This window comes from Malaya genurostris, chromosome 1 (assembly GCF_030247185.1).
Source record: "Malaya genurostris strain Urasoe2022 chromosome 1, Malgen_1.1, whole genome shotgun sequence".
In the NCBI taxonomy this organism is placed as follows: Eukaryota; Metazoa; Arthropoda; class Insecta; order Diptera; family Culicidae; genus Malaya; species Malaya genurostris.
The window spans coordinates 14,598,225-14,725,344 of NC_080570.1; the positions used below are offsets into that span (position 1 = coordinate 14,598,225).

The 127,120-nt window shown below is 39.3% G+C and overlaps 2 protein-coding genes across 5 annotated transcripts in view; both read right to left on the reverse strand.

The window, feature by feature from the left end:
• Positions 1-11,897, reverse strand: part of LOC131433065 (protein fork head) — a 16,472-nt gene extending 4,575 nt beyond the window's left edge. Inside the window, exon 1 of the mRNA XM_058599825.1 lies at positions 1-11,897. This exon is cut by the window's left edge and continues 4,575 nt beyond it. Within this exon, the coding sequence (XP_058455808.1) occupies positions 8,709-10,022 (1,314 nt within the window). The 5' untranslated portion in view covers positions 10,023-11,897 and the 3' untranslated portion in view covers positions 1-8,708.
• Positions 11,898-76,810: 64,913 nt separating this feature from the next.
• LOC131433074 (dynein beta chain, ciliary-like) lies at positions 76,811-120,450 on the reverse strand. 4 transcript variants are annotated; one of them, XM_058599836.1, is made up of 21 exons: positions 120,029-120,450; positions 119,363-119,533; positions 118,843-118,931; positions 110,667-111,003; positions 110,333-110,598; positions 109,564-110,262; positions 109,199-109,499; positions 108,195-109,143; positions 106,871-108,132; positions 101,603-101,632; positions 100,016-101,398; positions 99,676-99,942; positions 99,469-99,504; positions 90,026-90,358; positions 89,263-89,975; positions 86,356-89,203; positions 80,335-80,838; positions 80,110-80,276; positions 78,726-80,049; positions 77,034-78,661; positions 76,811-76,969 (listed from the first exon to the last, which is right to left on the reverse strand). In XM_058599836.1, the coding sequence occupies exons 1-21, from the start codon at positions 120,329-120,331 to the stop codon at positions 76,870-76,872; spliced, it is 13,710 nt and encodes a 4,569-aa protein (XP_058455819.1). In that variant the 5' UTR covers positions 120,332-120,450; the 3' UTR covers positions 76,811-76,869. The 4 variants fall into 4 exon arrangements, with proteins under 4 accessions (XP_058455819.1, XP_058455827.1, XP_058455837.1 ...); XM_058599844.1 differs by lacking the exon at positions 101,603-101,632; XM_058599854.1 differs by lacking the exon at positions 99,469-99,504.
• Positions 120,451-127,120: the final 6,670 nt, after the last annotated feature.

The following is a 127,120-nucleotide window of genomic DNA, read 5'->3' on the forward strand; positions in this document are numbered from 1 at the left end:
CTTGAGCTAGATTTCTGGAATTGGTTTCTTGACTGGATTTTAGAATTGAATTTAGTGCCTTAATTTAAGATCGAAATTCGTTCCTTAAACACTTATTCAGGAACAATTCTGGAACAAAATTCCGAATTCTGGAACAAAATTCAAGATCTGGGTTCGGGGACGAAATTTTAGACCTGAAATCCGAACCAGAGTTTTAGAACTAAATTTATTTTCAGAATTTCCTTCCTTAATTTCGGTTCAGAGTTCATTTCCAGAATTCCGGACGATGAATTCAGGAGCTAGACTTTGGAGTTTCAGAATACTGGTTTAGAAGTTAAAACTAAGACTCTGGAACTGAATCCTGATTCTAGATTCTTGAGCTAGATTTCTGGAATTGGTTTCTTGACTAGATTTTAGAATTGAATTTAGTGCCTTAATTTAAGATCGAAATTCGTTCCTTAAACACTTATTCAGGAACAATTCTGGAACAAAATTCCGAATTCTGGAACAAAATTCAAGATCTGGGTTCGGGGACAAAATTTTAGACCTGAAATCCGAACCAGAGTTTTAGAACTAAATTTATTTTCAGAATTTCCTTCCTTAATTTCGGTTCAGAGTTCATTTCCAGAATTCCGGACGATGAATTCAGGAGCTAGACTTTGGAGTTTCAGAATACTGGTTTAGAAGTTAAAACTAAGACTCTGGAACTGAATTCTTATTCTAGATTATTGAACTAGATTTCTGGAATTGGTTTCTTGACTAGATTTTAGAAAAAATTTAGTGCCTCAATTTAAGTTCGGAATTCGTTGCTTGAACTCTTATTCAGAATTCTGGAACAAAATTCAAGATCTGAGTTCAGGGACAAAATTTTAGATCTAAAATCCGAACTAGAATTCAGTTTCAAAATTTACATCCAGAATTTCTGTTCAGAGTTTAGAACCTGCATGCTAAGGTTGTATTCGTAACCTGGGGTCTGAAACTAGATTTCGGAACTGAATTCAACCTCTTATTTAGATTCAGAATTCAAGTTTTTGTATTCAGTTGTAGAATTAAATTCGGAACTTGGATTCTAAAAATGAGTTCATTTCGCTTAATTCTAGACCAAAATTCATGATCTGTGTTCCAATTCAGAATTTTGCTACCAAATTCTGAGCCTGTCCTAGATTTTGAATGTAGTTCCCACAATTACTCCTGGTCCAGAATTTTGAGTCTGGTGTAGATAAATAAATGATGGCAAAAAGTACTCCACATTCGTAAACTCCTGATGAATTCAGCAGATCAATTCTTTTTAGAATCGTCTTCCACCATCTTTTCAATCACTAATTAGATATACTTGCCGATTCTAAACCCGGATGATTTATGCCTGCGGACGAGAGAGAGATTGCAGAATTTAATCTGACATTGCCTACTGAACCCTCTAACTCGCAAGGTTGCCTCAAAGCAGCCTTTCGTAAGTCATTTGCAATATAAACGAAAAAATTAGAACTATCTCAACTCATTTCCATGGTGTGCATATTACTGCATCACCTAACACAATCTGTCGTTTCGTTCTGCCGTAACGATCAACTGTATTAGAAACCACCGGCAGTGACATGCGACTTACGAGTTAGAGAGGCTTAAGTCAATCTAACAAATGTTTACGTCGAATTGGGTTTTGTTTGCTGTTTTCGAACGTATTGAAGAAATCATGCACTTCAGTATAGACGCACCGGCCGAATTTACCGTACTTTGTTTCCGTCTGATTATCATTGGTTTGCATCAGCGGCATTCAAACTGACTGAGCAGTTTTTCAAATTTCATGAAAAACGAAACGTGAAACAATTACGTTCCTCACGACGAGGAAATCATTCCAAACTTGGGACTACTTTTGACTAATAATCTCATTTTATTCCGAAATATTCGGATCCAGTCTGGACAAGTCTTGGCGATTTTATTTAATCCAATCTAGTTTTGTGGGCACGTCAGTTAAGTAAAATTCAGGTGAGCCTCGCACTTGATTGTCAAAATTATGTTTGAAGAAATTAATCTGAGTTCTCAAGTAAAAACGACATAAATCTACAAAGCTCCTCAGTTTTGTCAAGTGCTCACTAGGATCAGTTTCATATGAAAAAATAAGGCCTTTTGCAAAAATTAGCTCATCTCAAATCACCCTTAGAAACAAATACTATGCACAAAACAAAGGAATCCAGGAAGAGGTCACGGCAGAATCTAGAGACGAATCAAATATTGCCAAAAAAAACTTCCAAACTGTCACACCCGCAAACACCAATTTAGCGGCCCACTCTTCCAGCACTTCCACTTCATTCCAGGAGTACCCACGTCATCCGAAGAAGTCCGTCCATCTGAATAAATATTCATAAGTCCCGAAAGCAGAACTTTGCCACACTCCATCAGCCAATCTATCTATCTCTGTTTCTTGTCAGACCCACTCACCGTCGTCGTATTCAAACAATTTGTGCCCTAGCCTGACGAAGGGGGGACCTCAGAGAAGCACTTGTGGGCACGCTTCGCGCTTTACCACACAAAGGTCGAAAGTCACTCTCGACCAAAAAAAAACGGTAAATTGAGTTTTCGGGTGGGTGTCTCAAGGATTTTCATTTCACCGAACAGCGACCAGAAGACGAACCTGGTTATTCGGGAGTGGCGCACAAGCCCTTGCTGTTAGCGCAGCTGTCTTGAGTTCTTGGATGCCAATTTGACCTGGCATCACTGTGAATCGACAGGGGTCAAACGATTGTCATCGATGCTTTGCTTAGTTTTGCTACCGGCCAACTAAAAACCGGAAAACACAATAAAACCAACAACAAGTGCGTCTGTCAAGAGGGCTACTGAACGTACGTCTTGAGGCGGCTTTATAGCGGTAGGATTTGAATCGACCATTCTCTTTCATCTCTTTCATTCGTTTTGAAGTGCACTGAAGGTGCTACAGGTACAAGCGCGACCAGCTTACAGTCCGGAACCATGACCACTATACAGAGCTTCGAGGTACCCCCGCACCGAATTTAGGTCACTGCCGGTGCGATGCGGCTTCGGCAGTAAGTTGTTGGAAGAAAAATTCAATTGCGCAGACTACTACGATGTTGTTAGGGTTGTACTCGCATATGTCACGCGACCAAACCGAGCTCTGTCCACGACAACCACCACCCTATCATGACGGAGAAGCTGGCCGCGGTGTGAAGACGACCGCTTGTGGAAAACGCAACCTAATGAGGAATTACCATAAAGCAATTGCTGCCAGCGAGCAGAGAAGGTCTTATGACTACGCATGAATGAACAGTCTCAGTGACATGCCCGGTCAAGCGGTCAGCTAAAAACCAAAAAAAAAACGACAAAACTTCTTGAATGAGTCGTTTGTATAGCCTGTGGCTGCTGTTGATCCCGCAGACAGAAGCCACTACTCATCGATAAATTCTTCATTAACCGGGATTCCCGGAGGGGGGTGGGGGGGAAGGGGGGATGGTGCGCGCGCAGACTCCTCACCACCGAAGAGTCACTCAAGATTACTGCTCTCCGATCGAACGAAACAGAAGTGGTTCGGCCGAATGAGGCGAACCGATATCTCCAGTGGATGATGAGCACCATTTTTTTGTTGCTGGTTTCTTTTCGGTGACATGAAACTGGTTTTGTTGCTTTTTAGGTGTCTGCGCGGGTGGAATTTTCTGCACTTTTTCTTTTTTTTCTTGTTGCTTGGGTCACTACCTTCACTGCTGGGTAATAAGCAATTGGCACCGTAGGCTTCTGGGAGCCTGGGATAAGGTTTTCTAAACAAGCACCCTTTTGTTCGGCCTTGGGTTGGCATGTCAAATGAAGTGTCGTTTCTAGCGTGTGTTTGGCCGATGAGGCAACCTCAGGTCTGTCATTCGCGAATGTCGGAAAAACTCATCCACAAGACAGTAGTAGGCGTGTTTTGGTTTGTGTCGTTTCAAATAGCGACTCTTACACGAGAGTGGAAACTTCAATTAATTCACGAAAATATTGTCAACAAATCAAAGCTGCTCATCAATCAGACAATACTCAAGAGACTTGATTTGATTTGACGAAAATATTGACAAGAAATCAAAATTTCTTATTGAAAGCTTAACATTTCAAATCAACTGTTTTTCAAAAGAGGGCGAAACTTACATTGACCGCAAAAGGGAGAAAAATCTCGATGAATATTTCGAATTTGGTTTCAATTGCTATTTAGGAATTATCCTCTATTCTCATCAATATTTGATGAGTCGATGAATTGTTGGTTAATCTTTAGAAAGTATGCAATTTTTCCCATTTTCGTTCAATTTCCACTGAATCAATCAACAAAATCAGAGTTTCGTCTTTCCATTTGCTCCTTGTATGAATAATGAAGCTACGGCCTCGAGAATTTTTCGTAAAATTGTCTGGTTTTAGCGAATGAGACCAATCTGCGAGTAGTTTTACTGTCACATTTATTATTTTCAGTAGTGAAAAGCTTGTAAACCATCAAAACTTACAAAAAGGAAACAGTTTCCCTCTTGAGGTACTGCCCTGTTTTTGGAATGAAAATCACGAAGTGCGAAACTTACGAAAACAAAGTGAATGAAAGTTTCGCCCTTTATACTGTTTTGTTGAATCAAAATTTCTGAGAAAAAATGTGCGTTTTTGAAGCATTTATTCGTAGCAAAGAGAAACCCGATTTGTTGAAATTCGTAAGAAATGCCCCTCTTTGAAAAACTGCTGAAATATTTTTTTTCAAGTTGTTGCCCACATTGTGGATGATTTTTGTTCTCATCGCCTAACCGCGAGTCTTTTCTGTTTTAAAAAAAACAGTGTTTTTTCTCAAAACTTCTGCCAAATCAAATTATCAAAACTGTATCTCCCATTGAAACTAAGGCAATTGTTTTTATTAAAACTTCTACCTAGTTCATATTAGAATTTGGAAAGAATATTGCTGCCTGTTATAAACTTGTAACTATTTGCTAATATTAACTAGGAACTTAATTTTGAACAGAAAATGAGTAATAAATTATCGAAATCGTCTCGTAAGAAATTGCTGCGGTATACTAAATAATACCACTCTTCTACGTCCATAAGAGAAAAAAAGTAGGGTCACTGTATGCCTCTCAGTATTCTCTATGTATTTTCGGAAAGAAAGACTCATCAAAGATTTGACAAAATATTAAACTCTAACCAGAAGATGATTTAAATTTTAAGAGTAACGTTCCGTTGAATCGGGCCAGCGAAAGGGGGCTGCAACAACCCTATTTTATTCGTAGAATACTTAAATTATTTGACCTACCTACTGACCTACGGGAATTTGAAGAAAGTTGCTTCGTAGTATAAACAAGAAGCACACAGTAATAAGCAAAGTCAGCTGCTGTCAATTCGTCATAACGATATGAGAAATTATGTTGCAAATTTGTTCTGATTTCCGAAATTATTTCCAGCATTATCTAAAACAAGACATGGAAGCAAATAGAGTTCAAATTTCTGAAGGAGAGCTGCATTGTACTAAATAAACTAGGCACGGAAAAGGACAAGCAGTGGCACTATAGAAATCGACGGGGTTGGGGTTTAGCAGAACTCTATGTTTGTAGTTTGAGAGCTACTATAAGAAGTACTAGCTAATAATTTATTTCAACTATTTATCTGTATCTTACGACCGAAAGATTGGGTAAATGTAGATCAATTAAATAGTGAAAGTAATGCGTTATTTGCCTCTAACGAAAAAATTCAAAAGGGTAAAATATCGTTCTACGTGGTTCCAAAATAATCGTTCCACTGAATGATACCGGAAAAGGGGCATGCAGTATCCCTATTTTAATACATGGGTTACAACGTTGTCCAGTCAACCAACGCGCATTTATATGGAGGATTGGATAATCTCGAGTATATTCTAGCTCTAATTCAGCTTATCTCAAGCCATATCCATTTCCACCGAATTTCACCCAAGACGGCTTTCAATGAGTGACTAAAATACTAGAAACCTATGTTATTCTGTCACAATGTTGCATTAGTTACTAACACTCATTGGTCGGATTTGCAATACTCTCAATAGTTTAATCGAAGATTTCATGAAAATGTTTGTATATCACTATCCAGTTGTCTTCCAAAATTTGTACGGATTTACAGAATTCTTCCGAGTTTTAACTAGGATTTGACATGGGGTGACACAGCAAAAGCACACATCCTTAGTTGGTTAGAGTGTGGCTGTTCAGTTTAGGCCAGAAAAAGAACATGCAATGGCCCTATTCTAACCAACGGAAACCGAAATTGTTTCCAACCGTAAACCATTGAAAGTTAGGAATTCTGAGATGAAAGTCAACAATCAGAGAATGCAATAAACGAACAATTTTTTACCGAGCTAGTGGTACATAAAAATAAGCTTATGTACTTGAAGGTTTGTACAGTGATGTCTCGTTTTATAGAATTATTTAATTACCAATAGAAGTTCAAGTGAAAAGAAATGTTTTGTTTTTCAAACTTGTTCGGATTTGCAGCATTCTTTTTAGCCTAGTCAGAGATTTGGCATGCTACATTCTAAAATAAAATAAAAGATTCGACGAACGGTGCATTCTAAAGCACATATCCTTAAAAGGTTAGAGTGTGACTGTTCATGTTAGCCTGAAAAGGGGCATGCAGTGGCCCTACTTTAATCTATGGAAAACAAATTGATTGTTTCCAACCATAAAACATTAAAAGTTTAGAATTTTTTAGATTGGAATTCGATTTTTTACCGAACTGGTGGTACATAAAAATAAGGTTATGTATTTGAGTGGAATATTTCGTATCAAAGTATTATTCAAATACCGATAGAAGTTCAAGTAAAAAGAAATGTTTTGTTTTCCAAACTTGTTCGAATTTGCAGCATTCTTTCTAGCCTAATCAGAACCTTAACTTTTTGAATGGTTAGAATGTGATTGTCCATTTTAGCCTGAAAAGAGGCATGCTGTGGCAAATCGCAATTGTTCTGTTTCCAATCATAAACCATTTAAAGTTTGAAATTTTGATATGGGAGTCAAGAATAGAGAACACAATAAACGAACACTGTTTTACCGAACTGGAACTCAAAAATAAGGCTGGAATGCTTCGTATCAAAGTATTATTTAACTACCGATAGGAGCCCAAGTACAAAAATGTTTTGTTATCCAAACTTGTTCGGATTTGTGGTATTCTTTCCAACTTAATCAGATATTTGACATGCTACAATCTGAAATAAAAATAAGATTCGACATGCGATGAGTACTTAAACACCCTTGAATGGTTAGAATGTGACTGTTCAGTTTAGGCCATAAAAGGGACATGCAATGGCCCCATTTCAATCAATAGTTTGGAATTCTGAGATGGGATTCAATAATCAGAACAATTTTGTACCAAAGTAGTATTAGTTCAAGTACAAAAATGTTCTATTTTTCAAAACTTGTTCGAATTTGCAGCATTCTTTCTAGTTTGATTAGAGATTTGGCATGCTACATTCTAAAATAAAAATAAGATTTGACACCGGTAGCGTTATTAACCACATATCTCTAGATAGTTAGAGTATGGCTGTTCATTTTAGCCTGCAAGGGGGCATGAAGGCCCTATTTTTTTTAATTAATGGAAACCGAAGTTGTTTCGTTTCCAACCATAAACCATTAAAAATTTGGAATTTACTAGATCGAAATTAGATTTTTTACCGAACTGGTGGTACATTAATATAAGATTACGTGGTTGAGTGGAATGTTTCGTATTAAAGTATTATTTAATTATCGAAGTTCAAGTACAAAAATGTTCTGTGTTCCCAACTTGTTCAAATTTACAGCATTCTTTCTCGCTTAATCAGAGATTTGACATGCTACACTCCAAAATAAAATTCAACATGTGGTGCATTCTAAAGCACCCTTAAATAGTTAGAGTGTGACTGTCCATGTTAGTCTGAAAAGGGGCATGCAGTGGCCCTATTTGAATCGATGGAATCTGAAATCGTTTTGTTTTCATCCATAAACCCTTTTGAAATTTTGAGATGAGAATCAATATTTAGAGAACATAAAAACTTACAATTTTTTCAAGAAACTGTCAAAGGATTTGGGTTGTATTTTGGGTAAATGATTTGATTTTTCTGCTCTGACTGTTCAGAATCTACCTTCAAATCGACCAAACAAATTTTCCAACGCAAATTGCCAACTCAATTCGAATTCCGCGAAAAAACAAACCATCCGTCCAAATACTCTACCACAACCAACCGAATTCCGAGTTGAATTCGTCCGGCGGAACGGTCGGAGGCAACTTTTTGTTTTTTGGTGCGTGGAACTCCACTCGAATCCCACGAACTTCGGCTACGAACACATATTTTTTTTGTTTCCGTACGGGGTTTTTCACTTGCTTCGCCAACCCGCCGGCGTAGGAGGATTAAAATTAACCAACTTGTTACCTACTGTTGCTTGTTTCCTCCGAAATGTGGTTTAGAACTGAAAGCTGTGACCGGACTCGGTTCGAGCGGTGACGTTCCCGTCGCCGCCGCCACCGCTTTCGGTTGGGCTAAACTGCTGTTGCTGATGATGATGATGATGATTGTGATGATGGTGATGATGATGATGTTGCAGAAGTTGTTGCTGCTGCTGATGATGATGAAATCGGTGATGGATACTGCTGTTGTTGGCGTTCTGGTGAGTGTCGCTACTGATGCTGCCGCCACCTGGTGCTGCTGCTCCTGATCCTCCTCCGGCTCCAGCTCCTGCACCGGCGGTGCTGTTGTAGTAATTCTTGAGCTTCACTTATGCCAACGGATACTGATGTCACAAGCTGGTCGTACCGGCGGACGAATGGTGGTAACCGAGACTCTGGTGATAGTAGGAATCCTGTCCGAGGGCGGCAGCGGCCGCGTGCGAGTTCTGCAGCGGACTCAGCCCGTTGTAACCGGCGTACTGACTCATTTCGTACATCTTGATGTCCGACTTGGACTCGGCCGGCAACAGTCGGGTGATGGAGAACGGATGACTAGAGGGCGTATAGCCGGAGGGTTCCTGCTTCAGGTGCATCGAGTGATAGTCGCCGAGCAGCGACGGATGGCACCGGTTCACCATGGCGGTCAATTCCTCTTGCTGCAGTTGCTGGTGATGGGAACTGTGCTGCGGGTGAGATTGCTGTGCCAAACACGCCAGATCGGTGGTCGCATGGAGCATGGCCAGTGCATCCACTTCCTTACCGTGGGCGGCATTCAGCATTCCGTGCGTGTCGGCCGATATCTTCGAATCCCGATGGTGATGATGGTGATGATCATCGTGCGAATCCTTCTTGTCCGGGCTGGTTGCTCCCAAGCTGTGCGAGGGACTTTTGTGCATGGAACGGATCACTTCTTTCTTCTCGTCCTTGAAACGCTTCTGCCGCCGAAGGTAGCACCCATTCTCGAACATGTTGCCCGAGTCGGGATGCAGCGTCCAGAAGGAACCTTTGCCCGGTTTGTCCGGTGTTCGGGGCACTTTGACAAAACAGTCGTTAAAGCTAAGCGAATGCCGGATCGAATTTTGCCATCGCTGCTGATTCTGCCTGTAGAACGGAAACAAATCCATGATGAACTGATAAATTTCCGCCAGCGTTAGCATTCGGTTCGGGTTGTTATTGATGGCCATTGTAATTAGGGAGATGTACGAGTACGGTGGTTTTGCCGCCGTGTAATTTCTCCGATATATAGCCGCAGGTTTTTCCGTTCGCACCCGCTGTAAAGCGGCCGAATTCGGTGAGCCAGGATCGCCGAGTACTTCCCGACTACCGGCTACACTGGAATAACCTCCCATGGCCGACATCGAACTCATTCCGTTGCCGCCCATGCAGGAACCCATGTTGGGAATCGGTGATCCCATCGAGCTGTACCCGATCGGGGCCGACGCCAGACAGTTGCCGGACATTGAGTTCATGGCGGCTCCCATGCCGCCCATTCCCGGATTACCGAGAACCGACGCCCCGAAACCAGCTCCCTGCGGCGATACCGACGACATACCGCCGACGGTCATGCCCATACTGTTCATACTGTACGTCGAGGCCATCGGACTCATGTTTCCGCCGGCCATACTCGTACTGTTGATCGATGTTTCCGGATAAAGTTTCTGCATTTTTTTTGTTTTCACTTCTCACTTCGCTATCGTTTGTTCTTCTTCTTCTTCTTCCCTACTAAGTGCTCCAATACTACAAGCTTCGCTTTGTCTTCCACGGCCACAAATCAATCAAAATCACTTTCGAATACAATTTCGTCGACCACCAGCACTAGATCGATCATCTCGTTCAATCGCTCAATTATCGGCGGCTCACATTCCTCCCGTTAATCACTAAATTGTTTATCACTTGGTTGGTTGTTATCGGAGCCGAGCCGATTCTTTGTTTACTTTTGTTCGAACTACAAAAACCCCTTTTTCGGGCCGGATATATTCCTTCGACTTTCGAGGGTCTCGCCACGGCAAGGACGGCACACTGTCGTCGGTTGAAGAACTCTATTTAAAATTCAATAATAAACACAAACAACTCCACTCTCTCCGGACGTCGTCGGCGTCGTCGTCGTCCGGATCTCTTGGTACCGGGGCCCGTACGTCCGTACACACACGGTAAGAGGGCGATTCCGTTTTCGGACAGAGCGCCACCGAGCTACTTTTCTGTGTGGACACAAAAACTTAGCTGCCTTTGGTTGGTGCCTTGGACCTTGGCAAATAGCCTATACACACACTTCGAATCCCGGGGGTAGTTTCAACAGGTTCGTCATCGACGTCCTCGTCGTTGTCGACGACGTCGTCACACTCTTGAGGATTAAGGCTTAAGCGTTTTGGCGCTTTTGGGTGCCACAGCAAACGAAGGAACGTCGTCGAGGCTCCTTCCCTTAGCTCGGTTCAATGTTGACTCGTTGCAACCCAAACACCAGTGTCGTTTTACTGATTGAAAAGGCAAATATGTGCGCTTCAGTCAGTCCGTGGCTCTCTCTCTTGTAGCCCGTCGAAATTCCGCAACCGTCTCCGGCTCAGCAGAAGGACTCTCCCTGGAAGGACTTCGCTCGTGTGGCTATTCTCCCGCGAACGTGCGTACGATGCGTTAGTTAGCCGTTGCGTGACGATGGTTGATTCCGTTTTCGGTTGTGTCTGTGTCCGAGCAAAAAAAAAAAACCGAATGAGCGCGTGTACTACACTTCAAACAGTCTACTACTACCACAACCACTGACTACTACTGCTGCTGCTCCACATGTGCCGAAACAAGTCCGTTTCCCGGGGATACACCGAAACGCATCGGAAAAAGAGTCACTAGCGATTCCCGCCTTCCAACCAGGGAGGAACAATCGACTCGCGAAATTTGGTTCGCTCACTCACTGTTTTTGTGGTTCTTCCGCGGGGATCCTCGGAAATTGTCACGCCAGCAAGCAATCAGTCAAGCGCGCGTGAGGAAAATCCCGTGAAAACCCGTCTCCAAAAATCACGGGTGGACCGAAAAAAAAACACCAGCGCACTTCAATTCACGACGAAAAAGCGTTAGCTCGCGCGCGCGAGAGCTTTATTATTATATTATGTTTATATATTATAATGTTGTACAAACTTTGTCTGCCTGCCTCTCCGGAATAACAAGATGTGGCTGTTTGCAGAGGGGAATAACTACTATTTGGCTTTCAAACAATATTCGACTGAAGTGCCTAACTAAACTTTAAACACACATCCTCTTGCGTGACGATGTGCGCGGTGCGTGTATTGGTGCAACAAAGCGCAATACCGAATCGGCTGCTCTCGCGACCCTCTTGGCCCGGTAGCGTGACCGAAACGGACTGTCACACTGCATCCCACTTCGGCCCAACCGTACCAGCCAATCGCAGCCCAAAGCACACGGCACAAAGCAGTGAGAATGAATCGCGGACAAAGAAAACCAAACTCACCACCGAACGGTGCGGGAAATTCACCACGCTGGAGTACGGGAGCTCACCGACACAACGCAGCAAGCCATGAGCCAATGTTGGTTCGCTCTCGCAACGGGTGACAGTGACAGTGTGCACAGGCGATAAGGGGCGGAGCTAAGCTCTGCTCGTAGCTGTGTCGAGCAACTTCTTTCGCCTGATCCGTTTTGATCCTAGCTAGCGAGCTAGCTAACGCGTCAGAGCAGGATGGCACTTTCGGAGCGCATCTTCGAGGCCTGTGGAATAAAGAAGAAAGAAGCAAATGCTGACGCATGCGCCCTTCGCTGCTCTTCGATTTCTGACAAAGGACACCGGAATGAAGGATCGATGTGGCACGGTGCTTCCGATAAAATTGTCCTCTCACCACCCCACCTGGAAGGGGGGGGGGGGGGGGGGGGGGGAGGACAGTGCATCCATCCGATATGGATTCCATTACGAAACAGTAGATCGAATATCGGTTTCGAACGGACTCGACTGTGAGTGTGTGTGCTGCTTTTTTTTATCGTGTCTCCTGTCAGTCCATCTTCATCACAAGGCCCTTTCTTTTTTCGCCTTGTCCTTTGCAACCGTCCGACCACCACCAAAAAAACAAAAATCGTTGGGATCGTTGGCGAAGGGAGGAGGGACAACAGGAGGAGGCTACCTACGCGTATGTGTCAGCCGTCGTCGTTCTCTCTAATTGACATTTTATCGGAAAATGCGACCAAACCAATCCGGCAGACAAACCAGGACCGGCTTGGGATGGAGCGAGCCTGTCACACGTTTCACCGTGTTCGGTGACACTTGGTTGGTTACAATTTGCGTCCGGGTTTCGGAACTCGACACCACCGTTGCCGCCGAAATGCCGGATGCCCCTGGTACCAATGGCAATGGATTAGTCAATCGATTTGCTCCAGTGCCGGTCGATCGGTAATCGTCATCAAGTACGGATTGTGTTGGAAGTGTTTTGTTTTTTTTTTTGTTTTCGGTTACAGGCTGTTTCTGGATCGAAAGTTGTGTTCCGTCAACAGGATGGACAGGACGGTTTTTCAAAGTTGCATGATTTAAGTTTGAAGTTCCCTGTTTTTGCTAGTAAAACCGGACCAAAAGGAACTGTTGTGCAACTGCAGTGGTGATGTAATATTGGTAATTAAATGCCGAAAGTGTCACTGAAAAAAAGGGTGGTTCGTGAAAAGAAATTAAAGAAAAATTTACAACAAATTTTCTCCTACTTTAACATTTTTGCACCCAATTTTAAGTGAATAAACTGACTAGGTGAAACCAAGTTCCGAGCATAAAATGTGAGAAGTTTCCTCACACAGTTGAATGTCCCTGTAGTTAGTTCGTTAAATTTTCTTCTAATGGTACACAATCATCATTGAGTTGCTCAAATACTGAATGTTGCAAAGTCGAAATTTTTTTTTGACGTGAATACTTCTCATTTTACTATGGGGCGCATTTTTGAAATCTACCCTACGGAAGAATGGGTAGAATTGAATTGTGAATATCTCGAGTTATACTTAACGCAACAACGTAATTCATTCTCCATGCTATCAGAAATATGATCAGCAATTTATGATAAAATTTTCAACAGTGTGAGATAAACAACTCAATATTCCTGTTTTCCCAAATTTTTGGAAACAATGAGGAAAACTTTACTTGCCTTTCTCGTACCCGGGACGACGGTTTTGAGACAGTTAGGTACATATCAGTCCCGATGTTCATTTATACGATTATTGAAGGCTCATGGTCGCCTTCATGACCCATGGTCGAAAATCGATAATTTCGTCTTATGCTTTTTTGTCGTGAATACGACTTACTTTACTATGGGGTGCCTTTTCAAAATTTACCCTCTGAGAGAGTGATAAGTTTTTGATCGTGAATATCTATTGTTGTATCTAACGAATCAACATAATTTCTACTACATGCCATCGGAAATATGATCACAATTTTATGATAAAATTTTCAGTTTTGTGACATAATCTCAAATAATTCAACATTACACTTTCCTGAAATGTTTGGTATAAACGAGTATCAAAGAGAGTATTCATAAGGCGCGTTTGCCTTCCTCGTATTTTTAAAGCTCAGTGATCTGTGAAAGGATTTATATAATCTAACTACCAATAGAATCGAAATTGTTCAACTTAAACGCGTATAGCAACAGCATTGAAGTATTTCAATAGTACACTATTAAAAAACCTGTCCCATTTGACCCATGTCAACACCAGCCAATCAGGACGCGTTCTGAAGAAGAGAACAAAATATCTGCTGCTGTAATATCGTAGTGAATTCCACAATTTGGTCCTTCTGAAAGGCAGGAATGAATCCCGTACAGCTTTCCTGATAGTTTCTTTCAATGAAATGCAAATCCGAAATGAAATAATCGACATTCAAATTCTGTATGCGGCTATTTTTAGAGCCGTTAGGACCGCCCATTAGTGAAAAAGCTACAAACGAATTCACGTAAAAAGAAACCTCTTAACAAAAATTGTATCAGTTTGGATTGTATCGCCACTGCTAGCAGATGTATTGTGTGTCGTTTGCAAAGCTAGTTTTGCTTCCGACAAGAGCGATTACGTCACAGCTAACAGTTGTTTGCGTTGGTGAAAAACCAACGAAAAGAGGACAACGGTGGAGAGCATCAGCCGTTCTAATGGCTCTAAAAGTTTTCTAAAGAACTATTAGGATTTGTTGTTCGCAAAATAATGGTAAATATCCTCAGTTTAGTGTAAATCTAGAACAGTTTGATAAGATTTGTGCACTTCTTTGTTTTTGCAAAAATGTGAAAAAGGAGAATGCTTGCATAATTCATACAATTGATCAACTAATTGATATTCAGAAGTGTTAAGGAACATGACAGTTGTTTTCGTATTCACGACATCCAGTTATGTCTCTGACATTACCCACCCGCCTTTTTTAAGCGGAATTGAACGTCTCAGTGAGGTCGTTCTCTCATTCGAAATTTCGGACGTCGTGGCAAGCAGTCGCTTTCAACCAGCAAGGAACTGAATGTTGGATTAGATTTTAGAGCTGAATTCTGAAAACTGACCTCAGAACTTGGACTCTGGTCTACCTGAATTCTAAACTTAATTTCAGGTTTAGAATATTCTGGAACTGGTTCGAATAGATTTTGGAACTGAATTTAGTCGCTTGAATGATGTTCGAGATTCGAATCCAGAATCCTTATTTAGGATTTCAACTTCAAAATTCTAGAACAAAATTCAAGATGTGAAATTTAGATCTGGAGTCATAACCTGAAGTTGGAACTGACTTCCGAACCAGAACTTAATTCCTGAATGCAGTTTTAGAATTTAACTTCTAAATTCAGGTTCAAATTTTAGTTCCAGATTTCAGACTCAGAATTCAGAACCTGCATTAGGGTGCCAATATTTAACCGGTTCATCTCTAATTTCATTAGGCGGTAGTACTCAAAAGTCTAAGCACCTCCAAAAAGTTCCTATGCAAAGTCCGGCGCTCGAAGTTTGAAAATTTTCGATCTGAAAAAAATTAATATCACATGAAATTTTCGAAATCGAATTTCTTTTATTACCAAAAGACAGAGGTAAAGACTGTCCCAGAAAGTATGGACGCACTTTGATTTCGCTGTAAATAATTCACAAGTGTTAGATATTCAAATTTTATTCGATATACTGATAATATTAGACTACAACAACAGAATATTATGCTCAACATTTGCTACTTAGCCATTGTAGACTAGCTGGCGCACCTTTTTGCGAACGTTCCTCATTAAATTCCGTACAGACTTCTTGGCGACAAGTTTTGACACTTTTTTCCAATCTTTTTCGAACTGTTGAATGGTTTCGGCTGCCGAGGCATGTTTCCTAAGATGTGCCTTCGTTAATGCCCAAAATTCCTCAATTGGTCGAAGTTGATCGATGCTTCTTGTTTCGGACTACGTTTTGGTTGTTTCTGCTTCTTATAGGTTCGAAGATTCAAACGTTCTTTAGCACGAAGAACATTTGACTTCGAAGTGCCCACTTTTTTGGCCACATCCCGAACTGAAACCTCCTTCTTTTGCTCGAACGCCTTCAGTACACGTTTATCCAACTGATGGTTAGCAGGACCTTTTTTCGACCCGTTTTCGGTTTATCCTCAAATGTGTTATCCTCACCGAACTTTCTGATTGCATTTCGCACGGCTTTTTCACTTACTCCTTCCATTTTTGCTATCTTTGTCAGTGACAGTCCGCGTTCTTTGCACCATTTGTACACAATTTTTCGACGTTGTTCTACTGAAAGTCGACGCATTGCGAAACAAACTAATGAAAACGAATAAACAACTGCACAAGTGGTTAGAGAAGAGTGTAAACAACAGGACGCGTTCATAAAAATTGACAGATTTTGAACCATTGCGAAATGGTCGCGGTTCTTGATGTTTTTTTTTCAAACGACTTTCTGTGACTAAAAAAAATTGTGATTCTCGAAATCGAAAAATTTTTGTTTGATGCCAAAAATCTTACAATTGCATGTAACGTCGAGATTTTGTGTTTTCTCGAATAAAAATTTTAAGTCGAATTTATGGGACTTTACATCTCGAAAAAAATTCATGCAATTTAAAAATATTCGACAGCAAAAAACAAAAAAAAAATCGATTTCGGAAATCTAAGTAGCTTTTTCTAAGTCACAGAGTCGAGATTTGAATTTTAATTTTTTTTCAATTCGACGCTTCGTGTAATTCTAAGTAATTAGGAATCAAAACTGAATTTTCGATACTAAGTCTTTTGGCATCAAAAAAAAAGTTCTCTCTGAAATTTCAAAATATCAAGTTTCATGCAATCCTAAATCATTTGGCATAAAAGAAAATTTAGATTTCGGACAATTCATGAAACTTTCTTTGATGTGCTTAAACTTTTGAGCACACGACCGCTTAACGAAATTAGAGTTGATCCTAAAATATTGACACTCTAACCTGCATGCTAGAATTTCGATCAGAATTCAAGTTCAGCACTCCGTTCTAGAACTAAATTCGTAACTGTTCCAGGTAACGAATTAGGTTCCTGAATCCACAGTTTAGGTTCTGGTGTAGATTAATAAATGATGACAATAAGTACTCAATAGTTGTAAACATCGGTTAAATTCCACAAATCGGTTATTTTCAGAACCATTAAGATATACCCACATAACTATTGCAGTTTTCCTCCACTGAGCACTTCAATTTGTTCTGCGATATTTAATTGTGTGGTAGAATATGTTTGTCGTCAAAAAGTCACACTTTAGTATAGACGCATCGTTCTGCAACCCTCAAACAATATTGCACAAGTGCTATATTATTTCTGACGTCTCTGACGTCTCTGGCGTAAACGAGTGACGGCTTATTACTGGCCGTCGCAGAATGTGAACATTTAGGGGTTTTGTTGGTTTGTGCAAAAAGCACATATTTTATTTCTTTTCCTTCGCGTTTCGCCTTCGGCTCGTCAGTGCTTAAAGCAGTTCAAACTGAACTGCCATCTCGTGCCTAGCAGTTCAACTTAAACCGCTAAGCAACTTCAACTTAAACCGCTAAGAAACTTTCGTTGGGTATAAACTAACATAAACTTTTCAATTTGTAAACAGTTATGTCAAGTTAATAAGTTTTTTTTCTTTATTTTGCATCCCGCACCAAATGATTAAACACACTTTACCTTATAGTTCTGGAACCGGAAGTCGGATTCGGATGAAATTAAACAGCAGCCTATGAAACTATAGCAACTTTTGTTTGAGTCTGTTTGTGGAAATCGATCAAATCATTTCTGAGAAAATTGAGTGAGTCTCGTTTTAAACTTTTTGACCACTATTTCCGGTACTTCTGGAACCAGGAACTTGGAACCAGTATAGCCGAAGTCGGTTCGTTTAGTAAGTAACTAATATAGCCTACCAATTGAATCAGTTTCAAGCCAAATCTAGGAGAATTCTACTCTTTTTTGCATCGTTGCTCTAAGTGACGGTGTGAAATTCAATAGTAACCTACGGGACTACGAGATTTTTTATTTTATGAGTGACAATATTTGACACATACTCACACACATACACACACAGATACATTGCTCAGCTCGATGAACTGTGTCGAATGATATAGAACGCTAAGCCCTCCGGGCCAATTTTCACTAGTCAATTTTTCAAGTGATAAAGTTAAAGCATAAACTTTCTATATGAGAAAGTATACTTTTATAGAAAAGGATCGTTATCATGATCTTGTAACAACACTAACAATAACACAACAAATTGAATAAAAGATTTACAAATTTACATATTTTAACACCTGAAAATTATAGATTTAAATATGGCAACCCTGCACGCTATACGAAATTGAACAAAGCACGCTGCGAACGGACCAACGCCGCACGTACCGACGCGTACCAGTTCTGTATCGTCATTTTGAATGACGATTTGAATGTTTTGACACTCATCGCCCTATAACTTCGGAACCGGAAGTCGGATCAGGATGAAATTGCACAGTATATTTAAAGGCAATGAGAACTTTAATTTAATTTAATTCGTGAAAATCGGCTTAACCGTTGCTGAGAAAAGTTTATGGAAATTTCCTTCACTATTATCGGTGCTTTCGAAAGCAGAAACCGGGGACTAGTAGTTCCAAAGTAGTTTTTTACATTCACTAACTTACGGTTTCTATATGAGAAAGGCAAAAATATATTTCAGAATAAAAATAAATCACAAATTTAAATATTATTATAGAAACATTTTTGGGGATGGTTTAGGAAAAATTACTAAATTTCAATGTAAATGTGTGCAGCATTTACATTGAAATTTAGTAATTTTAGAAAGATTTCAGTTTTTGGGGTACAAATGAACCCGACGAGAAAGCGTTTACGTTTAGGAAAAGTCACGAGAGTGTTCGAGGCGGAAAATTTACCGCTGATTCAGCAGCTTAGAAACAAGAAAAGCCTACTTTGATGAGCCACGTGCAGCCACGAAAAACTTTCCATCCCATTTTGGGCCCAAAGTTCAACATCTTCCCTTCGTCCGGGCCGGATTGAAGACCGGTCCCTCCGGAGCAGCGGTGATAGAAAGGACAAACAAAATGGCTGATAAGAGAAGCATCTGGCTGCTGCGTGATTCATACCGTCGTCGTCGTTTTAGTCTTTCTTCCATCCGTAATCTGCTCTCTTGTCACTGCGACTGTAATTTATCGGTCATGTAGTTCCAGGAACTTTTGAAGGCTGCTACCCGAACGACCGAATCGGTCGGTGAGATTCGTCACGAAGGGTGTCTTTATGGCTGTCGTCCGGATGATGCGGTGTGTCTCGAAATGACATTGATGATAGTGGCTGTCGCAGAGGGAAGCTGCCACCAGAAGCAAATGCCGAAGAATGCCGAACCGCTGATAAGATTGTACAAACAAACAGAACACAACATACTGCTGTTGACAAGACAAAGAACGGCACTGTCTTGGTTTGCAGCAGTTTGGGATGAATTAATAAACTTCTCTCTTTTTCCGGGTCGGGTTGGTTGGAGTCCTAAAAGGTATTTTTGTTTTTTTTTTCGTTTATCTGCCCGATGAAAATATCATGGCCTGCCCTGTTGAAAACAGTTTTCCCTTCAAATGAATGTTTTGAATGTCACACAGCCAGGCCCCAGCTGCCGTTGTCGTAGGGCGGGCCTAGCAGCTGTCTTCCCAAGATGCACGGAAAGAAACGGAGTGTAAAAGAGACGGAAAGTATGAGGTAAGACCTTCCATAAACCACCATAGCAGGATCCTTCATCTTTGTTGTTGTTGTTGTTGTTGCTTCTGCCGTAGTGGTTATCGTTTTCGTTGTCATACAGCCAGAACACGAGATAAGAAAACTGACGCCTGATTGTGTAAATATTCTGATGAGTCGATAATTTTCTCGGTAAATAGTGATTTAGCTAAGAACCTTCCAACACATCGTCGTGACGGAACATGCAACCTCTCCGCATGCCGCCATCGCATTCTAAGAATCTGGCATCTCAGTCCCAAAATAAAACGGTTCGGTCAGGACGACGAGGATGACTAAGAACACGAACGTCAATCGGCGCAGAACGTGCTCGAATCTTTATCCGCTTTTATTCGTACGGCAACGTAGCGCACTATCAGCAACACCTATGCAAATATACCGTCCCGGGGGGAAAACGGGGCAAATCGTCCATCTAAGCGCAATTTTATTTACAAACATCGAAAATAAACCCACTTACCAAGTGTTTTTTTACCCGAACCGGAACACACGATCTGTGAAACGGCCATCTTGGAACCGAAGCTTGGCTTGCTCCGTTTTTCATAACGTCGCGTTAGTTGATTTGCCTTTGCTTTCGGTATGGCTGACAGTTTTTTTACGACTTTCCAAGACGAACGGACGATCGGACGGTACCGGCGATAAGACGAGGTCCCTTGTGGTAAGTACGTGAGATGTCAAACGAAAAATGACACCTCTCTGAATCCAAAAACGAGGCAGCAGGAAGAGGAAAGCGGTGTCTCGAACGTCGCGAGTAAGTTGTATGAAACTGTTGCGGTCGGTCGGGCGGTCGGGTTTTGCGGTTATTGGTGCTATCATCATCGTAGGACACCTCTTCGTCGTGTTCGTCGTTGTTCGTGTACGGAGAAGGGAACGAGATGTCATAAATTTCCGGACCAAAAAAAAAGTAAAAAGGTGAGGCATGTTTATTGCCGGCTCTGTACTTTCTTGTCTCTGCGCTCTGGGGAATTGCATCTGGGCAGTAAAAAAGCATTAAACCATGCTGGAGAATTGAAAAAAAAAACATATTATTCAAGAAATTTCGCTTGTAGAAAAGGTTGATAAACTGAGCAAACACCTAACGTGATATATTAAAATGTTATCTTCGTGTGACATACAGATTTTTTTCCAACTTTTTCAGACATTTTCAGAGTAATGGAAATGGGAATCAGCGTTAGTATTTATTTGAAACCATGAAATTTTAGTATCTTCATACAAGAGGTTCTAACATAACATAAACTGCTAATGCACTGATGAGTCGAAGACGAAAATGGTAAAATAGTCCTGTACAGCATGCAGAAACCGGTACCCATGTGGTACGAAAGGTGGCCTAAATGAGTTGATAAAATAGTTTAGTTATATAGTCCCAATGCTGGGAGAAGGAGAAACAACCAAAACCCCTAAATGAACACTAGCGGTTAGCAAACTGGTCGCCATCGTCATTCGTCTATACCCGAAACGTCAGAAAATCACTCTGACACAATTGCCTTAGGCTGAGACTCAAAACAGAGAAAAATTTGTGTCTGATAAAATTACCCTTTTACCTTTTCTCCTTTTTACCTTTCTGTATTTTCACCTTTTTCCAATTTACTTTTTTATCTTTTCACGTTTTAACCTTTTGACCTTTTCATCTTACTATCTTTTTATTCTTGTACCACTTTATCTTTTTACCTTTGTACCTTTTTACCCTTACTACTTTTTAACCTTTTTACCTTATACCTTTATACAACCGTTATACCTTTATTACTTTTTTACCTTTTTGTCTCTTTTCCTTTTTAAATTCTTATCTTCATAACCTTTTATATTTTCATCGTTTTGTATCTTTTTATCTTTAATTTTTTTTATTTTTTCACCATTTAATCTTTTTACTTTTTTACTTTTTTACCTTTTCACTTTTATACGTTTTTATTTTTTTATCTTTTTACCTTTGTACCTTTTCACCCTTTTTACCTTTTAACCATTTCACCGTTTTACCTTATACCTTTATACAACCGTTATACCTTTATTACTTTTTTATCTTTTTACAATTTCACATTTTTACCAATTAACTTTTTTATCTTTTTACCTTTTAACCTTTTGATCTTTTTATCTTACTATCTTTTTATTCTTTTGCCACTTTACCTTTTTGGCTTTGTACCTTTTCGCCCTTTTTACTTTTTAACGTTTTTAAGTTATACCTTTATACCACCATTATACTTTTAATACTTTTTTATCTTTTTACAATTTTACCTTTTTCACTTTTTTACCTTCAAACCTATTCACCTTTTTACCTATTTACTTTTTGCTCTTTTACTTCTTAACTTTCTAAATTTTAACTTTTTATTTTTATCTTTGTAACTACATAACTTTTCAACTTTAAAACTTTTGAACTTTTCATTGTTTAACGTTTTAACTTTCCAACTTTAAAACGTTTTAACTTTTTAGCTTTGTATTTGTTTACCATTTTAATTTTGAAACTTCTTAACTTTTTATCTTTGCACCTTTTTACCGGTTCACCTTTTAAACCTTTTTATCTTTTGTATCTATTTATTTCTTTATCTTCTTTACTTTTTTTCCTATTTACCTTTTTATCTTTTTGTATCTTTTTTATCTACCTTTTTATCTTTTTGTTTCTATTTTTTATAAACGTTTATTTATACCCGTTTTTTTGTATCTATTTATTATTTAACATTTTCACATTTTTTCCTTTTAACCTTCTTAACATGTTATCTTTTATTATCTTTTTATTTTTTTATCTTTTTACAAGTTTATGTATTTTTTTATCCTTTTACTTATTCACATTTGTATTTTTTTTGCTTTCTTACCTTTTTACATTATCTGTTTTCCTTTTTATTTTTTTTTCAATTTTCGACTTCTTAATTTTTTTAACATTTCAAACTTTTTAACTCTTCACCTTTTTATTTTTTTACCTTTTTATCTCTTTGTATCTGTTCATTTTTTCATCTGTTTATCTTTTCATCTGTTTATCTTTTTACTTTTCTACCTTTTTATCTTTTGTATCTCTTTATCACTTCATCTCTTTACCTGTTGTACTTTTTTATCTTTTTACCTGTTTTCCTTCTGAACTTTTTTTATTTTTTTACCTCTGCCTTTTTTATCTTCTTGTATTTATTTATTTTTTTACTTTTTTATATTTTTTTCCTTTTTACCATCTTAATTTTTTATCTTTTTTCATATTTTCACCTCTTTATCTTTTTACTTTTTTATTTTTAAAATTTTTTATCCGTATGTGTATATTTATCTCTCTACCCTTTTACCTTTTTACATTTTTACCGTTTTGCTCTTTTACCTTTTTCACCATATTATCTATTCTTATCTTTTTACCATGTTTTACTTTTTCACTTTTTTAACTTATCAACTTCTGAAATTTTTAATTTTTTAACTTTTTAACTCTTTACCTTTTTAGCGTTTTAATCTTTGAACTTTTAAACGTTTTATCTTTTTTCCTTTGAATCTTTTTATTTTTAAATTTTTTAACTTTTTACCTTGCTAACTTTTTTTATATTTTTATATATTTAGTTTCTTACTTTTTTATTTTTTCACCTCTACATTTTACCTTTCAACCTTTTTATCTTTTTGTATCTATATCTTTTTACTTTTCCACCATTTTACTTGTTTACATTTTTACCTTTTTACATTTTTTCTCCTTTAACTTTTTTAAATTTTTAACCTTTTAACTGTTTTTTAACTTTTAAACTTTATAGCTTTATAACTTATAAAATTTTTAACTCTTCAGTTTTACCTTCTTATCTTCTTATCTTTCTACCTTTTCATCTTATCTGTTTTGCACCTTTTTACCATTTTATTTTTCATCTTTATACCTGTTTACCTTTACTTTTTTACTGATCTTCGCTCATTTTTACTTATTTACCTTTTTCAATTTTGTGCATAAAATAAGACTTTGGAAAATGGAAATCAGGAGCCGGCAGTTCGGAAAGATTCCAAATGTCGAAAATTGGAAGTTGATTTAAAAATTGTCGTCTGAGAAACGTAATTTGAAATAATAGAAGTTCGTCGATTCTGAATGTCAATGTGAATGAAAACAAAATTGGACTTTTGAAAGATAGGAGTTGAATGTCGGAAATATAAAGTTTACGTAGGTTTTTGAAAGTTTGAAACTTTCCTCTTCTGTAGTCCGACTTTGTACTCTAAGTTTCATATTTTAGCATCGAATCTGTCGTATTTTGGTTCGCAGACATTTATTTTTTTTCTAAAGTCTACTATCAATTTCCGACGTTCGAGTTTCAACTTTCTGCTTTCCGAAACCGATTTCAAATTGAAGCTTTGCACTTTCGATTTCTATTTGAAAGTTTATCTCTAACTTGGTAGCGTGTCTTGAATTTAGTATTAACTTTGTATCCAACGAATAAACACTGAAAAAAAAGGCGGAAATGAGAATTAGCGAAAAATTCACTGCAGAGATTGGACTTAAGAAATCGCTTTGTGAGATTAGGTCACAATTTTTCGTGTGTTTTGAACTTACTGAGTGAAAAATAGAAATGAGAATTCACCGTAGAAACTGGACTTAACAATTCGCTTTGTGAGATTAGGTCATCTGTAAAATGCCTTGAACTTAATTTGTACTTAAGTACCCAACGAAAAAAAAAAGAGTGGAAAGAAACGCTGATGAGTGAAATAATAAAAATTTGCGAAAAATTCATCGCAGAGACTGGATTCGACTGGAGTTTATTCAGTTTCTATAACTATAGAAGAAAGCTATGCACCCTTATTCTGAATAACGACGTATCGTTTTTTCGATCGTATTTTATTCGTATTCCTAATAACGCTAGCAAAATCCAAGGTAGCTAGGATTCGACCGAACCATATTCGATTGAAAAACCAATACATCGTTATTCAGAATAAGGGCGATGATTACGAGTTTTGACTCTGTGGTAAATTATTCGCAAATTTTCATTTCTGCTGTTTCACTCGTTAGTCTTTTATTTCCAATCTGTTTTCCTCGCTAGAGAAATATGATATTTATTTATTTATTTATTTACATGTAATCAACAGACAATGTGTAGTCCCAATGATTAAAAACTATTCCTATTTCTAAGTATGTTTAAAAAATTTGTTTGAATTCTGCTACGCGTAATGTGAAAATCGAATCCGGCAGATACTCCATTGAAAGTTCGCTGTAGACCAATAATAGCACCGTTATATCCATAATTCGTACGGCTAAGAGGCAATCGAAGAAAGACGTTATTCCGAAGAGCTCTACTGCGTACATTTAGAGAAATTTCGCTGAGGAGTGCAGGGCAGTCTATTTTGTTGTTCAACATGTCGGCGATCAACATAGCACGGGACAAATTACGTCGAATGCCAAGGGTGTCGAGTCCAATCAATAATCCACGGCTTTCGTAGCTAGGCAACTCGTTGGGGTTATTCCAAGGTAGCTGTCGAAGAGTAAAACGGACGAATCTGCGCTGTATTGATTCTATTCGGTAGGAGCCGTTAAGGTAATATGGGTTCCATATCGTAGAGCAGTACTCGAGCGTTGTACGAATGAGTGAGCAATATAGAGACTTTAAACAGTAAATGTCTGTGAAATGTTTTGCTATTCTCATTACAAATCCTAAACTACGAGATGCCTTTGCTACAATAAAGTTGATATGCTGATTGAAAGACAATTGCTCGTCTAGAATTACACCAAGATCCTTAACACACGTGGTTCTGTTGATCACTACTTCATCAAGGCAGTAGTTGTATCTTATAGGATTTTTTTTGCGTGTGAACGTGATGATTGAGCATTTATCAATGTTCAAAGCCATTCGATTTACCTCACACCACTTTGAAAAAATTTCAAGTTGGTGTTGGAGGAAAACAGCATCCTCGTTACTTCGAACTATTTGGAGCTAGAGAGCTTGAGATCATCAGCGAAAGATAAACGTGGACAATTTAGAGAAAGATTCACATCGTTAAAATACAGGAGGAAGATCAGAGGTCCGAGATGGCTGCCTTGTGGAATCCCAGTAGAAGCGATGAACTCTTTGGATACAGCGTCATTTATCTTGATTGCTAATCGGCGATTATTAAGGTATGAGGAAAACCAACGCAGCATGTTAGAGCTGGAAGCGGGTAAAATATCAGTGCTTGAAACATCCATAACGGGAGCGTACTTGCCTATAAAATCGATTTGGAAGACCTCGTCCCCACTCCCACACACAGGACTGGGACGGCTGACGAACGCTGGCTGCAGTGGCTCGACTGTGGCGGGGGGATCAGAGGCTTCCATAATTTCACTTTCGGCGCGTCCCAGTATAAAACCTCTTTCTATTGCTGCGACGTTGGAGTCAGAGAGAATGGTTCCCGAAATTTTTTATCCGGATAGTCCTCAAACTCACGGAATAAAATTCCTTGTGGCCAGGTTGTTGGGTCCAAAGCGCTAATTTTTAGAGCTGGGTCCAAACCGACTTTAAAAGATATGAAAGTCATGTTGCTGACATCACTTCCTTTAGCCACCAACTTAACCACCTCGGGATCATATGACAATTCGAGGTTTGCACGAACCATTTTAGATATGTCGTCATTAGTCACATCAGGTCTTATGCGGGACAAGTAAAGCCAGAATTTGTTCGCCGGTCTTTCACAGATAGGAACACAAACAACATTCTCTCCTGGTTGTTTCGATCCCGACAAGCATTCGGATGCCTTCTGTGACAAGTCCGGTCCTCGGGGCCGTTTGGCTGCACGGCGAGGTTCAATGGGCCATATTCGAGTTCTCGGTGTGATAGTACGTGGAGTTTGACTCGACAATTGCTTTATTTCGCATTGCAAGTTGTTGATCGCCTCAGTGAGTGACACTAGAGGTGATTTATCATCAGCCGCTTTTGAAATCGAACGAAGATGCGAATTATCAAACAAAGCGGCACAATTATCACACATCCAGTACAAATTTTTGCGATGCGATGTAAAATAACTCAAGAGGGCTCGGGAGACATTAGAACAGGTCATATGGAACTTACATCCACAATACCCGCGGCATGAAACCGAATCGATGCCGGATATAACCTGGCTGCATTTGGCACAGTTATTCTCAGCGCTCATCGTTGCCGTGTTAGATCGGGTTCACTTAAGCCGCACACAAAAGAATAGCACTGGTGAAACGGTTGTTTATTGTTTAGAGAGCTGAGCGACGGTGGCTGATTGTAAGCAGTAAGCAGCGGTGGGATTAATTGCCGAAATCACAGCGGATCGATTATTCAAAACACAACACTCGCAATGTATGAAAAATGTATACACAATAGTCGAATTTCATACAGTAAATATATGGAAAAACAGTATAAAAACGTTTAAAAACTCTCGCACTTAAAAAACACAACAAGCTTAAGCCAGCAGAGTTGCCAGTATGAATCCAAAACCAAATTAAAATGGCTGTACTTCTTTCCGAGAACGTATGAATAGTATATTCACCTGTTTTTCAATGTAAATTTATAATTATTCAAACATTAAAAAACAGTTCTCGTCGAAGCATCGGTGCATTTGATAAAATGTGATTTTTCAAGCGCCTACTTAGTCGTTCAAGTTTAAGTGCTATGCTTCATTCAATTTGAACTGAGCTGTTCATTGACAAATGGAAAAAGGAAACGTTTATTTGCAATCCTTTCCAAATGGATAAAAAAAAGTACATAACAGTGGCACATATTTTCGATCTGCTTTCCAGTTGCTTGAACTTTAAAGGGTGAAGCCTCCATTTTAAAGTGCTTCTTTACCTCCGACGGTCACCCACTCGAAAGAAAATCGATTCTACTCCCGTCGGTGTAGTACTTGTCCTACAAAAAAAAAAGAAATAAAAGCGGAACACACACACATTTGAACAGATATCACCAGACAAGAGATACGATCGACCAGCGTACGACACAAAAACACTGTGTACTAGCTGCGTGTAGTACGCATGTCCACTGGCCCGGAACTCCACCGCCTGGGTCACCTTTTTCACCCCTCCGAACGGCCGAACTGGAGAGAGAATATCAAAACCTTCCTCGGAGCGTTTTCTGTCCCCCCATCATGATGACAACGTCAATCAGCCAGTCAGCCTGCCATCAGCTTTTATCGACCGGCGGCTCCGGCGTTTCCCCGGAATCAGCTGAAAACATCATATCACTGCCACCCCCAACAGAACTTCTGCCTGCCCTGCCCTCTGGGGACCTTTCCTCTCCACCAATCGAGCCCGTTGTTTTTGGCTTTATTTTCTTCTTCCTAATTCTGATTCTTTTTCGAAGAAATCGAAATCGCCTTATCGAACACTTTCTTTCCTGGCCCTTTTTCCACACCCCGACACCCACCGGGGATGTCCAACACGGTAGACCGGTCGGCGGGCTATTTGACGACTAATGCACAAACAACAAACCAGCGCAGTTGTCAAACAAATCGAAAATTAAAAATAATTCAAAAACAAATTATTGACCCGTTGTTTGGCAACAGTCGAGCTAGTTGTCGATTAGATAGACAACCGATGAGTAGCAGACACCCCCCCTTATCAAGCTGCCTACTACGATCTCGATTTCAATTCTCAGGCGGGCGGGCGGTGTGTTGTCAAACTGTTTTTTTTTCTATCCTAATCAACGTTTAAACAATGAAAGAAAGAAAAAAAACAGTATCAAAAGCTGGATATTACCGGATGACGCCGATGGCGATAATAAATCTGGCTTATTGAAGGGATTGGCCGAATTGTGACTTTATTGAACCGTGATTGAATCCATTGTTTTTTTTTTGGGGGGGGGGGGGCGACGGTATTATTTACGATCGCACGCATTTACCACGCGACGAGTTTTGTTTTGATGCTTATCTTACGGAGTCAATTATCGATGGATGACCCAATTTTACGATTGTTGACGATGCATTGCGATGGTTGGTGGAGGTGTTGTGTTTTGGAGTTTACAGTTTCGCTTGAATTCGTAAATAATACCGAGAATGAATATTACACTATGGTTCACTCTGACGTAACAATGCGTAGTTTTCGGCACTTCGACACTTTTTCATATGCTTGTAGTAAAATTGTTGTACCTACATTCTAGAATTACGAATCTTTAGAACTATGGAACTTTAACTGTTGGACTCTAAGAGAGTGAAAAAGTTTGAAAATACAATTTCTTAGAGTACATGAGTGTAATTGTCAAATCTTGAACGATAAGAGAGCTAACAAGTTAAAAAATCTCAATGTATCTAAAAGCCACAGAGACCAAAAGTACCAAAGACGATGAGTCCAAAAGTCTAGAAGTTGTATTCATGGACTCTGGGTCCATGAATCCAAAACTATGTTACTAAAGTCTTAAAGTGCAAGACGTCAAAGATCTAAGAGTCCAAAAATCCAGGAGTTTTGGAATACTCCAGCTCCACGAATCCAATAACTCTGAAGTCGAAGAAATCAAAAAAGCTCAAAAATTCAAGTCCATCAGCGCCAATGTGCAACAATACAAGAAACCAAGAGTACAAAAGTCCATGAATTTAAAAGTTCTAGAACTGAAGAGAAGAGGAGTCCAACAATCCTAAAGTGCATAAGTCAATGAGTACACAAATTCCAAACTCCAAGAATTAAACTCTTGGACTCTGGGACTGTTGAGCTTTTCCATTCTTGAACTTGAAAATTTAAGAGTTTTGAACGGTTGTCCTAGTGGTTTCTTGGATTTGCAGACATAAATGAACCACGAATACGACTCTCGGACTTTGGGACCTTCGTACTCTTGGATTCTGTTACTTTGCATTTCTTGTTTTCTTGGATTCAAAGATTCTTGGACCCTTGAATTCTTGGATTCATGGATACTCGGGATTTCTTGACCAATTGTTGACTGTCTTAGAGTAGAAGATTCTAGGATTTTAGGCAGGATGATTGTTGGACTCTCTGAATATTGGACTCATGGACTTTTGATCGCTTAGACTGGTGTATTCACGAACTCTCGGCTCTAGCAGCCTTGGACTCTTGGATTGGATTTTTGGATTTCCGGAATTTTAGTTTCTTGGGTTCTTGAACTCTTAGATACTAAGACACTTGAACTCTTCAATTTTTGAGCTTATAGACTTGTGTAGTCTTAGAATCTTGGACATGGAATTTTAAACTGGTTTAAACTGGATTCCCAACCTGTTGAATTCTTAAATCCTTGATCTTTTGGATTTTAAAGGTATTATACGTTTGGTCTAGTGGTTTCTTGGTTTCTTGGATTTTCATACACTTGGATTCATGAACCCAGAGCCGACGAGTACGACTCTCGGACTTTGGGACCTTCGTACTATTGTATTCTGTTACTTTGTGTTTCTTGTTTTGTTGGATTGGAAGATTTTTGGACTCTTGAGTCCTTGAACTGTTTAATCCTTAGATTCCATGGTCCATAATTCCAATTGTCCAAAATTCTGAAAGTCCATCTGTTCAAGGATCTAAGAATCCAATAATCCAAAAGTTCAGGAATCCAAGAGTCCGCGAGTTCAAGAACTAGAAAGTCATAGAGCTGTACAGCTCAAAAATTCAAGTCCACGAGTGCAAAAGTTAAACAGTACCGTCGGTGAGTCAGAGAGCTCAGGAGTTCAAGAATTCAGAAGTTCAAAAATCCAAACGTCCAAGAATACCAGAGTCGAGAGCTCACGAGTACAACAGTCTAAGAGTCTCAGAGTCCAAAAGTTCAGGAACTCGTGAGTGAGAGTTCAAAATTCCTAGAGCCTATGAGTTCAATGGTAAAAAATTACATCAATATTTGAGTCAACAATACACAAATCCATTAGTCGAAGTGTCCACGTGTCTAAGAGTAAAAAGTGCAAGAGTACAAAAGACCTAGAATCAATTTATTCAAGAGTCCGTAAGTCTGAATGTCGTAGACTTTTGGACTCTAAGTTAGTCAAGATGCTCGAATATCCAAGAGCTCAAGCTTCAATGAGTTCAAGAGTCCATAAGTTCAATCTTCAAAGAGTCCAACAATCTCTGAGCCCAAAATCCTAGAATCTTTGACTCTAAGACAGTCAACAAGTTGAAAAAATCCCAAGTGTCCATGAATCCAAGAATTTAAGAACCCAAAGAGCGTCTGCAAATTCAAGAAACCAAGTGACCACTAGAGCAAGAGTCCAAAGCTTTTAAAGTCTAAAAGCTTGAAGATTTAAGAATTCAACAATTTGGGAATCCATGATTTCAAGAGTTCAAAAGTCAGAGAATCAACAAGTTCAAACATTCAAGCCATCCAACAGTCCAAGATTCTCTAAGAGTACAGAAATCGACAAGCTCAAAAGTTCGAGAGTCCAAGAGTTTCCGAATCCAAGAGTTCAATAACCCAAGAAACTAAGATTCCGAGAAACCAAATATCGAAAAATCCAAGCAAGAGTCCAAGGCTCCTAGAGCCGAAAGTTCGTAAATGCACCAGTCTAGGCGATCAAGAGTTCAAGAGTACAAAAGTCCATGAGTCCAATATTCATAGATTCCTACAATCTTGGAGCCCAAAATCCTAGAATCTTTGACTCTAAGACAGTCAACAAGTTAAACAATTCTCAAGTATTCAGGAATCCAAGAATTCATGAATCTTAGAATTAAACCACTAGACCAAGAGTCCAACGTTCAGGAATGGAAAAGTTCAACAGATTTCAAGAGTACAACAAAGTCGGTGAGTTGAAATGTTCAAGAAACCAAGACTCCTATTGTCCAAATATACAAGAATCCAAGGCTACTAGAGTCGAAAGTTCGTGAATACAACAGTCGTAAAGATATCAAGAGTCCATGAGTTCAAGTATCCAAGAGTTCAGTAGTCCAAAAGTACAAAAATCCATGAGGCCAATAGTCATAGAGCCCAAGAGTTCGAGTCCATGAGTCCAACAATCTTGAAAGCCAAAATTCCTAGAGTCAACCAATTAAAGAATCCCAAGTGGTCATGGATCTAAGAATGCAAGAACCCAAGAGTCCGAGATTCGTGGAATTAAAAAGTTCCAAGATTCGTTGAATTAAAAGGAGCCAAGAGTTCAAGAATCTTCGAATCCAGGAAAACAAGAAATACAAAGCAACACAATTCACGAGTACAAAAGCCGAAACAAAGAGACCACTAGACCTAGAGTCTAGACGTAAAAGTCCCAAAGTTCAGGGAAAAGATTTTCATAATCAAATACAAGTAAAAATGTGAAAAAATGTAACAACTTCCCGCATACGCATGGCTACCAGATGGTTGACTAAACGCTGCCAGCGGGAAAAATATGACTGGCAGACATTCTGGTGACCGACTGCCTCACCGCTGCCAGTTATACAACTCAAACGATACAACCGTATCCACCAGGATTTTTCCACATTGAAATCTTTGACATTTTCAGCGAAGGTGAGAAGATGAAAACGCTCGGCTAACTTAGATACAGGCGACTTTGTTTTGTCAAATTGGATTTGACAACCGTCACTGAATCAATTTTGGTAGCCGTCTGGTGGCCATGGCTGCCCAGGTAGCCAAGTCGCTATGCGGGCTAACGTTCCAAGAGTACAAAAGTTCATGAGCTCAACAGCCAGAGAGTTCAAGAAGCCGAATGTTCAAAAGACCAATATTCCTAGAATCCAAGCAAGTATCCAGGGCTCCTAGTATCGAGAGTACGTAAATGCAATGTCCACGAATTCAAGTATCCAAGAGTTCAAGAATCCGTAAATCCAAGAGTGTAAAAGTCATAGAATCCAAGAGTTCCGAGAGCTTTGACAGTTCATGAGTACAGACGGCCTTTTAGACCGAGAGTGCAAGAGTATCAAATTACACAAATCCATGAGTCCAGGATTTCTGGAGTTCGAAAATTTCGCGGAGCCCGTTTCGCTTCAAACAAGAGCGATTGTGTCATCCAGCTGTTGGTCGTTTGCATTGGAGCACAATACAACGAAAAGTGGCCAACGATGGGGAACATTAGGGAAAAATTAGCCCTTCTGATGGATCCAAATGTTATCTAAAGAATTATTAAAATTACTTATCGTTTGAAATATGCAAATCGCAAGTGAATATCATCAGTTTAGTGAAAGTTTACAATCTGATAGATCACAATAAGAAAATGTTCGCTTTTTTTTTCGAGCTCAGCAGATGTTTAAACAAACACATTCTACCTCATAATATTGAACCATCCTTGATAGCCGACTACCCAGAGAAATAAATGCATGCAAATATAACTGTTATTAACAAGCTTGCGTTTTATATGATACATGGGGAATCAAACTCTAAATGCAAGTGTGCATAACTAATTTCTTATTTTTACGTTTCGTCTTCTACTCATCAGTGCACCAGAAGTATATGCTGAGCTGCTAAGGTCGCCTTACGGTTAAACATAACCTGCTAAACAGACGTACAGTTAATGCTATTTGTGAATCACTGAAGTGCCGAAAGAACGAAACTTTTTTTATGGCTTTCTGACCGTTAACAGGTAGTAGCTACCCGATCAGATGGATTATAAGAACTGGAGTAATTTATTTCAGAAATATTTTGTAACAAATTTTGACATATTTTTCGCTGGTAAGCTGTGAAAATAACAAAAACAATAACAAAAAAGACTCTAGCGGGAACAAAATCGTAACAGATTTAGAAACGTTTATATCACAATTATTACTGAATTTGATATAACTACAGAAGTCCGAAAGCAGAAATTTATAACAAATTAATAAATTAGTAATAAATTACACACTTAAAAAAAATCCTGTGTTTTTACATCTTATTAGATGCACATAAATGGAGCGTCGCAGTTCACGCAAATTCACGTGGAAGAACATTTAATGATGTGTCTAAAGCTCCATGACATAAAATTCATTGAAATAAAAAAAAACTGAATGCAACCACCGCAACTTGAACCGAGAATCATTGGAACGCGAGTACGTCTGTTAATTGACTGAGCCACAGACGCATGCATCTGTTTGGCTGGTAAACGGTGCATTTAAATTTATACAGTAGAACCAGCTAGCAGAACACAAGTTACAGTTGAAACCAGTAAAATTCAAGCTCATCTAACGTCAAGTCATCACAAATAAAATTTTCCGTCATTTGACAAATTAGGTCTTTATGAATTACATCGTATGAGGGATGAAGTCACCTGTAAAATTCAAATTTTTTCAGAGTGTAGATAGCGAATTTAACCCAGAAAAACTGTATCACAGCCAACTTTTAGCATCGTTTCAATCCAAAATTGTTGAATGATTTGTTTTTATTAAATAAATAATTTATTTAGTAATCTGGTTTCTTATTTTAATTTTTCAAAATTCTGATCTTTATATTTCGATATAAAGCAACAGAAGAACTCATTTTTCCAATTAATGAACGTTATCATAAGTCTTGCAAACGAAAATAAAACATCATAACTGATTTTGTTATTATATTGTTATCATAAGTTTTATATTTCATTTGTTGGATATCTCAAAATAACACAAATTGTTATACATATCAACTGTTGATATAATTATGTTATGATTTTGTTATGTGCATCTGATCGGGTATTGAGGGATTTTGGTACCGCATGGGTTCCGCTTTGTGTATGTCTTAACTGACACTGATCAGTAACAGTTCGGCTGAAAAGTTCGTATCGTTTAATAGAAACACACATTTTTTTGCCAAAATTCGTTTTTATTATTCAACAGCGATTATTGCGATCTTCCAACTTTTCGATACCATTTTTGTAGTACGATTTGTCCTTTACCTCAAAATAGGCCTCAGTTTCAGCGATTACCTCTTCATTGCTTCTAAATTTTTTACCAGCGAGCATTCTCTTGAGGTCTGAGAACAGGAAAAAGTCACTGGGGGCCAAATCTGGAGAATACGGTGGATGAGGAAGCAATTCGAAGCCCAATTCGTTCAATTTCAGCATGGTTTTCATCGACTTGTGACACGGTGCATTGTCTTGATGAAACAATACTTTTTTCTTCTTCAAATGGGGCCGTTTTTTTTTCAAATTTCGTCCTTCAAACGCTCTAATAACGCTATATAATAGTCACTGTTGATGGTTTTTCCCTTTTCAAGGTAGTCGATGAAAATTATATCATGCGAATCCCAAAATACAGACGCCATTACCTTACCGGCCGATTGTTGAGTCTTTCCACGCTTTGGGTTCGGTTCATCGCGTGCAGTCCACTCAGCTGACTGTCGATTGGACTCCGGAGTGAAGTGATGGAGCCATGTTTCGTCCATTGTTATATATCGACGAAAAAAATCGGTTTAATTTCGATATAACAGCTCCAAACACTGCTCAGAATCATCAATTCGTTGTTGTTTTTGATCGATTGTGAGCTCACGCGGCACCCATTTTGCACAAAGCTTTCTCATATCCAAATATTCGTGAATAATATGTCCAACACGTTCCTTTGATATCTTTAGGGTGTCAGCTGTCTCGATCAACTTCACTTTACAGTCAATGAAAATCATTTTGTGGATTTTTTTCACGTTTTCATCGGTAACAGCCTCTTTTGGACGTCCACTGCGTTCATCGTCTTCGGTGCTCATATGACCAGTACAAAATTTTGCAAACCACTTACGAATTGTTGCTTCTCCCGGTGCAGAGTCTGGATAACACTCATCAAGCCATTTTTTGGTATCGGCGGCACTTTTTTTCATCAAAAAGTAGTGTTTCATCAACACACGAAATTCCTTTTTTGCCATTTTTTTCACAATAACAAAAGTAGCTTCACTCAAAATGCAATATCTCACAAACTAATAATCAGACAGCTGTCTAATTTATACACGTATCTTTTGAAGGTTGGTACTAACTGAAAATGGTATGGATTTAATTCTAGTGGCGCCCTCTCATAGAAACGATACGAACTTTTCAGCCGATTTGTTACTTATATTATTATATGTTAGCTAAGTTTGCTTTTGCAGTTTAGAGTCGTTGTCTTAAATCATTCCCATCTTGTTAAGGAATAAATCAATTCTACCTTGTCAAAACAACCATTCAAATATTATATCAAACATGGCCACTTATTTGTCCTCCATTCAGCAACGCATGACAATTTCAAATCGAAATCAACAACAGCAACAAAAAAAATGGACACCAAACGACAGATCTCAGATCTTGTTCTGTTGTTTTCCGAAAAAATCATCATATGATTACGATAATAAGGCATCACTATTTCAACACACACAGACAGACACTTGTGCTGTCGAGATCGATGACAAAAGCCGGGCGCATGGAATTTTGAAGTAAACACAGCAGGCCGCTCGAATGGGGCGCTCAAGTGGCTCTGTTTGTTTTCCGACCGGTCTCCACCCGAAGCAACAATCCAAAGTTTTTCTTTTCATTAGGAAATCGTCAAAAATAATGCATCGGTACACAAAACGGCAAACCGCGGCCACTGGCTTCTTAAGGGTGGCATTTAGCTATCGATCGGTTTGGAGAGGGACCCGGAGGACGAACGTCCCCCCTAACATTCGAGATGCACTCAGTTAATAATTAAGAAATAAACATTGTTAAAAAATTTTCAACGAGAAGTAAGAGAACACAACAACAAAAAAAGGCGAATGACAGTAGAACCGAAACGGGTGGGAATTAAATTGTTTGTGAAAGGGGTAAAGTGTTCAGGGCCTCTTAGAGTCGATGATGATGGTTTCGGACGCTGGCGGAGAAGAAACCAGGAAAAAAATGTGTAAGCTTTGTTTCGGTCCACCCGAAAAATAGATATTGTTAAAAGTGATAGCTTTGTATGAATAGCTTGAGCAAATAGCTGCATTGATAATGAGCTTCATGAGAATGAGGATTCACAGCCGATCCGTCCTAGTGTAACTGGTTATGAGTTTACATTGTTCCGCCGAAGACGACTGCTGATGACGACACCGTCAATGACGTTAATTGACGGGGCAGTCGGTTTTCACACGAAACGAAGTAGGCTCTGCTTTTTCGACCCTTCCGACGTTTGACTGCCTGGAGATTCGCTGGTAGAACTTCCCAACTATCCACGTCCCGATTTCTATCGTTCGCGAGTCAACGAGTCACGCCGCCCGAAAACCGCAGCTGCGTTCGGGGCTGATAATTGACTTGATAGGAACTTATCATGCGCGCCTATTCACGATTTGACTTCAAAACAGGGCACGTTTTGACAGCTTCTTTTGTGTTGCCTGTCATGTCAACATTGCAACCGACAACAATCGGCAAGGAACGGCAGGGTGTGAAGCTGCCACCAATTAGGTTCCGATCGAAACACATCCAGGAAGTCTGGAAGTCACGGTCGGGAACAATAAAAACAGAACCCAAAAAAATTAAAAGTCACTACGTCAATAAACAAAAACTACGCACACACAATAATCAGCGACAGTGCGTCCATTTTCACGGCACTTTCTCCACTTTTTCATGGCCTGCTCTGATGGACATCTGTTCGGTCCGGGATCATGTCATCGAGGTGAGATCTGGTGAGTGTCTGGTTTTGGGGTGGTCAGTTTTCGATCATTTTTGGGTTAGAAATTGTTTTTTGCATGAAAATAGAAAAAAGGCTCAATTAATTTCCAGTTGTTATTGACTAAAAACTAACATTTTGATCACTTCTAGGTACATTGGAATTCGGAAGGTGAAACGGCATCGATGACCACACACCGACCGTTGACGCTCCGGACGGGGGCCAAACAACACACGTGCCGATGACGTGCATTTTTTTGCATCCGATTTCGAGAAAGTCACCCGTGGAAAACGTGGGCCGCGGTCGATCGTTGTTCGATCGAGGTCGAAGGGGTGTTCAGTGAGCCATGGTCACACGGCAGACACTGTCCTGGCGACACCAGCCCAACTTCAAAGCCGACGCGGAAAGGCGATGTATGTAGATGGAAGGCAGAGGATAGAATAATTTAATTATCGAACTCGTATTAACGAGGTGATGTGAAATATGGATAAAATTACCGTTAATAGCTACTAGTCACTGGAGCTGTTGTATGTGGACGATACTTAACACACCCAAAATATGACACAACTCGACCGAGACGGACACTCGAAAGAGACAGAGGAAGATGCAAACCGTGGAAAGTGTGTCTGCTGTAATTTGTAACATTTCGGGAATCAAGCCGAATTCATGATATTGACAAATCCAACAATATCCAAACATTTCATACATCAAAGCAAGCCACGCTAATTTGCTTGTCAAACACCGACCCTGGTTCCTGTTTCGACTAAGATCTTTTATTCAAGAAACGAATTTCTAAAATAATTCCGAAATTTTTCGCTCCATCGAATTTCAAAAATTTTTCACCAACCGGATGACCGGCAAATTGAAAAGTAAAACCGGAACTCGTTTGCCGGAAACAAAAGTGAAGAAAAAAAAATCAAAATAGCAACAACTCTATTTACCTAACCGTGAGATTCGGTCCAGATCCAGAGATAGCAAGACAAATGTGCTAAGCCGGTTAACCACTTGAGTAACAAAAGAGCCGGCCCAAGAAAAGCCGGTCGCTTTGAAGCACTTTCTTTTTTTTTTCTCGGAGCACTCGCCCGCACAATGGGACGACGACTCCGATAAAAAATGAACCGACATTCGTCAGTGCTCCTGGCTGGATTCGATCATTCGTTACACTTTTCATTCATTCATTTGAGGCCACAGGGCAAAAGGATAACATACGGATTTTTACGACTTACGGAACGTCCTTCGAACATCTCGGTAGCCGAAGAAGATTATGGATTAATCGTTTCTTTCATGGCTGGTAGGATTTTCTTTCATTGCCGGGAATGTTTCAAAATCGGGACCTCGAAGCTGTGTGTGTGTTTTTTTTGTTGTGCTAAATAGTTTATTTTTCGTTTTGCGTTTCACTCGGACCAGCAGCAGCTCCAGTCCAGGAATTACAGTCAGTGCATGTCAGTCTGCTGCCGCACGCGGGGTTTATCAAATCTAATTAACACGGGATTGTTAAAAGATAATAAATGTGGAATATTTTCAAGCGGGTTTTTCGGTTTCGGTTCGGGTTTTTTCTTCTCTCTCTCTCTGTTTTATGTTCAACAGGATACGGCTATTGCACACGTTTTGGTCGGTCAATTTTTTTCGTAGTGTTCCATCCATGCCGGTGTGAATTGGACTGAAAAAATTAACCCATCAGACCCGAACCGGTCGACAACATCGATGTCGATGCCGGCTGATCTGATGATGATGCAAAATACGCCACTCAAAAGAGACCACCATGTTTCAGTAATTCGAAGCTTCCTAAATTGTGGAACTGTCAAACATTCCTCATCTTAGTAAGCTTCGTTTTTTTTCTTCTGTCGTTTGCTACAAAATAGCGCCATGCCTACTTATGCAGTATGCAGTTTTCATATGCACCAGATTTAAACCGGAAGTTCATAAATTTTCTATCGCAGGAACAAAATCTCAGCGCGAGAATCGCATCAGCCGTCGTCGCCCGGCGAACAATAACACAAAACTATAGGGCACACATTCAACACACAAAAAAAACATAATACGACCTAGCTGCTCGCTCCTTGCGCTCGCTGATTCGTCAGCTATAGCAAGCAATTGCCGTGCGAAGGGTACAAGGCTGTAATGTAAATAAAATAAAATAATACACTTTCATTATTTTCCTTTTATTGCACGAAATTTGTCGGTGGTTGCTTCCCCTAACGCTGCTATTATTGCTACTTGGATGTTCGCAAATGTGCCTTCTTCGTCATCGTAGGGGATTTTTTTCCTTTACTTCTATTCGGAATGAAAAGGGATGATGAACCAGTTGCCTTGGGGGCTCAATCTGTGTTTCGGGCTGTTGCTCCTTCTTTTCATCATAAATATGTGCGTTGGAAGCGGCTGTCGATGTGTAGATTCGCTGGTAGTTGATTTTCATATGCTTGTATAATTTTATACGAAACCAGTTTCATTTTGTTATTCATGGAAATGGTCGTATTTTTGATTGGTTTATACATAATCATCGAATAAAGTCTCAATCCAGTATTTGGTCCTGGTCGTGGGCAATGTCACACCGAACACACGTGAAAGAACTCGTGCGTGCCTAGTTAAAAACAGAGGCTTAACATTTCTGTCTGTCATTCACTTATTTGGTTCAGCACTGTTTTCTCATCTCAGTCATTTGTCATTTCATGTCACGAAACTTGAAAATAGGACAATTTTCAAAATCATTCAAACTCCTAAGTTTCCAGCGCATCACAAAAAGCGAAGCGGGGCGTAAGTCGTTTTTCAATTCGGAACGCGAACAATCATAGTAAGCTGATATTTTTCACAAAGCAAAACCTTGAACTTTTATGGAAGTCTTTTAGTCACTCAGGAGCATTGGTACCAGGGATTGTTACCTCGTCAGGGAATATTAACAGTGAATTCTACATCCAAGAGTACATCCAAAAACGCTTATTGCAACTTCTAAAGCAGCATCCTCAAATCACCTAATATTGGTTAGATTTGGCATCTTGCCATTAATCAACAGTGACTAAGCAAGGGTTTCGAAGAAAATACTGTCATTGTGGTACCTCGTAATCCTCATTCTCCAAACTCTCCAGAGCTCTGATCGATCGTAAAATTTTGGACAATATTGATGGCTGACTGTCGGAAAACGGGAGAATAGTCGAAGTCGTTTGGAAAATTACAAGCATAAGCGGACAAACCCAGAGGAGAGAAATTTGCCCAAACCATGATACAGCATTTATTTTCGAAAACGCAGGTCTTTTTTATACGGGGAAACGCACGAAAAAAAGTATACATCCACATGACTTCGAAAATCCGTATAGCTATAGGAAAAAATTGTCTTAAAAAACTTTAGGATTTGGTATAATCTTGAGAAAAAATATTAGATTTAATAAGTTTTGAGATTTCCGAAATCGAAAAATAGAACAATTTTTTTTCTGAATGTTTTAGAAATACACTGAGGTCTCATTTTAACAAAAAAAAGCCATCTGTACGTGTGGTAAAATCAGTTAACCATTCATCTCGACAGGGAACATTAACAGTTAATTCTACGCTCAAGAGTACCTTCAAAAATGCTTGTTGCAACTTCTAAAACAGCATCCTAAACTCACCCAACACCCTGTTTTTGGGTGGAATTGGCATCATGCCACTACTCAACAGTGACTAAGCAAGGGTTTCGAGGAAAATAACCCAAGTAACCACGACGCATTATAATCCAGCATTATTTCGGCTTCAAAATTTCGTGAAAAGAAATTGATTAAATGCTACTGAATTGTAAACATAATTATAATGGTGTTATAAAGCTGAAAAAGGCGATTATTAGACTCTTCTAGGATCTGACAGATGAAGCAGGAATTATACATTAATAATGCAGTTATAACGTAAATGTCTACTTTATCGATGGCAACAATTTCAACTGTAGATTTAACATGCCATGATGCAATAAGAGTGCTTAAAAAATGCTTTGCAAACAAATTCAAATGTTAAAAAAATCTACTTAATGTTCAACATAAATGCATGAATATTAGGAGCTATATGTGTAGTTTTATATTTCCATTATACGTTGTAATCACTCCAGTCTGAATAATTTTTTTCCATTGTCTAGACTCGAACCCATGACGACCGTGACTTTCTGGCTTCTTAACTGGCACCTTTCACATGGAACTGTAAATTAACTTGATACTTTGCACTGTTTTTTTTAGAAATAAGAATCGAGCTGTTTTTTTTAGAAATAAGAATTGGCTTCAGATCATTACATTGTTTTTACATATTACTTATGTATAACAATTCTGAAAAAAAAAATCAATAAAATAATCTTGGAAAACTGTAGCATGTTAACAGTGTGATTGAATTCAGAGATACCAGGTCCTCCGACCATTTTGTATATCATTAATTTCCAATGCGTTGTACAGATTTTCAAAATAACAGATTTTTTCAAGAGAATACAAACAGACATAGATTCCTTGAATCCTCTAAGATTGCTTGTGATAACGTACAACAAATGTTTTTTCCATTCCATTTCATATTAGTGATAAACACAGATTTTTTAAAAATGTCCTGGCATCCCTGATTAAATTGAACTAATAAAAACAAATGCTACGTTATCGATCATCAACTTAACGCCCGCAGTTGATTTAGAATTTAACATTCATCGAGTAAACTTACATCCGCGTTGAACTAAGAAGATAAAAATTATCAGGTAAACTTATTCATACATCAACGATTTGTTTTTGATTATGCATCCATTTCAGCATGAGTCAAAATAACTATGCAGTTGTTCAATGCACTTTTGACGAGGAGGAAACATACCTTTGCGTATTACCTTCCAACTGGGTGAAAAGAAACGGTTGGAACAAGGGTATTCGAGATGAATTCACTGCATTGGAAGGAAGTGATCTGTGTTATTGGCCGGTAAAAGCAGCGGGATACCGTTTGTTAGAGAAGGCTAAGAAAAATCCTACGATTCATATTGACAAAACAGTGCTCGCCGCATATAGATGTAAAATAAAACGCATCGGAATCGATACGTATAAGAATGTAAGTAATTATTAATTTTTGGTTTGTTTATGTTACTAATAAACTTGATGTGAATCGCAGGCTGAAATGGAACAGAAACGGATGGAGATCCGCTCTGATACGGATGATTTTGAACCAAACAAACGCACTGAGCTTGACACAACAGCAGCAAAGTTGTTTTCCAAAATCCTCAAGCAGAACGTTGATGTCGCTGTAAATATTCCCACGACTTCTTCTCTTGGTTCATCTGTTCATATTTTTGAGGCAACTGCATCACAAAACAATTCAGAGATCTTTGTTGCGGCTTCAAATGACGATAATACCACGATGCCACTATCCGAAAAATTGAAACAATTCGAAGACAAATTGAATCTGGCAATGCTCACTCTATCTGAAGTAAATGAAAAACTGGACGTTGTCATTGATAAAGCGCAACAAAATATTTATATAGAAAATCTTCTGAATCAGATAATGATTTTACTTTCTCAAGCCAACGCAAAACTCGACATTCTTGCTTCTAATGAACAAGGTATCAACAATATGGAAGACCATCAAATTGAAGTAACAAAGTTTACTATAAATCCCGTCAGAAGTGTTAGTGAGCTAGAAGCATTAGAATTGAGATGTTTGGACGAAAAATTTGCCGAGAACGTGGTCAAATCAATGGCGAAGATTCATGGAAAGCATCGCTTTACAGGAAATGGTCGAACTGTGCGTTTGCAGTTGATTGATAATTTCGTAGATCGTAGATTTTTTCGTGATGTGTCTTGGACAGGTGTGAGTAAAAGCAAAGATGCAAACGGGAATCTAAAAACGAAAATTGCATTTTCAAAATACGACAAGTTCGTCAACTTATTTTTTCAAGTCATTCACCATGCAGATGAATTATTTACTTTGGAGGCTTGCCATAAACTTCTCAAGCAATGTATTAGAAATTCGAAGCAAAGATTAGAAGATATCAAACGACTGCGTACGCCAGTAGCAAGGAGTCGACGTTCCAATTACGCAAATGACTTACTTGATGATCAACAGAGCCAGCGAAGTGAAGACATTCAATGCGATACAAGTCAACTTGATGACGTATATGAACTCCAAGGAATTAACGAAGAATACCTTGAAGAGATGGTGTTTGATAAGTAGCTCGGTGGAAAATTTTAACGTTTTTTACGGCATATGCGAACTGTTTTTTTAATATTTGTTATGATACAAAACAAAATAAAGCATTTTTATTTTAATCATCACGCATATTCAGTCGATAGCAAAGTATGATGAAGGGGAACAAACAGTACTTCGCTGTTTATAACTGTGGCCACTAATTTACATAGAATTTGATCTATAGGATACATCTTCTGCGTTTTGTAGGTGATGTTTGATGAGTAAAAAACTAAAATATCCGTTGATGGTAGTGGAGCTGTGAACAGATTGTCGAATGTCGTTATCTCTGATCCATTAATTTCCTTTAAGGTTGCATAATTCATTGAAATAATAATCTTGTTCCTCATTAAAAACCATTTGTCCGAAAAAGATGTTTTCAATGTGAAATTTTCCGATAATTGAATGATCATAAACTTCTTACTATCATCTTTAAATGGTTTTTTGAAGCAGGGGTATTGCACCGAAATGTCCTCTAATTTATTACTATACGTTTTTCGCTCTGATAATCGATTTATAATTTGTGATAAAGGTAATCGTCCAGTTCTAACCAATCTTTTAATTTGATACAAATGGTTTTCAAACGGGTAGGATGATATCGACGGTAGATCACCGAATCTTTGTATTTCGTCTACAATATGGATCAAATTGTGAATATTGCTAGTGACTGCATTAAATTGTGTGTCATAGTTTTTGACGAAATTCTCGAACAAAATTTTGGCTGCTGGTAGAAAACGACGAAAATAGTTACTAGAGCAAATTGTAACCGCACAAAAAAGATTTAAAAAATTTAAGTAATAACTTTCATTGATAACCGGTTTCAGAATAATAACACCTATGTAATTTAGAAACGAAGCACATTCTGAAGCCTTTCCAATGGTTCACAGTTTGTATGCTGCGTACTGAACGATGAATTTCTGAAGGCAAACGAATTCTTTCCAGTTGCCCTGAAATGGTATTAATGACATCTTTAGGCCACTTAGCAGCATCCAGACCATTATGACCATCGCAGTATGCAAGAAGAAGTTTCTTCATAACACCAAGATGAAGTAAATGGAGTGAATCAGAAACAACGACATCTTCAACCATATTTATCGGTAGCTTTAGTAACGGAGTGATTACAGGTTGCCTTATTATCTTGCCATTTTTCCGGATCTTGTAATGTTGATAATGTTTCTCGTATTTTCGTTCTCGAAAACCGTAGTCAGTTCTACGAATTGCAGATATATTAGGAAATACGTTAATTCTTAGTAATGTTGAGTGAAAACCAATTGTGCAGCACTTCAAGCAGCCGTTTAAAGAGTTGAAATTTACTACTCCTACAATAGCAGATTGAGAGTTTTTAAAATCATACATTTTGAAAATACTATAAATAGTTGGTACCTTTTATAAATGCTCGAGAGGGTGAATCACAAATAAATGCACGAATCTTTACATGCAGCTTCACTCCTTTAATTATCAACCCGTTCTCTAAGATTGGAAGGATTTCACTCGCAAACGGTTCCAAAAATTCTTCAATTTTCTTTGGCTTTGAGTGACCGTGGAAGATACCAATCACCATGGGTACGATTTCTGGCATACTGTATATATTGGAGAGAATTGGCCATACTTGATCTGTTCCGTTATTGTACAAGGGCAGTCCGTCAATGTTAATGTTGATCGAAATAGAACGTGATTCTCGTAAATTCTCGAAGCACCGTTTAAGGCAAATTCCTGGAAAGGAAAGCAAATCTTCAACTAATAATGAAAATTCATCAGTATCGTTTTACCGATCCCTTGATGCCAATATTACCCTCCTTCAATACGTGTTATGAATGACTTATTTCGAGGCGTTGATAAAAGACGACGTGGATCCGTAGGTATGTTTGAATCGATTTGATTTAATTTGTGCAATAACGGGTTTAAAGCATGTTGACGAATATTGTACTGAATACTCCAGTTTCGCAAGAAAGTTTGAAGATCACTAGTCTGGTTATGACTTACCGATTCTTTCCAGCCCATTTGAGGTACAACAGTATTTTGATCAAAATATTTGTCATTTGAATTATCAAGATTTGAATCAATTTCTATACAATCATCTTGGGTGGGTACCAAGCAAAACGTTCTTGATTCATGATTTGGAACAGCACTGAAGTTGTGTGAAGTCAATTTGGGAAAATCAAATGCCGGATCAGGATGATTTGTATTGCAATTATTTATCGACTTACCGACAGGTTCTAAAAATACATTGGAAATTTGCATATAGTATAGCTTTTAATGAAGCGTTATATTCAACAACAATGCAAACGATTCTACTTTTTATCGACACCAAAGCATTGGATTAATGTAGCAATTCAATTACAATGCACTGTTATCATTAAAGTTTCGTAGCTTCAAAATATAGCATAGAAAGTCGATATATAGCACAGTGAAAAGTTGTTGTAAGATAATGTTTCATTACATTTTGATTGCAAATTTCAAGCACATTGCTTTAAAATATGCAGGATCAGTGTAATTATACTTTAACAATGTCGAAATAGAGTTGTAAATATGCAGTGATATAATGCACATGGTTACTTGGGAATGTCACTGTGGTACCTCGTGATCTTAATGGTCCAAAATTCTCCACTAAGTTTTGGGCAATATTGAGGGCTGATTGTCGGAAAACGGGAGAATAATCAAACATCGGCTCAAAACTACAAGCATAAGCGGACAAAACCCCAAACTACTGTATAACAGTCGTAATTTGAAAGGAGAAATATATAGATTAGAGGGTAAATTACCCCAATCTCTACGGCTAGTAAGCTGAAACTTGTTTTGCCCGAGACGTCAGTTTAGACATTATACCCCGGTGTAATAGCAAAAAGTGTTTTGCAAGTAGCATTGACTTTACGTCTGCCTAGCGGTTTATGTTGAGCCGTCAGGTCGCACTAGCAGTTCAGCAAAAACTGCTACGCACTGATATTTCAAAGACGAAACGTAAAATCAAATCAAAATAGGTATGCGCACCTAGCATAAATTTTGGGGTTAAGAAGAAAAATCTTTTCTCCTCCAAATTACCAAGTAAATAGTTGTCAGATCGGTTCAAGTCATTCAGAAGCATCGGTACCAGGGATTTTGTTAAGTAGCCATGACTATTTCAACATTTTTCACAGTTCATCTTCGACTCATTAGTGCATTGGCGGTTTATTTTGCCACCTAGCAGTTCAACATAAACTGCAGGGCAGATATTAAGTTTCTGCTATTTGCAGAACTCGCTAAAAAATCGAAGTGAGTTCCGTTTTTGGAGCTATTCTTCACTTTTACTGGTGCTTTCGGAAGCGGAAACCGGGGACTAGTAGAATTTCAAAACCATCTGGTATTATAAATTCTTAGAACTAAGAACTAAGAAAAGTTTGAAATAACGATGAAACTTTTTGAATTCTTTTCCGTAGAACCTTCATGACGCTTTGCTGTTATAAAGTTTATCACTAGAGTAGATGATAACAAAGTTTTATTGCCATTTCGTGATTATTTCCTCAGATTCTGCTTCTTCTTCTTCTTCTTCTTCTTCGAAGCTTATATTTTCCCCGAAAACGACGACGATGATGTAATTTCCAATCCAACATATCCGCCACACCGCCGTCCGACGTTTACTTTCGACGCGTGACACCAAACGACCGTATCGAATGATGTAAAAACAGTGCAAAATAAACAGCGACCGACACCGGTTTTCGCCGTTCCTGTCCTGACCCTTCGCCTAATCAGTCGGCGATTGACTGGCCCAGGAAAGGGGGAATAAATCATAATCCACACCCAAGTATCCGAAGTATCATCATTTACATCATCATCATCATCGTCGTCGTCAATGAAGAGCAGATCATCTTCGTTGCAATCGTCGTCGCTCATTTTGAATATTGGGCTGAGTGGCCCCTAGGCTCCTGTGAGAGTGCGTTGTTGTGACACGTGAGCTTTCACGCGTGAGCTGCAGTAGGCGGTTGTTTTCGGTACGTGAAAATTTTCAATCAGTGTAAGATTAAATTGTTATTTCACACCGGTTTAGATTCGCTACGGTGCTGGCGGCAAAACGTTGGCCGTTGTTATTTTTATGCTCTCTACATGGGAAGTGATTTTCCATTGATGCTGCTGCTGCAACCCCCTGTCCCTTGGCACTCGGCTCGGCTCACAATTGAATTGAAATTTTAATTAAATTACAATAAATATCGAGACCAACGGCCGTCCGGCCGGTTCCCGACTGCAGTCGAAATGTGGGAAAGTGAAAATTTTCCCGGACACGTGCTGTGGTAAAAAAAATCGGTGCTTGGGCAGGTGCGTGTACTGCGTCGTCGTCAAACCGGAGATTCCACCGTGTTTCTGGAAGGTAGCAAACCAAACGAAGAACCCAACTTCACCTGTCTTAGATTAAAGCATATTTGCCGATTCAGTTAGAACACTACGAGCGACCGAGGCAGGTTCCAGGCAGGAATTCTCAGCGCTAGTTGAATATCTAAGCGCAAATAATTCCACCTATTTACGGATCCCATTAGCCTTTAACGATGACAAGTGCAAATACAACACCGCGAACATGTTCCTTTCGTTAGAGTCTGACTGTCAAATTGAACGGCCAACTGCGATTGCCAATTGGCAGCTAATTGGTTTGCAAGGGAAAAACAGTAACGATTCTGCGTTGCGGGCCTGGGGGGACTGTCAGAGATGCCGGATGTCAGATTGGTGGTGTCGGTCGCGATCGAATGTCCCGCGAAATGCACCGAAATTCGGTATAGACTTTTGTTCGGAGTGAAAATCAATGTTTTCACGGTTCAATTTTCAAGGCCGGAGTGTTGACAATTGCATGATGCAATGGGTTCTCACTCGACTGCTCGTTTTTGAGTGCTCAATTGACAGTAACAATTAACTTCACTCACGTCACTAACTTTTCGCTCAGCTTATTAAATGTGTTAGTGTAAAAGTCAGGCGATTTACGTCATTTCATTACACTTCAGCTAGTGGTATATCTTTTTTCTGTTAGTTTCAACAGTACATGCTAGAGTTCTAGGAAGAACTGGTCATTTACTAATTCTATGTATCCGTAGAATTTGGTGACTTAATGTTATATATTCTCAAGGCACTAAAACGCGCAAAATCAGAGAAAAAGAATAAAACGAATTGACTGGCAAAATTCATTCGCAATGCTCTGGAGTCCGCATCCGACACGAAATTCATACTGAGTTTCACATGAAATTCTGAATGAACATTTTTATACCCGCTCGGATTCGGAATTCATTTCGAATTGACAATGAGGGCAGTTGGTCAGTTTACTGCTATTTCAGTGTCGCTTATCAGAGCCAATATGACAACTCTCACCCGAATTTTTACTGGTTATTTTCCCTGTGCATGTTGGTGATGACTGCACATTATACCAATACGAAAAGCAGGTACAGATTTTTGACTCTATTTTACAGTATTTGGTAGATGTAAAGTACTAATGAAATATATGCATTTGAACGAAAAATAATTTTTTTTCTATCCGAAATTTACGGCCTTGACAAAAACGTAGAAAATAGCTGACAGGTAGTCTTGGTGGCAGTGATGACATTTCACTAGAGTGATACACCAGCGTGTAAGTTTCATACCTACACTGAGGATACAGTCGGCGAACACCGCACAAAAATTAAAGTGCACTTCTCCTCAGTGTCGAATAGAGAGACTTTGAGTTCATTCGTAGATCGGACTTGTTTTTAGTAGTTGTTATTTTCGTTCGCTCTATTCCGTCAATGGTTAAACGGAAGAAATCGGGTTCCAGTCGGAAAATGCGACACAGGAAATTTACTAACGTTACAGCCAGTAAGGTCAGAACAGTACTCAAACTAAAACCACCCCCGCTAATAGTAAAGTCGATTCCCCTGATGAAATTGCAGCTGGATCTCCAGTAGAAAAGCATCAATGCACTGTTTAAACTTACCATAGTTGATACGAAAGTGATGCTACAGTCACAGGACGAATATGTGAAAGCTAAATCATATCTGAACGAACAAAATGCACAGTTTTTTACCCACGACATTCCGTCGGAAAAGCCGTTTAAAGCAGTGCTGAGACGTTTACCGATAATGCAAACCACCGACATCAATACAAAGCTGAAGAGAAGATACAAACTAAATCCTCTAGCAGTAATCGTCATCGCAAGGAAGCAACAAACGTACCTGCAGCACTTCCGCAAGGGAACAATAACGCTTGGTGCCTCAAAAGCCATGAAAGTGATCTGCAACGTTGTCATTTAGTGAGCACCGTACCGTGGAATGAACTTTCCAGAACTACCGGTAGGTGGACCGGAAAATGGCAATCAAGGACTTCAGTCTTTCTTCAGATTTGCATGTCAATTGGCCGATTTCTTTTGTAAGCAGACTCTGCAATTTTGCAGACTTTTTACAGGTTGTTGAAACTGTAATATACAGTCGTCCAATTTACAGACTTTTCAAATTGCGTCGGGCTTCTTGTTTAGTTTTTCTCGTCATACTTAAAAAATTTATCACTTGCATTGGAGGGTTTCTAATATCCGGACTTGAAAATTTTACCTGGCATCTCTGCCCAGGAGTTGGACAGTTGTTTTAACCCCTTCGCTGTCTGTTGTACTGAAGATTGCAGCATTTTTATATCAAAAATTAGAGCGAATAGAAAAGTAAATCGTCTGATGGATTAAAGGCAATTGCAGGTTTAAAAGGTAATGTTCTCTAGCAACAAGAATTATTTGTTTGCTCAATAAAAGCATAAACAAGTATGTACCTGTCAAAGACGACTGAATTTTTAGAGTAGGCGATTTTCAATTTTTTGTAGTAGTTTATTTTTATAGTAAATATTGATATTGTTTCGAGTGAAACACGAGGTTTATAAGACAAAGGCAGATATTCTGTTTATAAAAACCAATTGTCATTTAACGGCCAATTAAAATATATATTTGTCTGGTTTTCTGTGGTCTCGAAGGGGTTGAATCGATGCGAATGACAGTTTCGCTATCTTTGCGGCTTTTTGTCGCTATCCTGTCGCATCGCAATCTTTGTTAACCACCAGTGAAAATCACTATAGCAATCAAAACAAAATAATGCACTATTACACTCTCAGATCCAAAATATCAGAATTCTTCTTTAAAGGGCCTAATGCCGAATGTGAGACAACACATGATAATTTTAGAACCAGCTTGGAATCAATTTGACTTTCAAAAATTATTGGGTCGTTTTCGTTTCCTTTCGTTCTACATTTAAAATGGTACTACGGGGTTAATCTGGATCGGCCCTTTAAACAATATAAAAATATAAGATGCACAACCGATGAAACACATACACAAACTAAACAGCGTTTTATGGACACATATATCAGTGCTACTAGATTTACAATAATGATCACTTCATTTAGTACTTAACACGCACTTTCTAGTAATAATCGAAACCGAAACAGTTTTTTTGAAATATAACTATCAGAATTGTAATTAAACTAATGTTACGGATATCAAAAAAGCACTTGCTGGTGGTAATCTAAAGAAGAAAAGATTTTTTTTTCGTAGCATCATGAGAAAACTTGGCAAACTTGCCATACGCAATGAGATGAGAACAAAGCGCAATCAAGTGGATTAAAGACTGTCCCAGAAAGTATGGACGCACTTTGATTTCGCTGTAAATAATTCACAAGTGTTAGATATTCGAATTTGATTCGATATACTGATAATATTAGACTACAACAACAGAATATTATTCTCAACATTTGTTACTTAGCCATTGTAGACTAGCTGGCGCACCTTCTTGCGAACGTTCCTCATTAAATTCCGTACAGACTTCTTGGCGACAAGGTTTCGGTTGCCGAGACATGTTTCCTAAGATGCGCCTTCGTTAATTCCCAAAACTCCTCAATTGGTCGAAGTTGTGGGCAATTTGGTGAATTCATGTCTTTTGGGACGAAAGTGACATTTTTGGTAGTATACCAGTGGTAAGAAGCAAAATCTGGCCAGAAGACAACAGTAGAAGTCGTTTTTGTAAACATTCCTTGATGTATATTTCGCTGTTCATTGAAGCAGTGGTGATGAAGGGTTTCAAAATCTTACTGCCGCTACAAATTGCTTGCCAGACCATAGCTTTCTTACCAAATTTTTCGACTTCAATCGATGTCTAGGACTGGTTTTACACTTGCCCTTCTCGCACCGTATAATATTGCGGTCCCGGCAAGGATTTGTACTCGAGTTTCACATAGGTTTCGTTGCCCATGATTATGCAGTTCAAATTTCCAGCAAGAATCGTATTGCACAGCTTTCGAACCCTCGGCCTGATCGATGCTTCCTGTTTCGGACTACGTTTTGGTTGTTTCTGCTTCTTATAGATTCGAAGATTCGAACGTACTTTAGCACGAAGAACATTTGACTTCGAAGTGCCCACTTTTTGGCCACATCTCGAACTGAAACCTCCTTCTTTTGCTCAAACGTATTCATTATACGTTTATCCAACTGAGGGTTGGGAGGACCTTTTTTTTCGACCCGTTTTCAGTTTATCCTGAAAGGTGTTATTCTCACCGAAATTCCTGATTGCATTTCGCACGGCTTTTTCACTTACTCCCTCCATTTTTGCTATCTTTCTCAGTGACAGCCCGCGTTCTCTGCACCATTTGTGCACAATTTTTCGACGTTATTCTGCTGAAACAAACTAATGAAAACGAATAAACAACTGCAAAAGTGGTTAGAGAAGAGTGCAAACAACAGGACGCAGCCATAAAAATTGACAGATTCTGAACCATTGCGAAATGGCAGCGGTTTTTGCTTGCGTTCATACTTTCTGGGACAGTCTTTAAGGAGCAAGACTCTTTGCGAGCGTATGAGTAATGTCAACAATGTGTGTGTATGTGTGAAAACAAATTCCTGCGCTTCTTTTCCTGATTTTAATCAATAAAACTTCCATATAGCTGAAAAATAAACAAATCAGTTCATTCAACTTAGAATTGCAATTGAAGAAAAGCGAAAATCTTAGTCTAAAACACTTCCGCTTTTCTGAAAATTGCTCAAGAAAAATTATTTCAGTTTCAGCTTACTTCCACTAACACACTTGATTAGCAAATTATTATTATGAATTTTCTCTTGCTGAAATTATTGTGAAATAAAGACTTGCGTACCTTCTATTAGTAATCCCGCAAAATACAAACCTTTAATTAAACACGCGAAAGTCAATGGATGTGGAAGGTTGTCGTAAAACTTTTTATTTTTCCGGAAAACTTTGTTTACTTTGTGTAGCGCAATCTAATATAAATGCATTGAAGCGGTGTTGCTAACTTTTTTTTATTGGGGAATTAAAATCTACACTCAGAAAATGTAAGCAATTTTCCATCAAACATTGATGAAAAATTAATCAAAACTGATATTTCATCCAAAAAGTCAGGGTTAATATTTCGTTTGAGAATGAGTTATTGCTAAAAAAGATTGTATTAACCGCAATCGTTCAACCCACTTTAATAAACTGGTCGCACTGCACATATATAAACACATTGGTATGACATACGTACCAAATAAAAAGTACGTAATATACAAATTACCAACACAAGCAAACTTGGTTTACATTTGATCCTTAAGTGCAATCTTTCATCAGCTTTAGAAGTTTTCAATCGTTGATTAAACAAGTGAAAAGTGAACATTGTAAGGGGGAAGTAAGGGATAATTTGAATCAAAAAACACTTTTTTTTGTAAGTTTTTACGGAGAAACAGCTTAAGCAAATCTATTCAAACTTTTTTTTATTTTAAAGCATCACTTAAAGAATATTTTGTTAAATTTTCGTATACTAATATTGAAAAATAAGGCGGTAACAGAGCACCCAAAACCTCTTTTGAGAATCACGTTGCCATAATATGAAAATTGCATAATATGAAAATACCAAGAAAGTATGTTCCAAATTGAAAAAGAGTGCGTTAAATTTATTGTTCTCAAAAAGTGAGCAAACAAATATTTTTGTTAACTTACACTAAATTTTGACACAATATTTTTGAATTGTGAAACTACAAGAAAATGTAAAAATAAAACGAATTTCGGAAACTATTTATCCCTAATAGGAGCCGTCACCCTACTGCAGAACTTCTACCGCTATGTGGACCCAACTTCAGCGATGCAACACGCATTCGAAGCAAATACTAGCTTTGGGAGAATTTGTCTTTCAATATGGATTTTAGATCGTTAAAACTAATGCTGTGTAACGCCCATGCCACCCTGCCCAAAGTACATGGAACTGCTTGAATTGGCATCACGTGAAGAGATTGATATAATGGTGATAACGGACACGTTTCTGAAACCGAACATGAACTCCAATCTTCCTGGATACAGCCTGGTACGGTTCGATCGCACCCAATTTCAAATGGGGTCGAGTTGCTATCGCGATCATAAGACCAATAAATTTCACCGCGCAACCGCACTATTTAACTGCAGTAAAGTAGCCTTTTATGAGCACCAACAATTCTTATAGCTCTATATCTGCAAACTGAAAGCTCATCTGTTGTAAAACAATCAGAATTCAGCATTCAGAATGCACACTAGTCATAAATAAGCATTATCTATGAAGAGTCGTATATTTTGCCAGAGTCGGCCCTAATTCAGTCTCCAGAGTGATTGAAATGCCGATTAACGATTATTTGCAGTCATAATGCGTCATTAGAATGTGATCATTGGTAACCTGGGTAGTGTTTGCAGCCTGTGGCAATGCTACAACGGTAACGGTATGGCCAGGAAAGTTCGCAACGATTTAGTGAAACTAACTCAACGCCAAAGTCTAAATGTATCTGTTGGATCGTTGTAATCTGTTGATACAAATGATGAGGAGGTTTTATGCCTGCTGGAGAGAGATATTGCCAAATTTCATCTCACCGAGCTTTTCCCTGCTCCCGAATAAATGAATAAACATTGATGTGTTCCTGACCTACTTAGATCTACCGAAGCCGCTAGCCTTCCAAGAGTTAAGTTCCAACCATTACCCGGTCATCCAGCGGCTACTCGTGGCCTCGTTCGAATCTACACGTCAGCAAAAGTTATGCCATCGCCTAAACCAGGATCCGACCGCTTCTTATTTGCTATGAGTAAGCTCTTCGAAAGGATGATACAATCCTCGATCATGCCAACTCCAATGATGTAATTTATCCTGTCCAGTTTGGATTCAGAGCCGGACGTTCCACTACTCAACAGCTGTATAGAGTAATGAAAATTGTTCGCTCAAATAAGGCAGTGTCTAGGTGTACTGACACATGGGACTCATCTACAAACTCTACCGTCCGATTTGCTTAGTAAAAATAATAAAAAATTACCTTTTAGAATGATCATTCGAAATCTCACTGAATGGAACATATTCTGAAAAATTTCGAATTTCGCCAGGCGTTCCTCAGGGGAGCTTACTGGGTCCAGTGTTTAATAACATATGCACTTCAGATATCCTTCAGATGCCATGTTTTCTTGCATATAAATTTGCGTGTACTGCAAAGCTCAATTTATGTGCATATTATAAGATGTAGAATCGCAAGGTTTTTTTTTGAAAACATTTGAAATCTGATGCTGTTGGTGATGCTGATTGTTTCACACGTCACTTTTCTGTTTTCAATTTGTCCCTCGGTCAGTTCATGCGGCACCCACTTCCCACACTTCGGAATCTTCTCCATCGCTTGTGGAATGCTTGGAAAGGCTGTCTGCTAGCTGTCAGTGCGTTTTCATTTTCCCTTCATCCACTAATGCTTGCGATTTGGCGTTGTCAAACAATTTTCACTCATCTGAGCGTGCGATGGTCGAAATCTCTTCCTTGAAATTCTCGAAATCGCGTTTCACATGTTCGAGGTGCTAGAACATGATGATCTAAACGTCGTTAAACATCAATGAAAATTCACGTTTAAAAATTGGATTGCTAAGTGGCATTTTACGGTGACACCAGAAATGTTTGGTTTCAGTTCGTCTAACCGTGCACAACTGCAAGTTTTTTTTTCTTTTCAAACAAGAAAAAAAACTTCAGTCCCATTACCAAGTACAAGAAAAACAAAAACCGCCGCGTCCAGGCCAGGGACCGGACCAACAACAGCATGATTATTATTCTTTCTTCTCTCTATAAACATCGTAAAACGTGTACCGAGCTGTTTACACTTTTTTCGGCCATTTCTCCTTCTCTATACTCCAAGAGGCAAGCAGACTCAACTGCGTTGAAGTGGCGGCGGCGGCGGTGATACATTGGAAGATTTTCATATTTCTTTCTGTCCCTTTTATCATCAGGTGCGACACGACACCGGCCAGGGCCAACAGTTCGAACTCGCTTTCCTAGGCTCGAAACTCTTTTGAGATGGTTGTTAATTTATTCATGTTCCCTAGCCCAGAGTGACGGAGTGGAAAAGGACGAATCCGGAACCTCCGTAAATCTACCTGGTGCAGGTGCAACATCTTTACATTTTTTTTCCGTTGTGATACTGCGGCATCTCGGCTCTGGTGTGCCGCCTCATTCAGCATCGCCGCCGCAACGAGGGTGGTCTCGGCGGAAGGCGGCTTTTCGCGTCCAATTTCTTGTTTTTTATTGCACACACCTACTCCTGCGAGGACTTGAACTGTAGACAACGTTTCAACTATTTACAACTTGGCGATCGATTCAAGGCACTCTACAACTGCCAACTGCTCCCCGGTCCTACCAGCCCAAGCCGGACGATATCACGAACCGGCACACGTTCGGTAATTACACGTAATGATGAATAATGGCGTGCCCCATTTCTGTTCGCTTCCGCACGAGACAACGATTTTCTTTGATGGGACCAAAGTGACACATGCGGGAAAATAACCGGAGTAGTACCGTGGGATCCAGATTAGCCTACTGCGCGTTACACGGTGCGTGTGCAGTGCAGGTACAGTCAAAGTAAGTGCGACCTGGGGTTTGCGGGTGACATCATTTAACCATTGATGTCACTCGAAATCGCTGGACTGCAGTTGGTTTTTTTCTTTCGTTTCCAGAACAGAAAGCCTTCCATTGATGGCGTGGTGGTGGTCATCAAGTGACGAGCCGTCGTCGCTGACCTCGCTGAAAATAGGGTTAAATGAATTTGTAAAAGCCGGAAGTGTACCAAACGGGGAACAGTTTACGACGACGACGACGACGACGACGACGACGACGACGACGACGATGGTGACGTTTGGGTGTGGATCCGCACGTTTGGGTTATTAGCTGTCTCACGGGATAGCGCTTTTGAATAATTAATGACATAACGATGGTCATTGTGGTCACGTGACCTTTGCTTCGAAAATTATGTCATATTATTTTCCAATTTCATTGCATAAATCACGCAGTGTCTGTTGAATTTACATTATTTATGTGTTATTGTATGTTAGGATACGTTTCACCGAACACATTTCTGTGCTGAAATGTCGAAAGTATACTCGAATGTAGCTTAGCTTCACAAACACTATATACTCGAATGTAGCTTAGCTTAGCAAACAGACCGCCAAGCTAAAACAACACTTTTTCAAAAACCTGTGTTTTCCTCAAATTTTCTAAAACAAGTGGCGTGCCACTTCGTTCCGATACGACAACAAAGCCCTCTAGCCTATCACTTAAATTTTTCAATAAAATAGTTATGTGCACTTCGCACTAACCGGTACCTATGCAGTACTAAAACTCCAAAATAGCAACTTCTGGCAGAAACTTCAAAAGAGAAACAATCGCATTTTTTCCTTGTCATTCAAATCAATTGTATATTACATTGGATTACAAAAAAATCACAGCACAAAACAAAATTTTTGAGTACTGTGATTTGAAATATCACGTCAGCAATTTTACGTCGGAAATATTACGTCAGCAATTTTACGTTTGAAATTTTTACGTTAAAAGTGTTTACGTTAAAAATTTTTATTTAAAAATGTTTACGCCCGTAAATTTACGTCAAAAACTTTTACATCAGAAATATTACGTCAAAAACTTTCATGTCAGTAAATCTACACACTTAGAAAAATTTACATCCTTATAAATGCACATAAAAGGAGCGTCGTGATTCACTTATACTCACAATTCAAAACATGTAACGATAAGTCATATAATTAACACTTAGAAAAATTTACATCCTTATAAATGCACATAAAAGGAGCGTCGTGATTCACTTATACTCACAATTCAAAACATGTAACGATAAGTCATATAATTAACTTCACAGTTATCCTAGCTGAATCTTACATCAATACAGACGCAAAATTTATTTTCACATGTTAGAAGATGTAATATTGTGTCATCACCGAATGGATTATGGCATGCTTGAATTTACGTCGAGCTTAAAATTTAATTTTTTCTAATACCGTTTTCGTTTATTGATCAGAGCAGCCCGGAAGCTGACCCAGAGTAGCCAAAACAACGTTTGATATGTTTGTTTTAGCAACCTGAGGTCGCTCTAGATCGGACTCCAATCGCGTAGTTTCGCTCTGAAAATTTTCTCGGGTCGCACCACGCATCCAGCCGAGTTTGTTTTTTTTTCTTTTTTTCATGAGTTGTTGTTTAGGGCGCGTACCACGTGTTCGTTTTACTCGGAGTCAGAGTAGCCCGCGTCTAGGTTTAAAAACGAAAACGGTATAAGAGTGTTCTTACGTAGTTTTGGCGAGGGAAATGCAGCCTATAATAAGAAATAAATTTTGCCGTAAAATGGTTTGCTATAAATTTTTACGTGAAAACGTTTGCGTCTGAAATTTTACTTCAAAAATATTTACGTCAGAAATTTCACGTAAAAAACTTTGTCTAATTATTACGTCAGAAATTTTACCCCGAAAATTATATGTGAAACATCTTTACGTTAGCAATTTTACGTAGTAAAACTTCACGTCAAAAAATATTAAGTCAGCAATTTACGTTAGAAATTTTTACGTAAATATGTTTACATCTGGAAATTTACGTTCTAAATTTTTACGACTGAAATTTTACGTAACAATTTTTTCAACAGCAATTTTACGTCAAACTTTTCGTCCAATTTTGGCGAGGGAAATGACTCAGCTTGTAAAAAAGAAATTTTTACTTTAAATTGTTTACGTCAGAAACTTGATGTCTGATTTCTACGTCTGACATTTTCACGTCAGCAATTTTACGTCAAAAATTTTTACGAGTAATTGTTCGTCAATTATTTGTGTCAAAAATTCTTACGTCAGAAATTTTGCGTCGAACATTTTAACGTTTACGTCTAAAATTTCACTTAATCATTTTTCCGCGTCAAAAATTTATACGTCAAAAATTATAACGTCTAAAGCTTTACGTCAAAAATATTTACGTCTGAAATTTCGCGTTAGCAATTCTACAATTTCGTTCGGCACGTCAGAAAAGACATTGCACTTCGTTGCAAAACAAAAAGTGTTCTGTAAGTAGCAGAAACTTTACGTCTGCTTAGCGATTCAAATTGAACTGCCGAGTTTAGCACGAAGCAGTTCAATTTGAACTGCTCTGCACTGATGAGTCAAAGACAAAACGTAAAAATAATGAATTCTACATAAGAAAATGGTGTCTAATTTTCAGGTCGGAAATTTTCATGTCAGCAAGTACTCAAGTCTAAAATTATTATGTCAGCAATTTTACAACATACATTTTTACGTCAGCACTTTCATGTCGTAAATAATTATGTCGTGAAATATTACGTCTGCGAATTGACGAAAAAATTTGACATCAGTTATTTTACGTCGTCAGCAATTTTGCGTCAAAACTTTTTACACCAGCAATTTAACCACAGACTAACAGACATGACAGTATGAGTAAATTCTTATAAAAATAATGTTTCGTGATGCACTAGTTCTACCTATATTGTACTGCGCGAACTATTTACTATCTGTACACTCCTTGTGTTATGTAAAAGTTTTTTTACTAGTTGGTTTCCCCTCGTTTGTCAACACCGATCAGCTGCTTGCAGGGATGCCTGATTTCATCAAAATATTTGAAAATGAATCGTCACAATAAATTATTGGATTACATTGATAATATATTTAACTTTTTCGCGATGTTGTAAGGTAACCATTAATTTGACTCAACGTTGTTCATCTAGACTATTTTTTATTGTGTTGGTAGTTTTCACCAGAAATTAAGTGGCGGCAGACCAGAATCAAGTAAATATTGTAACGAAACGGGTTCGATTTTGTCTTGCGTTGGAGGATGAGAAATAAGCACAATTATGTATATAGTTTTGGCAATATGTATTAAATCCGTATCCTGCATGAAATTCGCATGGACGTATACAAATCAATACATTACAGGTAATTCTGAATGAATGGCAACTCGGTTGGTAAATGAAAAAAATAAACACAGTCAAGATGACAGACAGGATGTATTGCCAAGAAATTTTTCGCTCGAAAATTTTACGTTAGAAACATTTACGTCTGAAATTTTACGTCAAACATTTCACGTCAAAAATTTTTACATCAGAAACTTTTTGTATAATTTTTAGGTCAAAAAGTTAACGTTTTTATGTTAGAAATTTTTAGGTCAGACATTTCACGTTAAACATTTTTACGTCGTAAAGTATTACGTCGGGAAATTTTTCAATCAATTTTTCGAGTAGTATTTTCGGGCAGATTTCCAAGCAGATTTTTCGAGCAGTTGTTTAAAGTAGATTATCGATTAGTTTTTTTGAGTCGTTTTTCGAGTAGTTTACGATGCAGTTTTTCGAGCGATTTTTCAAGCAGTGTTTTCGAGCCAAGTATAGATACGTTTTTCGAGTAACTTTTGCAGTAGTTTTTCGAGTAGTATTTTTGAGCAGTTTGTTCGAGCAGCTTCCGAACAGTTTTTAGAGTAGTTTTCCAAGTAGTTTCCGAGCTGTCTATTCGAGCGTTTTTCTTTCGAGGAATTTTTTCATTCATATATTCAAAGTTTTTCGTACAATTTTTACGAGTTGTTTTGAAGTACATTATTTCGTCATCGTCAGTCTTAAAATATTTCGTCAGCAATTTTACGACAAAAATTTTAACGTCAGCAATTTTACTTCGTCAATTATTAGGGTCTACACGAACATGACATAACCTCACAAAATGAACTTTTTTTCGACAGCCGCCGGTGGTTTGTTTACAGTTTAAAAGTTCATCCGATGTTCATCGTCTGATTTTAAAAATTGTAAGTCGCCTCACACTAAACAGATTTATACAAATATCGCTCCTTGATTCTGGAAACGCATACAGGGCAATCGTTTTAGGTCTTTTCACTGTGGAACACGTTTTAACAGGCACTTTTTCGCCATTTTTTAATTTGCAGTTGCAAAACAAAGCAAACCACCGGCAGCTGTCAAAGATGAACTTGCGATTCATCGGCAGTTCATTTGTTTCGTAATTAGGTTTTGCACGGCATCTCTGCTACTCGCTTCCAGCCGCTCCGCAGACCATAGAGCGCGCATACAGATACACAACTTGTCACAGATTATAGACAGATACAATACCACAATGTGCTTTTGCTGCACTGACTCAATCGTTCTGCTTGGAGGGCTCGTAGTGAAAAGGTGAAAGAAGACAGTGTTCATATCAAAACTGTTGAAAACCTAATAATCTAGAAAGCAAAAGTAAATGAGCAGTCCTTACTTCCTGTGACTAACGGCCAAGTTATTTTAAAAGCCAAACCTTCATTCCCACAAACCGTAACTCGTTGATTTTTTTTTATTTCTTCAATCTTTAAACGAAGAGCGAACCACTGCTCTGCAAATCCTTCAGCTGTAAGTTTCGCATGACCAAAACGCAATTGACAGCAATTACTAAACATATCCTGCCAAACACAAAAAGTTGGGTTCGTTTTCGAGCTCGGTGGATGGAATCCGACCAGTCCCACGACGAGTTACAAAACCGCACCACAAGCACTTGCTCGTGTTCTAATTCCCACAAGAGACCAATCGAAATAAATTGCATTCAGCGCGCTCAATTATTCATGGGAAAAATCGTACAAGGCAGGTTGATCGTGGAATACTCTCGGAAATAAAAAATTCTTCTCAACTCTGATGATGATGATGATGGGAAAGGATGATTATCTCACCCTTCCGATTGTGGAAGGAAAATTGAAGCTCGAGCTCGCTTTTTTTCGAGTGCTTTGCGACAAACGGTTTCCATTGTTACGATTGGAAAACTACAACCACTCGAAACGGTGTCGAGCTCTTTGCTTGTTCCGCAGTGTGGAATCCGGTATTTTCGTTCAAATCTGAACCAATCTGAAGACTAAGAAACATAGTCACTATTAATTAGCTAAATTCCCCCCGGGGTGGTGGCAATCAATTTCATCATTGATCCTTGCCTTAGTCGTCCAAGCACTTCCATTAACCGATTGATTCCCGCAACTCGAAACTTCCTCAAAAACAGAGCCGCAGCATTTATCTTTCTGTTTGTGAAAGTACTCAGATTTCGGCCAAAATCGATGACTTGACCGACAGCAGACTGACTGACTGACCAGAAGGCTAATGAAGAAAAGTGGCAAGGATTCATTCTCATCACTTTTTCTGCTGAAATCCGACACAAAAACCGAACGCCCATAAATCGACTAATGTACTACTGATGGGAAGTGGCGGCGGCAGTTGGACGAACGGGTGGAAGGAGAATGGACAGCATCGATTTCATAGTTCGCATTTATTTGATTAAATTTTCGGACTTTGTTTGTTCGCACTCCAGTGTGCCTCTTTCCAATGTGTGTGTATGTAAGTAGATTGCAAATGGATCACACTCAAAGATGATGCATGTCGGACGATGCAGCCACCCTCCCGTCCCGTTCTCGTTCCCGTTCTAGTCAACGGTCTTGCTCTTAATGCTGCTGGACATGGACACTCGCGATAATCCTTGGCTTCAATTACGCTAATTGATTGTCCGACGATTTGCTTGCTGGGCGCAGAAGGCTTTGACTTTGTTGAAGTGAATTCAACGAAAACCGCCACCACGTCGCCAGTTGCCAGTTTGCGGCAGCCTACTGCGTCCGCGGTGCCACTCCTTGTGATTAGGAAATGTGTGTTCGTATGAAAGAAATTTGATATTTTTCCGCCAAACTCGACTGTCGAACTGCTGATGAGACTCCATTTTGAAATTGCGCCGAAAACAGGCACCTTTTCTAATGGGGTTTCGAACATTTTCTTTTGTCAAGCCCATCCCATGCGGTATCAGATTACCATCGCACCAGTCATGAAGGAACCCAACGGAGCAGTTTAGGCACTGCTCAGATGGTAGCCGTCCTTATGACTACCTGTAATAAGCATAATATTGGAAGATAAATGAGATTCGCTTGACATTTGAAGTTTGTTTTTAAAAAATCAGTAGATTGAAGAAATAATCGATCAGTTTCATTTTGACTATACTATCCTGATATGAATGCTTTTTTTAAAAAATCATTAAACTGGAGTTCAACAAAATTATTCTAAAAATGGTTCATACAAACTTAATTTTATTGCTGAATCTCGGCAAAAAAATGCCGAGATTCGCACAGCCGAGAGATCGGTAACCATCTCGGCTAAATAATAATTACTGAGAATCTCGGCAATACCAAATTTGTTAACGGTCAATTATTGCCGAACTTGTCAGCAGCAATCTTGCTGTTATAGTGTCTTATACCATTCGACTCAATTCGTCGAGTACGCAAAATGTCTGTGTGTGTAACGTTTTTTTGCACTAACTTTTCTCCAAGATGGCTAGACCGATGTGTTAATATTTTATACCATCATAGAAAAGGGCGGAAAACCGTAAAAAAAATTCTAAATCGACCTCAAATCTTCTCCAATTGATAGTTTTTATCAGTCAAACAGTCAAACAAACCGATTTCGGTTATTCTTTCAAGAATCGAAGAAAACTATTTTGAAAAATACCACAGTATTATATATGAATGCTCAGGTAGGCCGGGAGGCAATGTACAGGCCCGTGATCGGGATGGAGAGCCTGCACGACAACAAACGGTAACAAACGGCAACGGTCAACGATGCGTAAACTTTGCAGCACCTTCTTCCCCCGCAAAGATATCCACAAAGCCACCTGGAGATCATCTGATCAACATACGGAAAATCAAATCGACCACGTTCTCATCGACGGGCGATTCTTCTCCGACGTCATCAATGTCCGCACTTACCGCAGTGCCAACATTGATTCTGACCACTACCTTGTCGCGGTTTGTATGCGCTCAAAACTATCGACGGTGCACAATACTCGTCGCACAGGAACGCCGGGACTCAATCTCAAGCAGCTACGTAGCATTCGTACTGCAGAGGAATACGCGCAACAACTGGAGTTAGTGCTACCAACGGAAGAGCAGCTTGGCGCGGCGACTCTTGAAGACGGCTGAAGGAACATAAATTCCGCCGTGAGTAGCACTGCTACAACCGTTCTAGGTACGAGGTTATCGAATCGAGGAAATGACTGGTTTGACGGCGAATGTCAGCAGTTGGTCGAAGAGAAGAATGCAGCAAGGGCGAGGATGCTGCAACACCGCACGAGGGCGAACGAGGAACGATACAGACAGGCACGGAACAGACAGAGCACAGTTTTCCGGATGAAAAAGCGCCATCAGGAAGACCAAGATCGCGAAGCTATGGAACAGCTGTACCGCGCAAATGACACACGGAAGTTCTATGAAAAGGTGAACCGCTCACGTAAAGGCTACACGCCACAGGCCGAAATGTGCAGAGATACCAGTGGTAACCTTCTCACGAACGAACGTGAGGTGATCGACAAGTGAAAGCAGTACTATGACGAGCATCTGAATGGCGAAGCACAAGATACAGAGAACGGTACAGGAATCAATCTGGACGCACGCTCAGCCGACGACAGATTCCCAGCACCTGATCTGACGGAGATAAGTGAGGAGATCGGCAAGCTGAGGAACAACAAAGCTGCGGGCAATGGCCAGTTACCAGGCGAGCTGCTCAAACATGGAGGAGAGGCACTGGCTAGAGCGCTGCACTGGATGATTTCTAAGATTTGGGAGGAGGAGATTCTACTGCAGGAATGGATGGATGGAGTGGTATGTCCCGTCTACAAAAAGAGAGATAAGCTAGATTGTTGCAATTACCGCGCAATCACATTGCTGAACGCCGCCTACAAGGTACTCTCCCAAATCCTTTGCCGTCGTCTATCACCAATAGCTAAGGAATTCGTAGGGCCGTACCAAGCGAGATTTACTGGAGCCCGCGCCACTTCGGATCACATATTCGCGATAAGACAAGTACTCCACTCCGGATAAACTGCCGCGATTGGTCAAAGCAACGATGGATAGAGTGATGTGCTACGTCCGAGTATCTGGGACGCTCTCGAGTCCCTTCGAATCTCGGAGAGGGCTACGGCAAGGTGATGGACTTTCTTGTATCTTGTTCAATATTGCCCTGGAAGGTGTGATTCGAAGAGCGAGGATCGACACGAGTGGCAATCTTCCGAAAGTCCGTACAACTTTTTGGCTTCGCTGAAGATATTGATATTGTAACACGTAGCCTTGAGATGATGACGGAAACCTACGTCGGACTGAAAGCTGAAGCTAGGCGTATCGGACTGGCCATAAATGCGTCGAAAACAAAATACATGAGAGGAAGAGGCTCCAGAGAAGAAACACTACGCCTCCCACCACGAATATTGATAAACGGTGACGATATCGAGGTGGATGACGAGTTTGTGTACTTGGGCTCACTGGTGACCGCCGATAATGACACCAGCAGAGAAATACAGAGACGTATTTTGGCAGGGAATCGTGCGTACTTTGGACTCAGAAAAACCCTCCGATCGAAAAAGTACGCAACCGCACGAAATTGACCATCTACAAAACGCTCATTAGACCGATTGCTCTCTATGGCTACGAGCCTTGGACTATGCGGGCAGAGGACCAACGCGCCCTCAGTGTTTTCGAAGGAAAGCTACTGAGAACCATCTATGGCGGAGTGCAGATGGGAGACGGAACATGGAGACGGCGTATGAATCACGAATTGCAACAGCTGCTAGGAGAATCACCCATCGGACGTCTACGATGGGCTGGGCATGTCATAAGGATGTCGGACGGCAACCCAGTGGAAATGGTTCTTGAATCTAATCCGTCTGGTACAAGAAGAAGAGGAGCGCAGCGACCAAGGTGGATCGATCAAGTGGAGGGTGATCTCAGAAGCATCCGTACCTTGAGTGGCTGGCGACGAACAGCCATGGACCGAGTAATGTGGAGACATATTCTTGATACAGCAAAGGACACCCCAGGCCTATAGCTGTTAGGTAAGGTAAGCAAGTTGATTTTTATCAGTGTATGCTTATGACCAGAGATGCCATATTCACAGATTGATTTGTGTTTCGCAGATTCTCAATAAGCAGATTTTATAAATTACACAGATTTCTTAGAAAGACACAATAGAACAAACTATGCTAAAAACACCCCGGACAATCGAATAAAGCGTCACTGTAATCAATTTTGTAATCATCTGAACCTTACTAGGTCAAAATATCAAATTAAAACCCAACTTTAAGGTAGATATAATGCCAAAAGACTATCCCAGAAAGTATGGACGCACTTTGATTTCGCTGTAAATAATTCACAAGTGTTAAATATTCAAATTTTATTCGATATACTGATAATATTAGACTAGCTGGCACACCTTCTTGCGAACGTTCCTCATTAAGGTGACCGTGGACAGAAGCCAAGGAAAATAAATGTAAAAGTATTGGTGAAACAAAACTTTTTCATATAGTAATAGTATTTGTGAGTAGAGAGGAATGAAATAATAATATTTGTGTGCTGAAAGGAATACAGGTGCAAGAACAAAATGTAAACATTGAAACTATTCAAATCACCTAGCAGAACAGAGTGGACTTATCTCTTCTTCATGTTCATTGTGAAGTTTACAAATTCCAATCAGGCGACTAAAAAAACCTAATGATTGTGCCAAAAAAGATAGTTTACTGTTTGCCCTCGCTTGGTTCTTGGCATTTTGCTTACATTACAAAGTAAAAAGGAAGCTGTTACATTGATGGACTAAGTAGAGTAACACCACACGAAATCAGAACAAACTCTGTTGCAATGGCTTTTTGTATTAATTTTAATTTTTGAATATGAAGCTCACATATTCAAAAATACAAACCAACAAATTCTACATTTTCCATTTTGTCGACAACATCATCAGGCCCGTACCCAGGATATCGTTTCGGGAGGGGCCCAAAGATAAAAAAAACCAATGTTACTGAAGATTGCTTATGGACCTAATTCTCGGTGTTCCTTTTACGGGTGTTTTAACAGACACTTTATACTTTTTCACTGGAACTGTTACTGTATTACATTTCTTCACGTTTATTGTCTTGTTATTTTTGTAACACATGTCTGAAATCTTCTAAATAATTTGATTTCGGGAGGGGCCAGGGCCCCTCGGGCCCCCCCTCTGGGTACGTGACTGAACATCATCGTTTTCGGATAGGAAAGCAACCTCACCCAGATAACAGTCAAGTGGCACTTGATGAGAGGGCTTGATGACAAATCGGCTATTTGCTCTGAAAAGATTTATCATGCAAATTTGATGATATAATTTCAATATTAATTGACGAAAATATTTTAGAACTTTACCTATTGATACCAAATTATTGGATCCAGTACAGTTTCTAAATTCTGTGGTATTGTTTTGAGCTGGCACTTCTGGCAGTTACTCCATTGTTTGAACTAATGAGTCCCGCACATACTCACTACCCAAAAAACACACTCTATCAACGTATTCCATCTATTTTTGTATTGATTTTTGCAAATAAGCGCTGCTTTCCTGTTTTTAGATGAACGGGGTATTTTGAAAAGATTGCAATACTTGAACTGTTTGTTTATTTTTGCATTCCATAGCGACGGTAAATAAGACAAAGGGGTTGCGGATAACTTGGAGGGAAAGCAATGTTTGAAATGGAAATAAGGGAAATGTTATAGTTTTATTTTTAAATATTGATATTTTAGATGATGACGTACGAAAGTAGTTTTTATCCGTAATTTTAACTATATCAATGTGCGACTAATTGAAAATAATGCCATTTTTAGTGCATTGCAAGGTTTTTTACTCTAATTATGTATGGCATCACTGCCAATATAAAAGGGTGGTATTACCAATACTAAAGTAGGCCGGCAAACTTTTTATCGTGGATTTTTGGAAAATTTTCAAAACCAAAACTGTGAGTTATTCAAAGGTTTTATAATAAAATGTTCAGAGGATAAGTTTACCGGTGAAGAATAACTCAAAAATGTTTCATAAAGCTTACTTATGTCACAGAGCTATAAACAGCAGTTGAAATCTTGAGGTGAGTGAAAAATAATAACATTCTAAGAAGAAACCTTCTAATGGAGGTCCGAAAAAGTTTTGCACAAATCATTCTTCAGAGTTGATAGTTTATCGTAAACATATATCAATACGATGAGTGATTATGTCACCAAATTGCAGTAGCAATTCTACGCAACATATTTACCAATACGCGTAGAAAAAATGTGTTTCATGGTTTGTTTACATCTAGAGCAGGGCAAAGTAGCGGAAGGTGGAGTTGGAGGGTAGGTGGTTTCTTGGACTTCTCGGCGAAAAGTTTTGACACTTTTTTCCAATCTTTTTCGAACTGTTGAATGGCTTCGGCTGCCGAGACATGTTTCCTAAGATGTGCCTTCGTTAATGCCCAAAATTCCTCAATTGGTCGAAGTTGTGGGCAATTTGGTGGTTTCATGTCTTTTGGGACGAAAGTGACATTTTTGGTAGTAGTGGCAAGAAGCAAGATCTGGCCAGAAGACAACAGGATCCTTGTGGCTTCGAATCATGGGTAGAAGTCGTTTTTGTAAACATTCCTTGATGTATATTTCGCTGTTCATTGAAGCAGTGGTTATGAAGAGTTTCGAAATCTTACCGCAGCTACAAATTACTTGCCAGACCATAGCTTTCTTACAAAATTTTTTGACATCAATCGATGTCTCGGACTGGTTTAACACTTGCCCTTCTAGCACCGTATAATATTGTGGTCCCGGCAAGGATTTGTAATCGAATTTCACGTAGGTTTCGTCGTCCATGATTATGCAGTTCAAATTTCCAGCAAGAATCGTATTGTACAGCTACCCTCGGCCTGATCGATGCTTCTTGTTTCGGACTACGTTTTGGTTGTTTCTGCTTCTTCTGGTTCGAAGACTCAAACGTTCTTTGACTTCGAAGTGCTCACTTTTTTGGCCACATCCCGAACTGAAACCTCCTTCTTTTGGTTTATCCTCAAAGGTGTTATCCTCACCGAACTTCCTGATTGCATTTCGCACGGCTTTTTCACTTACTATTTCCATTTTCGCTATCTTTCTCAGTGACAGTCCGCGTTCTGTGCACCATTTGTACACAATTTTTCGACGTTGTTCTGCTGAAAGTCCACACATTTCGAAACAACCTAATGAAAACGAGTAAACAACTGCACAAGTGGTTGGAGAAGAGTGTAAACAACAGGACGCAGCCATAAAAATTGACAGATTCTGAACCATTGCGAAATGGCAGCGGTTTTTGGTTGCGTCTATACTTTTAGTAATTATTAAATGTAGTCCATATTTGCTTGACTAAATAAATCAAATCACACGTCATTACAACTAAACGACGTATTGAGTATATTACATCAGCTTAACTGACTACTGTATACGATTCTGAAAGGAAATTTTGTTCGTGTAACCCTTAGAACGGCAACAACACTTTTTTGATGGTAGCCGACACTTGGCAATATCTGAGATCAACGTCAGATTCTGCGTGGTACAGCAGGTAGCTGACCACCGTGAAAAACCGAAGAATACAAAAAAAACAGGACAATTAATCAAGAAAAAAGCGGTTCCATTTTTTTCCCACCGGACCCACTCGAATCAATGAATGAAGTATCAGTTTATGAAACCCTTAAAAGCGAGGTTCCCATAAGTGTGAATGACACCCGGAATATTAGTCCACCTTGCCATCAATCACGACCCAACAACAAACTAAAGGCAGCAGCATCCACTGCATCTTTTCGCCTTGTCGAGCTTTACGACCGGTGGTCATAAATCCAATAAAGTGCACCGATCGGGGGAATCGTTTGATCCATCCGCGCGCGCTCCGTCAACTGAATGGTGCGTAATTTGGTGGCGCGTTGGAATGACTTTATTGGGCTCGGATCACGATTAGCGGGAAACCGTGAAAATATTAGCATTTTTATGGATTACAAAAGATCCCCTTGCGGAGAACATTTACTTCACTTTCGAACGGAAACTAGAATGCAGTTCGGACCGAAACAAACAAACAAACAAACGAACGAACAAAACAAAACGAATTGGCGCTCCGAGTTCAAAAGACCGCTTCTGAATCTCGTCTCCCGGTTCAGACCCGGTGATGATAGTGCAAAATTCCGACCGGTACCTGCAGAAGGGGAAAACACGAACGAGAGATGAATCGACCCCGGAGATTCCACTCAACCGTTTTCCTTCGCCGTCGAGTCGGACGGGTCAAAATTCCGGCTGACGTTTTGAGGGTCATTCAGGTTGATGTCACCCACTTGAAAGTTTATACCAGCGGCCCAAATCCGAGCGCGACTTGGGTGGTCCCGGCTAGCTGGTTGGTGGTAGGCTTCTGTGATGGGAATTTGGTTTGGTTCCTAGATCCAACTGATCGGAACCGGGTCAGTTATCCACCCAGTTTACGTTGGTCGGTTCGAGTACAAAGAAAATCATTCATGGCCAATCCCCCGGCTGGCAAGGAAGCCTCCGATGCCATTATCGATTGGCAATTCAATTAATTTGCGTATTTCGCTGGTACGTGCGAAATTCACTCCGACCCGAAGTAGGGTGGTTCGCTGGAATAAGAAGAAAAAAAACCCTACCTTTCTCTCGCGAAACGTTACCGAAGCTTTTTAGAGCTGTTCGTCACGCACGCGACCACTTGGCTAGAAGAAAGCGACGAACTCCGGCCTCCGCAGGCCTCCGGAGGAACCATCGCCGCAGCCGGTCATCATCAATGGCGTTGATTGTGTTTAGCAAACAAAGAACAGTACCCAGCAGTGAGAGATAACCTCAAAAAAACACGGAAAATGCATCTGCAAAGTCAACCAGCGACAGTGCGAAACCCTGCGGTGTCACGCCGCTCGAATGCATTTAAAACTGCATTTGCAGTTTGATGTGGCATCAATTTTCTGTACAAATAACCAAACGGGCAAGTGTGAAAAGTACGAGAGCCTCGTCGCATTATTGCTGAAAGCGAGTTAATATCTTGCTTGGCGTGCGGAAGAAAATATTACAGGGTGACCCACCCGCTTCGGGGGGCTTCATCGTGTGCGGTCTTCGGCGTATCTCAAATCAACTCAATTCAATTCACTCACCGGAGCAACTTTCAAGATCATGAACCACTTGTGAACTGTTGTTAGTTGTTGTTGTTGTTGTTTGGCACTCAAGCAGGTTCTCTTTCACCTGACACAGAGAAACTACCGGCCGACCGACCGAAACGGACAAGTAGGCCGAGGTGAAAATGAAAATTGTTGAGTCATCAAACCGAAGCCAGTTCTAAAATTATTTATTTTTCCGTTTTTTAAGCTACCGATGACAACTTACTTGTGGTCGGGAAAGGAAAAATCTCCGGAATTCATCATCTAGCCGATTATCGCCACAGGCCACAACCCAATCCCCAGGGAACCTTCGGTACTCTCCGGAGCTGTGTTCTGTTCAACTTTTCCTTATGGGGGAAAACTCACCACAAAAGCCCTGCCGTGATTTGTTCCATCGGTAAGATTATCACATCACAGGCCTCAAGTGGAAATGCTTCGGTACGGCGAGGGACGCCAGCGGAACAACTATGCCACCAAAATTGAGTGAAACAGGGGAATTAACCCCAGGCTGAACCCCCCCAGGGTGCCGGTACTGAAGGAAACACCAAACAACAAGGAGATGTGGATTATCCACTGACTACCGACAGAAAACACAGAGGTGGGGTGAAGGGATTGACGCCGGCGGCTGAAGAAGCAAATTAGGAATGGATTCAGTGCCAAGTTTTAGATGTTGTCGAGAAGTGTGGGAGGGGGTTCCGTTCGTTGGAGAAAATCTGATTTTTATTAGTTTCTGTTTTGTTTTGTTCGTGCGGTAAATGTTCGATCCTACAATTTTAGCTGTTCAGTTTTTTTACGGTTGTTGCATTTTTTGCATGTCTCAAATACAAATTCTAACCGAATTTTTCAAACCTCTCAACTGGGAAAGGATTGAAATAATGAAGAAACGTTCGCAATGAAATTATTGTTCATCTGGCAAAAACTACCGAACAGTTTCTTTTGTTTGAAGAAATTTGAAGGGTATTTGAAATTTCCCCCGGGTCTGGTCTGGGGTTTGAGCAAACCTGATATAAAAATCAGGTTCGAAACTGACTCGATTTTCAATTAAACAACGTTGAAACTAGATTCGAAACAAGCTTCAAACAAACGGTTTGACAGCATTTAGGGTGAAAACTGGGTTAGGTTTGTCATCAAGCGAAAACGACATAAAATTGGTTTTTTTTTTCCTTCATAATAAAACATTTTTGTGAGTACAAATTAGTTCGACTCGTTCTCAAAAGATGGCTCTGGCTGTTATGAATATTGAACAGTAACAGCTGATGTTCCTCAAATGGAATGGACGTCTGTCATTTATATTCAGTTCAAATTGCTTCGAGATTTTGTTTAAACCTTGTTTTTCACTGTGTTAGTTATGAGCAATTTTGTGTGAACTAAGCAGAATTTGCGATAAGCTGTAGTTTTCTGTTTTAAACGGTAGAAAAGTGCAGCTGAAGTGCATCAAAAGCTTGTTGATGGTTTCGATGTTTCAAGAATCGTGATTTCAGCGTTAAAGACAGGCCTAGCTCTGGACAACCAAAAAAACAATCGAAGACAAACAGTTGGAGGCATTGAAGCTTGCTTCATTTAGAATTGGAACAAACTTTTGCTCATGTTGTGGCACTCCTCCTGGTGGACGGATTTGGAAGTTCTTGGCGCCCACGAGTGGGGAATTTTGTCAGCTTCACGTATGATTTTTGACATTCCGCAAATCGACTGTACTTTGTAAACAATCAACATGGAAGCCGAAAGAAGGAAAAAAAAAGTGCACAGTTATTTGGAAAAACCATTGTGGTCTGCATCTAGGCTAGCTAAACAGCTAAAATTGGCCAGAAATACCGTATGGCGCGTTATCAAACGGTATAAGGAAACATTGACGACGATTCGGAAGCCTCAAGCCAATCGTCGTAAGATTTTGAAGACGACTAAGAGGAATCCTAATCTGTCGGACCGTGATTTGGTCATAAAATTCGGTGCTGCTCATAGTACCGTGAGGAGAACTCGACTCCGGGAAGGAATCAAGTCGTATCGAGCTAGCAAACAGCCAAATCGGACCATAAAACAGAATAGTTTGGTCAAAACTCGTGCTCGGAAACTGTATGACCAGGTGCTGACCAAGTTCTGGTGTCTTCTGATGGACGATGAAACCTATGTGTCAAGGCTGACTTCGGGCAAATCCCAGGTCAAAAATTTTACTTGGAAACGGCTCGGGTGATGTTCCAGGCAAATTGAAATTTGTTTTTTCCAACAAATTTGCAAGAAAATTTATGATTGGTCAGGGCATTTGCAGCTGTGGCAAAAAACGAAAGTTTTCGTTACAAATAAGACAATGACATCGGATATATACCAAAACGAGTGTCTCCAAAAACGAATTTTGCCGTTCATTCGATCCCACGACCATCCCGTAATGTTTTGGCCAGATTTGACAAGCTGTCATTACAGCAAAGTCGTTCAAGAATGGTATGCAGAGAAAGGGGTCCAGTTTGTTCCGAAAAACCTTAACCCACCAACTGGCCCCAGTTTCGCCCTATTGAGAAATACTGGGCAATCATGAAGAAGAGACTCAAGGCAAAGGGCGACCTGGTGGAATAAGATAGCTAAAACGATGGACGAAGAAGGTGTGCCCCGCCTAATGAGCCGTGTTACAGGAAAAATTCGAGAATTCCTTCGAAACCGTGACGAGTAATTTTAGCCGTATTTTTTCTTAAAAGTATGAAGAAAACGCTACATTTGTATAAAAAAGATCCTGAGTTCACTAATAAATAATTGAAATACAGGCAATTGGCTTTGTTCCAGTTCTATCTGAAGCAAGCTTTACTCGATGAAGATTCGAGTCAAACGCAAGAGGAGCTTGCAGAATCATTGGAAGTGAATCCACAAGCAGTTTCTGTGCGATTAAAATTCATGGGAATGATTCAAAAGCAACTGAAACTGAGAGACATGGAAAGGCAATTTTTCACTTGCGAGCAGTTGATTCAAAGGCAACAAAGAAAGGGTTTTTTACATCGCATTGTTAGTGAAGATGAAAAATGGATATTCAATGAAAAAAATACTACTCTATACCCGGTGAATTGTTGCCATGGAGCTCAACATCAATACCGAAGCCGAATATTCATGGTTTGAAGGTCATGTTGTGCAACTGATGGGACCAAAAGGGTTTTATGTAGTATGAGCTGCTACAACCAAGCGATACTATAACGGGCAATCGGTATAGGCTGAAATAGAAGCGTTTGAGCCGTACAATACCCGAAAAGCGGCCGGAATACAAGCATTACAAATACATTAAAAACTTTATTCTCCTGCATGACAACGTTTGGCCTCATGTCGCAAAAGTCGTGAAAAAATGTTTGGAAACGCTCAAGTGGAACATTTCATCGCACACTCACCGTATTCTCCTGACAATGCTCCTTCCGATTACTGGTTGGTCCAATGGATGCAACACGATCTGGCTGGTCATCGGTTTACTTCTTTCACAGAAATCGACAATCAGCTTCAAACTTGGACCACTTGGAACTTATTGTAATTAAAAATCTCTTAGTTTGATGATGTTACCATGTCCACAAATGTTTATGAAACTTGTCAGCAATATTCATTATTATACCACATCAGTTTAGAATTAATAGGCTCCAATCAAAATAACTATATTCCTCTCTCGGTAACCGGCTGCCTAGAGAATGAGGAAAAAAATTGTAAGTTTAACAACCAACATTTCGTTAGAAATTTACCAATGCATGTCGGCTGTTATAAATCCTACTACTATTATGAATAAGTTTTCATTTCCATTTCTGTGGATTGTTCATAGGGTAAAGCTATATATATTCTTTTATTTTCCCAGAAAATCAAATTTAAAAAAATAATTTCTAATGATTCATGTTAACATCATTTGAAAGTCCTCTTTTAATCACTTTTTCTTTCTTATAAAAATGACAATGCAATTAATAATCGATTTCCATCTTACCTCTACATCTGGAACAGTAAAATTGAGAGACACAATTGTTGTTGGATCTGAATCTCTTAATTCGAACTTAATATTTAATTGTTCATAATCTTTTCTTCATTATTGAAAAATGGTGACTCAATTTGACATCAATAATTTTAATTTTGGAGTTTTACCGACGTATAGTTTTCGTAAGTAGATATCAATGTTAAGACCCCCGCACACGTTCAGTTTTTCCCCAATCACAATTGTATCCATATAATTCGAATTCCGATTCGAGTGCAACATCCGATTTCCAGTCAAAACGGGTTTGTCGCAACTGAATCGGAATCCATATAGAATTCGAAATAAACTTAGATTGTGGACTGGATTATGAAACCCACATGGAGAACAAGCTCACTAGCGCTCAATTGAAATTGTGGAAATTATTCAAAACAATTAATGTCCTTGTCAGCTGAGCCATTATAGCTTGTCTAGAATAATAATGTTAAGTATATCTATCAGATGGCGCAATAACATCGTCACAGCCATATAGCTGTGCGGGGTTGATTGATTCTTGTATTCGCTACAGACACTACAGCGCAGACAAGAACCGTACGCGGTACGATAAAATTGGCCTTACAAATTATGGGTAAATATTTTCACTTGCCAGACGTGACCAGAGCTGCCATTTTCAAATCTGTATTTCAAATCGAAAAATCGGTTTATCGTCTGTGATGACGAATTTTCGTTTTAAATCTGTGAGAAACATTTTCAAAAATTTTTTAATCTGCGATTTTGAAAAATTCTTATCTGTGACGCATAGTCTTTTTAACAATATTGAAGAAAAATCTGTGGTTTTATAGAAGATCTATGATTTTATGCACGCTCTTTGAACAAAACTCATGGTTAGAGTTGCGACTATTGAAACAATTGTTAAAAATTTAAACAATGTTTAAAATTGAGTATGTGGCCCTTATTACCTTTCTCACTTCCACTTTCACATTCACTTCACTTGATTTTTCCTATTACCAGTATCACGTATAGTGAAGTGATCATTGTGGTGGAAAAAACTATTTTTTCAACAAAATGTTGGTGGCGTGATGTTCATAATGACATCAAGTTCATCCAAGTAATTACTTTGGTCTTTGAAGCGACTTCCGTAATAAGGACCTAAATTCACTTCACCCGATTTCCACCGTGAAGTGACATCGATAATAAGAGTCACAATCACTTCACTTACTTTCCACCGTGTAGTGTGATACTGGTAATAAAAGCCTATTTGTTAAAGTGTAATATCTATCATACTTCGTTTTTCTAGATGCTACCCAAACGCTAAGAAAACTACAGCTTACTGTAAAGACTGTGGGTGAATGACGCTTTCAGTTCGCTCTATAACTCAAATTGAGCTTCTAACATACTTCGTTGAGCGAAAGCTTCAAAGCTCTATTCAAAGGATATCCCTATAGTCCGAAGCTTTCCAATGGAAATTCATATAAACGGATAGCCATTCAGCACAGAAAACCGTGTTGGTTTAGGGTCGTTTGGTTGTTTGAGCCAAGTACCCAACTGTATATTCTACGAATACGATGCGTCGGACATTCACTATAGAAACCCTTATTACCGTTCTCACTTCCACTTTCACTTCAAACACATGTCACTTCACTTGATTTTACCTCTACCAGTGTCACGGTCAATGAAATAATCGCCCTTATTCTGAATAACGACGTATTGATTTTTCGATCGAATCATAGCTACCTTTGATTTTGCTAGCGTTATGGAGAATACAAATGAAATACGAGCGAAAAAACGATTCAGAATAAGTTCGAATCACTAGTGAAAAAAAAATCATTTTTTCCAACAAAATTTTGGTGATTTGATGTTCGTAATAACAACAAGCTCATCTGAGTAATTACTTTTTTCTCTGAAGTGACTTTCGTGATAAAGGCCTACATTCACTTCACTTAGTTTTCACCGTGAAATGATACCCATAATAAGGGCCAGAATTACAAGCGACTTCTGTAATAAGGACCTACATTCATTTCACTTGGGCCCTTATTACCGTTCTCATTTCCACTTTCACATTCACTTCACTTACATGTCACTTCACTTGATTTTCCCTATTACCAGTGTCACGCAAAGTGAAGTAATCGCCCTTATTCTGAATAACGTCGTATCGTTTTTTCCCTCGTATTTCATTTGTATTCCCCATAACGCTAGCAAAATCAAAGGTAGCTATGATTCGATCGAACCACATTCGATCGAAAAATCAATACGTCGTTATTCAGAATAAGGGCGAATCACTGTACCGAAAAAAAACATTTTTCCAACAAAATTTTGGTGGTGTGATGTTCGTAATAATAACAAGCTCGTCTGAGTAATTACTTTTTTCTCAGAAGCGATTTCCGTAATAAGGACCTAAATTCACTTCATTTGATTGCCACCGTGAAGTGATACCCATAATAAGGGTCGCAATCACTTCACCGTGTAGTGATACCGGTAATAAGAGCCTTGATTTCCATCGTGAAGTGATACTTTTGATAAGAATCACAATCACTTCACTTGGTTCTAACCGTGTAGTGACACCGGTAGTAAAGGCCCCGGTATCACGCATAGTGTATTGTAGGTCTAGTTTATAAATTCATTGCCTTCATTTTTTGTTCACTACTCAGAAATTGATTGGTAGTGAGTTTATAAACACTGCAATCATGAACTCAAAAACAGACAAGTGATATTTATTTATGTCAACATCGAGAGATCGATAAATAACAACGGCTTTTCCATTCATTCAAATTACACCTGAAGCAGCAAGCAAACTCCTCCCAATGTCCACTTAGCCGGTTTTTCCTTCGTTTTCAGATTAAATGTCCATACGTATGTGGGCCCTCGAATTCTAGAAAAAAAAAACACAAAAACAAAAATTAAACAACTTAAATAAATTCCGAATCGTCTTCCACCTTGTCTTGTAGACCGGACATTCGTAGATGTTCTTCGTTTCCTGTTTGTCCTGCGTGATAGCTTTAATGAAGATGACCGGCATCTGCGGGAACAGTTCCTTCAGTCGCGAGCTGGAAATCGACCCAATCGTGGTATCCCACCGGGCACCTTCCATGTACAGTCCATTGACGTAGGCCCCTTCCCGAGGAGGAGCACTGATGTCTTCTTTCCACTTCTTCGTGACGTCACAGCTCAGACACATTTTATCCAGTGGCCATTCATTTTTACGTGCCGTCTGTTGCATAATCGCCGTCAGGAAACTCTGCGGATTGAAGAATCCGGCCAACCAAACCGAAGACGGCAGATTGAAATCATTCGACCACGATTCCAACTCCTTAATTCGAATGGTCAAATCGGCAAACCACGACTGCAAGCCAAACATCGACGGGTAGGCACGTTTGGTCCAATTCTCGGGAACGTGATCGAAAAACAGTGCCGCCTCCAGTTCTTCCATATCCGAAGTGATGGTCAGTTCACCCTTGAGACCGAGCATCAGTTCCCGGAGGGATCGCTTCATCTCGCGAACCAAAATGTTCATACGTTCGCACTCTTGAAAAGCGACAATCACAAACGGTGTTCGATCTTCAACCCGGGCCATCAACTCGGCCATGTTGAACTCTTCCGGAAGTTTATCGGAGAAATCTTCGATAATGGTTTTCACCACGTCTTCTCGACTCACGCTGGAGCCGCTTGTTGCTCCCGAATCACGTGGTTGTAGTTCGAATATGGTTTTGAACAGTTGCTCCGAGAGGGTAGTTAGAAAACCAATTTCCGCATTCGGATGAAGCCCGTACAGGTAGGGCGATTCTACGGGCAGGTTGTCATCGATATAATTGTGATATCCCGGATAGTCTAGATTCGGAGGTGCGGGGAAACCCGTGCACAGATTTAAATCTCCGTCGACCAGTTCCGGTTGCATCAGTTCTTCCAGATAGGTTCGACACAGCCGCCGATCCCAATCATCCGTGATGTGACCACCGTACATAATTTCCCCGAAAAGATACCGAAGATCTTCCCACGGTACACGGTTGTTCGCCTCCAGATAATTGTACAGAACGTAAACGCTGATCGTGAGATCCCCGACGTTAAACGGATAGACACGATTCCAGCCTTGCGGACCAAACTTTCGACGTTCGGCCACCACAGCATGGAAGTAGCAGAGCGAAAACAAGATCGCTTTGAATTCGGCCTCTTTTCCACACATTTCCAGTGTCTCCTGGTTGAAGTTATCCAAGGCCTTGTGAATGTTTGCCAGCATTCCGGTTGGTGGTTCGTTTGTGATTTTGATAGCCGATTCCAGAATGCCCTGCGGAATTATATGAAACTCGGGAGACGGTGCCGGTTCGGCGCTGATAAACAGCCGATAGTTGTCGTGAGCGTCCTCCAGGGTGGCTTCCATTTTTTTCTCCAATGTCGACAACCACTTCGCCACCAGATGAATGTTTTGCAAGATAACCCAGTGACCTTCCTTGGAGGCAACGTCGATGGCCCCCTCGGCAACCACTTCCTGACCTTGACCCAACGAAACGTTGTAGAAATTTCCATGATCGGTTGAATAGCGCATCTTTTTGCCCAGTTTTTCAACATCCTGCAATGGAAAGAACGGGAATTGAAAACCTTCTGAAGGAGGTTCGACGGGATTTGATACCTACCTTAAGGGGATCAACTCCCGGCGACAGAATGAAGAACACCGGCGTCGATGAGCTGGTCTCTCGGAACGATTTGTCAAATTCGACCATTCGCGCTTCCACATATTTGGCGCCCAGTTTTTCCTCGACAAAGGCTCGCACTGCATACGTCATCCGATCGGGTCTCATGCAACGCATTATGCACAGCCTTTGCAGGGCATTTTTATTCTTCCACTCTCCGGGCATTTTCTCCCGTTCGGGACACTCGGATTCGATCAGTTTGCGCCAACGTTTCGAAGATCCCTCGATATCTTTATCGAGCGATCGGAATTCGTCCATACTGGAAAGTGCCTTGATACCACCCCAGCCGGCGTTGGTTAGGAAATCGAACGGCGAAGTCAGATTGGGAGTGTACGGGAAGCGTAGCAAAAAGTCCAGCTCGGCCGGGTCAATCTCCTTTGCCTGCAGCAGGATCTGAATGGTCATCTGGGCCATAAAGATCAGTTTATCCTTCTCGAACAGTCCACGGCTGGTGTACATGTGGACGGCAAAGGTGATCGAGTCTAGCAAATTAAAAACGCGATCCTTCAGCTTTTCGGCCGGAGGAGTTATGGAGATCGCATCCTTGAATACGGTTGTGAACGCCTTCAGCGAGAATTGATAAATCGGGTTAATTTTGTGCAGGTCATTCAGAATAAAGTAAAGGATCGAGGCCCGTTCGGCTGCCGGTCGGTAGCTCTCCCGAGCCACATCAATCTGCTCGGAAGTTTTCTTGCCTTCACGAACTTTGATCTCGACTTCGGCAGCGGTTTTCTTAGTTTTCTCCAGGTTCAGTACGAGAGTAGCATCTTCGAGAACGTTTTCACCGGCCGACGACAGTCTGCTTAACAGGTCATCCTCGAGCATCTTTAACGTGATCTTGAACGTGTTTTGCTGCATGGTAAGATCGGCCTTTTGCTGTTCCAGATCGGGTCGTTCGGCTTTGACCACTTCGGCCAGCAGTTGCTCCTCGAGTCCATCGCGGGTGACGGTGAAATTGATCAGCGTAGTTTGTGCCTGCATTTCCGGCTTATAGTGCGGATTAGCCAACTTGGTTTGCATAATTAGCTGAAAGTTTGGATTAAAGTCGATCTCCTTTTCGCCCATCCGAAGACATTTGCCCTTTTTGACCAGCTGTCGACCGAGTAAAGGATCCAGCACTGCATCGACGGTTTCGCCAATGTTTTCGATCAACAGAATACTGCCGTCAACGATGCACTTCTCGATCGTATCCAGGTAACCTTTGGTGGTCAGTCGAAGCACCGTCAGATCGGCACCGTACTTTTGTTTGATCCATTTTAAACCTTGACTGGATGAGACACGGAAGGTACTGAATGGTGAAAACTGAATCAACGATCAAAATACTTACAGCTGAGGATCAATCATCAGAGGCCACCGGGAGGAATACGTCAAGATGGCTGCGTTTTCCGACGACATTCGATCCGAGGGAAGTCCCTCGTTGTTCCACGAAGCGATCGTTGCATCATCCACGATTAGATTCAAAGGATCGACACCCTCGGTGAAGGGAATTGCCGGCTGGTAGGAAGTTGATCATTGTGTATAGCCTAAGCTTTAAACAAAGACATTGTTTTACCTTCGACAACCGGAAAGTCGGAATCCACATCTTCTCCTGCAACTCGACCCGGTATCGTCTGGTGAAACAACCGACGTAGCTGATAAAACAGGCAATCAATAACACATCGCCGGGTAGAGTCACCGTTTGACTCTTCAGCTGGGCTATCGATTCCCGCCAGCGCACATTTTCCGACGCCAGTCCATTCACCAGACGATGGGCGAGGTCAATCGTGAATGCGGTTTTATCCGCCTCGTCCTGACATTTCTGCTTCTCGGCTAGCGCATCGTTGAACTCGGCCTGAATCACCCCCAACCGTTCTTCCAGCTCATTGATCATCGTCGTCAGGTCCATCAGTTTGTCCTGAGCTGCCTTCAGTTCGCTCTGGGCTTCGTTCAGAGCCCGCTGCTTCGGTTCCACTACCAGGTACACCTGGTAGAACTTGTGGATATTGATTACCCAGGCACTCAACCCGGCCGCAGCCGCAGATTTGGCACGGATTTTCTCCGGATCGAAATCAGGGTCCTGAGAGAAAACATAACTTAAAAAAAGAACTATTTTTTCACGTTTCGTCTTCGACTTGTCAATGCATAGCAGTTTATGTTATGCTTTGATGCCATCTGGCCGCTCAAAATAAACCTCTAAGCAGACACAAAGCTTAAGGTTCTACTTACAATCTTCGGAAAACAGCCAAACGTGTGTAATTCGAACTATGAAACGGAAACCGAAGACTTCAGCTCAAAATGTGGCTTCGTACGTTTAAGGTTTAGAAGTTTCCTAACCGTGACGAGAAACAGAGTACGGTCACAAAAACAGCGCCTGGAAGTTGTTCGAAATCACATGTCTGCGAAAGGTAGACTTCAACCAGATGCCAGGAAACCAAAAATAAGTGTGGTGTTCTCAAGGACCTTTGGACACGAAAGATGTTTCGATTTGTACTTGCGGAAAGCGGAAGTACATCTCTTCTTATCGCAAGCATAATGAATGGACCAGTGTATTTGGAAGAGTATTTCCAAAAATTGTTTCTTCCTCTCCTGAAGGATCACGACGCACAGTGGTTCGAATCAATAAAAACGTGAACATAAATCAGTAGCTGCCAAACTGTTCTTTTAATGCATATAGTTGCTTTTTAGAATGTTTTTACAAATATATACCGCGTAATTTGATTCTATCCCTAATTTTTCATGGCCTACTTTGACAAAAAATATAACCATAACTTTTTTTCTGAAGAGATAGAAATTTTTTTCCTTCTACAAAATTTTAGAACTATTGAAAATAATTTACTTTGTCAAATATACCAAAAGTCTTGGTCGCACCGTTTCGGATATACAAAGCGTTTTTATGGCAACCCCCTTAAAATCAGTTTTTTATTTATAACTTGTTTCGAGTTATTTTTTATGCATACGAGGTCTGTTCAAAAAGTTCCCGAAATTTTTTAATTGCGCGCGTCTGGAGAGTCCGGTGGTCAAAAATTTTTTTTATTGTGTTGGTACATATGTCCCTAATGTATGGTGAAATTTTCAGCTGTATTGATTGTTTACATTCTGCCTTGTAGCGGCTGGTGTAGACGTGTGTTTTTGAGCTCGGCGACTTTTGTTAGTTTAAACAATGGAAAAATTGAAGAGTCAAAGTATTTGTATTAAATTTTGCGTGAAAAATGAAATAAAGTGTAACCAAGTGTGCGAAATGTTACAGAGAGCCTACAGTGAGTCTGCTATGAAAAAAAACAAGTATTTACGAGTGGTATAAGCGTTTCCAAGATGGCCGCGAAGACGTTGAAGACGACGAACGCTCCGGTCGACCCAGCACGTCAATAATCGATGAAAATGTGGGAAAAGTGGAAAAAATGATTATGGATGATCGCCGAATCACTATTAGAGAAGTTGCTGATGAAGTTGGCATATCAGTTGGCTCATGCCATCATATTTTTTCAAATGTTTTGGGTATGAAACGAGTGGCAGCAAAATTCGTTCCAAAACTGCTGTATTTTGATCATTGCTTATTCTTGATTTTTTGGCTAAAAACAAGACTTTAATCATGCCCCAACCTCCTTATTCACCAGATATCGCTCCGTGTGATTTTTTCCTGTTCCCAAAGTTGAAGAGACCCATGAAAGGACAGCGTTTTTCATCGATTGAAGAGATAAAGGCAGAATCGCTGAGAGTGCTACAGAGCATTACAAAAAGTGACAATCAGGGGTGTTTCGAAGACTGGAAAAAACGCTGGCATAAGTGTATTATATCTAGGGGGGATTACTTTGAAGGAGACCATATAGATGTAGACGAATAAATAAATATTTTTTAGAAAAATGTGAATTCCGGGTACTTTTTGAACAGACCTCGTACTTTGTTTGGAATAATCGAAGAAAATAAAAAAATCACATATTTTTGTTGAAGGTAGTGCATAGGTTTGTTGTTTCCTGGCAAAGTTATACAACATTTTACCTTTTTTTACCTATGATAAAACCTTACACCGAAGCGAAATATGCAACTTTATGCAGCTGATTTTTACAAAATTTATAGGAAAAGATATGCCCAATACTATAAAAAAAAATCTAAGTGGAACTCGATGGAACTTTTTTTTAGGCCATTCCAAAGTTAGTTTTAGTTATTGAATTATGACAACCCTCTTAAAACTAGTTTTCTAATCATAACTTGTTTCAAGTTATTTTTTTACATATTTTGTTTGGAATAATTGTAGAAAATATAAAATCCCATAATGTTGTAGAAGGTAATGCAGAGGTTTATTCCTTTCTGGAAAGATTACACATCATTTTACTAATTTTCACCTAGAAAACCTTGTACCGAAGCGAAATGTGCAACTTAATGCAGCAAGCTTTTACAATACTTATAGGAAAACACAGGGTCCGGCACTCGAAGTGTAACCAATTAAAAAGGCCATAAATTCAGTTTGGAAAATTACTTTTACTTAATTCAAAGTACAAAATGTGTAAAAATAATAGAAAATTCAGAATCAATTCACTTTTGCTCGATATGACCACCTTTTGCCTTGACTTGATGACTTGAGAGAGCGAAGGAGTTGCTTCGTTTGGCCGAATGTGACTTGCAGGTATTTTGGCCCACTCGCGGACAATAACTTTTTTCAGTGCCTCGAGACTGGTGTATCTTTTAGTTCGGACTTTGCTCTCCAAAATGGCCCAAAGAGAATAATCCATTTGATTCGCATCTGGTGAATTCTAGAGCCATTGTGTGGACGTGATGAAGTTCGGAACGTTGTTTTTCAGCCATTCTTGATTCACTCGAGCTTTGTGAGACGGTGCCGAGTCCTGCTGAAACGTCCATGGTCTGCCACCGAAATGTTTGTCTGCCCACGGCTTCAAAGCAACCTCCAGAATACTTTCCCGATAATATGTCGCATTTACCTTGACGCCAGGCTCGATGAAAACGATTGGAGAGCGCCCATCTGCGGTTACAGCGGCCCAAACCATTATCTGTTGCGGGTGCTGCCTCCTGGTGGCCAATCGATGACTCAAATTCTCATATGAACGGTCGGTCAAGTAAACCCTATCGTTTTGAGAGTTTACGAATTGCTCAATTGGAAAAAATTTCTCGTCAGAAAATACAATGTTCGGAAATTGACCGCTTTCGGCCAAACGAAGCAACTCCTTCGCTCTCTCAAGTCATCAAGTCAAGGCAAAAGGTGGTCATATCGAGCAAAAGTGAATTGATTCTGAATTTTGTATTATTTTTACACATTTTGTACTTTGAATTAAGTAAAAGTAATTTTCCAAACTGAATTTATGGCCTTTTTAATTGGTTACACTTCGAGTGCCGGACCCTGTATATTCCTAATCCAATTTATTTTCCTATGAGAATTTCCTGAGTACTATTCGTGTGACTCATTTTCACTATGGCCATGCTGAAACCATGAATGGTTAAGAAACGGAGGTCGTCACGTATCTGTTATTTTTGTAACTCACTTTTGCAGTGAGCGTAGAGATGGGCAATTCGCTCCTGAGCTATTCCAGTGAATCGAATCTTTAAAGTGGGGTGATAGCTCACAGCTCATTTTAAAAGAACCGCAGCTCACCAGTTCACCGCACTGGCAAGCAGGGATGCCAGGTTCACAGATTGATCTGTGTTTCACAGATTTTCAACCTTTTGCACAGGTTTAAAAAATGGTCACAAATTTTCACAGATTTTTGGAATTTATCACAGTTTAGCACCAAAAATTACAGAGCGGTAGGAAATAGTGAGACCAATAAGAAATCTTACCTCTCACTCAGTAGGCTAAGGTACATTCAGGGATGCCACTTTTGCAGATATTCTCAAATATGACATAAATATAGGGGACGGGTATAGCGTGATGGGATAGTGGATATCTATTACGCAGCCCACCTGGTTTCGATTCCCTACCCCGCACATAGGGTCAGAAAGATTTTCTGGTCCGAAGAGGCGAATGATCTTAAGGTGTTAAAACCTCTATAGTTGAAACAAAAAAAACCTGTTTTAATCCACCCTTTCTCATATCAATCATACTATCATATATAATACTTTGGTACTCTTCAAAATAATTTTCTTCGATTCCTAAAAGAATAACCGAAATCAGTTTGGTTGAGCGTCTACTGACAAAAACTATCAATTTGAGAAGATTTGAGGTCGATTTAGGAAACTTTTTACGGTTTTTCGCCCCTTTCAGTGATGGTAAAATTTTTTTAACACATTCTACCCTATATTTTCGGATCCGGCAGTCGGATCCGGATGAGATTCGGGAATTACGTATGGGATCACAGGACCTTTCATTTGAACCTTAGTTTGTGAAAATCGGTCGCGCCATCTGTGAGAAAAGTTAGAACACATATTTTCTTTGTTTTTGCACATTTTACCATATAATTCCGGAACCGGAAGTCGGATCCAAAGAATATTCAGAAATTTTGTATGGGACCACAAGACCTTTTATTTGAATCTAAGTTTGTGAAAATCGGTTTAGCCATTTCCGAGAAAAGTTAGTGCAAAAAAAACGTTACACACACACACACACACACGCACACACACACACACACACACACAGACACACACAGTTTCTAAAATAAAGGGAATATATCTCAAAAAATAATATTTTTACATTATTTATATCTTCAGCAAAAATACTTCAAATGTTTTTTTCTTCAAATTGAGAAAAAATATTATTTTGTGAAAAATATATTATTTTTTTTTCGAAACTACCCCCTTAACAAAAATTAAGGTGCTGCTTTCAAAAGAAGCGTAATATAATCTTGTAAAACTTCTTCGAAGACACGTTAGTTCTTAAAAATCAGTGACTTTTGACCGTCTTTTTCCAGTTTTAGACCACTGTGCGACGGTCCGATGATTTCTTGGCGGAATTGGGTTTCATACCACTACTCGAAGGACGCGCAATAGTGGTATATCAGGTGAATGATTGAATCGATTTCGTTACGGGAAGTTCTGAATTCGCCAAATACTCTCTTGCCTTCTGTTTAATATTGCTGTGGAAGGTGTTATTCGACGAGCAAGTGGTACGTTCTGCCGAAATTTGTTTACAGCTATGCAAAATTTGCAATGAATCGGATACGGGTGTTCGATTTTTCAAAATCACCATAGTGGACTTTCCGGGATTTCATAAAATTTTGAGATTTCTAAAAGTTGTTGATGCTAAAAAATCTCAGAATTGCACGAAACATCGAGATTGAAAGCGAGATAACACAAAATCGTCACGTTTCATGTAATTCTAAGACATTTGACATCGGAACTTTTTTTCAATTTCTAAAGTCCCGGAAAGTTGATTTCTTAAATTTTTTTATTTGATGTTTCATGCAATTCTAAGTCTTTTGGCAATTCAAAATTTTCATGGTAAAACTGGTTCTTGAATGTATTATGGTAGACAAAAGAATTATTAAGCAGGCATTCAGAACACCATAGAACAAGGCTGATAAGTGGGGTAAATACTGACGAGTCGAAGACGAAACGTAAAAACCAACTAAAATCCATTATGTACTCTAAACACAAAATGATTAAAAAATATATGGTCATTCAAGAAAAACAAAAAAACAAAACCACCCACCTTGAGGTACTCCTGCAGCGCTTTGATAACATCCGGCTGGATGTGCTCCTTGTCGTAGTACAGCAGATCGTTCAGAAACACATCGACCTTGTTCATCATCATCTTGCAGGCCTTCCAGCTGCGATCCTTGGGAATCTTTCCCTTCGGCGAGAAAAGAACCAAGACGGCAGCGCATACCTTCACGACCTGTTCCGGAGGGGATCCGAACGACTTCAACTCGGTCAGGTTGGTCTTGTCTAGGGTGTTCAGAGCTTCCTGTGCCGCGAGTAACGCCGGTTCGGCCTTCTTCAAATCTTCCTCACAAATCTTGGCCTTCACACCGACATCCTCCTCGATTATGCGAACCTTTTTCTCCTCCTCGGCGGCAAAGTTCTTCTCCTTCTGTACCTTTTCGTTCTCGGCACCGACCACTTTGATCAGCTTGTCCGCTTCCTGATTTTTCTTCTTCAAAACCACCTCCTGTTCGGCCAGTTGAACCTGCAATGAGTCGACCTGTTCGGCACACTCCGCCAGCTTCAGTATGCCGCTCTCCAATCGCTGCACGCGATCATTCAACTCGGCATGTTTTTCTCGGACAAACTTCGAGTACAGTGCTATCAACTCCAAGAAAGATTTCGGTGTTGTATAATTGTATCGCCGTTCGTTCTGGAGATAGATGTGCGACATTTCGTTCACGGTTCCGTGCACAAATGCCATAAATACGGCCACCGGTTCTACCAAATCTGCTGGCATAACTTCAACATCCGCTAGAAACCGAGTGGACACCGACTCCAGTGCCGTCTTGGGCCACTCATGGAACCAATTAATGGCGGTGCAGTTCACCAATGCCGGGAATTTCCTAGCTCGAATACGCAACGTTGATCCAACCGGCGAAAAGCACAGCACAATTTTCAACGATTTCCGTACTTTGTCTATGAAATACTTCCAGCAGTTTTCCTTCGTGTCCAACATTCCCAGCTGCTTAACTTCGTTCCTCAAGGCATTCACAATATTGTCAACTTCATCTTCGGCAAACAGTTCCGGAATTTCTCCGGACGCCAACAAATCATTGATCAGTACCAGAAATGATTCTTCCGCCACCTGTGCATCGGTCATCAGAAACATACAGGGAACATTCTTCACCCCCGTCTTCATATACAGCACACCCAAATCCGCTTTCAAATCGGTAATCCCGTAACCCTTTCGCAGTTGAATCTGTGATACCTCCAGCCCGGAAATGAAAGCGGCCAATCGCGAAAGTGATTGCTTTCCGGAGCCACCGACTCCGATCAGTAGCGCGTTACCTCTCGGTCCCTCCAGAATCCGGTTGATCCGACAGACGTGACTCATGGCGTCTTCAAACAGCACCAGATTCATCGCACCGATCATGTCGTTGTAATTAGACTGTGCCTCTCCCAACGTTCTGGTCAAACTTTCCCAGCTGGCCACGGGCATGTACTTTGGATCGACCAACCCGTCGGCAAAGTGACAGTAGATGATGGGTGCCGTAAACACTTTGCTCTCGTCGAAATCTTCGAACGATTTCTTCACAACGTCCGAACGCAACTTCCGGTAGGTTTCGATGTCTCGATCATCCACCAGCTTATCGCTGTACACTCGGGTAGCTTCGTGTACCCACAGCCGGATCAGATAGTTCGGTTCCGGACAAGTGTCACCGTTTGCGAACAGCATTCCCTGGAAAATGTTGGCCAAATCGCGTAGGTTGAAAACGTAGTGGAACTTGATCGCCGTCGGTAGAAACGTTTGTCCCATACGTAGATGAAGATTCAGGGCACAGGAAACTAAAGCGGCGCAGATTTTCTGCGTTTGAATGGAGAATTTATTCAGCGGATTACTGAGATGTTGCGACAGAATCGAATAGTAGATGTGATAGAGTGGATCGCCAGCCGGGAAACTAACGGCAAAGACACAGAAATGACGCTGCAGTCGGGAATCGATGGTGAACGAACCGGCGGTTGGGTTCATGCAGGACACAAACTGACAGTTGTGGATGTCCTTCAGCGTCAGTTTGGTTCGATCGTACCAATGCCGATAGTCCATGAACTGACGGATCAACGTGTGCGGTTGGACTGTGCCGTAGGTGTCCACTTCCGGCATGTTCATATCGTCCACGAAGTAGACCATGGTTTTACTCCCGGGCGGTCCATAGTTTCTACCGGCTTTCTTCTCCAGTGGTTTCTCCAGCACCCGTTGAAGCATTTCCGACGTTGTGTAGAAATTGAACGGAACATTGGTGACGGCATAGTTGTACGAAAGGTTATTGAGTTTGTCGGCTACGATAACACTTTTACCGGAGCCGGCACCTCCGATCAACATGACCGGATGCTTTGCTTCGATCAGTATATCCATAAACCAACGGAGCCGGGTAGTTTCGGCCGTTGGAACCAGGATCGACTGCAGGGGAACGTCCGTGTCTAGTTCGAAACTCGGTACGAGATCCGTCCAGGGGTTAAATTTTTTCGTTTCCGGATCAATGTAGTAGTTGAAGATGGTTCCTCCCGGTGGGAAACGGATGGCTTTGAACTCATTGATCCACCACTTGTGAAACTCGTTGCGCCAATCCACCAGTTGATCTTGATACAGCGAAGAACCAAAGCCCCAGATGACCGCAAATACGTAGTAAATTTCGTACCACTCTTTGGGACTGTCCGGCGGTAGATTTTGCGGCGTCATCAGACAATCCAACAGGTGACAGGTCATTTGGATCATGGCGATTTCCGAAATGGGAGTGATCTTTTTGAATCGTTTGTGAGCCTCGATCAGTGGAGGAATGTATTTGTCGAACAGGACGGAAAGGATGCTCTTTTCGGCTTGGGTTTCTCGCGAATCGATCCAGGAGGCGACGAATCTGCGAATGAGAACAAACAAATATTAGAGGTTTTTTTTTTTTGGATAGACCGTACTTACGGATTCCATCCGAGATCCTGTGGATTAATGTACAGAATTCCCGCTCGGGAAACGGTAGCCGGAGTCGCCGTTCGAAGGTTGGAGATTTCAAACAGCAGTCGCATTTCCTTCGTCAAAGCGATTCGTTCATTACTGGCCAGCGTCAATACTTTGTTGTCATCCATGACGGTGTTCAGACTTTCAATCCACATGGGATCGATGTCCCCATCCAGCACGATCCATTTCGGTCCGTTGCCACCCATGTTCGCTTGATCGCGCATAATCACCGAGAATAGTCCATCTTTCCATTCACGTGTCGCCGGGTTGATTATGCCAAACAGTTCATCGTTGGTTACGGCTTTCGGATCCAAATCGTTGAAATGGGGCTTTCGGCGTTGATTTTGATATGTTTTAAACAAACTTTTCCAAACCTGAGTCTTGCCGGTTCCGGCAAATCCGACGATGAACACCGAATGCCGTACGGCAAATAGCTCTTCCAGTTGAACCACCTTCAGGATGAAGTTATCCTCGGGTTGAAGTTTCAGTTCGATGGTAGACTTACGAATCAATCGTTCAAAATCGGGTGATCGTTTTCTCGGTACATCTAACGCCGGGAACAAATCCCCGATAAGACCCATAAAAACCGGCACGTCATCAGTTACAATTTTTGGGATGTTAAAATCTCTCAGGGCACGCATCAGCACCTGATCCTCTGGTCGTTCGCGATCTCCTCGCTGAAACATTAGACCCGTCAATTTCGAGTCAAAATACTTCGCCAGCTTACCTTCAGTGATCCGGCCACCACCAGGACCGACTTGATCGCACGCAATCCCCAATCGTAGTGATCCTGCTTGGACAGCAGTTCCTTGCAGAGCGTGTACAGCGTGATGAACTTCCGCGCTAACAATCGAGCTTCCTGGAACCCCTCGGCGACCAGCATAATTTCACAGATCAGCTCAAAATCCGGCACCACCATTGCGCACGGTCGGAACAGGGCCTTCAGATTCTCCGGCAACTCGGTACGGCCGGCATAACCGGGATTCATCGTGATGAAGATACCCACCGTCGGGATGAGCGAGATGGTCTCACCCATGAAGTTGAACCGTTCCTTCTTGCTCTGTGATCGGGTTTGGGTTTGAAATGGAAGAGAGTTGTTAGTAACTTTCCACAAAACGTTTCATAATGAGGTTGATTTTGGTGAAGTAAGCAAATCGTGTCGATCTATGTCTAAAGAGAGTGCAACTTGTTTTGATCGTGCGCGGAAAGTGAACTTTTAATTAAGAAAAAAAAACAGTGAGTGAAGCGATGAATTTTACTTGAGTTTCAAATAGGGTTTCTGCATGCCCCCTTAACCGTCGACTGCATGAGAGTGGTACAATTTGTGAAAAGACGCATAATGAAAGTAGATGTATGAAACCGAACACGTATAAGCTTTTCTATGTCAAGGTGATCTTCATATCCTCTAAATTCCGAACGTCGTTTCTGATGTAACTTTTAGTTCATATGAGGCCAATGACGTCTCGTGACAAAGTTTACGGGTTATGCACTACTTATGTGGTATGATATCAGATGCAACAATTCGTTGTAAGCGAAAACTAAAGATTGTGTTTTTCAATACAATAGAAGAATTCGGTGCTCTACACGTCGATCAAATCTGTCCATAACTCCATCAATAAAACCGCTTTGACGTTACAACTGAGACAGCAATTTGTTTTCAACTGCCATAAGCATAAGCCACTGAAGAAGCATCCGTGAATTCACTCCAAGTGCTAAATGACGGATTATTAGTCAACGGCTAAACGACAGCAGATTAAAGAGCTATTTTGCGTCCGAGAGATCTTCCATTAGTAAGTGGAACTAGAAGCACAGGTTTCACGAACGGACGAGCAGAACCAGCTGATAAAATGGGTATGGTGGGTCCCGGGTTGGCAGCTCAATGCATAGGGCACTGGTCTAACAAACCAGTTGTCGTATGTTCGAACCCCGACCTGGAAGGATTCGTAGTGTCAGTAGGATCGTAGCACCAGCCATGCAATGGTTCTGTACACTCTGAATCGGCTGCGAAGTCTGTTGTAACAGAAGGTCAAATTCCACTACAGCAATGTAATACCAAGGCTTTGCTTTGGGTAGTTGATCCCCACTCGCGAATTTTCGATTTCCATTCGGAATTTCAAAGAATATACCATATCGGCCGGTATTTCACGAATAATGCCACCGAGCCATAATCCACACCAAACAGTGAGTTTCTGGGGATGCATTGGTAGTTCTTGCAATGTTTCTGGCTGGTCTTAACTCCAGATGCGGCAATTTTACTTGTGTACGTATCCATTTAACCAGAAATGAGCTTCGTCGCTGAGCACAATTCTTCGATAAAATAGTGAATTTTTTTCTAACTTTACCAGCGCCCATTCATGATTAAATTCTAGACCAAGTCACGATTCATGATTAAATTATAAATCAACACGAATCACGCGTGGTCTGTCAAAAACAGTGTTGCCAAAAAGATGCCAGCAAAAAATCACCCTTTATGTACGAGATTCACTGAGGACTCACCATTCTCGCAAAAAGGATGTCACTTACGATTGACCATGGCGATAATTCTATAGATTTTCATTTTGTTTGATTTTTGAAGCAAAAAAGTTGAAATTTGAAAATATCAACGATTTTTACATTTTTTCAAAATTTTGAAGAAGGATTTCGTGCAAACTTTCGATTTTAATACCATTGCGGATTTATTTCAGTAATAGATGGACACTATTAGGACACTTTGGAGTGCTTCGGTTTCATGTTTTTTTTTTAAATGTGAAAAAACTCAGTATTTGAGTCTTTCTAAAAAAAATTTACAACCCAGCTCGAACTCCAAGTGGAATAAAAACAAATTGACTCAAGTGACACGTTTCCTGGTTATATGGAGATTTGTACCATACATTTGACAGCAATTGCAATCAGAAGAATGATATGGGTTTTGCTTTAAGCAAAAACGCAATCTAACTGTAAGGACAAAAAACAGTCAATCTATGAAATTTACTGGTGACGGAAATCCATACATGAAACAGTTTATAAGAACGTTACTCTTAAAATGACCGAATCTAATTCATTTATTTATTTATTTGGGAGCTGGGAAAAGCCTTCTGGAGATGAAATTTATAATCTGTTTCTCCAAAAGGCACAAAACCTCCTCATCTTTTCTACCAACAGATTACAATATTCAAATGGTAAAAAGTTTGACTTTTAAAATTGCCCTAGCTCAACAAACTAGATAGATAAAGAATCATGGAAAAATCAGAGCGATTGGATTTCGGGATAAATGAAAATAAAAATCCTCAGAGCAATCATTAAATAAACGATACATACTAGAAAAAGGCTCATTAAATCCGTAGTTCGTTCTAGCAGCGGGAATTCTACACAGTTCGAAAAATTCTTGTGATTTTACATCTTATCAGATGCACATCAATGGAGCGTCATATTTCACACAAATTTATATTCAAGAACATGTAAAATTATGTGCTGTTGGGCTGGTAAATCGTGCATATAAACTCATACAGTTTCACTTGCTAGCCGAGTGCAAATTACACTCGGAGCCAGGAAATTTCTGCACGAATGGAATATTGTGGCATTTGAGAAGTTAAGTAGTTATGAATTGTATCGTTTGAAGAATTATGTCACCTGTAAAATTCATAATTTATTTCTGTGTAAGAAACGGGTGTAAACGACGACGACTGCGACGATGAATGTCGAAATTGACCAATCGATTAGTTGGCAGCGATCCTCGTAGCTTGGAAGATTGAATGGATCACTCCATGATAGGCAGGGAACTGCGAATCTAATAAATTTGCGTTGAACACCTTCGACACGATCGACGTCAATTTGATAATGAGTTGGCCAAACAATAGCTGCATGTGCGAGGATTGACCGGACTAGTGCACAATAAAGAGCTTCCAAGCAGTGTATGTTAAGAAAACTTTAAGCAATTTGAAAGATGAATCCTAATAATTTTGAAGCCTTTGAAATTACGCAATCGATGTGATTCTTGAAATCAAGTTTGCTGTATAAAACGGTTCACGTTTAAGAACGTTTTGCGAGAGGTTGTAGTCATATATAATTGATGAGCGCTTTCGAAAGAAGGATATAACGGAACATTTAGAGGTGCTCAGTACCATTCTGTTGACATGAAACCATTTTGCGAAAGTATCCATTTGAGCTTGCAGAAAGCATACGTCATCTTAACCATTTATCAGACGATATAGTTTGAAATCATCAGCGAGTGATAGCTTGAAACATGCTGGGATCGTTGAGATAGAGTAAAAATATAAACGGTCCTAAATGATTTCCTTGAGGCACTCCAAAACAAACAACCAATGGTGTTGTTATCCTGTTTTCTATTTTCACACACATCTCACGATCAGTTAGATATGACTTCATCCATTCCAATAAAGCCCCGTCAAAGTCAAGTCTGTCAAGTTTTGCCATTACTATTTGATGGTGTGTTTTATCAAACTGTGTAAATTGCGTCGACCTGTAGACGCGATTGTAGAGATCGGATGATAAACGAAGTGTAGGATACTAACCTTGTAACTTAGAGACAGCGCAAAGGAAAGCAATTCCGCGATAATTAGTTAGTGCCTAATAATGATTTAAATTTGAATCAAACATTTTTTGGCATTAAAAATGCCTTACTCTTCACTATACGGGGCCGGGGGTCAATTAAAAGTTTCAAAAATAGCCGCGTAACCTTTTTGTGTCATAATTTTGAACGTTAATAACTCAGTCATTTGTTGATGGATTGACATAATTTAGCAACCAATCGATTCGAAAACTTTCAACTTAAACATGTATGGAAACGTCGTTTCAGTATTTCAATAGCATACTATTGAAAAAAATGGTTAGAATTGACCTATGTTTGCTTTGCGTCATACATAAAAACACCGCATCATTCTGCGTAGTTCGAAGAGGAATCTATAGATATATGCTGCAAATCATTTCTTGATTTCAGTTGATGCTTTACTGCGAATGAAACAAGTAGCTCGTCCAGTGAGGTGATGACTAGATTGTATATGTATTCGCTCGTTGGATTGTCGCTTTTGCTCACTCTTCACTGTACGAGACTTGGGTGTCAATTTAAAAAATGCGAAAATAACTGCGTAACCTTTTTCTGTCATAATTTTGAACGCTTAGAACTCAGTCATTTTGTTGATGAATTTATATAATTTAACTACCAATCGATTCGAAAACATTTAACTTAAACTTATGCGGTAACGTCATTTCAGTATTTTAATTGCATACCCTTGAAATATTAGATTGCATTGACATATGTTTTCGCGAGCCAATGACAGTCCCAGTGAATGATGTCAAACTCTCGTCCGATTTGCGCAGTATGAACTATAGCACAAAAGGGAATCTATAAACATATGCCCGAATACATTTCTGCTTTAGTTTACTCATGGCTTATCTTGATTCTAGTTACCGGTAGCAGGCCAACTTATAATTATCGGCGTTAGATTTTTCGAACCTAATTGGAAACGCTTGTATTTCTGTGATTTATTGATGAATTTTCCTCATTTAACTTGATTCGAAACAGTTTAAAAATATTTTAATTTGTCAACGGGTAGTTTGCATACATTTACTGTAAAATATAGGAATTTCTTCCTTCGGCGACAGAAAGCCAACTAGCCCAAATAAAATCATTTTGTGTATCGTTTCATATTGCTTATATTTTCGAGCATGTACTCCAATCTACTTTTCCGCCTCCTCACTTTCTTTCTCTAAACCTAAAGCACTTCTTTCGCTATCCAGCTCTACACATTTCTATTACCCTGATTATCATTTTCCTACGCTATCATCTTCCATAAACTCACAACAAATCTTTTACTCACGGTACCGAAGCCTTGCTCACTGGACGATCGAATCCCCATCGTCCTTATCCGACCGATGTCATTGTCAGCACTGCCAACAACTATCGTCCGAAGCTCGAAATCGCTCAGTCCACAATCCCGCTACGGCTCTTACTCCAATATTCTGCGCGCAACGCAACGGTAATTAAGCCGCAAGCGCCTGTCTGGTCGGAGATCGATCCGCGACGAAGACCAATTACTCTCCGGCTTGCGATCAGCAAATCACTCACTATCAGTGCGTTGACGTCACGCTCGCACCCAATCTCATCGCACCAATCAAAACTCCTGTGTCTCGCACGAGGCCACTATTCCAAACGCCTCCGTCGGAAATACGATCGATGTCGGTGTGTGACTCACGATCTCGGCTAATCAATCCGGCTTCCAGAACCACAGTGTAATAATTTCGGTTCCTCCTCGTGTTCTGCCGTGTAGTCGCGCTTAACCTCCAAGTAGAAGGGAACCGTCCACGTTGAAGATGGTTGGACCAAGATCTAGTCAGTCGTCGATGACTGATTCCGCAGAATAGGATGAAAAGGAAAAACAAAAACCCTGGAATGGCGAACCAGATGAGTTCTGCCTGCGGCCTCTTAATTTGCTTAATTTTGTCTCACCCTTTTGGGGTTTCCAATGAATGTGTCTGACGTCTTTCTCTTCCGCACTTTGTATGTTCGGGTCCGTGTGCTCCGTTGCGGGGAACTTCTCGATCCGGCTATAAAGACTAGCGTCACTTTGGGTTTAAGATGACCAAAGTTTCCACATACCTTTTGTTTCGTCGTTCCGATTTGCTGACGACACACTAAGTCTCTGCAGTTCTGCTGTGCAGCTGCGGGTGTTCACGCATGCGTGTTTCTTACACGGATGCTCAAGTCAGAAAGACTGTTCCAATTTCTTCTCTCTTATTTTTGTGCTTTTGACAGTTATCCGGAAGAAGGTATCCGTTGGTTCGAGCTGCGTCTGCCAAGGGAGTGGTTCGTAGCTGTGCAGTGAGGCCAGTACTGCTGATTTGTGTTTTCAACTATCCTTCTAATTTAAATGTTTTTTCAGTGCATGCTTATCGTATATTCACAAAAATAATTCAAACGCTACATTACATACGAACAACACGGCGGCGCGCAAATAAATTCAGTATAAAGTTGTGTTATGACGATAACCATAGATCATTCTTTTTCATTAAATGTGGCTAAATACAAAGAACTATCTCTCAGCATAATTCCTTAAGCCCTATTATTGAACTGAACAATAATCGTGTAACCTAATTGCATAGTTAGAAATTTATTTAGTCGTATAAAGCATAATATTTTGGTCTAATCTTGCTTCCAAGAATCTTATAGAAGGGATCCAGACTAAGTGTAGCAAAAATAATGCAATGCAAATCGTTATGCAGTATCGATTTGAACAAATGTTGTCCCACCAGGAATAAAACCCTTCAAAAAATTCGGAACTTAGTACAAATAAGTTGCACAGACTCACATATATAGAATTATCAGATGCAATAAAATACAGTATTAGAGATAAAATTAAGACAAGCTGATCTGCGATTTTACATGTTACATCATTTAAATCCTTACTAAACTCGGGTCCCGCCAGTTTCAGTTAAATTATCATTTACATGAAAACAACAAGTGTCTTATCACTACATGCGTTGTAACAATGACAATGTTCGTTCATGTAATAATAAAATCAAGTTACAATATGAACAAAATTAAGGAATTTGGTTGCGTATGCATTAGTTCCTTAATATGCAAAAGTGAAAATCAATTAAAGTAACAAAATATGTTCTGCGGACTGTGTCACATATTTTCTTCCTTGTATTGTTGCCATTCTATTTTCAGACACTTTTCGAAGATTATCGACGCTTTTTAACGAAGGATCATTAAACTTACACTATTACTGAGTTTATTGGTTGACGGTTATTCAAATTGTTCACATTCACATTTTTCGATCAAAATATTTTAAATCTTCTCTAATCGCTGTTTATAAAATGATTAAGTTTGTACGTTCTCTGTCTTGAAAATTATTATGATATAAAGTCGTTTCATTTGTCCAGATTTATATCTTGAGGTTTTTCGTATACAAAATTGATCTTTTAAATAACTTTGAAATCATCATAATTGACTTTGATTTAAAATGTTTCAAATTTCAATTTTCAAATGTAAAAATTTGTTGAAGGCATAAAATAGAGTAGAATCAATTGTTCTGAAAGAATCTAATTGTCATTATGATCATTCGCCAAAAATGTAAAGACTAAAAGTAGAGCAAGTTTGTAATTTGTGACTTTTAGTGCATCCACCATCATCTTTATTTTTGTATTTATTGTGGGTACCTAAGAATTATTTCATTTTTAATGTAATCGTGATCGGTTGTGTCTTGCATACAACCATCTAATTTTTTTTAGATTACACCATATCTCAACGTTTCATGCATTTCTAAGACATTCGGTAAAAAACATTTACAATTTTGCAAATCTCAAAATTTTTCCAATTCCCAAAGTCAATTGTTTTCAAAAAAATAAAAGATCCTTCCGAGTCAAAAAGTCATTCTGATGCTACATGCGAGGCTGGGAATCGAGTCCAGGTAGGTGACATCCAAATCGATATATATCCATCACGCTACGAGGGATGACCATTATGTTGGAATTGTATTCATTAGAAAATTCTGGAGAGGTTCAAATTCTCACCAACACCTTCTAATAAAGTTACCGATCCAAAGTTTGACTATAATGTATACCAAGATCCTTTCAAATAATAATCTTTCGCTCACGGATACATTTAAGGACACTACACACGGTAGATTTAGAGAATTTGATTAATTCGAAATTCATAACCTGATCTTTTTTGTTTGGGTTTTAAACATGGAATCACAGGTGTCCAGAATCCATCTCTCACAGCTTTTTAAACTACAGCTACTCACAAATTTGAACTGTAAACAAAAAAAAACAAATGCAAAAATGTTATATTTGTTCATGTGTACTATCAATTTTGTGAGTAACTGTATAAGTCGAACAAGAAAAACTTTCACTGCCAAAACACGGTAGCTTTGCAATAAAATTGTTGTCAAAACACCACCAGAACCAATCGTTATTAGGCGAATCGAGCATTAATTGTCCCAGAGGGCTTCCTTGTGCAGCATTCGATTGTTTAGAACCATGCCTTCCAGCATTGAAATTGCTATCAATTCCCTTGCGTAATCGGCAAAAAGCCCGAAAAATAAAGCAAAATTGCATTTTTATCATCATTCTGTACGAAACCAATCACAACAAAGAGAGCGTCTAATCACTGCCAATTACGGTAACTGGTATTGGCATTGAATTCAAAACGTGATTTGATCTACTTCCACTTGATTGAACCATTTTCGGGAAAGCTGTCCCGACTGACTTAAATCCGTCCGTGGAATGGCAACGAACACAACAACCGAGAGAAGAAAAAAAAACAGAACCATTTGTGACATCTCATATGACGTGATGTGATATCTCGCATCCCATAATGGGATGAGATTTCCATCGCCTTTCCTCCGCACATTCGGGAACGAACGAACTGGGCCAGTTCCTTTCGCGAGCCTTGACACGATGCCGGAAAGACCGTGAGTCGACGGAATAATATCGAGTATCGTCGTAATATTTGATCGTTTCCATTGTGTGACTTGCAGGAATCAAAATGTGAAGTTAAATTCAAAAGTGTGTGTACTCTCAAATTGGTTCCGGCTTCCGAAATCAATGTCGCCCGTGGGACCGACCGACCTTATATAGCTCTCTTATCGGGAGAGGGGAAATAACAATTTCTGTCTGTCATTTGCTATTCGGGTGCTATTTGAACAATCTATCGAATGAATTGGGCGCGGTAGCCGAAATTGGTTGGAAGTCGTTTTCATTTGTCTGGGATGTGCTTGAGGTGATTGTGCACTGAATGGTGGAATATTTTATTACATCGAAGTGAATAATTTGAAGCTTTCCAATTTAATCTAATGGAAAATTTTCTGGAATACAATACCCAAAAAACTCCCTCGTCCGAATCAATGAATCATGCCTGCCGAAAATTTCCCAAAGTGCAACGGTGTCGGTGTCACATGATTACGAATGCACGCGGCATGCAAGAGTGCATCAAGTGGATTACAACGGATGAATTTCAATGTTCCCCCTCCCGGGGGTTGAGATGATTGCCGTGGCTGGCTGACTGACAGTGACTGGCTGAATGGTGCAACATCAAACATGCATCTTGGCACGAGAACCAGGCAGCGGAGCGGACACTAAACAAACGTGATTATGCGATGTGTTTGCCATCTTACACTGCGCAGAGAATGTAGGTAGTTTTTTCTTCTGTCGTTTTTTAAAAATTGTTACCTTGATATCACTAAGGGTTGCATATTTCTGTTCACCCTTTGGCACCGATAATTCGAGAAAAAAAAACAGAGTGAGGAAATTGCTATCAGCACACACACACATACGGCACTCGTTACGGTTCCGGTTCAGATCACAGACTAGCTCTGCGTCCGCCGTCTAATGGTTCCCACCTTGAGGAATTGGCCAAATGAACCAAAGATAATTTACCTTGATGGCATCCTGGATCGCCTTCACCTGGACGGCTACCACCGACAGCACCTCCACCGAGATCCGGTTGAACTCGTCAAAGCAACCCCAGGCACCGGTTTGTGACAGTCCCTTGTAGATGTTGCCGCATGATTTATAGTCCATTTGTTCCGAACAGTTGAACACGTACACCATGATGCCGAGAGCGCGACCCAAATCTTTGGTAGTTTCGGTTTTGCCCGTTCCGGCTGGACCAGCCGGAGCACCACCCATGATCAGATGAAGTGACTGGGGGAAAAATGGGAAAAATAGAAACTCCGTCATTCATTAAATCACTACCCGGATTTCCGCCCCCCCTTACCTGTGTCAGTGTGATGTAGCACCGATCGGTCAACGGAGTGATCACCAGCCGGGGTGTATTTCCCAGGTACTCGTAGTCGTACCGAAACTGGGCATCGCAAATGTTGGCAAAGCAATCCTTCACTTGATCATCCCAGCGATGCCGTAGCTGACTCTGCCACTGAAAAGCCTGACCCGTTTCCACCTTCTGCAAGATCATCTTCGCTACGACATCACGCGAGTGGACATCGATCGTACAGATGGTCATGATTTTCTGGCGATCGCCTTGCGACAGTTCACCGCACAGCAAAACGATCAGCGCACTCAACTGAACAATCTGCTTCTTCTGGTAGTCTTTGAGAGCATTTTCGTAGCCTTCCTCTAACCGGGCAAAAGCCACGTTGACTTCCGTCGTCCACCAGATTTGCGTAGCACAGAGTGCCGGTTGCGCAGGCCAATCGAAGATCCACTGATCGCGTGGTTTTTCCTCGTACGCGATCACTGCCTGTTCGAACAGATCATGCAGCGTCATTCGCATCGAATCCGTCACGCGGTTTAACCAGATTTCCACCTTTCCGCTGCAGTCACAGTTGTCCTTGAAAGCCACGTACTCTTCGTTCTCCTTGGAAATCATTCCGACGGCCACTTTTTTGGAGAGTTTGGAAAACACCAGCTTGGCAATCGAATCGTACAATTTCGTCAGATGTTTTGCCACCAGCTCCGGTTGGTTGCCGTTGGACAGAATGTCCAACAAATCAGCCGACGATACGAAATAGAACCGAGGATATGCCAATCGCTTGGTCTCCAGGTAGTCATTCAGTGCCTTTTCACACATCACCAACTCCGACTGCAGCACTTCCAGCTTATCAAACAGCCCCTCTCGGTTGGTGGCACGAACAATATTCGGACTAGCCGTAATTTCCCCCAGTAATCGTTTAAATTCCCGATCGATCCCGTCGAACCGTTTGGAATCCTCCGGCAGTTGATTGCGAATGTCCTCCGAACCGATGAAGATACTCTCCAGATACATCCACTTGCGCTGAACCTCGAACCACGCCGTTATCACCTGATCCGCATTGGACAGTGCCAGTTGCCATTTGGAAACTTCCGCCAGGAAGAAGGCAATGTACTTCGATGACATCAGGTTCTGCAGTTGCACCTGATTTTCCTCCAGCATTTCGATGATCTCCTCGGAAACCTTCAACAGCTTCAGTCCGGTCCGTTCGTGCGAATCATACTCGAAAACCAAATCCTTCCAGGCCACCTCCAGATCCCGCAGCACCTTCTCCATTCCCATCTCCTTGACGGATTTGTCGACGATGGTTTTTACCTCCTCTTCGTAGTTGTGCAGATTCAGCTCTAACAGATCGGCCAACGTCGTCGAATCGTCCATACGGAAACGGACCTGGCGGGTGGCAAAAACAAAAAAAAAACTATACAATCCGTAATGAAAATCCCTAGGGAAATTGGAACAAGTGCAGAATAAGTTTTGGGAAACCGAAATCTACTCGGAGTTTGTTAACCGTTTAACGTGTAATGTACTTTCAAATGGCATAAGTGCAGGGGTAGCAAATGTTTCAAAAAAAAAAAAAGCAGCAACAGCACAAACCAACATTTCCCTTCCATAAGTTTTCAACAGCTTAATTGCAGCGTAAAAAACGAGTGGGTGGCGTGTGTTTAACGGTCCGCATGGCAGTGTCAGCATTAGTGTGGGAGAAAGATAGGAAAATGAGAAAAGAGAAAAAACAAAACGAAGAGAGAGAGAAAAGGAAAGTATGTTTACACACGAGCAACTCTTTATATATGTATGCAGTCAAGCAAATTTTTATCCCATTCTAACCCAAAGCCCCTCTCCTCCCTCTTCAGTATAGATGAGTGGTGGCGAAAAGGGACAAAAGGAGGGGGTGTAGATGGGGGTTATCTGTTTGTCGTGTGAAATTAAATTCTAAATAGTTTTGCTGGGAATGGAAGCGCGCCGAGTGCACCGGAAAAGCGACGACACAGACTCGAAGAGCACGGCTGGAATTGGCTTCACGTTAGTACATTAGTGCATTTACGTAGTTGTTTTTCTTTTTTTTTAATCTCTAAAGGATTATGTAGTTCGTTGTAATACACGTTGAATGTACTGTGTTTTTTTTTGCGTTCGTCGGAACTATAGAAACGTAATCGCTAGAAAAAATATTACCACCACTTTAGAACAGCGGTTGAGTTTATTCGAAGCGTTTAATCGTTTTGAAAGTTGTTGCCAAAGTATGCAAAAAATCGGAGCACCGGTTTCACTGAATTCCATTCTCGGTTATGAAGATATACTCATTTTTCTACTCTGCGACACTTATTCTGAATACACAAATAAAATGTTCGGATTTTCGCAACATAAGCATCAAATCTAACCTTACTGAATCGTGACGATTTTTACAATAATACTGTACCACTGTATCTATCGTATGAATGACAACAGCAATATATCATGTCATGGCAGTAGACACCAAGCTTTGTTTTAAGTAGGAAAATTGTATTGCACAGAATGTATAGTTTATAGATCAAAATACCTCCGTTACCCTGCCACTTGACAATCACTCTCTATCAACAAAGAAGAATCCTCAAATGATAGCAACTGATTCTAATCTTACTGTACCATGAAGATTACTACCTACAATACTGTATCTACCTTGTGAATAAGAATGGCATGAAATCATTTCACGGTAGTAAACACCAACCTCTGTTTTGAAGAGGAAAAAGCGTATTTCTATGAAGGGCCAAAAAGAAATGTAGAGGGCGGAAAACAATCAATTAAACAACGGGAATATTCAAGAATTTTTTATGTTCGGGTCAAACGTATTGATTAAAGATTTACTACCGAGCAACAGTCAACCAGCGGAAGTGGCAAATTTGTGCGGAAAAGAGTCGCCAAGAGGAATGATTACAGTATTCACCCTTCTCTTTCCCCGGGAGACGTTCTCTCTACTCTGGTACATGTGTAGAACACGCTTCATAACTCAACAGATGAATTAGTGCTGAACTTGTGCGTGATACCGCACACAAGCCGAGTGAGAGATTCAAGGTTGCTTTGGGATTTCTTATTCTATCCTATGTCTTGCTATTTCACACGAAGATTATTGATCTTTAGGAAAATAGTTAATTGAATTAGAACATAATATATTTAGTCTTTGCGTATTTTAGCTCTAGGCAGCCGAGTGCCGAGAAAAGGAATTTGTTGTGCCGAACAAAAGTAGTAGGTAATAAACCGAACTTTACAATACGTCAAGCTTTTGAATAATTCGTGTTTGTATTTCGTTCCCACGTACCCCGCATTGAAAACAGTCTGAAGGATGATGCCAAGCTGTTAAGAAATTTCGTGTGTAATAAAACAACTAGCCGTGGATTTTAGGAATGCGTTAATCGTCTGCCAAGGAGTCAGCAAATCTGTTCGTGTCTTCCTTTCAAATACTCAGGGTTGTCACGCAATATTTCAAAACCAAAACGTGCGAAATCCACGCGAAGTTGAAATAAAAATGGTGTGAAATCTTGAGCGAAGCATATACAAAACTATTGACGTGAATACGTCTTACTTTACTATGAGGAGCCTTTTCAAAATTCGTCCTTTGGAAGAATGGGCAGAAATTAGTCGTGAATATCTCGAGTTGTACAAAACACAACAACATAGATCTTTCTCCTACCACTAGAAACATGGTCAGCAATTTTTTATTCAATTTTTTGCACTCGGGCGACGGTTTTATGCTCAATTTAACTTTACGAGTATAAAAGGTAAACCATGGTCGAAAACCGATCAACTCTTCTTGTGCGTCTGGACGGGACTAGGCGTGTGGGTGATTACCTTCCAACAGGTAATTTTGGAACTGAATTCTGAACCTGGACTCTGATTCGTCTGAATTCTGAACTCAAGGGCTGAGGCCAGTTGATCGCGTAAAACCACGTGGCTCGCTGTGCGTATTACATTTCTCTTCATCCTCTCTCGCAAATGTGCAAAATTACTTCTGTGAAAATTTCAGAATGATTCATTGACTTTAGCGCTCGGGAAAGTCTTTTTTCTGAAGGAAGAATTGCATAGATGAAAACGGCCACTTTCAACTTGTTCATTGAATATCTTGCCTTCAAAAGCATGGATCAAAAATCTATCCTGACAATGTCTTGAAAATTTAATTCAGATACGATTAGTGCATAAAAACATAGGGGTTGTCGCGACAAAAATTAAGTTAATGTTATTTTCGTGAAGGTAAGTCGATTTCTATAGACGCACCATTTTTTCTGCTCTTGCTACCTGGTAACGAAACAAGACATGAGAGAGAAATAAAATCGGCTCAGAAAGGCTGCCAAACAAGCGGTAGCTTTATTGAATTTTATGTGATGTAGTCAAACTTGTGACCGAAAATATCAAAACTTTCTGGGCCACATCGCGAGTCATTTTGCACATTTGCGAGAGAGCATGGAGGGAAATGCAATACGCAGAGCGAGCCACGTGGTTATACGCGACCTACTGGCCTCAGCCTTTAATTTTAGGTTTAGAATTTAGTTTCAAAATTCAGTTTCAGAATGCAGTGTCAAAAGTTAAAACTAGTTCTAGATTCTAAAATTCGTTTTTCGACTAGTTTTTGGAACTGAAATTAGTACCTTAATTTGAGTTCGGAATACACATCCAAAAGTAGTAAGTACTAAGGAGCATTGGAAAACGTAACAAGACTCCCTTGTTTTGGCTATACTGCAGGTCTATGCATAATTGTCCCATATTCTAAAGGATTTCTCCTATATGTGGGACAATTATGCGTAGAACGGCAATAAAGTCAATATGGAGTATTACTTCTTTAATGAATTGAAAACGTTACGAAGCGTTAAATGGTTTACATTTTGATTGATTAAAGATGTGATGGCAACAAACGTCTTATGGTATGTAAGCGGCGATATAAAAACGTTACATGTCTATTTTTTGTGTGTTTATGAGTTCTGGACCTGGATTCTAGCCCTGAATTTTGAATTTGGATTCTAACCCTGAGTTCTATACCGAGACTCTGGACCTGGGTGTGCATTTCGGACCTGGATTCTGGATCGGTATTCTGGACCTAACGAAGTAAGTTAAAGTCGTTGTGGAACACTACAAGCCTTCATATTTCGTAGACTGTAGTCCATACGGTCCATCCCACAACTTTCGTTACTTGGCAGCTGATGAGGGTCATACCAAGGCAAATGACGAAAGAGTAAAACGAACAAATCTGCGCTGTATTGATTCAAATCTTAGAGCTCGAACAATATTCTAGCGTTAACCGTACAAGCGAGCACTCGAAAGCCTTCAAATAGTATATAGCTGAGAAGTGATTAGCAGTTTGAAGCCTTTGCCACGATGTACGAGATATGCTGCTTGAAATGCAATTCGTCGAGAAGAACGCCAAGATCTTTGACACAATTGACTCAATCAATTATTGATAATTTGGAATAAGTTTAGGTCGTCAACAAAAGATAATCGTGGAATTTTCAGTGAAAAGTTCACATCGTTGAAATACAGTAGAAATATCAGTGGTCGGAGATGACTACTTTGTGATATTCCAGAAAAACCTAGAAAAATCCTTACAAATATATTCATTGATCTTGACCACCAGCTGTCGATTGCAAAGATACGATGGAATCCACCGAAGATGAATGGAATGGCGCTAAGAGAGGTAATACCACGATAGTTGTCGATGCTCTTCCTGTCTCCTTTTTTGTACACAGAGAACATATAAGCAGATTTCCACAGTCACGACAGTCAAACAAAATTACTGCCGGAATATCGTCGGGTCCAGCAGAGTATGAAGACTTCGACTGCTCTTTTTACGGAACTTGCGCTTATGTTGATTTACGGGAACGTGAAGTGCCGCCTGGGTGATTTGGTAAGGTGCTAAGATTTCTCTAAAAAATATTTCAGAGAATTTTTTCAAGAACTTTTCGCAAATTTCCTGCATGCTAGAGCTTGTCTGCTTTTTGTAAAACATAGATGGAGGAAGATCTGACTCGCTAACGTTAACGTGCTTCCAGAACGATTTTGAATTGAACTTTAATCTCCTCTGCACACACTGCGTAAATAGTTGATATAGCAACGTTTGGCTGTCTTTTTGTAGACTTTGTTGATTATCGTTGATATGATGCTATTTAAAGGGTTGGAAGCATGGCCAAATGTGACTTCTTAGTAGAGACGTTATTTGAATAATTTTTTTTCGTAGCGTTGCATCAAAGACATTATAGTAACAAGAGGTTGCATGTAACGGGTGTTTTTATTTCGAGAAATTGACCGCAAAATTGGCCTACGCGTTCGTGTGATTTGATGCCATTCGATTATACACAAATCCTTGGAAAAGTGGTCAAAATTGGACCTCCAGAATGACCTTTGTGTAAAATAGTCGTGGCGGCCATATGCCCGCAATCATATTTAAATGTTAAATGCCAAAAAATGATCTACCAAATGAAACAAATTTTGGCCATGTCATAATTTGGCATGTGTTTTATTTAAATTTCAAATCAGCGAGCTCTTTAAAAAAACACCCTTCTATTACTGCAATTACACTATGACTGGCCTTCACTTCTAATAATATTGACTAGATTTTTAAAATCCATTTCTGCTGTTGCCATCGAAAACAGTGGGACAAAATAGTAATGAAAACACTTGCTCTTGTCAAGCGATTTGAAGCTGCGGTTAAATAATCATTTTCTTGTTAGAAATACGAATACAGAAAACGTTTTACATTGTTTCAAGCATAGAAACATTTCATAGAAGAAAAAGTTAGAATGTCATAGAAATAAATTAGTCTCTGGAAATAAGAACAAATCTGAAAGAGTTTCATCATCATCAAATAGAAAAAAAATCCATTTAACCTTTCGTAACACAACTCACCTTCGTCGCATGCATCAGTTCGATCCAGTGTCGTTCCCGAATGGCCGGATTCTGCAGCTCGGTGATAGCCCGCAGCGAAGTCAGCAAATTCTTTAGCACGGCTTCCACATGCTGGTACGGATTCCACGAGCGCATATCCTTGTCCAGCTGGCGGATCTGTTTGCCGTAGTTCTTGCACTCGACTTCCATCGCTTCCACGTCGATCTTCTTCCACGGAGTTTTCTTCCAATCGTTAACGCACGATTCGACCGCATACACAAAGTCCCAGACTTGTTTGACCATGCGAATTTCCTTCCGACACTGCCGCAGCTTCAGATCGTCCGGAGGGTTCAGCTCGAACAGCGCAGCCGAATCGCACAGATTTTTCATCTGCGTTTCCATGATGTTCAGCTCCAGATTGACCTGATTGCACATCTGGTACACGTTTTCGCAGGGAACCTTGAAGAAGGGCAACTTCTTGAAACCTTCCCTGTACAACTTGGAACGGATGTCGAACAGCGTGATACGCTTCTTGATCAGATCCACCTGGTAGGACTGCGCCGGAGCTATCTTCTCGCGGACTTTCGAAGCCGTTTTCTTGATATGAAGCCACCGTTCCGGCAGTTCGGCAAACTGTTTGTACACATTCTCGTCGAACTCGACGTTGTAGCCCTTCAGTAGGTCGACCGTGGCTTTCAACGGTTCAAACATGTTGTCGTAGGTGTTTTCACGCTCGCGGAGTTTATTCAACACGGAAAGAATCTTCAGCAGTGTCGGGAAGTCATCTTCGGCAGCTTCCAGAACGAAAATTTCATCACATTCGTTGGCAAAGTCCTCCAGGTCCTGTAGACTGACAACCACCCGGTCGATTAGGTTATTCTTGAACAAATTTGACCATTTGCTAATTTCCAACAGTAGAACGGTTTTGAAATGGCGCAAATCTATCGACAGCCACACGTCAAACACCGTGGAAATGTCCATGTTCACAAAAATCTTGTCGTACAGGTCGTAGTAGCTATCGATCTGCAGCTTGAACTGTTCCAGCGTTGGAGCGACCTCTCGGAGTGGGGTATCGGCGGAAAGCAACATTTCCATTTCGTCCGCCGTCAAAGGGCGACCATATTTCAGAAACTGTTCCAACACGGACTGTTTGTCGTCCAACCAGAGATAGTTGTAGTCGTCGAATCGCTGGATGTACTCGTCTGCTTCCCGCACCGTCTGAATCAACCGGTTAATGATGGAATCTTTCATCCGTTCTATTTCCAAGTCGTTATCAAGGTGGTCTAAAGCAAAGAAGTTAGGACTGTTAGTGGTGGGTGGCAGTTTTGCTATTTTGAATACTTACCAAGATAAGTGGCCAAGGTCAGCTCGCCATTTTCGTCGGTTCGTTCAGCCTCCGGCGGTTGAGCAACCCTTGCAATCGTACTCATACAGTAAATATCGGTCAGAAGACCCTCGACCAATGCCAGGAATCCGGTCGGATCGAAAGGATCCAGTGTTGGTACGAAATAAGTTTTCGGTGGGTGTAGTTCATATTTAATCTCAAAGATCGGAGCATTGTGTTCCAAGCGATTTTCCATTTCGAATTTTATGTACCGAATGCTAGTGTTGATAGCTTCCAGGATCTCTTTCGAAACCAACGAATCAACGTACTCCTGGTAAGGCCGGAATAGAGCCAACTGAGAAACCGTTCGCTCTAGCTCGGAGGGTTTTCGAGAAATTGTTTGATCCAAAGAACCGACTTGTGATTCTTCGTCTGCATCTTTTTCCTCAACGGATGGTCCTTTAACTACCGGAAGAGATTCCACAGTGCCGGACTTTTTCACAGACATGTCAGAGACCGTACTTTGTTCTAGCTCCGCCACGGAAAGAGCAAAATAATAGCGAAAGTTTTGCTCCATAGCCTCATCGATCAGTTTTTTCGTATCGCGACAAGCTTCCAATCTCCGCTGAACCTTTCCGGGACGATCGTCTATGTCCAGCAGAGCTTTCGTATCTCCGTTCTTACGTTGATACATCGGAACCTGTCCCCAGCTGCGTATGCTGTCCTGAATCCGACTGATGTTACGGTGGGCCTTCAATACCCGATCGTGCAGATTTTTAAGATTATCGTAAAAACCTTCGATGAACGCGACCTGAAAATTGTTCCAATCGATTCGACCGGAGCAGGCCTGCCCGATGGTTTTGTCGATTTCGATGATTTCCTTGTGGATCAGATCACGCTCGCAGGCGACGCAGCTCTCGATGATTTCGTTGTACCACTCGACAATTCGCATCAGTTTCATGCGGGCTTGCTAAAACTGAAGATTAGATCCGGAAGAAAATTAATGCATACGGCACACAACTTACCCAAAGAACTTCCTCCAAATCGGAAAAATTCAGCGCCTTCTCCGGGATGTTCAACAATCCCATTCGTTTCATATATCGTATCTCCAGCAGGATCATGACCAAAGCCTGATTGAAGTTCATCTCTAGGAGACCGCCTTTATCCTCGTTACGAATCAGCAAAGCTTTACCCATGTGCGTGACGATCGTTTGAGCAACAGTCGATGACCACTGGCGAAACAGTTTCCCCTCAAACGCTTCCAGATGTTGCATCATTTCGCGATAATTCTTCATCACAAATTCGTCGTCTTCCTCTTTGAAGAGCCTATCCGGTTGTTGAAAAACAGATTATTTGTCAAGAAGCGGAAAGAGCGATACTAAAAACTTACGGATACTCGACCATGCTCAGGTCATTGATCGGTTTCGTGATGCGATCGCGCATCTTGTGAACCCAAAGAATAGCTCCAGCCACCGGAGGAAAGCCCCGATCGATTTCAATTCCCTGCAGTCCATGTTTGGCGTATTCGGCGGTGCCATGGTCGAAGATTTGCTTCACAATGTTCAGATCGTTGTTATACATATTGACAATGTTTGTGATCTTTCGTTGAACGTCGGGTAAAATCAGGGGTCGGTTCAGCAGAGTTCCAGCAATCTGTACCAACTTCATGAGCTGTTCTACGTTGTTGCACTCGTCGAATGCCAACACGAATTGAGCCGTCAACTTCCGCTCCAACACGTCCGATCGTTGCTGATACTTACCCAGATCACGCTCGAAATTCTTATCACTGGGATCCGGATCCAGTGGGTCGTACTGAATGTTTCCCCAGCGTAGGTACAGTCTGTTAAAGTCTTCGTAAACATCCTGAATTTTTCGGCTGATGGCACGGCCTCGCAGTCCACCGATTTCGACTTTCTCCAGTTTGCGAAACTCCGTTGCCGTGTAGAAAATGTCTTTGATCTGGTTCAGTCGGGTAAGAAACCGATCGAGCCGGTCGAATATCGTTTGCAGACGAAACGTCCAGTAGGTCGGCTGAGTGTTGAACTGAACAAAGTCGTTCAAGCGACTGTGGAAATCGTGGAACTGATCTCTACGGTACAAATCAACAAATGCGGTCAGCAGTTATGTCTGTAGTTAGTAAACATTGAAACTCAACTTACTTGTAATACATCAAAATTTCGATCACTTTGTTGATCTTGAACAAACACTCGTCGGGTTCACCTTGGAACAACGAACCCGGATCCAAACATTTGCTAGCCTCGCTGATCATCATGTTGCTGATCATCTTGAACAGAATCATCATGCGGTTGTTGGTACCGTAGTAGAACGAATGTGCCCACAGCAAACAGACGCAGTGAAGCATCGGAGCGATCAGTTCCAGTGAGTCCGTGAAATCGGTACTTTCAAAGGTTTCGAAATGTCTTTTCTGGAATGTTGAATATCTCCTCAAACCGGTGGTCATTCCACATAGAAAAAAAAAACCAAACAAATTACCAATGGCTTCAGAAACAAAGTAACATCATCGGCTTCGTGAACGGCTTCTACCACACTCTGAAACGTTGACTTGAACGAGGAAAAGTACACCGAATCGATCCCCTCCAGGATGACACCAATCTGGCGCACCCGGGGTTCCAACAGTTGCCCGTAGATGTTGCGCATATTACTTTGCCGGGCATCCCAGAAACTGATCTCCTCCAGCGGTGACGGATGATGGCCATCCTTGAAGATTGCCGTCGAGTCCTCTTTCAGTACGTCGTTGATTTGGTAGGCCCACTTGATCACGATTCCTTCGAGGGAGTTTTTCATTTTCAACGAGCATCCGTCGGGATTGCTGGAATTAATTGGGGTTGTAAAAATAGAAAAAAATTACGATTTTCAAATAGTCGAATCGAATATTGCCTTGGGGCAAAGTGTGCCCCCTATTCACCTATTTTGTAAATTTGGATAATCGGGTTGATTTCGTTAATTATAATAATTGTGTTTTTTTTTGTTTTAACTTCGGCAATTTTGTTAATTTCAACCAGTTTTGTGAATTTCGGTAAATATTGTAAATATAAGAAAATTTTTGATAATCAAATTTTTTGTACTCGTTTTACTATGTAAATTTCAATACATTTAGTGAACTTTGATCAAATTTATCAATGGCGACTTTACGTCTAAACAAGATTAAAACAAATCATTGTCGGTATATTTTGTAAACGTGTATTTCAAAACGTCGGTAAATTTTATAGGTCGAATTTCCAAAAATCAGTGAATCCAATGAAATATACAGAATTGAAGGAACTTTATCGAAATTTCCCAATTTAGCCGAAAATTTACGAAACCGAAATTTAGCCGAAAAATTTCACAAAGAAAATATACCGAAATATTCATCACTTTCCATGTATTTGTCATAATCTTCATGCAACGTCTTCTTAGTCGACTTTAGGAGATAAAGGTGTTAAATTGTTGCTATTTGATATGCGTCTGTGGTAAATTTTATCAATTAAGCAAATTTTATAAATTCGGAAATTTGTTAAACATTGAATATATTTTGTAAATTTTGCATTTTTTTCTTCTAAAATTTTGTAAATTTAGTAAATGATGAAAATATTGTCCAGTAATCTTGCAAATTTTTCACACTTTGATAGGTTTTGTAAATTGAGTAAATTTTATAAATTCGGGAAATTTTGTTAACATTAAATATAATTTTCAACAAATTTTGTAGTCATTAACTTATCAGCGTTTAAGTGTTTGAACAGAATAACTTCACAAGGATAAAATATTTTTTTTATATTTAAAATTTTATCTTAATTTCAAGTTTTGTAGTTCTTCTTCTCAAATTCTGTAAATTCAGAAAGTGATGTCAATATTATTAAACCTGTAATTTTGCTAAACTATTCAAAACTATTATCAAATCTCCAAATAACTATGGGAACGAGCCACTAGAGCCAATTAGTTCTGATAAATTAATGTAATTCGGGCAATATTTTTAACTTTGGCAAACTTTGAAAATTTTGTATTTGAGGAAATTTCCTAAATTTGGGCATGTTTTGTAGATTTGGGCATAATTCGTAATTGTATTTAGTTTCATATCTTTTAAGAACTGTGTGGATAAATTTCGGTAACTTCAGAAAATTTGGAAGTTTGGTGAATTTGTTGTAAATTTCATTAAATTTTGTAATTTGTATATCTTGTAAGTTTGCATTTTTTGCAAATTTTAGTATTATGCTAAAATGCAGTACATTTTGTAAATGTAGTCAATTTCGGTTCTTTTCAAAATTTTGGTAATTTCGGTACATTTCGTAAATTTCGCAAACTTCGGTGAATTTGATAAAGTTTGGAAACTTCGGCGCATTTTGTAAAATTCAGCAAAATTAGTAAATTTGAGCACAATTTGTTAATTTTGTTCATTGTAATGTTTTTTTTTAAATTTAGACAGATGTTTCATTAAATTTTGCAGAAGTATTTTTTTAGACGATTTTAGAGGTTTCAGCCTTAAGTTCATTCACCTCTTCGAGACAGAGAAATTTTCCTACCCTATGTGCGGGGTTGGGAATCGAACCCAGGCGTCAAAGGCATCGACTTACCCTTACCTAAATTACACTTACCTGTCCACATGACTATATTTAATTTCATCTATTTTGGCAACTTAAGTAAATTTAAATTTGGTGGTTTTAAAAAATTTAGCAATTTCTTTGAATTTTGTAATTTGTAAATGGTGAAAATTTGTAATTTATGTGAATTTTGGTAACTTCGTTAAATTTTGTAAATTTCAGCATATTTCGTAAATTTCGACAAAATTTTTAAATTTGAGCACAATTTGTAAATTTTGTGATTCGTAAAATTTGGTACGTTTGGGCCAATTTCGGCAAATATTGTAAATGCATTTAATTACATATATTTTGAGACTTGTGTGAGTATAATAAATTTAGATTACTTCAATAAATTTAGATTGGCTATATTTTTTGAAATTTAATTGAATTTTGTAATTTGTTAGTCACGAAAAATTTAAAATTTTGTTATTGTATTAAACTCAGTAAATTTAGTGAACATCGGTACATTTTTGAATATTTTCTAACTTTTGATAGTTTCGAAACCTTTTTTAACTTTGATAAATTTTGGAAATTTCGGTAAATTTGGAAAATTTCGACAAAATTTGTAAATTTGAGCACAATTTGTAAATTTTTTTAAATGCTTCACATATTTTGAGAATTGTGTAAGTGTAATAAATGCTGATAACTTCAGTAAATTTAGATTTGGTAAGTTTTCAGAAATTTTGCGAATTTTTGTAAATTTAGTGGAATTTAGTAATTTTTAAATCATGTAAATTTGTAAATTTTGGTATAGTGTTAAATTCAGTAAATTTAGTGAACATTGGTATATTTTCTAAATTTTGGAACGCTTATACATTTTGTAAACTCCGGTAAATTTTGAAAATTTCAGCACATTTAGTAATTTTCGACAAAATTTGTGAAATCGGGAAAAAATTGTAAATTTCGTGGTCGTAAAATTTTATAAACTTGAACTAATTTCGGTAGATTTTGTAAATGCATTTGAATTCATATATTTTGAGAATTGTGTAAGTATAATAAATTTCGATAATTTCATTAAATTTAGATTAGCTATATTTTTAGAAATTTAGCGAATTTGTGTAAATTTAGTTGAATTTTGTAATTTGTTAGTCACGAAAATTTTAAAATTTTGGTATTGTATTAAATTCAGTAAATATAGTGAACATCGGTAAATTTTTGGCATATTAAAAAAAAATTTTCCGTGTGCTTCATAAATTTTGCAAACTTCGGTAAATTTGGATAATTTTGGTAAATTTCGACAAAATTTTTAAATTTGAGCACAATTAGTAAATTTTGTGATTCGAAAAATTTTGTAAACTTGGAATAATTTCGGTAAATTTTGTAAATGCATTTAATTTCATATTCTTTGAGAATTGTGTAATTGTAATAAATTTTGATAACTTCAGTAAATTCAGTAAGTTTAGTGAACATCGATAATTTTTTGCATATATTCAAAATTTTGATAAATTTGGGCAAAATCAGTAAATTTAAATTTGGCAAATTTTTAAAAACTAAGGGAATTTTGAAATATTTTGTTCAATTTTGTAATTTATAAATCATGTAAATTTGTAAATTTTGATATTGTGTTAAATTCAGTAAATTTAGTGAACATCGGTAAATTTTGGAATATATTCTAAATTTGGATAATTTCGAAATCTTTTGCAATTTTTTAAAAATTTCGGTAAACGTCGGTAATTTCTTTTAATTTCTATATATTATATGAATTTTGGTACTTTCATAAATTTTGCAAACTTGGACTAATTTCGGTAAATTTTGCAAATGCATTTAACTTCAGTAAATTTAGATTTAATAAATTTTTAGAAATTTAGCGAATTTTTGTAAATTTAGTTGAAATTTGTTATTTGTAAATCATGCCAATTTGTAAATATCGATAATGTATTAATTTCAGTAAATTTAGCGAACATTGGTATGTTTCGGAATATTTGGAATGCTTGCAAATTTTGTAAAATTCGGTAAGTTTGAGAATTATCAGCACATTGTGTAATTTTCGACAAAATTTGTAAATTTGGGAACAATTTGTATATTTTGTGCTTCGTAAAATTTTGTAAACTTGGACCAATATCGGCAAATTTGGTAAATTCATTTAATTTCATCTAATTTGGGAATTGTGTAAGTGGAATAAATTTCGATAACTTCAGTTAATCAGATTGGCTAGATTTTTAGAAATTTAGCGAATTTTTGTAATTTGTAATGCATGTCAATTTGTAAATTTTAGCATTGTGTTAAATTCAGTAAGTTTAGTGAACATCGGTAATTTATGGCATATTTTCAAAACTTTGGTTATTCCGGTAACCTTGAAAATTTTGGAAACTTCGGTAAACTTGGTCAAAATCAGTATATTTAGATTTGGCAAATTTTTAGAAATTAGCAAATTTTCGTAAATTTAGTTGAATTTTGTAATTTATGAATCATGTAGATTTGTCATTTTTGGTTTTATGTTAAATTCAGTAAATTAAGTGATCATCGGTAAATTTTGGAATATTTTCTAAGTCTTTGTAAATTTTGTAAAATTCGATAAATTTCGGAAATTTCGGTAAACGTCGATAATTTCTTAAAATTTCGATATATTACATAAATTTTCCGGCAAATTTGGAAAATTTTGGAAATTTCTACACATTTTATAAATTTTGAAAAAAGTTATAAATATGGGCACAATTTGTAAATTTTACAAATTTTCGGTAAATTTTGTAAATGTATTTAATTTTATATATTTTTGGTATATAATAAATTTCGTGATTACAATAAATTTCGCAAAGTTAATAAAATTTTGATTTAGTAATTGTTGTAAATTTCGACAAATTTTGTAATTTGTATATCGAGCAAATTTGTATTTTTTTTTGTAATTTTATTATTGTGTTAAATTCAGTAAATTTGGTAAACATCGGTAAATTCTATAAATTTTGGTATATTTTAAAAATTTTGCTAAATTCGGTACACTTCATAAATATTGCGTTGATATTTTGGTTATATTTAGTAAATTTGGAAAATGTCGACACATTTTGTAAACTTCGGTAAAATTTGTGAATTTGGGCAAAAATTTGTAAATATTGTTTAAAATAATTTAGTGAACTTCGATCAATTCGATAAATTTAGGGAAATCTTGACATACTTTGTAATTTTCGGCAAAATTTGTAAATTTGGACACAAAATTTAAATTAATTTGGTTGGAAATTTTGTTAATTTGGTCGTTTTTCGGTGAAAATTTGTAAATGTATTTAACTTCATATATTTTAGGAATTGTGCAAAAATAAATAATTTCGGTAACATTAGTAAAAAAAGATTTGACCAATTTCGAGGAATTTAGCAAATTTTCGTGAATTTCGATAAATTTTGTAATTTGTATATCGTGCAATTTCGTATTTCTAGTAAATATTTGTATTGTATGAAACTTAGTAAATTGGATAAACATCGGTATATTTTTAAAATTTTGCTGAATTCGGTACACTTTGAAATTTTTCATAAATTTTGCGTAAATTTTTCACGTATATTCAGCAATATATTTGGAAAATATCGGCAAAATTTGTAAATATTGTGCCTCGTAAAATTTTGTTAATTTGGCCGATTTTCGGTGAATTTTGAAGATGTATTTTATTCATTAGATTTTAAGAATTGTGCAAATATTATTAAATTCGGTGAATTATGGAAAATTTTTGGTAAATTTTGTAAATGCAGTTAATTTCTTATATTTTTGGAATTGTGCAAATATAATTAATTTCGGTAACAGTAGTAGAAGAAGATTTGGCAAGTTTTGGGAAATTTAGCGAATTTTTCAATTTCGTTCAATTCTATAATTTGCAAATCGTGTAAATTTATAATTTTAGTAAATTTTGTTATTGTGTTCAATTCAGTAAATTTGGTAAACACCGGTAAATTTTGGTATATTTCCTAAATTTAGCTAAATTTGATACAATTTAATTTAGCATAAATTTTGCGGTATATTTGGTAAATCGCGACACATTTCGTAAATTGCGGCAAAATTTGTAAATATTGTGTCTCGTACAATTTTGTTAATTTGGTCGACTTTCGGTAAATTTTGTAAATGTAAAATACATTCAATATATTTTGAGAATTGTGCAAATAAAGTTTACTTTGGCAATTTTATAAACTTCGATAAATTCGTTAAATTTAGGGAATTTCTCGACACATTTTGTAACTTTCGGCAATATAAATTTTTCTGGTTTATTTCGTAAATTTGGAAAATATCGGCAAATTTTGTAAATGCAGTTAATTTCATATATTTTGGGTATTGTGCAAATAAAATTAATTTAGGTAATTTTGTAAACTTCGATAAATGCAGTTAATTTAGGGAAATTTCGACACATGTTGTAATCTGTAAATTATGGCAAAATTCGTAAGTATTGTGCCTCGTGAAATTTTGGTAAGTTTGCCGATTTTCGGTCGATTTTGTTAATGCAGTTTATTTCATATATTTCGGGAATTGTGCAAATATAATTAATTTCGGTAACATTAGTAAGAAAAGATTTGGCAAATTTAGCGAATTTTTCAATTTTGTTAAATTTGATTATTTGCAAACCTTGTGAATTTGAAATTTTAATAAATTTTGTTATTGTGTTAAATTCAGTAAATTTGGTAAACATCAGTGAATTTTATAAATGTTCTAAATTTGATACAATTTAATTAAGCATAAATTTTGCGGTATATTTGGTAAATTTCGGCACATTTTGTAACTTCAGCAAATTATTTTGGCACAAATTGTAAACATTTTGCCTCGTGAAATTTTGGTAATTTTGCCGATTTTCGGTCGATTTTGTAAATGCAGTTTATTTCATATTTTTTGGGAATTATGCAAATATAGTTAATTTCGGTAATTTTGTGAACATCGATAAACTCGGTGAATTTTGGGAAATCTCGGCACATTTTGTAATTTTCGGCGAAATTTGTAAATTTGGGCACAATTTGTAAATATTGTGCCCTGTGAAATTTTGTAAATTTGGCTTTCGGTACATTTTGTAAATGCAATTAATCTCTCAATTTTATACTTTGCAAATCGCGTGAATTTATAGGTTTAGTAAATTTTGTTATTGTGTTAAATTTGGTAAACGTCGGTAACTTTTGGTATATTTTCTAAATTTGATAAAATTTAATTTAGCATATATTTTGCGGTATATTTTGCCGAAGTTACAAAATGTGTCGAAATTTAATTTGTTAACTTCGGCAAAATATTTTTAATTTAACCGATTTTCGGTAAATTTTGTAAATGTGTTTTATTCAATACATTTTGGAAAGTGTGCAAATATAATTAATTTGTGAAATTTTGTAAACTTCGATAAAATTCGGTGAATTTTTGGATATCTTGACACATTTTGTAATTGTGATTTTCAGTCAACTTTGTAAATGCGGTTAATTTAATATATTTTGTTGGGAAATGTGCAAATATAATTAATTTCTGTAACATTGGCAAGAAAAGATGTTGTTAATTTTTAGAAATTTAGCAAATTTTTGTAAATTTCGATTAATTTTTGTGTTCTCTATATCGTGTATATTTGTATTTTCTGTGAATTTCGGTATTGCATTAAATCCAATGAATTTGGTAAACAGCGGAAAATTTTGTAAATTTAGACATATTTTTTAAATTGTTGTGATTTCGGTATAACTCTTAAACTTGGGCAAATTCGACAAACTTCGGTAAATTTTGAAATAAGTATTATTGTCAATATCATGTATTTTACTCCGTTGGAATAAATAAGTTTCGGCCTGATTTGTAAAATTTTGCTAGTTTCGGTAAGTTTCTGTAAATTATGTTATTTTCGGTAAATTTTGCGATTCTTTTGGACACCGCAGAAATCCCGATCCATCACTAAGCCGCTAGAAGATTGGACGCATCGGAAAGGAGAAAATATTGCTGAGTTTGTTCAAGGATGCCAAGCTTCTTATTTGACGTGACAGTTTCTCGCTTGCAGCTCAAATCATGCGAATGCTATTATGATGCTGAAGTGTCAATAGAAAACTGCAGAAGCATTCGAGCGTACCCCGCCTGCCTGCCGCGACGTCGATAATCGATGAAATAATGTGGAAGTCGTTAACAGTCGAAGAAGCACACTGAACAAAGAAAGATACGGTGTGAAAATACTCACCCCTCGGCAATCTGCTGACCGACGCTCTCCACCTCCCCGATCGATATTGGCATGGGTAGAAGTGTTTGATTAATGATGTTGCCCTTAACCTGATGGGGAATAAAAGAAAGAAAAAAACATCGCTGAAATATCGCACATCACTCAGGATATTCGTCGAAATTTGCATATAAACCCGCCATCAGCCATCACCCCGCAGTGGGAAGAGTTTCCGACCTTCAACCGCACATCGAATAGCACCTGAACACTTTTCCACAATCGAGAGTCGATTATTTCCGGTAATGTCTTCATGGCACGAAGCCGAACAAAGAGAAGATTCCGTCGCCTGGCGCGATTATCATGTTTTATGACCGCCCCTGGGTTGCGCCGCCTTCCATTGGTCACGGCAAAGTGCGCTAATCGCAATGATGACGACGACGTAATGATCAACGATTGTTGCCTTCTTTTGTTTTGTTTTATTGTTGTTGGTGTGATTTGTTTGCCGAATAGAACAATTAGAACAACGATGACCGGCGCTAATTACCTCGGTAATGATGTTCCTCAGGTCCTGAAAGTGGCTGTCGACGTCCTTCTTGATTACGTCCGGCCAGCCGTCCTGGTTTCTCGGGTTGCTGATGATTGGATAGAATATTTCGTCCACGATGGTGGCAAGGTCATCGATTGGATTCGCCGATAGGTCTCCGTACATGATTTGCTGTAGTGGCCGGCCGCCACAGGAGAACGATAAAAGCAGCAAAAAAAAGTACAAGAAAAAACGGTTTCCGGGAGTTAGTCAGGGAGTCTAGGTGGAAGATGGGGGATGAAACATGCGCTCCTCCTAATGGTTATGATGATGAGATGAAAGGTGATGCGTACTGCCCGGCACTCACACAGGAGGTTAATCGGTCAGGTGCAATCTCGGAAATGTTTCCGGAATGGCACTGACAGCTACTGCTGCTGCTGCGGTTGATCTGAGAGTGGTTTCTTTTTTTTTTCTTTGCGTCGTTACGTGAACGAGATGTAGACGGAGAAGAATCAATTCCATTAGTGATTGGAATAGAAATGTGCCATTGTCAGTTGTTGTTTTTTGTAAAGGCGTAAATTATGTGTAGGTAATCAATAACCTTGGGCAGAAAGGTGTTTCATTTTACACTTGTTTGAACGATAGAATATACAGAGAAAAGCACAACCTAACCTGAAAAAAACCTACCTCCCGAATGTCGTCCACATTCAGAACCGTTTCCGTGACCTTGACGAAGAAGCACCGTTTGCCCTTGCCGGTCGTCGGGAAGAAATGGGTCGGAATCAGCGCACCGGCATTGTTCAGTGTCACGATCAGCCGCCGGACGTTGGCCCGCTTGACCCACTCCATGACGATCACTTTGAAGTCTTCGTTGCCCATCAGCTTCTGCCACTTTTCCTCCTTCAGGCGCATCGTCTTCAGGACGTAGCTTCCGACGAAGGCCGCACACGGATCTTCCTTTTCTTCTTTTTTCTTTTTCTCGTCGGTCATGGCGATCTTTCTTCCGAGCGGACCGCAAACAGGAAAAAAATAAGATAGAATTCAACTTGCAACTGTCAGACAGGAGCAGGAGAAAAAATAAACAAATTTCAAACGCGTCTGAGCACAGCCAACTGCGTTGGCAAAATGAACCTTCAATGTTTCCAGTGGTTGGCAGGAACTGCCTAACTTTTCGAAAAATAAACCACCACGGAATCGATCATACAAGAAAACAAAAAACAAGCGGGAACTAGTATTCACCCTCGCGTGGTAACTAACGCGACTCCGGCATGTGTAGCCGGAAGGTGCTAAGTGCGGCGGTACTGCCGTTACAAAAGCATAAAAAAGCAACTATTAAACTTTCCCATTCAAACTCATTGGTAAAGTGCAACACCCCCGCTGACGACCGACCTCCAACCCTCCGCTTTAAATTGGAAGTAAGCTAATTTATTTCCACACATCACCAAACTGTTTCATTTACCGCGATTGAAGTGTATTGGGTGGGTTCTGTGCTGGGCTGGGCGCTTCCGGATACAGTGCCGACGGAATAAACTTTACCCACCGGGGCGCTCTGGCTTCGAACCGGAACCCGTCAATTTCATCGCTATCCAAAACAACAACAACAATAACAAGAGTAACCTTTGATGAGAAAACAGTTGCCAGTGTGGTTCTACGAGCACTCGGGACCGATTTCCTGCCCTGGACTGATTGGAAAAGGTCAGGGTGCGGGGTTGTTTTGGTGATCGGTTGGCAGGAAGAATGTTTTGAATTGGTTCGGTAGAAGCAACCGTGGTCAGGATTTTACGTGTTGATCACTTTGTTACGAGCTTGGATTGAGACCTGGATGGATCTGGTTGAATAGAAATGAGCTATTGGATATCAAATCAATAAGGTTTTACAACATGACATCAAGAATGATCTACACTGATAAAAATCGACACGTTGGACTTAGGTGTTTCACACTTAATTTGGCCGGATTTGATTCGACACTTCGACGAACTGAGCAAATGTCTGTGTGTGTGTGTGTGTGTGTGTGTGTGTGTGTGTGTGTGTGTGTGTGTGTGTGTGTGTGTGTGTGTGTGTGTGTGTGTGTGTGTGTGTGTGTGTGTGTGTGTGTGTGTGTGTGACAAATATTGTCATTCACTTTTCTCGGAGATGGCTTAACCGATTTTCGCAAACTTAGATTCAAATGAAAGGTCTCATAGCCCCATACAAAGTTCCAGAATTTCATTTGGATCCGACTTCCGGTTCCGGAGCTACAGGGTGATATGTACAAAAATTGTGAAAAAAATGTCACTTACTTTTCTCGGAGATGGCTTAACCGATTTTCACAAACTTAGATTCAAATGAAAGGTCTCACGGTCCCATACAAAGTTCCTGAATTTCATTTGGATCCGACTTCCGGTTCCGGAATAACTGGGTGATATGCACCAAATATGTGAAAATAATTAACTTTTCTCGGAGATGGCAGAACCGATTTTTACAAACTTAGATTCAAATGAAAGGCCCTACGGTCCCATACAAAGTTCCAAAATTCTATTTGGATCCGACTTCCGGTTCCGGAATTACAGGGTGATATGCATAAAAAATGTGAAAATAATGCAATAAAAATGTGAAAATAATGTCACTCAATTTTCTCGGAGATGGCTGAACCGATTTTCACAAACTTAGATTCGAATGAAAGGTCCTGTGGTCCCATACGTAATTCCTGAATTTCATGCGAAACCGACTTCCGGATCCGGAAATATAGGGTAAAGTGGGTTAAAAATTGTATACCATCACTGAAAATTAGGAAAAACCTTAAAGAAATTTCTAAATCGACCTCAAATCTTTTCCAATTGATAGTTTTTATCAGTAGACGGTCAAATAAACCGATTTCGGTTATTCTTTTAAGAATCGAAGACAATTATTTTGAAGAATACCACAGTGTTATATATGATAGTATGATTGATATGAGAAAGGCATCAGGTTTTTTTTCATTATTTTCATTCGAAAGTTTGACTGAGTTTGTAAAATTCACACATACAATACTTTTTTTTTGTAGGAATTGTCGGTCTTCGACTAAAGCCATTTGAAAAAATTAGTTAGAAAAGTTTGGCCCTTTTCAAAAGACATTCTAGACCAGTTTTGGAAAAACGAGGTATGCAAAGTGGATTTTTGTGACACAGTCAAGTACAGCAAGTTTCATTAAAATCTGAGAGGGTGCTGCCAACATTTGTTCGCGAAATTCGTGATATGGAACTAATGTATAGTTCATATGAAATTTCAGCAACATTCACCTTAAGTCATGTTGTTTTCTATGATAAGTAATTGAAATTCAAACAAAATCTTATATTTATTCACTATTCGAGCAATATATACTTTCGCACATTTCCATCTGAAATGAAAGTATTTATACTATGAAAAGCCGGTTTTAATCCATCTTGTGGTGTAATGATGCCTTACTCATATATCTCTCGTATTCTCATATATAAATGTGTAGTTTTTTTCAAACAATAACTTTATATGATTCGTGAAAAACGAAAAAGTAGCAGAGAGGGCTGGGTTGTGAGCCGGGTTTTATTTTTGATCTGTAAGTTTTTATAGAATAAACATGTCAAAAAATACAAGATACCATTTAAAAGCGAACTTTTTTATCATAGTTTTTAGTGATTTTTGGTTGTTTCACGTGTGCCTGGATTGTGAACCATCGGTAAAATCCGGACGGAATTCAGAAAAACCGAATTGAAACACTCATAATTGTTTGGAAAGCGAAAAGAGCATTTATTTACAGGAGGCTCGATTTTGGGAATTTATTTTAGAGGTTCGTTTTCAGCAGTTTTAGGATTCTTCATCCGATAGTTCTGAAAATGTTTGTTTTTTTTTTGTCTCGGAACGCTTAATTGGTGGTGGTTGTGTCTTTCCTTTGCAGCCTTTCCTGGTGACTTAAACTTTGTGACTTCGTTTCGATTTTTAGGGAGTACGGCTTCTTGTAATGGTCCAATATCGCCCAGAAGTAACAAAACATTAGTGCTCGAGTGGCGAGATCACACAGAAAATAACACAAGTAGAGTCAAATTAAATAAAATTTCTTGAATGATCTAATGATATTTGACAGATTTTATACAACTCTAGCATGAAATACGGATGGTTCATAACCCAACTACCGACACGGTTCACAACCCTGTGATGATGCAATTTTGTGTAAGGTCAAAAACGAAATACTTATAATCTCAATACTACATAACAAAAACTAAAAATATAATTAAAACATTGATCAAATATGCAAAACATTTACCTCTTTGGCACAAATTCAGCCACTTGGATAGAACTTTAGAGACAATGAAAAAAACCTATTCGCGATCAATTATCAATATCACGTCTGCAGCTGTCATGAAATTTTTAGTGTTAGCAAAAAAAAAACTGCCTCATGACCAAGAACAAGCTTACTCAGTTTGCTGGCGATATTGGTCAATTAGCCCAGCCCGGTTCGTAACCCAATCCCCTCCCCTACTTCTGAAACCGGAATCCGGGAACCGGTAGAATCGAATTCGTGAAAAGTGAGTTACCTAGGAAAGCTACCAATTGGAGTAGTTTGTTTTACTTCAAGCGAAATCCTGCGCTCCTGTTACTTTTGTGTATGAAATTCATACAATACAGGGTAAACTTTTGAACGTGCAATATATAATATGCTTTGTGGTAAAAATTTTCTTATAATTGTTATCATTCTAATTATACCGGTTGCGAAAATTTCGCGAAACATGGGAGTCCGACGCATATTTTTTCAAATAAACTTCAATCTATTGTGACGCACCCGAAAATCTGCTGCGCATCAGCCGGTGTCGGTCTTCGTTTTCGAATCATACGACCTACCTTTTTTTCGAATCATACGACCTACCTTTTGAAACTAATTTTGCGGAAATAGGTCTAGCCATCGCAGACAAAATGGAAATCGATTTTAAAGTTTGTGAACAATATTCCCGGTGTTCAGTAGAACTAGTTCTTTCATAAGAACTCTGCATCACTGAACGGTTCTCTGGAATGAACCGTTTTGCCCATCTCTACTCTGTACCTTCTGATCAAAATTGATCCGGGCTGAATAAAAAAAAATTTTTTTTTAGATTTTAGTACAAAATAGGCTCCTTTTGAACCAACACCAATACAGCATACCAGCGGTCAATCCAGTTTCCCATACACTTGCCATAGGCCACGACCGGGATGGCCTTCAGTTCCTTTAGCGAATTACTTTTTATGTCCTTGATCGAGTAATGACGCGTTCCCCGGAGCGGATGTTTTAGTTTAGGGAATAGGAAAAAACCACAAGGGGCCAAATCTGGCGAACATGGTGACTGAGCGATGCCTTACGGATTTGTGTTTGGCCAAAAATTCTATCACAATAATGCTGGAATGCGACGGCGCGTTTTCATGATGTAAAACCCATCGACATGTTTCATACCCCAAAAATTTAACAAAATGTGCTGAATCGATCCATAAGAGATACAAAGATCCTCTGCTATCGATCTAATGCTAACACGACGATTTTCTTCACTTTTTCGATGGACGAGCAGCACGATCTCACGACCCTCACTGAATAAGGCAGAGATAGAGTAGACTCCCTAAAACACTTCTGCCACATTTTCAATGATTCCGTAGTCGAAATTCCATGGTAAAAATAGTCAGACAAATTTTTCGTGTCGTGAACAAACAGCCGCCAAACACACACCAATTGACATATTCCGCTCAAACTGAACAGGAATGTCAAAGAAGGTTGTACCAACCTAGGTAAAAAAGACGGGTGGGTAATGTCAGAGATATAACTGGATGACGTGAATGCGAATAAAACTGACATGCTTTTTCACACTTCGGAAATTTTTTCTTTAGTTTAAGCAAATTCTATTCCTATTTACTATAAAAAATGTCGAGTCTTACCAATAATTTGGAATAATTACATTTTTTCATGATACTGTAAGTAAAATGATGACGACGACCAACGTATAATATGTAAAAAGTCAAATGAAACCAAACATTTTCAATTATCATTCGTATTTGGAATCCGAAACATATAGCAATGTACAAGTCATAAACTAAAGATTAGAGGATACAACAAAATAATATTTATTGGAATCTGTTCGGTTATGGCTGTTTGAATTAGGAAGCAAAATTTTTTATTTGTAACAAAGAATGAACAATTTCGTTACAGCCGAGAAAATCAATTATAAGAGATTTTTGGTTATAAATTGAATGATTGAATTGACCGTCTCAAACAACATGCACAAATATGTCTCCCTTATATTAGTCACTTAAAAATATTCATAGTTTATAAGCACCTATAGACTAGTAATGGTGTCTGTTGTAGTAGCGATTTTCGATGGTATGGAGAAAAAGTTATGTTGCTATGTTACCTTAAATACAACAAGCGATATTCACGATTAAGTTCTACCCAGTCTTCCACAGGGTCAAATTTGTGAAATGTGTCCCATATTAAAGCAAGTCGTATTCACATCAAAAATGCGCGCGGTTCAAATGGACAAGTCCGGGTCAATTTTGATCGGAAGGTATAATCCTGTAAATCCGGAACAGGAAGTCGAAACCGGATGAAATTGGGGAGTTTTGTATGCGACCATGAGACCTTTCATTTGAATTTAGGTTCGTTAAATCGATCACGCCATATCTGAGAAAAATGAGGAAGTGATTTGAAATTAGAATTTTTACACTAATCATCCTGTAATTCCGGAACCAGAAGTCGAATCCATATAAAATTCAGAAACTTAGTATGAGACAATAATAGTTTTCATTGAATCTAAGTTTGTGAAAATCGATTCAACCATGTCTGAGAAAAGTAAGTGCACTTATTTTCATTTCTTTTGCACATATCATCCTATAATTCCGGAACGGGAAGTAGGATTCGAATAGTATTCAGGAAAATTGTGTGGGACTACAAGACCTTTCATTTGAATCGGCTCAGCCATCTCCGAGAATATTGAGAGTCAATATTTGTCACACTCACTCAGTTCGTCGAGTTGAATCGAATGGTAAATGACATTCGAGCATCAGTTGAAAAGTCGGTTTTAACAGTGATTGCATAGCCTTTCAAATTTCAAACAAACAAATTTCAAATCAAAAGAAATCATGGGAACAACTTACTTTAACACAATTCTAAAAAAAAAAAACAGAAGACTAGAAATAGTAAAAAATCAAAAACTAGCAAAAATTTACTGATTTACTGATGCGATATTTATACTATACTCTTTATATCAAAAAGCATCCCGAACCAACTGAAATGTATTTCTTTTAATTATATAAAATTTTTAATTTCAAATCGTATCGCCACTGTATTCATTCTCATGAAAGTTGACACCGAAGAATACAAAAAAAAATCCAACGGAAGAGCATCAAAGCAAGCTTTCATATCAACGCAACACGCCCACCGACGCCGCCTGCTTTGAATTTGTATATCGCAGTAAAATCCCCCAGTGAAAATACCTTTCGTCTCGCAACCTTCAACTTTGCTAATGCTAATCGTAGTGATAATACTCCAGCGACAGTCGGGTAAAATCCCCGAGAATGTGAACAAGTTTATGGTCTGGTCAGCTTAACGAGTAGAAACATCCTGCCTGGTTGGTTACGGAGGTTAGTTTGTTTGAAGCTTGTCCTGCCTGCCTGGGCGTGAGTAGCAACCATCAGCGGGCTAATTATGCCGCGCAGCACATTGGGGACGGAGATTTTAAAATTTTCATTAGTTTAAAAGCGTCGGATGACTGTGACCTTGGCGGAGGTGGATCAGAAGCTGTCGACTCTGTCGATCGATGACGGCTGATGTCC

What these genes read in the sequence shown, in the direction of transcription:
- LOC131433074 (XM_058599836.1), bottom strand. Translation starts at nt 120,331, where the DNA reads ATGACCGACGAGAAAAAGAAAAAAGAAGAAAAGGAAGATCCGTGTGCG. An exon ending in ATGTGGACGACATTCGGGAG is followed by an intron (nt 119,534 to 120,028) that starts GTAGGTTTTTTT and finishes CGGCCACTACAG; the next exon opens with CAAATCATGTACGGAGACCT. An exon ending in AACTGATGCATGCGACGAAG is followed by an intron (nt 101,633 to 106,870) that starts GTGAGTTGTGTT and finishes GCTGCAATTAAG; the next exon opens with CTGTTGAAAACTTATGGAAG.